This window comes from Pan paniscus, chromosome 4, assembly GCF_029289425.2.
Source record: "Pan paniscus chromosome 4, NHGRI_mPanPan1-v2.0_pri, whole genome shotgun sequence".
Taxonomy (NCBI): domain Eukaryota; kingdom Metazoa; phylum Chordata; class Mammalia; order Primates; family Hominidae; genus Pan; species Pan paniscus.
The window spans coordinates 121,703,970-121,848,148 of NC_073253.2; the positions used below are offsets into that span (position 1 = coordinate 121,703,970).

General features: G+C 40.1%; 1 protein-coding gene across 4 annotated transcripts; it reads left to right on the top strand.

Moving 5' to 3' along the window:
• The first annotated feature begins 32,911 nt into the window (after positions 1–32,911).
• GRAMD2B (GRAM domain containing 2B) lies at positions 32,912–108,352 on the top strand. 4 transcript variants are annotated; one of them, XM_034960429.3, is made up of 15 exons: positions 32,952–33,508; positions 75,253–75,372; positions 76,136–76,178; positions 79,512–79,623; positions 82,072–82,138; positions 83,099–83,202; positions 87,549–87,644; positions 90,309–90,380; positions 90,480–90,560; positions 93,280–93,391; positions 94,207–94,332; positions 95,508–95,595; positions 96,695–96,799; positions 98,621–98,714; positions 102,654–108,352. In XM_034960429.3, exons 1-15 carry the CDS (start codon positions 33,445–33,447, stop codon positions 102,693–102,695), a joined length of 1,326 nt encoding a protein of 441 aa, XP_034816320.2. In that variant the 5' UTR covers positions 32,952–33,444; the 3' UTR covers positions 102,696–108,352. The 4 variants fall into 4 exon arrangements, with proteins under 4 accessions (XP_034816315.2, XP_003826731.2, XP_034816320.2 ...); XM_003826686.6 differs by having other exon boundaries at positions 94,210–94,332; XM_034960424.3 differs by lacking the exon at positions 76,136–76,178 and having other exon boundaries at positions 32,912–33,508.
• The last annotated feature ends 35,827 nt before the right edge of the window (positions 108,353–144,179 follow it).

Below are 144,179 nucleotides of genomic sequence, written 5' to 3' on the forward strand. Positions count from 1 at the left end.
TAATAAAAAAGAATGTGTTTATTATGTCCCTAACCTGCTTCTGTACCCATGAACACCAAATGATTGAGACATGTATATAAAAGTTCTAAAGTCATGCTGTAAAGCATGGTAAATAGTTAACTGAAATGTCAAGTGACCTTTCCTACTTATATCCAACTGACAGGAAAGGAGTTTTGTTTGTTATTTTCTATGTAGTTATATAAATGGCTATTAATTAATGATAAATAATAATCACACATCATGATGAAATGTTTAGTTAGGCTGACACTACAGTTTTTTGGCCTAGGATTCTTCTTTAGACCCCAAAGAGGAATATCATTGTTTATTGCTGAAACCAGAAGAAATAAAATCATTGTGCAGTATATCTGTCAGGATTTTTTATGCTGCCAGAAAGTTATATAACCATAAGTAAAGTAATTTCAGCAGCCTTTCATAAATGCAGCTGGAAGAGTGATAACTTTAATTCTGCTAGTCAATTCTTGAGTTGGTCCAGCCAGTTCCATAATCTCTTGATAAAATGATAACAACCTAACATTTACTAGATGTCTTCTGTGTGCCAGACATCTCCTCCTAAACTCTTTTCACAAATAGGCTAATTTAAACTTCACAATAACCTTATGAAATAGGAACTATTATTACTCCATTTTCCATGTAGGAAACTGAAGCTTAAAAATATTCTGCCTAATTCCCATAATAAAAGAGTTGGACTCTATATGAAAATTCTAAATTCCATACTCTAGCCACTTTGCTGTACTCCAACTCCTCCCACCTTTAATTTCCATCCATCATATAGTAACAGATTGGGCTTAAAGATGTAGACCTCCTAATGTTAGTGGGATGATTTAAAATCTGGTACAGGAGTTAGATGTGGCACCAAAATCATGAGTGACAAAAAAATGAATCAGTTGAGGTCAGGAGTTTGAGACCAGCCTGGCCAACAGGGTAAAACCCCATTTCTACTAAAAATACAAAAATTAGCCAGGCATAATGGCACACATCTGTATTCCCAGCTACTCGGGAGGCTGAGGCAGGAGAATCGCTTGAACCCAGGAGGATTGCGCCACTGCACTCCAGCCTGGGCAAGAGAGGGAGACTCCATCTCAAAAAAAAAAAAAAAAAAAAAAAAAAACTTGTACATTGTTATTTGTCAGTTATAGCTCAACAAAGCTGAAACAAAACCTGTCCAAATAACAATAATGCTTGTACATGGATATCCACAGCAGTATTATTTATAATGCTGAAATAAAACCTGTCCAAATAACAATAACACTTGTACATGGATATCCACAGCAGTATTATTTATAATAGCCAAAAAATGGAGAGAACTCAAATGTCATCTACTGATGAATAGATAAAATAAAATGTGGTATGTCCATGCAACGGAATATTATTTGGCAATAAAAAGGAATGAAGTACTATTATATGCCACAACACAAATGAAAGAAGCTAGTCATAAAAGGCCACATGATTCCATTTATATGAAAAATAGGCAAATCTATAGTGATGGCAAGTCAATTAGTTCCCAGGGACTGCAGGGAAGGAATGATGGGGATTGATTACTAATGGGTACAGGGTTTTTTGGGGAGGGTGATGAAAATGTTCTAGAATTGGTGGGGAAAGTTACACAATTCTGTTTGTGGTACTAAAATCACCGAATTTTACCCTTCAAAAGGGTGAATTTTGTAGTATAGTGAATTATATCTCAATAAAACTATTATTTTTTAAAAGGTAAGAAAGATCCTTAAAAGGCATTTCTTTCTTGGAAGTTCATATTCTGTAAGTACAAAGTAAGTAAATAATTTTTCCATGACTAAATTGGCTTGATGATTTTCAGAAAGACTGACATGCCTTTGCTAAACTATATCTTCTGGATCAGTATTTTATCTGACATTTAAGTTTTCCAAAACACTTCCCTTTTCTCTTTTCACTAAAATTGTGTAACGCTACAAAACGGATGTATCAGGATGAGTACTGCAAGAAAAGGGGTTGTGTTCCCCAAGACCAGCCACACTCAGAGATTCATTAGAAGGACTCATAGAACTCACCATTATTCGACTCATGGCTAAGATTTCTTACAGTGACATAGTAAGGTGGATCACAGGGGGAAAGACACAAGTGGAGTCTGCAGGAATCCATGTACAGGCTTCCTTAGGCTCTTTCCCTCCCGTGATAGGGCACAGAGAGCACACTTTTGCACCAGCAACAAAAATGTAGCAATATGTGTGCAATATTTCTGCCCAGAGATGCCTATTAGCAACTCAGAACCAAAGATTTTTATTGGAGGCTGGTCACACAGGCACTGTCTAACCAATACATACCTCAAATTTGAGCTCCCAGAATGAAAGCAGGGGTTCAACATAAATCCTATTATTTGCATAGTTTAGACAAGTGGTCCACAACCTTTTTGGCACCAGGGATTGGTTTCGGGGAAAACAATTTTTCTTCCATGAAAGAAAAATTCTTTTTCTTTTTTAAAATTATTCTTCTTTCATGGGAGGGTGAGGTGGGGGCAGGGGGTGCGGGATGGGAAACGGTTTCAGGATAAAACTGTTCCACCTCAGATCATCAGGCATTAGTTAGATTCTCATAAGGAGCACTCACCCTAGATCTCTCGCATGTGCAGTTCGCAATAGGGTTTGTGCTCCTATGAGAATCTAATGCCACCACTGATCTGACAGGAAGCAGGTTGAGAACCCCTGAATTAGAATCTATTTGAAAAATAAAGTGGAAGGTCATCTTTCTTACAGAACAATAAATTTCTGTTTCATAGGAATTATTTAACTTCTGAACAGTTTGTTACAAAATACATAATTACACCGCAGGACTCAAAGTTCACGCAAGAAAATAGTTTAAGGACTGAGTGGGTCCTTGGAATTTCTTAGACAACCTACCTTCACTACCTTTTCCCTTTTTTCTCCCCTTCCTCTGTTTCCCTTCCCTGCTTTCACCCATCAGCTTCATCCCCTTCACTTTCCCTTTTCCATCACGACCATCTCCCCAATTATAAACTGACTGTAATTTCAAAACATTCAAATCACTGTAAAAATTGTTTCCTTTTACAATTTTATTTCACAGGTCTTCCAAGTGTAAAATATTATCTCACTAATAGATGAATTCTCATAAAAATTTTTACATGTTTGCCTATACATATGGCTGCATCTTCCAAATTAATAACTTGATTTAAAAATTATCTTCAGAAAATATCAAAGTTCATGGAAATAAATAACATTTTTTGCCAAATTGCAACTTCAGCCCTTTGACAAAAATATATAGTAAATTCTTATTTAGCAGCAGCATTTAAATACTACAACATTTCAAAAATCTTCAAAGTTCCACCTTACCTGTAAGGCATGTGGAAACCCAACTTCTCCAGAACCAGACTTGGTGGTCAATTATCTTGAACCTCCAAATAAGTCAACCTGGAAGCAAGACACAACATATGGAACCATTTGCAGACCATACCAGCCCCAAGATAATTATCTCCCACTTCAATTGCCTTCCACTGAGGCAGGGTTTTACTAAGAATAAAATGGTTCTCCCTAAAGCACTGGAAAAAAACAATGTTTCCTCGAAAAAAATGAAAAAGTTAATTTGATAGCAAAGAGCATGAACAGACTCTAGAAAGCATAAGATCATAATCCCACGCAGACCAGGCCTTCCATGAACCATCCTGAGTACCATGTAAAGGTAACTATCTGGTATGTGCTCAGAAGGGACCATATGAGAGTATCACAAGACACTCATAACTATGTCAGTTGTTAAAAAACTAGGAATATTAGGCCAGGTGCGGTGGCTCACACCTGTTATCCCAGCACTTCGGGAGGCCAAGGCGGGCAGATCACGAGGTGAGGAGATCGAGACCATCCTGGCCAACACGGTGAAACCCTGTCTCTACTAAAAATACAAAAAAATTAGCCGGGAGTGGTGGTGGGTGCCTGTAGTCCCAGCTACTCGGGAGGCTGAGGCAGGAGAATGGAGTGAACCCAGGAGGCAGAGCTTGCAGTGAGGCGAGATGGCGCCACTGCAGTCCAGCCTGGGCGACAGAGCAAGACTCTGTCTCAAAAAAAAAGAAAAAAAAAAAGAAAACTAGGGATATTAGTCTGCAGAGGCAAACCTCAGAGGTCAGGTGGAGAAAGTAGGGCATGAGTATCAGTTCAGGTATTTAAAGGTTTGTTATATGGTAGAGCAAATCTACATGACCTGACGAGCTAAAACTGGAACAAACAAGTGGGAAGAGATGACAGTCCAATCATTGTAAAAAAGAACTCTGAGGCCTGGCTGCTTTAAGCCATAATAAACTGCCTGTAGCTGGAAGTGTTAACGTCTTTGATTGATTCATTCAATATTCTACATTCCATTTCAATATTCTGCATTCCATTTCAATATTCTGCCTTCCACTTCAATATTCTGCATTCCATCCCATCTTTACTCTGGAGACGGGACATTGGCTCTACACACGTGAGTGAAATAGTCAGGGTTCCTGCTCTCATCTAACTTAGATTCTGATGGTGTGATTTCAGATATTTAGAGGAAATTTAAATATACATACAGATAGAAACTGTGAAATGTTTTGTAATCTCAAGAAACTGTAAATGTATTAAATAAAAGCTATGGGTTTTTCTATATTTGGAGTACCATAAATATGTTTTTTTTCTTTCCAAGAGTGAGCCAGCCAAACTAATAATGCTTAGCTAAGAAACATCCTAAGGCTAGCTCAGAGATTATTTTGGATACTATTGAAATTTGGGCATTAAAGTTATAACTGTGGGTCTCCAAAGTATATTAATGAAGAAGACTCAAAACCATTCTCTTAAAGTGAGCCAGTTATTGTCAGCCTTTTGCTTTTGGTTGCAGTTCTTATAACTTAGAGTTACACTTTTTTTTGTTAGAAGATACTTTTCCTTCAGAAAAATAGAATAATAATGTTTTATAATTAGGAAAGAAACATAAGACTGGTTAAAAACACATGAAAAGGGATTTTTAAAATACAGTTAACATTTAAGTCTCAGAATTAAATTAATACACAAAACAGCTTAAGTACAATCTATTCTTGCCTATTAGTTATAATCATGAAGTTCATTTTTTAACCATCTCTTAGTCAGCATATTTCAAGATAAGATCGCTTTAATCTGAATTAAACAACTATGGTCTGAGCCTGAAGTCCCCGGCTGGTTTGGAATTATGCTGTCTTATGGATGAAAGCCCTCATAGTTTGCCTGGTCTGACACAAGGCTGGGGAGAGAAGCAATGGGGAAATTCCAGAGGTGACTCTCACTGAACCTCCCAGCATGGCTCCAGGCAACACAGAATTCACAAACATGTCTTGATGGGAAATGAACTTGCATTCACAAACATTCACTTTATTTTTTATGCTTTTTTAAATTGCTAAGATGAATCCAAAAAAATCTATTAGTAAACTCTGTATTAATCAATTTTAGAATGCCAGAAGTTTAAAAGAGAAAAAGAACAAATGTCGGGGACTGAAAATTCAAAAGCAGCAAGAGAGAGCCTGCTACTCAGTTTCCAGAACAAGAGGGAGGGAGTGTCTGTGTGTGTGTGCGTGTGTGTGTGCACATGCACATGTATATGTGTTTCAGTTTTATTGAGGTATAGTTGACAAATTAAATTGTACATATGTATAAGGTGTATGATGTGATGTTTTGATATACACATACATTGTGAAATGATTACCACAATTGAGTTAATTAACATATCCATTACCTCACATAGTTACCTTTGATTTGTGGGTGTGTGATAAGAACACTTAAGTCCACTATCTTAGCAAATGTGAAGTATACAATATACCAGCAGTGTAAAAGGGTTCCCTTTTCTCCACATCCTCACCAACACTTATATTTTGTCATTTTTATAAAAGCCATCCTAACAGGTGTTAGGTAATATCTCTTCATGGTTTTATTTGCATTTCCTTGATGATTAGTGATGTTGAGCAAATTTTCTTTCTTTTTTTTAATTTAACTTTTATTTTAAGTTCAGGGGTACATGTGTAGCCTTGTTACATAGGTAAACCTATGTCATGGGGGTTTGTTGTACAATTATGTTGTCACCCAGGTATTAAGCCTAGTACTCATTAGTTATTTTTCCTGATCCTCTCCCTACTCCCACCTTCCATCTACCAATAAGCCCCGGTGTGTGTGTTTCCCCTCTATGTGTCCATGTGTTCTCATCATTTAGCTCCCAGTTATAAGTAAGAAAATGCAGTATTTGGTTTTCTGTTCCTGCGTTAGTTTGCTAAGGATAATGGCCTCCAGCTCCATCCATGTTCCTGCAACGGACATGATCTCATTCTTTTTTATTACTGCATAGTATTGCATGGTGTATATGTACCACATTTTCTTTATGCAGTTTATTGTTGATGGGCATTTATGTTGATTCTATGTCTTTGCTATTTTGAATAGTGCTGCAATGAACATACATGTGCATGTATCTTTGTAATAGAATAATTAATATTCCTTTTGGTATATACCCAGTAATGGATTGGTAGGTCGAATGGTATTTCTGTCTTTAGGTCTTTGAGGAATTGCCACACGTCTTCCTCAATGGTTGAACTAATTTACACTACCACCAACAGTGTCTAAGCAGTCCTTTTTCTCAGCAAACTCACCAGCATCTGTTATTTTTTGACTTTTTATAATAGCCATTCTGACTGGTGTGAGATGGTATCTCACTGTGGTTTTGATTTGCATTTCTCTTATGATCAGTGATGTTGACCTTTTTTTCACATGATTCTTGGCCACAAGTTTGTCTTCTTTTGAAAAGTGTCAGTTCATGTCCTCCGCCCACTTTTTAACGGGGTTGTTTGTTTGTTGTTTGTTTCTTGTAAATTTAAGTTCCTTGTAGGTGCTGGATATTAGACCTTTGTCAGATGCATAGTTTGCAAAATTTTATCCCATTCTGTAGGTTGTCTGTTCATTCTGTTGATAGTTTCTTAAAGGGAAAGCGTTCCGTTTTTCCCCATTGTTTAGGATGTTAGCTGTGTGGTTTTCATATGGACTTTTATTTTATTTATTTATTTTTGAGACAGAGTCTGGCTCTGTCATCCAGGCTGAAACAGAGTGGTGTGATCTTGGCTCACTGCAACCTTCACCTTCCAGGCTCAAGCCATGCTCCCATCTCAGCCTCTTGCGTAGCTGGGACTGCAGGCATGCACTACCACGCCTGGCTAACTTTTGTATTTTTTGTTGAAATGGAGTTTTTCCATGTTGCCCAGGCTGGTCTTCACTCCTGAGTTCAAGTAATCCACTCAACTCAGCCTCCCAAAGTGCTGGGATTATAGGTATGAGCCTCCACACCTGGCTTTGATGTTTATTTTCTTAAGTTCCTTCTATATATATTTTATTGACAGTTTTAATCATGAAAGGATGTCGAACTGTGTCAAATGCTTTTTCTGTGCCTATTGAGACGATCATGTGGTTTTCTTCTTTCATTTTGTTAATGTGTTGTAACACATTTATTGATTTGCATATGTTGAACTAACCTTGCATCCCAGGAATAAATCCCACTTAATCATGATATATGATCCTTTTAATGTACTATAAAATTTAGTTTGCTAGTTGAAAATTTTTGTATCTGTGTTCATCAGTAATGTTGGCCTGTAGGATTATTTTCATACAGTGTCATTGTCTGGGTTTGGTAGCAAGATGATGATGGCCTCATAGAAAAAATTTGGAAGTGTTCCCTCTTCTATTTTTTTGGAAAAATTTAAGATGGACTGCTATTAAGTCTTCTTTGAGTGTTCAGTAGAATTACCTATGAAGTCATTGGTCCTTGAATGTTTTTTCGTTGTTGGGAGATTTTTTTTTTTTTTTGAGATGGGGTCTTGCTCTGTCACCCAGGATGGAGTGCAGTGGTATGACCATAGCTCACTGCAGCGTCAACCTTCCAGGCTCAAGTGATCTTCTCACCCCAGCCTTCCAAGTTTCAGGGATCACAGGCATGCACCACCATGCCAACTAATTTTTTTATTATTGTAGAGAAAGTTCTCTCTATGTTGCCCAGGCTGGTCCTGAACTCCTGAGCTCAAGCAATCCTCCCATCTCAGTGGAAGATTTCTTAATACTGATTCAATCTCCTTATTTGCTAGTGGTCTGCTCAGGTTTTCTGTATCTTCATGATTCAGTTTTGGTAGGTTTTATGTTTCTAGGAATTTCTTCTAATTTACCCAGTTTTTTGGCATATGATCATTCATAATAATCTTTTATGGTCCCTATTATTTCTTAGATATTTGTTGTAATGTCTCCTCTCCCAATTCTGATTTTAATTATTTGAGTCTTCTGTCTTTTTTTCTTGGTTACTCTACTTTGTCAATTTTGTTTAACTTTTTAAAAAACCAACTCTTGGTTTCATTGATTTTTTTTCTCCTTTTTATTCTCTATTTGATTTACATTGACTAATCTTTATGATTTCCTTCCTTCTGCTAACTTTGGGCTTAATTAGTTGAGGTTTTTTTCTAGTTTCTTAAGGTATAAAGTTAGACTGTTTATGCAAAATCTTTCTTCTTCTTTAAAGTAGGCATTCATCACTATAAACTTTCCTTTTAGAACTGCTTTTTCTGTATCTCATAGGTTTTGGTATGTTGTGTTTCATTTTGCTTTGTCTGGAGATACTTCTTAAGTTATCTTTTGAGTTTCTTTTACACCCAATGATTATTTAGGAGTGTGTACTTTAATTTCCACATATTTGTGAATTTTACAGTTTTCTTGCTGTTATCTCTAGTTTCATTCCATTGTGGTTGGAAAAGATTCTTGGAATGATTTTGACTTTATTGAATTTGTTAAGACTTATTTTGTGACCTAATATGTGATCTATCCTGGAGAATATTCCATGTGCACTTGTGAAAAATGAGTATTCTGGTACTGTTGAGTGGAAAGTTCTATGTAAGTCTGTTAGGTACATTTGGTCTACAGTGTTTTTCAAGTCAGATGTTTCATTATCAATTTTCTGTTTGGGTGCTCTATCCATTAGTGTAAGTGGGGTATTGAGGTATCCTACTATTATAGTATTGCTCTTAATTTCTGTCTTTAGATCTGTCAATATTTGCTTTATATAATATATTTAGGTCCTCTGATATTTTGTATATATGATATGGTTTAGCTCTGTGTCTCCATCCAAATCTCACCTTGAATTGTAATCCCCACATGTCAAGGGAGGCATCTAGTGGGAGGTAATTGGATCATGGAGGCAGTTTCCCCAATTGGATCATGGAGGCAGTTTCCCCCATGCTGTTCTTGTAATAGTGTGTGAGTTCTCACAAGTTTAAAAGTGTTTGGCAGTTCCTCCCTTTTGCTCTCTCCTCCCACCATGTAAGACATGTCTTCCTTCCCCTTCGCCTTCCACCATGATTGTAAGTTGCCTGAGGCCTCCCCAGACATAAAGAACTGTGAGTTAATTAAACCTCTTTTGTTTATAAATTATCCAGTCTCAGGCAGTTCTTTATAGCAGTGTGAAAATGGGCTAATACAATATATTTATAGTTGCTATATCTTTCTGTTGAATTGACCCTTTTAACATTATACAGTGATCTTTCACTCGAGACAGTTTTACATTTAAAATCTATTTTTTTCTTCTATTGTCATTCCTGCTTTCTTTTGGTTACCATTTGCATGAAATATCTTTTTTTAGCCATTCACTTTCATGTATGTCTTTAAATCTAAAGTGAATCTCTTGTAGACAGAATATTACTGGATCCCATTTTCTTAATCCATTCAGCCACTCTATGTCTTTTTATTGATGAGTTTAATCCATTTACATTCATAGTAATTATCAATAATACAGGACTCATTATTGCCATTTTGTTAATTATTTTCTGTTTTATGGTTCCTTTGTTCCTTTCTTTGTGATTTGATTTTTTTTTTTTTGATAGCGGTATGTTTTGAATCCTCTCTCTTTATCTTCTGTATATCTACTAGAGGTTTTTCTTAGATTTAAAGACACACATGAAAGTGAAAAGATAAAAAAAGATACTTCATGCAAATGATAACCAAAAGAAAGCAGGAGTGACTATAGAGATTTTAAATCTAAACTTCATGGTAATCACAAGGAACATCTTATAATTATGTTATAACAGTTAGCTTATTGTAAGCTGATAATAACTCCAATTTCATACAAAAACTCTACACTTTTATTTCTCACACATACAGTTTATGTTATTAATGTCACAATTTATATCTATTAATATCATGTATCTATTAACAAATTATTATAGCTGTAGTTATTTTTAATACTTTTGTCTATTATCTTTTTATACTAGAGTTAGAAGTGATGTACACACTGCCAATCACAAGATTAGAGTATTCTGAATTTTACCATATACTTATCTTTACCAGTGAGTTACACATTTTCATATGTTTTCATGTTACTAATTAGCATCTTTCATTCAACATGAAGAATGCCCTTTACTTTTCTTATAAGGCAGGTCTAATGGTGATGAATTCCCAGTTTTGTTTGTCTGGGAAAGTCTGTCTCTCCTTTATTTCTGAAGGACAGCTTTATCAGGTATGGTATTCTTGGTTGGCAGTTTTTTCTTTCAGCACTTTGAAAATATCATCCTACTCTCTCCTGGCATGCTAGTTTCTGCTGGTAAATCTTCTGATAGTCTTATATACATTCCCTTGTATGTGACAGGTAACTTTTCTCTTGCTGTTTTCAAAACACTCTGTCATCGACTTTTGATCATAATGTGTCTCCATATAATCTTCTTCAGGTTGATCCCGTTTGGAAACTTTTGAGCTTCATGAACGTGATGTCCATATCCCTCCCCAAGATTTGGGAAGTTTTCAGCCAATTTTTTAAAAATAAGCTTTCTTCCCATTTCTCTTTTCTTTCAGAGGCTCTCGTAATGCATATATAGGTTTGGTTGATGGTGTTTTATAAATCTCTTAGGCTTTCTTTATTTTTTAAAATTCTTTTTTCTTTCTTCTTTCAATCTCCCTGGATTGAAAAATAACATATGATGTGTCTTTGAGTTCACAGATTCTTTCTCATGCTTGATCAAGTTTGTTGCTTAAGCTCTCTATTGAATTTTTCAGTCCAGTAATTGTGTTCAGCTCCAGAATTTGTTTGGTTCTTTTTTATTATTTCTATCTTGTTGTTAAACTTCTGATTTTGTTCATGTATTGTTTTTCTGAGTCAGTAAGTTGTCTATCTGTGCTGTTTTATAGCTCACTGAGCTTTCTTAAAATAATTATTTTTAATTCTTTGTCAGAAATTCATAGGTCTCCATTTCTTTGGGTTCAGTTACTGGAATATTACTGTGTTCCTTTGGTGGAATCATGTTTCCTTGATTTTTTTTCATGTTTTTTGAAGTCTTTCATTGCTATCTTCACATTTGAAGAATCAGTCAGCTCCTCCAGTCTTTACTGACTGGCTTCAAGAGAGAAAGACCTATACCAGTCATCCAAGCTAGAAATTTGCAGGGCCTCTTAAATCTTTTCTGTGGATGCACCTGCTCCACTTCTCTTGTTCCAACAAGGAGTGTTTTATGGAAACATCTGAATATAGATCTGCTTTACCTAGCACTTAGAAAAGTTTACTACCATATAGAAAAATGATAGCTTACATTATTACACAGTGTTTTGGGTAGACATTAAATACTGTATCTTGAGTAGACCATATCTACTCAGCTTAGTCAAGATATCACTGTTGCTGATTGACTCAGACAATTAAATATTGAGGTAACCCTGTCATCCCAGGTCATATACAGGGGTCACTCTAATCCCAGCAAGTGACACAGCAAATTGGAAAGTGCCTGGTTCACTGGTAGGCTTTCAAATTCTAACAAAACAAACTTACTGGTCATATATAGCTGAGAGTCTATTTTGTGACTGCTGAATTAGCCACAGGGAAAATCAAAAGCCTAGGTAGGGAGGCCCAGCTGAATTGGTTTTCAGCCTCCATCCTGTTCTAGTATCAGCACTCACATCCAGTGCCTTCAATAGCATCCTTCCTTTTTATGTATCTGTAGGGCTTCTACCAGCATCCTTGCTGGGACTCCAGGCCATCACTATGGTTTCCTGTCACCCCACCCTAAGTGGAAAAAGGAAAAGTGGAAGAGTTTTCTCTCCAAGTGTACCATTCTTTTAGCCAATGAAGAAAGCCTGGCTTACTAAGAAATAAGCTCATTAATAATAACACTTAAGGCTAATGAACCCAAGGGTTGGCTAACCTAGGAAGCAAATACTACCTTGGTAAATACCACCTTGAATTATAAACTGAGCCTTCATTCCAGGACAACACCAACCTCTTCAAAGAATGTAATTCTGCTCTGTCTCTGAGTAGGGTCCCTGCAGCTCAGAACTCAGTCTGAAGACTGGAACCACCTTTATAATTTTCTTATTTGATACATTATCTCTTTGACAGGTCCACAATCACTTACCCACAATTCTGAGATAGAAGGGGTACTGAACACCAAACAACTTTTATAATTTTACAAGCAGAACCTCAATTTATGTGATGTAAGGCTATGAGCAGTATCTATTTATCTCACTTTGTGGGAATAGTCTTACATTTAGCCAAAGAAATATTATTGTGTTGAATTACAGGCCAAGGATATTACGTAATATACAGCATATGTGTCATATTACCTTTCTAAGATCCAAAAATATCTCTGAACTCCAAAACACATCTGGCCCCATGAGTTTTGGATAAAGGCCTAGGAATCTGTAGTAAATTCAGAATTTGTTCTAGAATATTCCTTCTCTTTTCCATAGGGGCTGAGATAATTATGTAGAATGTGAGGCTAAAAGGAGAAGGTCACATAAGGAATTAGAAATCTTCATAATGTAATGGGGAATTTAGTAGGAGGCAAGTATTTTTATAGAGCCAGGAGTTAGGATCAAGTCTTTCCAAAGCAATGAAGAAGATGCCATTTCCTCCTTGGCAGCCAGTTCTCCATCTCTCTGAATACCATTTGACTAATATTCACACAGAAAGAAATATATTTCTTAATTCAGTGTAGAGGTCACCTTGGGATAAGAAGTACCTTCTCCACATAAACAAGTTTTTAAAAAATGATTTGATTCCCAAGCTAACCCAGAAAAGTTTGCTACTGGAGTAGTTAAAACAGTAGAATTTGCAATATGTGATAAACTCATTTTATGAGCAAACCTAGGAATCTGAGTTCTTTCCACATTACTGTTTATGTAGGAAAATATATTTGGCATCCTAATAATGAATTACAAAATGCCATGTGGAACACAATGCACTTCTACGTTGGCTGTTGCCTGTACTATGCAGAGTGTTTTTCTGATTAATTAAGTCATCACTTGTTGCTCAGAAATATTTATTGAGCACTCGTAATAGGTACTAGGAATAAAGGGCTCAACAGAAAAGAAAATGAACCATCCTTTACAAAGTTTAGGCTCTAGGGGAAAAAAGAGCAGGGGAAAAAAAAGTTTTAACAGTTTAAAATAAACTCATCTTAATGTAAAATTAAGTGTTTAATACAGTTACATATTTTGTTGTAATTTTATTCAAAACCTTCCTATACTGAGTTTCCTCTTACTTAAGGCAACTTATATCTCCACACACTGACAGACTTACATAGAGGAACATAAAAGTCTCTAAACTTTCACAAAGGTCAGAAAGATTTTCTAAATACATATAATTATCCCCCAAGTTCTGCTAATAAGGAAGAGGCTATCTGGAACAAACCAACTTATAAAGTTCACAGTGGAATAATAGCATCATTTTTTCAAGCATTAGATGTTGAGCAGTATTTAAATCTTAATACAGATGAAATTTGTTGTTTCAAAAAAAATCCACCACTTTGCCAAAAAAGGATGGAATGCTAAAGTCTGATAGCTATTGTCCACATTTTTAGAAGGTTTGTCACAAAGTTCTACATACCATACTTTTGAAAACAATTGTGGTGCTATGGAAATGCTAATGTTAAATTCTCTGAGTGGAAATCAAAATACAATAGCTACCTCCCCTGAAATCAGGAAATCCCAGGATTGTGCAGTCTCAACACAACCCACGGAAATGAAACCCTTTTTGTGATTGTAATATTTGGTAGAGAGGGAAAATGTCAAGGAAAGCAAAAAAAGTTAAGCCCCTTTTTTTCTTTGTGGTAGCTAGCAGAGGGAGTTAAAAGTACCAGTGTCAACAGAAATAGGAAGCTGTGGGTAAAAAGCACATATTAGGATTACTTGTTACCTTAGACCAGTTTGCATCAAGGACATGATGCCAAGAATAGAAAGTCAGTCCATGCTTGATGTTAACCCCCAAAAGGAACAACAAACAAATAACCAATTCCTAAGTGAAATCATGGTCATATGCAGCTACTCCTATATTTTCGGATTCCTAAAAGAAATGAGGAATATAGGGAGAAAATGCCAGCCTGGAAATCAACAATCAGGATCCTCAAGAGTAGCAGATTATGACAGGGGAGTCTTGGATTCTATACTTGATAGAGTCGTTAACTGGGAAAATTTGGAAAGTCATTAACTGGGAAAACCAAATTCATCCAATAGGCCTTTGTTCCATGTCTAGAATGATTAAGCATTGATCTTGGCACTAAGAGGAGGAGAGGAAGAGGAGTGCATTACAAAGGTGTATAAGACACCATCTCCATGTCAACAGGTAGACAACCCTGTACACATGTAACAATAAATCACAGAAGAAGAATTATACAACATAATAACAAAAAATAAAGCATGAATACTCATAGGACGCTTTCTACAGGTCACATCCCATTCTAAAGACTCTCCATATTTTAATTATCACAACCACTCTTTCATTTTCTACACTGAGGAAACCAAAGCTCAGAGAGGTCAAGTTACTTACTCAAGGTCACACAACTTATAAGTGGTAGATCATGGATTTAAACCCAGGTTCCAGAGGCTGCTTACTCTTAACCACCCATAATGAAACATGCAAAAGATTTTAATCCTGACTATGACTGGGGATGCAGAATAAGGTGAGGAGGTAGGAAGAGGAGTAGAGGAAGCGTCTGGGAAGAACTGGTAGTTGAGTTCTGTGTTGCCCATTTGGACCCAATATAACCTCCCTGGATGCTGTTTATCTCCAAACAAATGGGATTGATGACATTATCTCAAATCCCTTTGGCTCTTTTAAGTACTTCTTAATTCATCTGTGACATCACCAGAGATAGTACACTGTGGGAAAAGAGCAACCTTTGAAAACCAACACAACTAAATTATCAGTTGTGTGATTTGGGTGAGTTATTTGCCATTCCTGAACCTAAGCTTCCTCAATGGTACAATAAGACAATCCTCACAGAGTTGTAAAGATTAAATAATCTGTGCGAGGCACAGTGCCTGGCACAGAGGAAGCACTCAATTAATTTTACTCTCCCCACTCCCTTTCTTTTTCTTTAATTGCATATAATCTCAGTCCTTGAATTCACCTAAGTCTAGTGAACCAGATCATTACTTGATTAGCTACACATTATTAGAATACCCTTTGGCAGTAGATGGCAAAAGACAGTCTCCTTGAGGATATCCTTTTTTTTTTTAATCTAGAAATTTCTAAGTTGCCATCCTGCTATTTTATATTAAAACACCGTTTGCTTTTCTTGGTTCTTTTGATTATGCAACTCAACAAACTTAGTTAACAGCCACACAATAAGCTAGGAACCAAGTAGTAAAGTTGCATACCATTCATAAACCATGACTGATATGGCCTAGGAGGTTTTCAATAGACATTACATAGATTTTATAAAGCCAAAGAAAAGTGTAGTTAAGAGTTTAAAATGTTCTAGTGTTACATACTAAAATAAATATTTGAATAAAAGTAGGCAGAAAAAGTCCTACCTAAAAACTCATTTGTCATAATTTGAAGCTTTATTGTCAAAGACTAAGTAAAGGCAGAGAAAAGGAGGCATTTATCCACAGAAAAAAAGGAAATATAGAGACAAAGATCATATTCGTGTCTAAAAGAAAAAAGATATTTATGTTGTTGTTTTGTCCTTCATTCTATTATTTTACTAACTCGGAATACATTTTTTACCAGCTCTGGCTAAAGAAGTTTGAGGCTTTTCTTTTTACCTTTTAAAATTGATATACCTAATGTTAAATGACGAGTTACTGGGTGCAGCACACCAACATGGCACATGTATACATATGTAACTAACCTGCACGTTGTGCACATGTACCCTAAAACTTAAAGTATAATAAAAATAAATAAATAAAAATAAAATTGAGATTTAACTTATATATATTAAAGTGCACAAATCTCAAGCATACACTCAATTTTTATATATGCATATACCCATGTAACTAACCACCACCTAGATCAATATGTAGAATATTTCCAATGCCCCTAAAAGTCCTCTACCACCTTCTCAGTCTACAGCCCCAAGGCAATCCCTATCTAAACTTTTAAATAGAGAAGATAACAAAAACAGAAAATGAAAAAGAAATCCTAAATTTGATTTTGTTACGTTTTCTGCTGTGTACTATTTACAGAGCTTACTTATTGGAGGTTTAGTAACCCCTGGATACCCAAGGCTTAAAGAATTTGTTCACTGGGTGATAAACTGAAAAATCATACCTGGGGGCTTCAAAGACGCAGCCTTTAGGTTTTTACTGTGGAAGAGTCAGATTACTGATGATTTCTTTCTTCTAGAGAAAAATAGATAAAGAAAGCATCTGGGGAAGTAAGCCAGATTGCTTTCAACCTCACTGTCAACAGAAATATGATTTTCAATGAAGTTTGAACACAAATTCTGTTTTGTGGTTCTGAAAGCCAAGATAAGTAATAACAGTAACAAAGTCTGTATTGGGTCATAAAGCTATCTGCTCTGTGCATAAAGAAATGCTTCTGAATTGACATCAATGGAGCAGGAGCTTTAGTGTTTTTCAAGTAATTGTGATAATTTGACATTCTTGCTACATTTGCTTTCACCCCACCTTTCTGATAAATTTCAAGCCATTTAATAGGAGTAGGGAGTACAGTGAGTGACAGAGGCAAGTAGCCTACTTGGACAGCAATGCAGTCAGATCCAAGGTTTTGGTTCATTAGGTGCCTAGTCTAAACAACTGAGCTAATATGATATTTTAGTTAGGTCCCTACTGTAGATTGACTATCAACAAATGTTACAGACAGGGACACCTGTTAAGATTGAAAAGAGTCTCTATTATAAACATGCCAAAACAGCAGGACTAAATCAAGACTGTCCTAAGCAAACCAAGACATACAGTCACCCTAGCTCTTGTAAGCCTCTATTCCATCAGAGTTCATATTGATTAACTCTTAATTCCAATGACTCTTTTACTACTTAAGCTAGAGCTTTCGGGGTGGCAAAAGCATCTTCCTTTCCTTCCACTCACAAGAGGAAGAAAAAGCAAATAGGCAAGAGAGATTATGGCTGAGATCTAGTGAGTTAAACGTAAAAATGGCTCTGATCTAAATATACAGGCTTAACTTCTGACAAGGATTCAGCATAAATAGGGTTCAAATAGGATTCAAATGGGGACAGAGGTCACATCTTGTATATCTTTAGTAACTTCCTCTAGCACGTGTCATAATACTCCACACACCATGGGTTGCCATTAAGAAGGCTGATGAACTAAAGGAGGGCAATATTCTCAATTTGTAAAACTACTACTCTGACTAATAATGATGTGATGATGGTGATAACCAATAATGGATATGAATTGTGTGCTATGTGCCTGGTATACTGTGCTAAGTCCTTTGTATATATTATCTCTTTATATTCCTTAATGATTCTATATTATTTTTGTTTTGTTTTAACAAGTATCTTTTTATTTTTTATAATTTCAACTTTTATTTTAGACTTGGGGTACATGTGCAGGCTTGTTACCTGCACATTGCCTGATGCAGAGGTTTGGGGTACGATCGATCTCATCACCTAGGTCCTGAGCACAGTACCCAGAGGTTTGTTTTTCAACCCTTGCTCTCCTCCTTCCCTGCTCTATTAGTCCCCAGTGTCCACTGTTGCCATCTTTATGTCCATAAGTAACTGATGTTAAGCTCCCATGTATAAGTGAAAACATGTGATATTTGGTTTTCTGTTCCTGTGTTAATTCACTTAGGATAATGGCTTCAAGCTGCATTCGTGTTGCTGCAAAGGACATGATTTCATACTTTTTATGGCTGCATAGTATTCTATGGTATATATGTGCCACATTTTCTTTATCCAATCCACCATTAATGGGCACATAGGTTGATTCCATTTTTTTGTTATTGTGAATAGTGCTGCAAGGAACATACAAGTGCATGTGTCTTTTTGGTACAATGATTAATTTTCTTTTTGATATGTACTCAGCAATGGGATTGCTGAGTCAAAATGGTAGTTCTGTTTTTTTTTGTTTGGTCGGTTGTTTTTTATTTTTTTTCCACACAAGCCAGGGTTGCAGTTTATTCCTTTGCTCCCTTGAATGTGGCCTGATTTGTGACTGCTTTGCTCAACAGAATACTACTAAAATCATGCTGTGTGACTTCTGAAGTTAGCTCCTAAGAAGTCCTTGCAGCTTCTGCCTGCGACTCTTTTTTTTTTTTTTTTTTTTGTTATACTTTAAGTTTTAGGGTACATGTGCACAATGTGCAGGTTAGTTACATATGTATACATGTGCCATGCTGTTGTGCTGCACCCATTAACTCATCATTTAGCATTAGGTATATCTCCTAATGCTATCCCTCCCCCCTACCCCCACCCCACAACAGTCCCCAGAGTGTGATGTTCCCCTTCCTGTGTCCATGTGTTCTCATTGTTCAATTCCCACCTATGAGTGAGAATATGCGGTGTTTGGCCTTTTGTTCCTGCGATAGTTTACTGAGAATGATGATTTCCAATTTCATCCATGTCCCTACAAAGGACATGAACTCATCCTTTTTTATGGCTGCATAGTATTCCATGGTGTATATGTGCCACATTTTCTTAATCCAGTCTATCATTGTTGGACATTTGGGTTGGTTCCAAGTCTTTGCTATTGTGAATAGTGCCGCAATAAACACGTGTGCATGTGTCTTTATAGCAGCATGATTTATAGTCCTTTGGGTATACACCCAGTAATGGGATGGCTAGGTCAAATGGTATTTCTAGTTCTAGATCCCTGAGGAATCGCCACACTGACTTCCACAATGTTTGAACTAGTTTACAGTCCCACCAACAGTGTAAAAGTGTTCCTATTTCTCCACATCCTCTCCAGCACTTGTTGTTTCCTGACTTTTTAATGATTGCCATTCTAACTGGTATGAGATGGTATCTCACTGTGGTTTTGATTTGCATTTCTCTGATGGCCAGTGATGGTGAGCATTTTTTCATGTGTTTTTTGGCTGCATAAATGTCTTCTTTTGAGAAGTGTCTGCTCATGTCCTTCGCCCACTTTTTGATGGGGTTGTTTGTTTTTTTCTTGTAAATTTGTTTCAGTTCATTGTAGGTTCTGGATATTAGCCCTTTGTAAGATGAGTAGGTTGCGAAAATTTTCTCCCATTTTGTAGGTTGCCTGTTCACTCTGATGGTAGTTTCTTTTGCTGTGCAGAAGCTCTTTAGTTTAACTAGATCCCATTTGTCAATTTTGGCTTTTGTTGCCGTTGCTTTTGGTGTTTTAGACATGAAGTCCTTGCCCATGCCTATGTCCTGAATGGTAATGCCTAGGTTTTCTTCTAGAGTTTTTATGGTTTTAGGTCTAATGTTTAAGTCTTTAATCCATCTTGAATTAATTTTTGTATAAGGTGTAAGGAAGGGATCCAGTTTCAGCTTTCTACATATGGCTAGCCAGTTTTCCCAGCACCATTTATTAAATAGGGAATCCTTTCCCCATTGCTTGTTTTTCTCAGGTTTGTCAAAGATCAGATAGTTGTAGATATGCGGCTTTATTTCTGAGGGCTCTGTTCTGTTCCATTGATCTATATCTCTGTTTTGGTACCAGTACCATGCTGTTTTGGTTACTGTAGACTTGTAGTATAGTTTGAAGTCAGGTAGCATGATGCCTCCAGCTTTGTTCTTTTGGCTTAGGATTGACTTGGCGATGCGGGCTCTTTTTTGGTTCCATATGAACTTTAAAGTAGTTTTTTCCAATTCTGTGAAGAAAGTCATTGGTAGCTTGATGGGGATGGCATTGAATCTATAAATTACCTTGGGCAGTATGGCCATTTTCACGATATTGATTCTTCCTACCCATGAGCATGGAATGTTCTTCCATTTCTTTGTATCCTCTTTTATTTCATTGAGCAGTGGTTTGTAGTTCTCCTTGAAGAGGTCCTTCACGTCCCTTGTAAGTTGGATTCCTAGGTATTTTATTCTCTTTGAAACAATTGTGAATGGGAGTTCACTCATGATTTGGCTCTCTGTTTGTCTGTTATTGGTGTATAAGAATGCTTGTGATTTTTGTACATTGATTTTGTATCCTGAGACTTTGCTGCAGTTGCTTATCAGCTGAAGGAGATTTTGGGCTGAGACAATGGGGTTTTCTAGATATACAATCATGTTATCTGGTAGTTCTGTTTTAAGTTCTTTGAAAAGTCTCCAAACTTCTTTCCACAGTGTCTGAACTAATTTACATTCCCACTAACAGTATAACAACTGTTGTTTTTATACACAACAACATTCCTATTTCTCCACAGCCTCACCAGCATCTGTTGTTTTTTGACTTTTTCATAATAACCATTCCAACTGGTATGATACGGTATCTTCTTGTGGTTTTGATTTGCATTTCTTTGATGTCAGTGATGTGGAACGTTTTTCATATGTTTGTTGACTGTTTGTATGTCTTCTTTTGAGAAGTATCTGGACATGTCTTTTGCTCATTTTTAAATAGGGTTATTTGTTTTTTGCTTGTTCAATTGTTTAAGTTCCTTCTAGATTCTGCATATTAGATCTTTGTCAGATGCATAGTTTGTGAGCATTTTCCCCTATTCTGTAAGTTGTCTGTGTACTCTGTTAATAGTTTCTTTTGCCGTGCAGAGCTCTTTAATTAGGTCCCTCTTGTCAATTTTTGTTTGTGTTGCAGTTGCTTTTGAGGATAATCATAAATTATTTCCCAAGGCCAGTGTCCAAAATGGTGTTTCCTAGGTTTTCTTCTAGGATTCTTACAGTCTGAGGTCTTACATTAAAATCTTTTATCCATCTTGAGTTAATTTGTGTATATGGTGAAAGGCAGGGGTCCAGTTTCATTCTTCTGCATATGGCTAGCTAGCTATCCCAGCACCATTTATTGAAAAGGGAGTCCTTTCCCCATTGCTTATTTTTGACAACTTTGTCAAAGGTCAGATGACTGTAGGCATGTGGCTTGATTTGTGGGTTCTCTATTCTGTTCTGTTGGTCTATGTGTCTGTTTCTGTACCAGTACCATGCTGTTTCAGTTACTGTAGCATTATAGTATAGTTTGAAATTAGGTGATTTGATGTCTCCAGCTTTGTTCTTTTTGCTCACAATTCCCTTGGCTATTTAGCCTCTTTTTTGGTTCCATGTGAATTTTAGAGTATTTTTTTCTTATTCTGTTAAAAATGATGTTGATAGCTTGATAGGAATAGCAATGAATCTGTAGATTGCGTTGGGTAGTATGGCCATTTTAACAATATTGATTTTTCCAATCCATGAACATGGAGTGTTTTTCCATTTGTTTGTGTCATTTATGATTTCTTGTTGCAGTGTTTTATAGTTCTCCTTGTAGAGATCTTTCACCACATTGGTTAGATATATTTCTGGTGTGTGTGTGTGTGTGTGTGTGTGTGTGTCTATTTTAAATGGGATTGCATTCTTGATTTGGCTCTCAACTTGAACATCATTTGTGTATAGAAATGCTACTGATTTTTGTACATTGATTTTGTATCCTGAAACTTTACTAAGTCATTTTTAAGTTCCAGGAGTCTTTAGGCAGAGTCTTTAGGGTTTTCTAAGTATAGAATTATATCATCAGCAAAGACAGATAAGTTGACTTCATCTTTTCCTATTTGGATGCCTTTTATTTCTTTCTCTTGCCTGATTGCTCTGACGAGGACTTCCAGAACTATGTTGAATAGGAGTAGTGACACTGAGAATCCTTGTTTGTTCCACTTCTCAAGGAAAATGCTTTCAGTTTTTGCCTGTTCAATCTGATGTTGGCTGTGGCTTTGTCATAGATGGCTCTTACTATTTTGAGGTATGTTCCTTTGATGCCTAGTTTCTTAAGAGTTTTTATCATGAAAGAATGTTGGATTTTATCAAAAGCTTTTGCTGCATCTATTGAGATAATCATATGGTTTTTGTTTTAAATTCCGTTTGTGTGATGAATCACATTTATTGATTTGCATATAATGAAGCAACCTTGCATCCCAGGAATGAAGCCTATTTATTTATGAAGAATTACCTTTTGGATGTGCAGCTGGATTCAGTTTGCTAGTATCGTCTTAAAAATTTTTGCATCTATGTTCATCAGGGATATTGGCCTATAGTTTTCTGTTTTTGTTGTGTCTTTACCAGGTTTTGGTATCAGGGTGATGCTGGCTTTATAGAATGAGTTAGAGAAGAGTCCTTTCTCCTCAATTTTTTGGAATAGTTTCAGTAGGATTGGTATCAGCTCTTCGTTGTACTTCTGGTAGAATTTGGCTATAACTCCATCTGATCCAGGGCTTTTTCTGATTGGTAGGTTTTTTATTACTGATTTCAATTTCAGAATTTGATATTGGTCTATTCAGGGTTTCAATTTCTTCCTGATTCAATCTTGGGGACTATGTGTTTCCAGGAATTCAGCCATATCCTCTAGAGTTTAGTTTATATGTATGGAGGTGTTTATAATAGTCTCTGAGGATCTTCTGCATTTCTGTGGGATAGATTGTAATGTCACCTTTGTCATTTCTGATTGTGCTTATTTAGATCTCTCTTTTTTCTTTATTAATCTAGCTAGCAGTTTGCTGATCTTGTTTATCCTTTCAAAAAGCTAACTTTTGGTTTCATTGATTCTTTGAATGGAATTCAGAGTCTCCATTTTGTTCAGTTCTCATCTGATTTTAGTTATTTATTTTCTTCTAGTAACTTAGGGGTTTGTTCTTGTTTTTCTAGTTTCCCTGGGGGTGATGTTAGATCATGAATTTGAGATCTTTCTAACTTTTTGAGGGGGACATTTAGCACTATAAACTTTCCTTTTAACATTGCTTTTGCTGCATCCCAGAGATTTTGGTATGTTGTGTCTCTGTTTTCATTTATTTCAAATAATTTCTTGATTTCTGCCTTAATTTTGTTGTTTATCCAAAAGTAATTCAGAAGCAAGTTTTTAAATTTCCATGTAATTTTGTAGTTTTGAGAGATCTTCTTGGAATCGATTTTCATTTTTATTCTACCACATTTTGACTATGGCTGGTATGATTTCAATTTTTTTTAATTTATTGAGACTGAACATGAGATTGAACATGTGATCAATCCTGAAGTATGTTCCATGTGCAGATGAGAATATATATTCTGTGGTAGATGGGTGGAATGTTCTGTAGATGTCTCTTAGGTCCAATTAGTCAAGTGTCGAATTTAAGTCCAGAAATGTCTTTGTTAGTTTTCTGCCTTGATGATCTGTCTAAGGCTACAGTGGGGTATTGAAGTCCCCCACTATTATTGTGTGACTGTCTATGTCTTTTTGTAGGCCTAGAAGTACTTGTTTTATGAATCTGGGTGCTCCAATGCTGTGTGGGTATATATTTAGGATAGTTAAGATTTCTCATTGAATTGAACCTTTTATCCCTAATGATTCTGTAAAACAGTTGCTACTACTATTCCCATTTTTCCCCATAGATAAGAAAAATTGTGGCTTAGAGAAGGCAAGTCACTTGTCCAACGTAGTAAAGTGCATATTAGGATTCTCAGATTAATCTGACTCTTAACCATTCCCTTATTCTATCCCCATTCAGGACTCTCTTATCTCCAGGACAACTCCCTCAACTAGCTCAAACAAGGAGAGTTGTTTACTAAAAAAATACCATCGACAATCCCTTAGACATCCAGTGCAGAAAAGTAAATACTGTAGGACCACCTGGGAAATACAGCTAAGAAGCCAGAAATCAAGACTATTCCCACCAGCTCTCATCACCTGATTCTTTGTAGTGTCTACTGCAAATTTATACAATATTTTTTCAAAATCTGGGGGCTTCGGTTTCTATAAGACCAATGTCTGTCTATTTCCAATGTCTGAATCACCCTCTGATAGGTGTCTTATTAGAGAATTTATCATATATTTGTTGATATGGAATAAAGATAACTCTTTAATTTGATTTCCTCAACTACTACTAAAAATAAAAACTAAATTCTGACTTGAATTAGTCTGGGATTTTAACACACAGGGAAATGTTCTGTTTTCATCTGGTATTCTCGTATGTTGTTGAGACAGGGTCTCACTCATCACCCAGGTTGCAGTGTAATGGCTCAGTCAGTCATGGCTCACTCTAGCTTTGATCTCCTAGATTCAAGTGATCCTCCTATCTCAGCCTCCCAAATAGCTGGGACTACAGGCACATGCCACCATGCTTGGCTAATTGTTTTAATTTCTTTTTTTGTAGAGACAGTGTCTCACTATGCTGCCCAGGCTGAGCTCAAACTCCTGAGCTCAAGTGATCTTCCTACCTCAGCCTCCCAAAGTGCTGGGATTACAGGCATGAGCCACCATGCCCCACCTGGTATGCTTTTAAATGTAGAAGCTAATGCAAATCACAGAGCCCTATAGGAAGATGGTAAATGCACTTATCTTCTCAGGTGAATAGACTTCAATAACTACCCTCTCCTCATGAAAATTTTTTTAAGGTTTTGCAATTGGTTTATACAACATTTCTATGTAAAAAGTCTCAACTACCCCATTTCTGTAGTTTGTCTATATAAAGACAGAAAGAAGAGATACTGCTATAATTATGCAATCTAGGGCCCTTTCCTTAAGGCCAGTAGTTCTATTACTTCAGTGCTGTATTCCATTAATAGAATCACATTCCAGTACAAAGCACAGAGCTTGGAATAGAGCCCAGTTCTCCTGACTTCCAGCCTAGAGCCTGTTCTAAAAGTTGTTCAGATGCATGGGGGATGCAGGGGGTGGACAACTGGGAATGAGTGGTTTGTGTGTGACCCAAAACAAAAGAACACGAAGCATCAAATGGTCAGCCCTTTTCCTTTCTCTCCATTTAACACCATGATGTTACCTGGCACTGTATCTGGTTGTGATATAAGAACATGATGGTTTCTGAGTAAGGTTCTGTGTGTGCACGTATGTTCTGTAAATATCTGTTTATTGATATGTTTCTTCTACTGGACTGTGAACTCACTTATAGCAATCATGGTGCTTATTTATTTTTATATCTCCATCACCCAGAATATGGCCTGACATGTAAAAGGCATGCAAAAAAAATGTTTTTGGGAGGAAGGAAGCCAGGAAGGAAGGAAGGGTGGGAAGGAGGGAAAGAGGGAGGGCTACACAATTTGCCTCAAATGAAGGTTCTATTTAAAAGATTCAACCAAAAAGTGAAAGTAAAATAAATCTGTGGCTACTTGAGAAAAGTAGAAAAACTTTCTTATTTGCCTGAGGAGTAGAAGTCCTCTGCATTCCCTTCTCTTTTGTTCCCCCTTTCCTTCCTTGTTTCAACTTACTAGTTTCAAATGATTTTTAAAAATGAATAATGCTACATAGAGAAAAGACTGGAGAAAAGATAACGAAATGCTGTAATAATAGAAGTTGTCAAAAAAGAAAAAGAAAATATATTTAAAAAGACGAAAAGTCAGAATAAGCAATAAAAAGTATACAAGTGATAGAAAATATGTAATATACAGACACTAACCATGATTCAATATTAACTACTTCAAAATGATCTGTCAGTTGCAATGCATGGATTGCATTGTCAAAACATTTCACACGAAGAAAAAGAACATGCCAATCATGGCAGGAGGAAAGAGAAAGGCCAGGACTAATATTGATGGTGTGATCATTAGTTCCCAAAACAAGGAAAGGAAGTAGCTGTATGAATGTTTCTCTGAGAAAATATGAGAGATTCCATAACCCTAAATTGTTGCCTGTGGATTATAAACAGTGATTCTTGGACTTGCTCCGGGTCTAAACCATCTGAGAGTCATGGGACCTTTCTAATCTGGTAGAGGCACTTGCACTCCACTAGGAGTCATTTGGTAAGTAGTATGAACCAAAGATTTTCCTTTTTGTTATGGGGAGGAAATTATTGTCATATTTCTTTTTCACTTACTTCTTTTCTTCCTGCAAAGTGAATAAAAAAGAGTAATTATTCAACATTAGAACATCTCAGGTCAGTAAGAGTTCCACAGGAGTATGGTTGAAACTCAGTGGTTAGAAACAACCACTCAATGATTCATTCACTCAACAAATATTTATTGAGCATCTAACATGAAGTAGACTCTGTGAACACAGGAACGAACATGACCAACAAGGTTCTTGTCTTTGAGAAGATTCCATTCTTGTGGGAGAGGACAGATAATAAACCAAGGGACAGAAAACATCTTCTGTGAGATTCCATCCTTCTCCCGCCAACCTTCTCCTCCTCCCTTATACTCCAGGCACAGTGGAGAACACTGGCCTTCTTTCCATTCTTAAAATATGCCAAGCCCAGTCCTGGCTCAGGGTCTGTACCTTCGCTCTTCCCTCTGGCTGGCAAGCTCTGCAACCAGATCTTCACATTGCTTCCTCCTCCTCACTGAAGGCTCAGCCGAGATGTCACCTCTCAAAGAAGCCTCCCTGATCATCCCCTAAAATAGGCCTCCCTCAAGCTCTATCCTTTTCTATTTTATTTCCTTTACATCTCTTACTCATTGAAACTGTGCTATTTATGTACTGACTTGTTAAATTCTCAGTCTCTCCCACTAGAATGTCAGAGCCACAACAGCATGGGTTTTACCTGGTTTGTTCACTTCTATATCTCATGCATTTACAACAGTACTGTTAGAAATGTCCATTTACCCACATGCCTAATGACAAAGTATCTATAGTCAGAGGGCCTAATCTATTATCTGCACTGTGATATCTGGTCTCTCTAGATGGCCCCTAGTGAGTTGGTATTCACATCTTGTGTAGTTCTCTCACCTTGAATCTGGGCTAGCCCTATGGCTTACCTTTGACCAAGAGAATGCAGCATAGGAAAAGCTGCATGACCTCCAACTGTCTCATAGGAAGCCTTGGAGATTCTACCTTGGTGTTATAGGACACATGGTCTGGAGGATGCCAGAGAATAAGTTAAAAAAAACCAACTGTACTGAGATGGCCATGCTGTAAGGCAGCCAAAGCTAGCCACGTGGAGCACTGCACAGACACTGAAATGCTCAGCTAGCCTTCAGCTCTTCCAGCCATCCCAGCTGAAGCACCAGACCTGGGAATGAAAATTCCATCTTGCACATCCAGCTTAGCTGAGTCTTCAAATGACTTCAAACCCGGCCTTTATCCGAGTGCAAATGCATGAGTGATCACAAGTGACAACCATTCAGCTGAGCCCAGTCAATCCACAGAACCATGAGAGGTAATAATAAATTATTGTTTTAAGCCACCAGGTTTTGAGGTGGTTAGTTATACAGCAACAGATAACTGCAAAATGCAGCCGCCAAAGATAACTCTAGATTCAAACATTTCTTTCCCCACAAACATTGTATTCACACCTGAAGGTCCTTGGGGTTTCTCTCCAACACGCTCTCCTACAAGATATGTGTCTTTGCCACTAACAAAATTTGTTTGGCACATTCACTCTCCTACAACCCTAAAAGTACCCCCCTGCAAGTCTGGAAAACTGGATCTTTGTTCTCATGAGACGACTGTAATTTTGGCCAAGTCACTGAACTCCGTGAAAGCTTGGGCTCTTCTCTGAAAAATGATGGTGGAATTTTATTTTTAAATTGTGTTCAGTTCAGTGTGTGGCAGGCCAAATAGAAATTAAGAAAGAACACAAATATATTAAACAGATACAAGTAGAAGTGTTTTAATTGAAGCAGGAGAGACTGCATTGAAATAGCAGCAGGAAATAGGCCCAGGAGTCAGAACACCTGAGTTCAAGTGCTGGGTCCTCCCCTCACTAGACCAAAGAGCCCTGGCCTCCTACAGAACCCAGCATGAAAACCACCATGCTGGATGATCGCAGGGACCCTCCCAATTCACACATGGTGATCTGTAACATTTGCCATATACAAAATAGGCATGTACTTTAAAACTCTGAGATAGATATTAATGTATTGTTTCTGTGGCATCATTTATTTTAATTCTTAAAAAATAACATGAACTGGAAGAGTTTACTGCTTCTGCTTTCTCAATGAACCAGATTCAAATTAGTGTTACAAAACTACCCTCTGGCCCCTGGACCAGTAAGCCCTTGCCATCTTGCCTATTCCTCTGAGCATGAATGCTAAGCATAGTGGTTGCTTCATCTCTAGGAAGAGAAATAGAAGATTTCAAATATCTCAATCTGCAGTGTCACTTGGCTTTGGAAATATTGGCTTAAAACTACTCTACTAAATTTTTTAATCTTATTTTCAAAGCCCTCCAGCATAGAAGATTCCATAATCTACTACAGAGTTCCATTCCAATGTTTCATGGTTATATTCATTGGGAATCTTTTCTTCATATTGACATAAATCATTCAACAAAGGTACCCATTCAGATAATGCTTCTCAACTTTCATTCTTACAATTTTTTTGAAAGTCTTAGAATTAAGTTCTTAATTGTCACTGTGTGTTTCTCTTCTGAACTCGCTCCATTTTTCCCATTTTCTCCTTTGGATACTGGCTTTAACTGAAAACAGTAATGGCCTGAGAAGTGTTCCTGGAAGTCTTTTACTTATAAAATATCATGCATAGTTAAGTTATCACAGAGCTTCCAGGTTTCATCTTGATAAGGTCATTAACATCTTCTAAAACCTATCATCAGACAATATGCAAAAAATTACAGGCATGTGATGATACTTACCTATACTTATAGTGGTTAATAAATACCCCACCACATGTTTTAAGTTAGGTAACTATAATATTTGACCATACATTGTGTATTAGTCCATTCTCACACTGCTATAAGGAATTACCTGAGATTGGGTAATTTATAAAGAAAAGAGGTTTAATCAGCTCACAGTTCTGTGGGCAGTGCAGACTTCTGCTTCTGGGGAGGCCTCAGGAAACTTACAATCATAGTGAAAGGCAAAGGGGAAGCAAGCACCATCTTCACATGGTGAAGCGAGAGAGAGGTGAGAGAGAGAGAGAGAGCGAGAGAGAGCGAAAAGGGGGAGGTGTTACACACTTTCAAACAACCAGATCTCATGAGAACTCTATCACAAGACAGCACTAGGAGGGTGGTGCTACACCATTAGAAACCACCACTATGATCCAATCACTTCCCACCTCCAACACTCGGGATCCCAATTCAACATGAGATTTGGGTGGGGACACAGAGCCAAACTGTATCACCTTGCAACCAAATCTCCACTCAAGTCTCCAAACACATTATTTGTACTCTGCCCCCAAGAGTATGAACAGATGCACAGTGTATGTGCTCAATGTTAAGGAAGGCCAATATCTGACCAATATCAAACATCAAAGCTGTTTGCATAGAAGCTCCCACCCACCTAAGGTGTTATGTCTGGCATCTTCTACCAAAGTGGTTTTAAAAACTAGAAAAAGTATCAGCTAGAAATCTTCTTTGCTTTTGCCAGGCATGGTGGCTCACGCCTGTAATCCCAGCACTTTGGGAGGCCAAGGTGGGCAGATCACCAGGTCAGGAGTTCGAGACCAGCCTGGCCAATATGGTGAAACCCCGTCTCCACTAAAAATACAAAAATTAGCTGGGCGTGGTGGTGTGTGCCTGTAGTCCCAGCTACTCGAGAGGCTGAGGCAGGAGAATTGCTTGAACCCAGGAGGCAGAGGTTACAGTGAGCTGAGATCGTGCCACTGCACTCCAGCCTGGGCAACAGAGCAAGACTCTTTCTCAAAAAAAAAAAAGAAAGAAAGAAAAGAAAAGAAATCTTCTTTGCTTTTAAAAACAAGAATTTAGATTCCCAGAGACTTAGAGGAAGAAAAATAATGTCTCTTATTGGTACAATATCAAAGGGCATCCTAAAACATATTTTAGGCATAATCTTTTTATCTTGTCTCCTCTCACATATCATAGGCATAATCTTACATCTCTATTTTGTCACATGGCAATGACATTTCCTTTATTGTTTATCTGCCGTGCCTCTTTAATACTATATTCCATATATTACTGTAGAATAGCCCCAAGAATAAACAAATTAGGCAGTTGTTTAACAATGCCTTTTAAACATAAGCAAACGTCAGTAGGTAAAATATTGTAGCTTACTTGCTCCTTTCTAATTCTTCCACTCTAGGAAAAGACTGATATTTTCCCTACCAGCCCTGCCTTCCACTTCAACCTCACCTGCTCCTTCTCACTTAAAACCACACCATTGGAAGTCCTCATACCATGCACTAAAGAACTTTAAGCTATTTTAGGGTAACTGAGTGCTCTTTATTTGAGCCATAAGCCCATGCTAAGACTGCTTTGAATACTTGCCCTTACTCATGCATTAAAAGAGGGCTGACCATGATTTCTCAAAAGGGTAAACATAGACTACCATATGACCCAGCAAGTCTACTCCTAGGTATATATCCAAAAGAAATGAAATCAGGGACTCAGACAAACATTTGCACACCCATGTTCACAGCAGCATCATTCACAATAGACAAAAGCTAGAAACAACCCAAGGGTCCATCAACAGATAAACGGGCAACCCAAATGTGGTATATACATGCAATGGGATATCATCCAGCCAAAAAAAAATGAAATTTGGATATATGCTATGACATGGATTGACCTTGAAAACATTACACTGAGTGAAACAAGCCAGACACAAAAGGAAAAATATTGTATGATTCCACTTATGTCAGGTACCTAAAACAGACAAATTTATAGAGACAGAAAGTAAACTAGAGGCTACCAGAGGCTGGGAGGAGGTGAGAAAGAAAGAGTTATTGTTTAATGTATTTAATGGGAGTTTATGCCAAGGATGATAAAAAAAGTTTTGGGTACAGATAAGTGGTGATAGTTAAATAACATTGTGAAAGTGTTGAATGCCACTGAATTATACACTTATTAAAATGATAAATAGTAATGTTATGTATATTTTACCACAATAAACAAATTACTTAGGGGGGAAAAGTCAGTCTGATCTGAGCTCTGTAATGAGAAGTTGGAGTGCACCTGAGATCTGAGAGTCCTCATCCAGAGTTTGGGAAATTGACAACCTCATCTCTGTTCCAAACCTATCCCTATCCTGAGGAGGGTGGGGATCTCAAGCAAAGATCTAGAGGTGAAGGCATCAGGAATGTCCCCAGGAAGAGGCAACTATGGGCACCAAGGAGACAGCCTTCAAGCTTTCAGGTCACCCAGAGTTTTCCCCATCCCACCTAGCACAGCTCCTATAGCAAAGCAGTCAGTGGTCAGGAAGAAAAAAGAGAGAGAGGCCTGACTAAGCCAACTCTTCTGGAATTTATGTAAGCTTTTTTCTTTTACTTATTTTTCAAATGTCACAAACATCAATTTTGGAGCAAGCAGGCTACAAAAAGATGCTTTTGTTCTCTCAGCCTAATGATATATATGTAAAAAGAGAAGGAATAAGAAAACTTTGGAAAGAACTTGCACCTCCAAAATGTTTGAAGTTATTTAGAATGTTAGGTGTTTTACACACACATACACCCTACAAACTACATACATACATGTACATACTATGGTTGTATAGTCTTTGTAATACTCTTAAATCTAAACTTTATTTTAAGAGAAAAATGAAGGACTTGCAGCCCCAGAACATAGTTAGTCGTTTTTTCCCAGGCATGTCATGCTCTACTGTTGCCACTTGTAATTGTTTTGAAGTCAAGTCAGGCTTCCAATAATAACGTTTATATTAATTATTCTAATTGTCAACTACTCCATAGCAAATTAGAAAACCACCAACACAAATGTCATTTGCTATAACAAGTCAATGTTTATACAAGCTTGCCCAACCTGCAGCCCAGAACAGCTGTGAATATAGCCCAATACAAATTCATAAACTGTCTTATAACATTGTGACATTTATGCACGGATTTTTTTTTTTTTTTTTTGAGACAGGGTCTCACTCTGTTGCCCAGACTGGAGTGCAGTGGTGCATCTTGGCCCACCACAACCTCCATCTCCCAGGCTCAAGTGATTCTCCTGCCTCAGCCTCCCAAATAGCTGGGATTACAGGCACCTGCGCCACCTCACCCAGCTAATTTTTGTATTTTTAGTAGAGATGGGGTTTCACTAGGTTGGCCATGCTAGTCTCGAACTCCTGACCTCAAATGATCCACCGCCTTGGCCTCCCAAACAGCTGGGATTACAGGCGTAAGCCACCGTGCCTGGCCCCTGCACAGACCTTTTTTAAAGCTCATCATCTATCCTTAGTGTTAGTATATTTTATGTGTGGCCCAAGACAGTTCGTCTTCTTCCAGTGTGACCCAGGGAAGCCAAAAGATTGGACACCCCTGATTGAGAACAATGCCTGGAACTTTGTAACTCTCAAAAGTTTGTTCAATGAATGAATGAGCGAATGCTTCCAATACAAAACCTTAGAACAGGCAAGTCAAAATGTCACCAAAAGGTGGGAAGAAGAGGCATTCACGGTACTGGTTGAGTGCATAGTAAATAAGGTACTTGCACAACTATGGGCAACAAAGAGACGGCTTGGGAATTATCAAACACCAATTTTGATTTTGATGAGAACAGTCATAACCCAATATTTGAAGATTTTGATGGTTGCTTCTTCTTTTCCCCTCTAACCGCCCCCCCCACCCCAGAACGATGAAGGGTTAACCAAAACACCACCAAAGGCAACTACTTATTACCTTTGTTATTCCCACATAAAAAATTGAGCAGACCTATTGTTTAAGCAGAAGAGGCAGTCCCTCAATGAAGCAATATCCTGTTTGAATAATTTAGGATGGGGCATAGGCCAGCCCACACAGCGCATTTGTGTGACAGGGCGTCCCACTCAGACGTCTCCATTTCCGGTATCTAGAGCCGGCTGCCCTCTAAAAATCCCCCTGTTACAGTCGGGATAGAAAACAAAAAGCCTAATTTACCAGGAGGCTAAACCGATTGTGCCTTCTTAGGCAAATGTTCCACCTGCTTGGCCAATTAGCTTCCTCTCCCGAAAGACTCGTTCAACAGGTTTCCTTTTTCTCTTCTCTGCCTCCTGGGTTGGGGAAAGAGGCTGTCACTTCGCTTCGACCCTCCCCTTCCCTCCCTCTCGGCTTTTCCACAGTGGGTCGGACCAATCGCGCCCGCTCCGACGTGTCCAGGTCCGCGGCCCCGGGAGCTTGGCGCGGCCCGGCCTGGAGGCGCTGGGCAGAGGGTGCAGGGGAGGGCACGGCGCCGCTTGCTTGGCCTGCGCACCCGGACCTAGAAGCCGGGACGAGCCGGGGCAGAGCCAGGCGTGCGGAAGTCTGAAGGTGCCCTCCAGACACGGCCCCGATGACTGAACTACAGCAAGATGTGGAAGACACAAAGCCTGCGAAAGTGCTCGGGAAGAGGGAGAGCAAACTTGGCTCAGCCCAGTGAGTATTCTCAGCTGGGACCCATCCAAGGAGGTGGGAGGAGCGCAGCCTAAACTTCTCTGCCCCGGGACGCATTTTGGGTGGATGCGGATTTCTGGAGTTTCTATATGGACAATCTTGTGGCTCTCTCTCTATCTCTCACTCTCTCTCTCTGTCTAGATATTCAGTTAAGGAGATGGTTTAGATTGATTGAAAAGTCTACTGTAGGATTTAAACAAATTCTCTTAATTCAAAACTCACTGGATGTTGGGAAAATAATTTTGTAGAAAATAAGCCTAACCACATTGAAGCTCAGAGTCCCAACACAGCCCTTCGTTTAGAATGACCATTTTCACAAATTCATTTTAGTTCAGCAAATAATTGAGTATCTACTTGTTCAATAACGATGGGCAATACAAGGATAAATGTTATTTTGGATCTGCCCTTCTGGAACTTCAAGAGCAGAGTGGGGATGGGGGAAGCACAAATGAATATTACTGTACTTCAAGGGACTTTGGTGACCATTGCCACATTAAACACACAGACAAGGTATGATAAAGAGTTTAGCCTATAATTGAGTCTTCTCTACTTTTAAAATATTTATCTATTTTGCAGTCTTTGGTAAAATTGGTTTGGGAGGAGAGGTTGTTTTTTTCCTACAAAGTGGTATTTTCTAAGCCTACTGAAGTCACTTCTAATTCAGTCTATGATTTTAGACACTAACCCTTCTGAGCTCTAAAACTCTTGTTCTGGTATCAGGATATGAGTAATTTAGGAAAGAGGGATATGTATTATCATAAGGTTATACTGATGTGATAATTCCACTTTGAAATCATTTTAAGTTGCCAAATTTTTGTGCTTAGAAACCCGGTCTAACTTCTGTTTTGGACTTCATAACTTACATTAATTATCACTAGACTCAAAGTCTTGTTGAAGTCTGGGTGTCCCCATGGACATTTCTTCTAAGAGGGTTAGAATGACTTGCTCCTCACAATTTCCCTGCGTCTGTAACTGCACCCATGTAGGCCTCATCACCTAGAGCCTTAGCCTCCTTAATAATAGTAGCTGGCACTTACTGAGAATGCTTACTATGTGACAGGGAGTGTGCTCAATACTTTAAATGCATTCTCACAAAGAATGAGGCAGGTGCTATTATTTCCATGTTGCAGATAAAAGCACTGAAGCTCTGAGAAGCTAAGCAGCTAGGCAGAGTCACAAAGTTAATAAAAGAGCAGCCAGGATTCAAGCCCAGGTCTCCTAACTTTACAGCATGAACTTAGAACCACTATGCTGTACACCGGTTCCTCTGTTCCAGAATCTATGATGGCCTTCCATGGCCTACTCTTAAAAATAGGCTCCTCTGCCAAGATTTTAAGATCCTTCATGATCTGGACCCACACAGACCATTGCAACCTCACTTCCTAATACTAGTCAGCATGCACATCTTTTATAGCCAAACAATCATACTAGCAGCCCTATACTTAAAGGGGTGATAGGCAGCACTCCCATGTTCATTGCACATTACTCACAATAGCCAAGATATGAAATCAACCTAAGTGTCCATCAACAGATGAATGGATAAGAAAATGTGCTATATACACAAGATACGAAATCAATCTAAGTGTCTATCAATGGATAAAGGGATAAGAAAATGTAGTATATATACACAATATCATTCAGCCTTTAAAAAGAAAGATCATTTGTGACATGGATGAACCTAGAGGACGTACGTTAGACAAAATAAGCCAGGAATAGAAAAACAAACACTGCATGATCTCACTTAAGTGTGACATCTGAAAAAGTTGACTCAGGCCAGGCAGGGACTGTGGCTCATGCCCATAATCCCAACACTTTGGGAGGCCGAGGCTGGAGGATCACTTGAGCCCAGGAATTTAAAACCAGCCTGGGCAACAAAGTGAGACCCTGTCTCTACAGAAAAAAAAAAAAATAAGTTAAGCATGATGGCGCACACCTGTGGTCCCAGCTGCTCGGGAGGCTGAGGTGGGAGAATCTCTTGAGCCCAGGCAGTTGAGGCTACAGTGAGCCATGTTCATGCCACTGCATTCCAGCCTGGACACAGAGTGAGACCCTGTCTCAAAACTAAAATTTAATTTAATTTAAAAATAAATTTAGAAGTTGGATTCATAGAAATAGACAGTAGAATGGTGGTTGCCAGGCGCTGGAAGGTAGAAAGGGTGGGGAAGGAGGGAATAGGGAGTTGATCAGAGGGTACGAAGTTTCAGTTAGGAGTAATAAGTTTTGAGATCTATTGCACAGCAAGGAGATTAGTGAATAATAATATGTTGTATATTTCAAAATAACGAAGAGTAAATTTCAAATGTCTCACCATAAAAAATGATAGGTAAGCAAGACCATAGGTATGTTGCTTGATTTAATCATGCCACATTGTATACATATACCAAAACATTACCTTGTACCCCATAAATGTAAACAATTATGATTTGTCAATTAAAAATAATATTAATTTTAAAATAATTTAAAAATATATTTCTTATAAAATTCAAAAAAAGAAGTGATATGCAGAAGGAATAAGAACTGGTATGCCAAACATAGGAGCGAATGAATCCCCTTCTGTCTTCACTTTTCCTTACTGCTATTCCTTTCCCCTCTCTCCTCTCTCTTCATCTACTTCTAGAAATCAACTCAAGTTTTCCTTCATGTGAAGCCTTCCTTCATTACTGGCCATACTCATCTCTTCTTTACCAGTGCTCACCTTGTACATATGTGGCTTCCACCTCATAGAATTTATCTGCTGTTATTATGACGATTAATTAACAATTAATGTTTATTGACAGTTTAGTTTGTACAAAGTACTGTTTCAAGTTGTTAACATATATTAATTCACCCACTAATCCAGTTGTATTAGTTATCTTTCCTCTAAATAGGTTGCAGACTCAGATTACATTTTTCCTTATTGAATTTCTCAGAGGGCCCAACCAACAGTCACTTTCAAGTACCATCTGTTGGTGAGCTGGGGAAGCTAAGACCCCAGACCCAGTAATTAAGATATATACTGTAATATGCTTGTAGCTGACATTCAGCTTGACTATGTCAGGGGAAATTCTACGTTTAAAATTTTTCTTAATCACATTTCCTATCAGTAGTGGTTAGAATTTCTAGGTAGATTTACTTGCCCGAGAGCTGTGGCTAATTTGTTCATCTTTGTGCTAGAAGGTGAAGCTGCTGATACACTCATCACCGAACTGCATATTTGATTAAAAAATACAATGAACCCCTTTCTGACCAAGAATAAGTACTTTAGCTGTATATTTCCTTTTGAGATCCTAATTTTCTCCACTTTTATTACCTTTTTCATTCTGAATTTTATGTTCCCAGTACTTTAATAGTCGTAGCATAGCCAGACTTTTTTTTGACACACATTTTTGTTTTCCTTCAAGAGGCCAGAATACCCTTGCTCTAACTTTTGTTTGTTTGTTTGTTATTTAAGTTCTGGGGTACCTGTGCACAAGGTGCAGGTTTATTACATAGGAATACATGTGCCATGTTGGTTTGCTGCACCCATCAACCCATCATTTACGTTAGGTATTTCTCCTAATGCTATCCCTCCCCCAAACCCCTACACTTGACACACATTTTATGAAACACACCTTTATTTCTTAAAGTTTCTTCTGGATCTCATTTAGTAATATCCAGGTTACTTTTAATGAATTTCAACAAGTACCCAAATACCCAAAATGAATGCTGATATATTCTGAGCAAAAGTTATCTTGATTCATGTTTCAAATAACGAATTAAATTACAGGTAATATCATTCAAATTGCAATTTGAATTTTTAACATTTGAACTTTAATAACTTGAGGTGTAAGAATTTTAGAAATATGTCCAACTCCATATGTACGTAGGAAAAGGATAGATGTGGGCAACAAGAACATTTACCTTAAAAGGAAGCGCTCTGGTATTATCAATAAAGGTTGGTTATTTTTAGTATATATTTTTACTTAAAATAGTGAATTCAAGTAAAAATAAATGACCGCAGTGGCAACATCTCTCATCTAAACTATCCATCTTTGTGCATGGCATGTTGGAGTACTTGACAAACAGAACACAGATTGAAGTTGGGAACTGATCTTGAATTAGAAGCGAGAGAAATAAAGGCAAATAATTGTTGGACCTAACTCAGTTTCTTAGTGCTTACTTAATTCCAAACTTTGAAAGCTCCCATTTAGCAAAAGAAGATTATCTCTCTATCTATGTATGCGTGTGCATATAATTTTTTTTTTTTTAATTTCCAGGTCATCAGATCTGACAGGCTGGGCGTGGTAGCTCACTATAATCCAGCATTTTGGGAGGCCGAGGCAGGTGGATCACTTGAGGCCAAGAGTTTGAGACCAGCCTGGCCAACATGGTGAAACCCCGTCTCTACTATAAATACAAAAATTAACCAGGCGTGATGGCTCATGCCTGTAATCCCAACTACTAGGGAGGCTGAGGTGAGAGACCTGGGAGGCAGAGGTTGCAGTGAGCCAAGATCATGGATCATGTCACTGCACTCCAGCCTGGGCAACATAACAAGATCCAGTTCACTTTTCATTATAAACTTTGGGGTAGGAAAGAATGATGTATAACATGTTTTAACATATATTCACCCACTAATCCACTAAATATGGGCCTTCAATGTATGAAAACTCATATTTTAAAATGGTATACATATTATATTTATAAATTATATTAAACAAATTATATTAAAGTATAACACCCAATAGAGGAGTTTTAAAAAATGGAGAAAAATAAACAGTGTGTGTTCTAGTTTGAAAGGTTTTGAAAAAAATATATAGTGAACCAAATCAGCTCTATGACTGGAGGTTAATATCACAGAAAATGCTGATTTATCTGGGCAGTACATGAAGTAGTTAAGAATGCAGGCTCTAGGAAACTAGTATTTGAATTCTGGCTTTCCTGTCTCCTACAGGTGTGACTCTGGCAAGTTACTCAGCACCTCTAAGTCTCTGTTTCATCATCTATAATGGGGAGTACTTAAGTCAGCTATTTGATACAGGCTTGCTTTGAAGTTTAAATGGGAAATGTAAGAACACACACTTTTCAAAAGAAGACATATATACAGCCAACAATCATGAAAAAAAGCTCAACATCACTAATCATTAGCGAAACGCAAATCAAAACTACAATGAAATTCCATCTCACACCAGTCAGGATGGCAATTATTAGAAAGTCAAAAAAATAACAGATGCTGGCAAGGTTGCAGAGAAAAAAGAATGCTTATTCACTGTTGGTGGGGGTGTAAATTAGTTTGACCATCGTGGAAGACAGTGTGGCAATTCCTCAAATACCCAAAGACAGAAATACCATTCAACTCAGCAATCCCTTTACTGGGTATATACCCAGAGGAATATAAATTGTTCTTTTATAAAGACACATGCATGTGTATGTTCACTGCAGCACTATTCACAATAGCAAAGACATGGAATCAACCTAAATGCCCATCAATGGTAGACTGCATAAAGAAAATATGGTATATATACACCATGGAATACTATCCAGCCATAAAAACGAGATCACATCCTTTGCAGGGACATGAATGGAGCTGGAGGCCATTATCTTTAGCAAACAAATGCAGGAACAAAAAACCAAATACCGCATGTTCTCACTTATAAGTGGGAGCTAAATGATGAGAACACATGGACACACAGAGGGGAACAACACACACTGGGATCTATTGGAGGGTGGAGGGTGGGAGGAGGGAGAAATCAGGAAAAATAACTAATGGGTACTAGGTTTAATACCTGAGTGACAAAATAATCTGTATAACAAACCCCCATGATACAAGTTTACCTATATGACAAACCTGCATATGTACCCCTGAACTTAAAATCAATGTTAAAGAAAAAAATAAAATAAAAAAGAAATGTACTTCACCTAGTGCCTACATATTATCAGCTCTCCATAAACTGTAGCTGTATTAGTCCTCACTTTTTAACATCTGGGACATGCTATGGGGTGGAGGTGGGAGGATGGCATGAAATGTAATTAAACTAAATGGTCAAACTTCAAAGAGGTCAGATGCTTACAGTAGCCTGCAACAATGTTCTATAAAGTGACCGTGAGGACTCTTGTGACAGCACCTGAGCATTTCTTTGAATCTAACCAGGTGTGTTGGTTTTTACTTTATGCTAAAAGGATCTCATGCCATGAGTATTTTGTGACCTTCCAGCTAATTTAAATATTGCTTACTGATTTGGTGTTATACATCTGTTGTCCAATACTTCTATCCATCATCCACTGATTCCACATTCTGCTTCCTGGCACTGAGCTTTTTACTCATGGACTCTCAGCTTTAAACGGTTTCCACTTGCTAAACTTCAACAGAACTGTCCTTTAACACCTTTCTAATTTTTTAAATGTTCAGCTTTAGCCACTTTGCACATTTTCAAATGTAATAAAGCAAAGATCCTTGAGAGAGGTTCCTCCTCAGCCACCTTAATGACTGCTTCTTTATCCTTAAAGAGGAGTGTTTTATCCGAAGTTTGATTCGTTACCTTGAGAAGAGAAGCAGAACCAACTTAAACTACATTTCCTTAAGTAGACTAATTTACATTCCCTAAGATAGACATATGTAGCCGTCATTGGTCACTCCATGTGTGTCAAAGGTTTCTGTATTGATAATGGACATGATGTCCCAAGATGCATAGTATTTGTAAGAACTTTGTTGAGTTTTTACCTCATAAAATTTACCCATTTCCAGGTGTAATTCCATGACTCTTAGTAACATTACCAAGTGATGCACCGTCACCATAACCCAGTTTAAGAACATTTTCATCCCTCCAATGAGATCCCTCAGGTACATTTATTCTTAATCCTTATTTCAATTCCCAACCCCAGCCCTAGGCAATCACTACCTACTCCCTATCTCTATAAATCTGCCTTTTCTGGGTATTTCATAGAAATCTTTTTTCCATAGGCTTGATTTAAAGACAATTAGATTAGATCTTTTACTAAGGCTTTTACTCTATAAATATATGTCTTTTCACAAAAAAAAAAAAAAAGAAAAAGAAAATAAAGGGCTTTCATGTAGCAAGAGAAACAAGATTGTAAGCATCTTAAAGACAGGTCAGTGCCTTATACTTTGTAACAATAAACATCTGTTGAATGTTGACTAAGTGACATTCGTACTTAAGATTTTGAAAACTTCCCAAACCACAACATCAAAGAGAACTCAGGCTGTGATACTTGGGTACTTTTTTTTATGACCTCTTAAAATTTTGCATCTAATATTTATTACTGGTTTTTTTAAGTGACAGAATTGGAACATAATCTTCCCATAGGGGTTGATATTTTTTAAAGCATTACATGTATAAAGTCAGAAATTAAAACAATATAGATAGATACAAAATGAAAAATGGAGGCCTTCATCCTGTCTCCCACCTTATAGTTCCTTGTCTCAAAGTTAACACTTCCCAACGTTTTGGTCTTTTTTTCTTATGCTATTGTCATTTTAAGGCCAGAATCAAGTTTTTTGTTGATTAGTTTTCTTTGTTTTTAGACTATCCAACTTTAGCTGACTATAAATGTGTTGAACTTGGCGACTTGAAGCATCTCGTGAGATTGTTATGATTAAGTGTGATCACACAGTATCTGCACACCATAGGAGAGCTCAATAAATGGCAGGCATTACTCTCAAATACTATTTTTTCCAAGCTTCTTTGCAGAATAGTTATCCACCCATAAAATGAATTCATAGTTTTAACACTAGTAAACAAACCCATTAGAATACGATCTTATGGTGATGACCTTAGCAAGGTAGACCCCCAGTGTTAAACAGAGGAATTGTGACTGAGCCATCCTGCCAATTCATTTTCTTAATCTCTTCTGTTCCTCTCTTCTAGTCTGGATGATCCTAGACAGACCCCCTAATTAGATGAGGTAGTGATATCTGGGCCACCCTCTGAACAATTCAATAGAGGGCACAATGGTGATAAGACCTGTTTTAAAAGGGAAGAGACCAAGGTAAGAGAAGTGGAAATGTGAAGTTGGAGAAAGTGAGTAAAGAGATGAGGAGAAAATAGAAGAGAGTTGGGAAAAGAGAGAGGGAAATAATACTGAGTTATATTGAAAGGAGAAAGAAAAAAAATTGGCTAATTTACCATTAACCTGCATAATCTTCCTCTTCTGCCCTGGAAGATATTCCTTCTTTTCTCTCTGTATTCTATTCCGTGTCTTGTCTCAAGCAATGAGATGAGGTTTTGACATGCCTCTTCTTCCCTAATGGGGATTTTTGTTTTGTTTTGTTTTGTTTTTCAAGACAGGGTCTCATTCTATCACCCAGGAGTGCAGTGGCGTGATCACAGCTCACTGCAGTCTCAACCTCTCTGGGCTCAGGTGGTCCTCCCACCTCAGCCTCCAGAGTAGCTGGGACTACAGGCGTGCACCACCGGGCCCGGCTATTTTTCTTATTTTTTGTTGAGACAGGGTTTCACCATGTTACTCAGACTGGTCTTGAACTCCTGGCTTCAAGAGATTTGCCCACCTCAGCCTCCCAAAGTGCTGGGATTACAGGCGTGAGCCACCATGACCAGCCCTAGTGGAGATGTTGATATGTGTATACGTGTTGGTGTTTTCTTAAAGTCCATATATATCAGGTGTATGATTATATCCATATTTGTTGTCTTTCACATTATGCCCAACTTGTGCAGTAAGTTAAAAACCAGGAAGAACCTCAGAAAAACAGTATGCTAATTTTTGTGTCCTTTATAATAATTAAGAATTATCATCTGAAAGCAGTTGTGTTTCTACAAATGATTCTGAAAGCTTTAGTGTGTATTGCTGTGAAATGTGTATTGTGAGTTGAATTGCTATATATCGATAGTGATGAAAAACTATCAATTCATCATGACAACTTTTATTATCACTACATTGTTTCTATAATTCATTAGAAAATAACACCTCATTAGATCTATTTAATCCTTAAATATTATGCAGGATACTCTGTGTAATATACAGTGTGGTCCTCAAAGAGCCTACATTTATTGTTAAGAATATATTTCTTTTCCTCCCGCTCTCCCTTCCTCCCTTAATAACAAAGTTCCATAGTATATAAAGTTGGACTTGTTTTGATGTGAAGTTGGTAGATTTCTTAGGTATGTTCTCGATTTGATCAGGATCTTTTCTGAAAATTTTAGAAAGAATGACAGCACCTTTTCTCAAATTCTAAAATCACAAAATATCAGACCTTGCATCAGAATAATAAATGGCATATGAGCTATAAGAGAAAAGCAGTATTTGACAGTTGATGATGAACAGAGGGATTTGATTGAGCACTCAACTGACATTTACAAGTACTTTTGCACCATGGGTACCATGCTAAGTGTCTTGAATATCACCAGGATGAAACACATAAAGCCTTTGCCATAAGGAAAATGGAATAGAGAGGAAAGGAATGTTTTGTTTTGAGATTCGATCTTCTTTCAAAGAAGAAACTAAGTAGCTCCAGAAAATATATCAAAGCTTAGACAAGATGAAGTAATATCATTGCTGTTCATTAGACACTATTCAAAGTGCTTTTACAGATATACATATAATAAGGTAGGTACTATTTCCATCACATTTTATATGTAGGAGGAACACAGTGACTTGCCCAAGTCATAACAGCTGTTAAAGTGTTGAAGCCAAAATAGAAAGGCAGGCAGTCTAAACTGAACCAGCTTCCTAAAATCACTGATTATACAACCTCACTAGATTTACGAAGGGCAAAGATGCAGAAGACAAAGTAACTCCCATTAAAGTCTGTGCATCCCTGCGTAGCTCTCTTAACTTTTGTACGTGTGTTTTCTAATCATAAAAGGAAGATTTATTTCCATTCTACAATTCTAACATTGAAAGAATTTCTAATGTTCTGTAGAAGACAAGGTTAGCTGTCAATTAAGCACTTGTGCTTTCTCTGTATTGTTAAACACAGGTACCTCTTTGGATACTTGCATATTTATCTGTGCTCCAGCTTAGCAGTAGAGAAGTTCATTTTTTCAGTTGAAGCTCTACGTCGTAATTGGCACAGCAGTCATTCATGGATTCCAATTTTTAAAAACCATAGATGGGTTCTTCTTTGCACAAGTACAGAGTGTTTCTATAAAGTGATGTGACTGATGTGTTTTAAAAGCGTGAATGTTGTGTCTTTAAAAGTAGTCACCAAAGGAACCCAAGAACTTTTCCAACAATGCGGCAATTGCACAAAATCTTTTTGAAATTCTTCTTGTAGTGTTACTTTCAAAGCCTGGAGCCAATTCTTGGAATAGTCATAAGGTTGGCAAATCTTCTTCTTTTGAGAGTGAATTCAGGTTTTGAAAAACAACCTGGAGTTACTCGAAGCCAAATTTGGTGAGTAAGAATAGTTTAAATATCTTTAAACCACTCTGGATTAGATCATTTTTTATCAAAAACAAGATGTGACTATAAAATAATAAGACTGAGTTTCTGGCAATACTTAACAAACTAATTTCTATACATCCAATTCAACATTTATTACTTTGTAACCATATTATGAAAATAGTAAAATTTTATAGTTATTATTCTGTCCTAAATGCATTTGTCAGTGTTTATAATGTACTCAGGTAGGTGTTGGTATGTCATAAGTATTAAAAATTACTTTTAAATTAAAAATTATTTTTTTAAATGTCCATGAGCTTAGGCAGTGAAAGTTCAGCTATCACAATCTTCTTATTCTAGCTTCTACTCTATTGTACATTATGGTAATTTGTATAGACATCACACTTTTTCAAACCCCCTCCCCATATTCCAATTGGCCTTTCTTTCACTGTCTACAAGACACTACTCTTGACTTTCCCACATGACAATTATCCTTTTTTTTATTTTTATTTTTTATTTTTTATTTTTTTTGAGATGGAGTCTCACTCTGTCACCCAGGCTGGAGTGCAGTGGTGCGATCTTGGCTCACTGCAAGCTCCGCCTCCCGGGTTCACACCATTCACCTGCCTCAGCCTCCCGAGTAGCTGGGACTACAGGTGCCCGCCACCACGCCCGGCTAATTTTTTGTGTTTTTAGTAGAGACGGGGTTTGACCGTGTTAGCCAGGATGGTCTCAATCTCCTGACCTTGTGATCCACCCGCCTCGGCCTCCCAAAGTGCTGGGCTTAGGGGCATGAGCCACCGTGCCCAGCCGATAATTATCAATTTTTAGCATTAAGCTTTCCATTTTTGTCTGGCACCTGAGCGTTAACCTCTGTTAGCTGATTGGTTTACTCCCTGAGAAGTTCCTGAGCATACCTATGGACAAGCATATTCTCCTGTTCTTGACTTTGGGTCAGAATGGACTCATTAGCACAGCAGTGTTACACAACCATTTTATCTAAGATCTGAGTTTGACACTGTACTGTTCAGTAACTTTTATGTGCTATATCTTCGCTCTTCTCTAATCCAAAGTAAGTAATTCAGCAAGCAGTTACCTAATGCTTACTCTGTGCAGGGAATACAAGGCTAAATGAGGTATGAGTGTTGCCCTTTAAGAGCGTCCAGTCTGGGGAGAGGGGAATGGGATGCATACCCACATAACTAATACCATGTGATAAGAATTTCACAGTAATTAAATGCTGTGAGGATAGAGATGTAGCCAATTTGTGTTTTGTGGGGTGAGATTAGAGGCGCTGTTTGAAGCGAGGTTGATGGACAAGGAAGAATGTGTCTTTAACTGGAGGGAGAAAATTATTTCAGGCAGAGGGAAGAACAAGGATAGGATACTTGAAAGTTCAAATGCATGTTTTTGATGGGCACTTAGGGGTCTCCTGTGGCGTGACTGGCTGGGGCTGGCAGGACTCGCAGGGAGAGCAGAAGGGGGAAGGACTCAGAGCCCCCGGTTAGGTGTCCCCTCTTGCTTTGCTCTTTCCTTCTTTTCCGGCTTTGGCTCTACTGCCGACTCTTTGAAACTTTAGGGAAGTCGTTCTCCTCTTTGGTCTTCAGTTTCCTCCTCTGTAAAGAGAGAGGGCTGAATGACCTGATTTATTAGATCCCTTCCAACCTGAAGAGTCTTTGAAGAAACTGCCCTACTTCTCTGCACGCTTCTGTAGTTTTTGTATAAAGAATTCTATTAGACTGAACAAACCAAGGAAAGCCTTTTTAATATGAATAGAGTCCTTGCTTTCTTATGTGGTTTGGCCTCTTTATTTTTTTATTTCCTTTTCTTTCCCTAGGTAAACATATACCTGTTTAAGGCAGGACTGCCGCTGGAACATACCTAAACCATCCTCTTACACGTTTATAGATACATATCAGCATTCACATTGCATCAGACAACCCTGCTTTGCCACAGTGCCTTCTGGACTGGTCATAGCAGAGATGCCTAATGGGGTAACATAATTTAAACCTATAATACAAATGGAGACCAAATTCATTATCACTGGAGTTGCAAGCTTCTCTGATATACTTAATGTCTGAAAATAATCAAAGATTGTACTTAAATAGAGAATCCAATTTTAGGTTAAAAAGCCCTTTTCCTCAGAAATGAAATTGGGGAATACCTAAGAGGTACCAGTTTCCCATTTCAACTTAATAATTATACTAGCATTTTAATTCACTTTATATTCATTTAAGTACTTATATTTACATAATAATTGAATTTAATGCACATTTTTTGAGGACCTACTATTTTTAGACATTATACTGTGTTATAGTTATTAGCATGTATTAGGCTTGAACTGTGTCCGCCAGAACATTAGGCCCGGTGCGGTGACTCACACCTATAATCCCAGCACTTTGGGAGGCCGAGATGGGAGGATCACTTGAGGCCAGGAGTTGGAGGCCAGCCTGGGCAACATAACAAGACCCTGCCTCTACCACAAATAATATAGAAATTAGACAGGTGCAGTGGTACAAGCCTATAGTTCCAGCTACTTGGAAGGCTGAGGTGGGAGGATCGCTTGAGCCCAGGAGTTCAAAGCTGTTGTGAGCTCTTATCATGCCACTGCACTTCAGCCTGAGGACCCTGTCTCTTAATTTAAAAAATAATAATAATAATTAGGTCAGGTTCACTATAATTTGAGCAATGTCTTACTATGACATTAACTATGAATTTCAATCTACTGTGTTATGTACAGGCATTTTTAAAAGAACAGTGGGGAAGAAACTAGCCCAGCATGGGGATTGAATGAAGGCCTCTTGGAAGAAATGATGATATCTGAGAGAAGTTTTGAAGGAGGAATAGGAGTCAGTTGCCTACTCTGCCAAAAAAAGACAGAAATCATTCTAACTGGAAAAAGTAGCCTAAAGTAAGACACAGTGATGTGAAACAGCCAGGTGACTATTAAGAATTAATATTACTAGAAGATAAAATGTATAAACTTAAAGGGCAGCACATAAGGCAGAAGCAGTAGGATGGAGGAAGGTCCCAGAGGACATGTTTTTGTGATGAGAAGGAGGTCTGGTTTATCTATAAGGCACAGGGGCCACTGACAGGGTTTACCCAGGGATGTGATATAGCCAGGTTTGAGTTTTTTCGAGATATTGCTAGTGACAGTTGAAGATAGATTTGTTGGAGAACAAAGCAGGAAGCAGGAATTAGCTGGCTGTAAAACAATCCAGGTGAGATTGTTCTGGTAGGGGAGAGGGGAGAATGAGTTTGAGAAATTTTGAGGAAATAAAATTGGAAGGACCAGGTGACGGAATGGATTGACAGAGCGAGAAAGCCAGAATGACTTAGTTTTTCTCTTCAGAAAGGCTGTGTGGATTATGATGCCATTGCATTATGCCATGGAAGGGGATTTGGGGTATTAAAAATGAGTTCCCTTTTTTAATAGTTGTGGGATAGAGTTTAGAGCTGGCAGATAGATTTGGCAATTGTTGGCCTATAGGTAAGAGTTAAAATCATGAGAGTGGATCCAATTTCCCACTAACAAGAGTAGGAAACTGAGGAGAGAACCTGAGAATGATTCTGTGTTGGGATGAAGATCAAAAAAGGAAGAGGCCACAAAAGGTGATGGGAAATAAACAGCACGGCAGAGAGTAAAACAAAACAAAAACAACCAAACAAAATAAAACAGAGGAACAGAATCATGAAAAAACAAACAAGGAAAGGAGAGTCCCAAAAGATAGTCACCAGTGGCAAGTACAACCAAGAGCAGCTACTAAACTGCCCTTGGCATTTGGAAATAGAGAAATCACCAGAGAACCTTTCCAAATAAATTTTAGTAGCACGATGAGCATGAGGGCCAGACTCTGCGGGCTGGGTAAATGGGAAATGAGGAAGCCAGCATAGCCTGTGTAGACTTTACTGCCATTTCACATAATCCCTCACTGTCAGTGCCTGGCTTGCATCACAGCTCAGATTGGTGCATACTGGAATCTTCTTTGTCAATATGGCATCCTCATGTCCCCATGTCTGCCTGTAATCTCCTATCCATCCCTTGCCATTCTCACCACCTGTGCTTTTCAGCCTCAGAGGGAAGCATAAGCTCTTGATGTTTCCATGTTCTCCTAGCCCATCAGCCCCTTCTGGACTTATTTCCTAGGTGGCTCAGGAAGCTACGTAGGCTTTAAGAAGTTTGTCTGAGAAGTGAAGAAAAGAGAGAAAGGTAAATGGAGGAGCGAAGTCAATGAAAAGTTTTGTTTTTTAGGTGAGAGAGAACCTTGTGAGCCTGTACATAACCTCGGAGAAACAGCCTGCAGAGAGGGAGAATATGAAGGGGCACACCCAATAAGTGACAGAACAAGCCCAGAGGTGTCAGAAATGGGCTTGAACATGAGTAAGAGAGAGACCTTGCCTTCTGAAAGTGGAGGAATGAATAGATGCAGTCTATGCAGATATAAGTAATTAGAGGTCTGGGAAAGAAATGTGGGTGCTCTTGTATAATGACTTCAAGTTTCAGTTTTCTTAGTGAAGTCATGACAAGGCCCCTTTCACCAAGAAAGATGAGTTGTGTTTCATCAGGGGCTTGAGGAACATGGAGAGTGTGAAATACGAGCTGACGAAATAAAACAGGATGTCTAGGCACCGTTGAGGGCCCAGCAAAAGGACTGATCCACAATAAAGACTGGTATTTTTTTCCCTACAATGTGTTCAGAATCTTGGTATTAGAAGTTTAAAAGGCTGATTTGGGGATTTTATCTGAATGGGCATGGCAGAACGATTAGCATGATTAGAAATTGGGAGTGAACAATCACATATATGGCCTGAGCTGCCTCCGGAAATAAGTCCAGAAGAGGTTGATTGATGAGGAGAATATGGAAACATCAATAGCTGATGCTTTTCTCTGAGGCTGAAACACACAGTTGGTGAGAATGGCAAGGGATGAGAATTGGAAGGATAGGAGATTACAGGCAGATATGGGGATATTAGAGATGACATATTGACAAAACATTCCTGTACACAACCGTCTGAGCCATGATGCAAGCCTGGTATTGACCACGAGGGATTATGTGAAATGTCAGTAAAGGTTGCTGGTGATAAGGCCATTATTACTGGATGCCATTCCACCCACATGGCCATTGAAGATTCCATGTGCCAAAGTCCTCAAGAAAGAAGTATGTCAGAGGTTGAATGCAATAGGAACACTAAAGACAGTGGATCAAAAGTAACCTGCAAGAGGTTGGACTTTCCGTATGTTGAAATATATAGATATTTCATATATGTCTATATGTTGAATATAGATAAAATTGATTGTTTCTTTGTTTTTTGGTTTTGCTTTTTTTTTTTTTTTTTGGAGACAGAGTCACTCTGTTGCCCAGGCTGAAGTGCAGTGGCATGACCTCAGCTCACTGCAACCTCCACCTCCTGGACTCAAGTGATTCTCGTGCATCAGTCACCCGAGTAGCTGGGATTACAGGCACGTGGAACCATGCCCAAAAAATTTTTATATTTTTGTAGAGACAGGGTTTCACCATGTTCACCAGGCTGATCTTGAACTCCTGACCTCAAGTGATCATCCCGCCTCAGCTTCCCAAAGTGCTGGGATTACAGACACCGCACCTGGCCAAAGTTGATTGTATTTTTAAAACTCAAGGGAACAAACACAAAAGCAATTAGAAATAATAGTACTTAGTAAGTTGACTGATTATCAGAAAAATTATAAAAGTCAATGATACGGTTTGGCTGGAGCCAAATCTCATCTTGACTGGAGCTCCCATAATCCCCACGTGTCATGGGAGGGAGCCAGTGGGAGGTAATTGAATCATGGGAGCAGGTTTTTCCCATGCTGTTCTCATGGTAGTGAATAAGTCTCATGAGAACTGATGGTTTTATAAAGGGCAGTTCCCCTGCACACGCTCTCTTGTCTGCCACCATGTAAGACGTGCCTTTGCTCCTCCTTCACCTTCCACCGTGATTGTGAGGCCTCCGCAGTCATGTGGAACAATGACTCCATTAAAACTCTTTTTTTTTTTTATAAATTACCCAGTCTCCGGTGTTTCTTCAAAGCAGTATGAAAATGGACTAATACAGTCAATTACCTTTCTTAACTAACAATAAAAAGTTAATAAAATAAATTGGAGAAAGAGTTACAGACTAGCATCAAAAAATATAAAATACCCAGAAATCGATTTAATAAGACTTCAAGTAAAACAACACACCTACTAAAGGAGAAAACTTGAATAAATGGAGTTTACCTTCCTCAAAAAGAAAACTTATGAAGTATTTCTTAAATGTATAAGTTCACTGCAACTCCAAACAAAATCTCAGTGACTCTCTTGAGAAAACATTTCAGAATGATTCTAAACTTATTCTGAAAGATTGAAGCATTCAGAAATAGCCAAGTCAAATCTGAGTAATAAAAAGATAGACCCATAGCTTATCATGATGAAGCTATCCTAATGAAGGTTCAGAAGGAAATCCAAATATATCTGGAGGTATTTTCAAATCCATGGGGAAAAGATGGAACAACTGGTTAGCCATTTGGGAAAAACTAGAGCTGGAAATCTACTCCATTTCATAATTAAAATAAGCCCCTGATCAATCAAGTATTTAAACACAGAAAAAAAGAAACCATAAAAGTACTAGAAGAAAACAAAAACTACTATATAATATGGAAGTAGGAAGTCTTACAATGCATGGAATTAAATTCAGAAGTTATAAAGGGAAAGATGGATAAATTTAACCAAAATGAAAAAATTGTGTGACATAATAAAATAAGGCATTACAAAGGACCATCATTCTGTATTAGATTAATGAACTACACATTAACACAATGGTATATTTTATAGCATTCATGAAAGGTGGCATTTATCTCTAATCATGGGGATAGAATAGTCTCAGGACTATCTTTGACCTTTTTTTAATTGCATAAAACATGTATAAAATGATCCTATTATACAAAATTCTATATTGACATATCTATTTATTGAAATAGGCCTGGAAAAATGTTCCCTAAAATGTTAAAAATGATGATATTCTCTAAATTCTCTAAATTATGTTTTCTTATTTTTTGTGTCTTTTTTTTCATGGTGTTGGTAATGTTTGAATTTTCTAGAATGAGCGTGTATTATGGCAGAGGAAAAAATATAAAGAACATAATTATATATTTTTTTCTTAAGCTTAAGATCCCCTACTTTGTAGAGGAGATAGATACCTTTTAGACATTAAAATACTGTTAGCTGGGTTTATCTGAAATGTAACAGCATGAAGACAACTTTGTAATGTTGTAATCATTGTCCCTCAAATTAAGTCTCACATCAAACTGTGAAATTAGGTACACAGATGCATGTAGGCTCTGGGCTATGGATTGCTCCAAACTACAGACTGGGTCCTCATTGGCGCTGCAGAGGAAAGCAGGCTGTTTGCAGCTGCTTTCAGGATTGACTCAGGGCCCCCCTCCTCTACTTTGTCACCTTCACATTGTTTCAGTGGTTATCTTCCTTGCCTTTTATAGCCTGAAAACTATGCAGGTGCTCAAAGGACAATCAGTAGGCTTCCAGCCTTTCTCCTCTTCTTCCCATATTCCTTCTCTTTATTTAGGCCATTTGATCATGCCATACAAGGGAGAACTATAAATAATAATGCTGGCACACAGCAACATTTCACAATTACCACTGCAATGGCTAGTCCTGGTATAAGTTTTTTTTTTGCTAAAACGGATAATATAGTTTTAATTCTAATAAGCAGAGCTCCCCCAATGAGGATTTTTTTAGGAATATAGGAACCAGCTCGTTAGAGGTTCTTGATAAAATATACTTCAGAATTGCAGGCATTTCAATGGTAAACAGGAGACAGAACCTACCTGATAACTGTGACAACCTTAGATGGTCATAGGATTATATCTGCTGAAATCTCTGTTTCCTCGCGTTAAAAATTTTCAAATCAAATCAAAACACTTTTTTTCTGGCTAAAACACATTTTTAAGCCTTGTCTTAGTGTATTTATGCATACCTTTTTATGTAAAAAATCTATGAATGTTACTAAAGTCTCACAATGTCCTAAGAAGGAATTATTATTCCTAATATGCCTATGAAGATACTTCAACAAGAAGGCTAACCATCCCACTGAATACTAGACAAAACAAAAGCAAAAACAGATAGGATTTGAATTCAGCACATTCACCCACTAACTCCTAATCTCATCTTCACGTTCTTCACCTGAATATTTACATCAGTCATAATTTTGAAGCAAACTCATTCAAACCCCTCCCTAAAATGCTTTTTCTTTTTTTTCTTTTTTTTTTTTTTGTGAGATGGAGTCTCACTCTGCCACCCAGGCTGGAGTATAATGGTGTGATCTCGGCTCACTGCAACCTCTGCCTCTCAGGTTCAAGCAATTCTCCTGCCTCAGCCTCCCTAGTAGCCTGGGATTACAGGCGCCCACCACCACACCCAGCTAGTTTTTGTATTTTTAGTAGAGATGGGGTTTCACCATGTTGGCCAGGCTAGTCTCAAACTCCCAACCTCAAATGATCCACCCACCTTGGCCTCCCAAAGTGCTGGGATTACAGGTGTGAGCGACCGCGCCTGGCCTAAAATGCTTTTCCTAATGTATATTTACATGTATGCATTATAAAACTTCTAGATTTTTCTGTGAGCCCCCTGCTTAAAATCCGTCTGTAAATATTTCCTTGAAATCTGGTCTAGTTTAAGGTACCACGTACAACTGGTGTCTCAAAATTAAATGTGGTCTCTATTACTTCTCTTCTTTAAAGTTTTTTTTTAATTAAAATCTATGATTCTACAAAGCTCATTGTAGAAACCTTGACAAACACAGATCATAGCAAAAAATAAAATTATAAAAAACCAGTAATTTCATTTCCCAAAGAAAACTCAGATGTGGCCCATATTTTGATTTTGGATAATGTATCTAACTAATCATCCAAAATCCGAAATTACTAAGTATTTGGAAACTTCTTTCCTGAAGTAGCATTACAGATTGATCATTAATGGGGATTGTTTTTCCCCATTATCTATCAGTAGTACTGATAAATTTACCACTCTCTCCCAGCCCTCCTTAGAAGATTGCTGGATGAAAGTAACAATAGTAATTGACTCGCTTCCCAGTTGGCCCAGTAGTCTTGGCTTGGTTGACACTCAGCTCAGTAGTTCCAAGATTTTGGTGGGTATAAGATTTAAGTTTTTAAAAGGTCTGAAGTAGCCCTAAGAAGTACATTTTTACAAGCCCCATGCCTAAATCGTTCTGACATAGAAAGTTCTTAGGCCACAGTTTGAGAACCTCTAGTTTATGGAATTCACAGACTGATCTTTCAGAAACTGTATGGCTCAGGCACACCTGAAATGACTTTTAATGGAAGAGAGGAAAATTCTTCAGCCTTATTTATATTCTCACTTCTAGTTTTAGTAAGTGTTGTTTCAGTCTGTGTATTTCTCTGCAGAGCCAGTGTCCTATTAACTAGTTAAAAGAAAACAGGGCCCCTGCAGACAAAACCCTGAGGCTTCAGAGTCCTCCCACATCCTCTTTCATGTCTCCCTTCCTTTGTCTCTTCAAAGACATCTTTGCCCAGTCACCTTCTGCCCTCCCCACAGAGATGTTGACATTGAACTTTCCTGCACAATAGTTTTCTGTCTTTTCTCAGTAAAACTGGCTTTCTCTCAGCTGTGATGGAAAGACTCCATCAGTGACTTCATGCATGCATGTTGTTATATCCATAACAGAAAACAATGAGCTGTAAAACATACAGAGGCCAGCTGGGTGCTGTGGGTCATGCCTGTAATCCCAACACTTTGGGAGGCTGAGGCAAGTGGATCACCTGAGGTCAAGAGTTCGAGACCAGCCTGGCCAACATAGTGAAATGCTGTCTCTACTAAAAAATACCAAAAATTAGCTGAACGTGGTGGTGGGTGCCTGTAATCCCAGCTACTAGGGAGACTGAGGCAGGAGAATCACTTGAACCCAGGAGGCAGAGGTTGCAGTGAGCCAAGATCACGCCATTGCCCTCCAGCCTGGGCAAGAAGAGTGAAACTCCATCTCAAAAAAAAAAAAAGAGAGAGAGGCCTTCCAGCACTCCACCACCACTAATACCACCACCACCACCAGTCCTGGCCTACCTTTTCCAAAGAAGATTATTCCAAGAAAAAAACAGGTGGAGCACACTGTGGTAGGGGCCAGGGTGGTGGCAAGAGAATTTATGGAATTTAAGGACAAGAGCCCTTCCCATTATCCCCCACTACTGAGCAAACCATACTGTGCAGATGTCTGTCTACCTTAAGAACAAGCTGGCCTTCTAGCTTAGAAAAGACCTTTCTTCCGTGCCCTCTCTAAGGTAACTTGCCTATTTGGTATCTGAAGCCATTCAAGGAGATGTTATGAATTATTGTTTTGTAAAAGCCATTTTTTATGAACCGAATTCCGTAGATTTTTTGTTCTAAGAATTGGCAAGAACCTTTTGCAAAGATAAGGGGACAGGTGCCCTTCGAAGTATATGTTTATGATTGATCAATTCAGAGAATCTAATACTTTTGAGAGCTGATTTTTGTACCTAGAATTCCATATTTTGTTTCAAACATACTGCTCATTTTTTAGATCTATACAGAATTGTTACAAACCTTGTAAAGTCTCCAAGATAAATGAGGATGTTCATATGAAAACCCAGACAATCTTTTCTTTTCTTCTCCTCTTCAACTTTTATTTTTAGTTCCAGGGTATATGTGCAGGATGTGCAGGTTTGTTACATAGGTAAACGGGTGCCATGGTGGTTTGCTGCACAGATCAACCCATTGCCTAGGTATTAAGTCCAGCATCCATTAGCTATTCTTCCTGGTGCTCTCCCTCCCACCTCTCCTGACAGGGCTTAGTGTGTGTTGTTCCCCTCCCTGTGTGCATGTGTTCTCACCGTTCAACCTCCACTTAAGAGTGAGAACATATGGTGTTTGATTTTCTTTTCCTGCATTAGTTGGCCGAGAATGATGGCTTCCAGCTCCATCCATGTTCCTGCAAAGGACATGATCTCAGTCTTTTTTATGGATGCGTAGTATTCCATGGTGTATATTTACCACATTTTCTTTATCCACTCTATAATTGATGGGCATTTGGGTTGATTCCATGACTTTGCTATTGTGAATAATGCTGCAGTGAACATACTTGTGCCTGTATCTTTATAACAGAATGATTTCTGTTCCTTTGGGTACATACCCAGTAATGGGATTACTGGGTCAAATGGTATTTTTGCCTCTGGGTCTTTAAGGAATTGCCACACTCTCTTCCACAATAATTGAACTAATTTACACTCCCACCAACAATGTGAAAGTGTTCCTTTTTCTCTGCAGCCTTGCCAGCATCTGTTTTTTCTTCACTTTTTAATAATCGCCATTCTGACTGGTGTGAGATGGTATCTCATTGTGGTTTTGATTTGTATTTCTCTAATGATCAGTGATGTTGAGCTTTTTTTCATATGAAAAATCCAGACAATCTTGAGGGCCAGCACAGCCTGAGGACTTGCTGACACAAAGTATTGACGGGCCAGAGGAAGTGGGCAGCCTGGATATCACATCACCCCATGTCTGCTGCTGCTCAGGTTTCTCTCACTGTCTCTTGGGTATGTGGTGGGGAGTCGGGGGTGAGGAGGGGGTGGGAGGGCAGATTAAAGAGAAGCAGCTGCAGCCTGAGGCACAGACAGGATGCAGAGTGACTCCATCATCCCACCTAGAGTCATGGACACCACCCACTTTGATACATTCTGTTCACAACCATAATTCCTTTCATGCTGATTCGTGTCATTGGGAATCTCTCTTCTTCAGCTTCAAGAGAGCCGAATCTGACTCAGGTGTTGAGATTGGGGAATGGCATTTCCATTTCTTCCTCTCTCCAGTATAGCCAGAGCAGGAAGGGCAAGAGAAAAGGGGTCCTGGTACCTGGTGATGTCAAAGTAGGCAGCTCCTACTGCTGTGCTAGCAAGAGCCATGTGGACTAGTGTGAGAACAGGAACTCTCCCAAGTCCCCTACTGGGTAACCAGATACCCAACAGTGTGCCTAGAGATGCTTTAGTCCACTCCAATCCTAAATACTACTACATTGTGCTAATTGTTTCCCTGAAAAACAGCCATATTTCACTCACTTTTAAAAAATCAATTACAATTTTTAGCCTTAAGGTTTGATATTGGTATTGTGTTTATTTTTTCAAAGAATCTTTATCTTCTAGAGTTATACACTGCAATAGTTACAGATGAAAAGATAGTGTGGTCTGGGATTTGTCTCAAAACCAGTAGGAGGTAGGAGTGGTGGGCTACAGGTATACAGATGAAACAAGATTGCCTTGTTTATACTATTCTATCTACTTTGTACCTGTTTTCTATGTTATAAAATGTTCATAGTAAGTGGTTTAAACTTCAAAAATCATTTCTGAAAATAAGTGGATACCCTTATTTACTCAGCTGTGCTATAAATTTCATATTAACCCCCCAAAACTAGACCAGTCTGAGTGTTTCTAATAAAATCCAGCAGTAACCGTGACTGATTTTAAAACATTCACTGCTTCTCTTATCTACAATGCCTAGCTTCATTAGTCATGTAGAAAATGCATACATTCCCCAAGCTTTTAAAAATTTAAAAAAAAAAAAAAACCTATGTGTTCTCAATTTGAGTAAGGTGTGACGGAGAGCAGCTCTGTGACACAGGCTGTGGGAGGAGGATTTGGTGTGGAGGCGAGGAAACTGGGGCCCTTACTAAGACACTGAAATATGATAAACATCCTTATGAAGATGCCACTCCCAGAAACTGGGACTTGAGCTACTCTTAGGAAGCCACAGACCATGGAATACAGATTCTTCTCCTGGAAACTTCTCCATTTCCAAGAAGGCATAAAATGAAGGAAAGCAATCCTCTTTCCTTTCTGTTTCTTGGAATCTAATATCTAAGCATTACCCTTTACACTCTAGCAAAGTAAAGCAAACTAAGGCATGACGGCCCCTCCCAGCAGTAATTATGAGATCATTTGGCCTCAGTAACTAGGCAGACTCCACTACCTTTCACCTAGTTTCGTGGGAAGAAATGGTAAAGCTCCCTCGATGGAAATGTTCCTTCTTTCGCCATAACCTTCACAGGATCCATCTGTCTAATCTTTGTCTGAAGGAATTGGAAGGGCAGGCGGTTGCCTCACCAAAAGCACCCTCAGTACTTTAGTCTACTGAATTATGGGGGGTTGTTCCAGAAGAGGATCCAAACCCCAGCAGAAAACTCCTGGCCTTTCCCATGCCAGTTTTCCCAAGCCCAGGAATTCCAAGTGAAGTACATCCATTCCTATTGCTATTTATACTGTCTGGTGTAGCCAAAATGGGCCCTGGGCTAGAAATCAGAAAGCCTAGGCCGGGCGCAGTGGCTCACGCCTGTAATCCCAGCACTTTGGGAGGCCAAGGCGGGCAGATCACGAGGTCAGAAGATTGAGACCATTCTCGATAACACGGTGAAACCCCGTCTCTACTAAAAAAATACAAAAAATTAGCCGGGCGTGGTGGCGGGCGCCTGTAGTCCCAGCTACAGGAGGCTGAGGCAGCTACAGCCCAGGAGGCTGAGGCAGGAGAATGGTGTGAACCCGGGAGGCGGAGCTTGCAGTGAGCCAAGATCGTGCCACTGCACTCCAGCCTGGGCGACAGAGCAAGACTCCGTCTCAAAAAAAGAAAAAAAAAAAAAAAAGAAAGAGATCAGAAAGCCTGGCCTTTAGAGCTGATTTAAGGAACATGAAGTCCTTAAGGTAAATGAATTGAACCCTTTTGTGGGGATACAGAGATGTGAAAAGACCAGGATCCTGCCCTCCAGAGGCTTATGGTCAACGCAGGGCAAAGACAAGTAAACAGTAGCCCATTTATAATTTTTTTTTTTTTGAAAAAGAGTCTCACTCTGTTGCCCAGTTTGGAGCACAGTGTGGCATGATCTCGGCTTACTGCAACCTCCGCCTCCCAGGTTCAAGCAATTCTTCTGCCTCAGCCTCCCAAGTAGGTGGGATTACAGGCATGCACCACCACATCCAGCTAATTTTTGTATTTTTAGTAGAGAGAGGGTTTCACTGACCAGGCTGGTCTCAAACTCCTGACCTCAAGTAACCCACCCGCCTCAGCCTCCCAAAGTGCTGGGATTACAGGTGTGAGCCACAGCACCTGACCCCATTTATAATTTTTAAATAAACCACATACTAAAGTGATACAGTTGCCATGACAGTCACAGGGTACTGGAAAGGAGCACAAAGAAGAAGAGGTCAGTCCTTAGGACCTAGAAGGGGTTGGGGGAGTTGCCAGGTAGGAGGTGACCCCATCAAGAGCTAAATCTTGAAAGATATACAGTGCTTGCAAGGGACCACAGAGAAGGCATGGCAGCCCAGGAGGAGGGTGCTTGGGGGCAGCATGACAAGAGGTTCAAAGCCAGAAAGGGAGGCTTCACATTGCAGAGGACCTGTTTTCTGTACTCATCTTCAGCTTTATCCTGTAGGCAACAGAGAACCAAAGGGGTTTTAAAGGAGGAGAAGGAATGATATGATCATATTTGGGCTTTACAAAGATCACGGAGCACAGTGATCTTCCATATAGATGGAAGGAGGAGGGGTCACATATAACTCAAATGAGGTAGGGAGGTATAGTGGTCCAGGCAGGAGGCATTAAGGACCCTAGCTAAGCCAACCAAATTAGGGAAAGAAAAAGAGGGGACTTAACTGGAAAATATTAAGGAGGTAAAGTCTACAGGTCTTGGTGTCTGACCAGGCTTGGAAAGAGAAGGCTAGTCATAGTATGAGAGTAATAGAGGCTTCAGTCACCAAGATTGGAGTTGTGTGGGCCCTCAGCGAACTCATCTTTGTTTCCTTATTTGTGAAATGTGGATAACACCTGTCTTACATGCCGGCCTCAAACACCTGTCTAACACACCTGTCTTTCATGCCTGCATGAGGGTTAGTGTGGTATCATGGTGTCACGGGTATGAATGCTTTTTGAACGGCAAAGCACCATGCAAATATAAAGTCATCCGGGAAATCCAGTAGAAAGGAGTGGCAAGGAAGAGGGAAGAGGCAGAGATGTGTTTTCCAAAGCGATGCGTTTAAAGTCCAGATAGAGAAAATGCATATTTGTGGTGGGAGAAATTAAGGACAGTAAATAAAGATGTCAAATATAAAATTAAAATCTTTTAGATCCACTGCTTATTTCCTTGAAAGTGGTACTGTCATGTACAAATTATATTCAATCTAATTCTTCTATCCCGTAAAAGTTAGTTATATTTAAAATATTGGGGTAAACATTTTAACAGCAGTGAGGAGCTATCACTAGTTCCACAATTATTCCTATCTTGATAGTTGTAATTAAAATCATGTATATTTTTACATAATAACAATATGGAATAATTCTATATTGTTGACACTAACATGACAAACCACATGGATAACTTCTAAGGAAAGCCAAATACAGATAAGAGACATTTACATCCTTAGGTAGATTAACACCTTTGAAACTTCACAATCTGAAATACTAAAACTATACTCTCTTATTTTTCACCATGGGATATCATGAACTTCTTTTTCCTTACGTATGTCTAATATGAGGGTGTTTTGGTTAAATCAAAGCCTTTTACATAAAACTGCTTTCACCAATATATAGATATATTCCACTTTTTTAAAGTGACAGTGTCTTTCTTCTCTAGAAGTTGAGTCCCATTAATTTTTTTTAGAAAAAGAATCCTGAGCTTTAATAATACTTGGCATTTAAGCAAAGAGAATTTTCACGTGTGCTGCTGATGCCCGTGTTGATTCACTTGGTGGGATATGGCATGAGACCGAAACCTGGCCTCTGGGAGAGTCCTGTGTGTCACATCCTGTGAACACCCTACTCTGTCCTCATATGTGTGCAGCTCTGCACTGTAAGATCAGAACACAGGAGACTGAGGAAGTAGCAATGCAGAGTTTGAGTGAGGGAGAAACAAAGGGACAGGTTTCTGGAACTATTTTGGACTCCCATAGTAACTTTTAACTCTGCTACAATGCCCATGTACTTGGTCTTTTAAGCTCTCTCTGGCTTTTGATCTCTTTTTTTTTTTTCCTCCTACATGAAACAGAAGACAGAGTTACAGGAAATGAAGGGTATAGGAGGAAAGAAAGAGCTGTAGTTATCGTAGATGCCAGAGTGGTAAGAGGCAGCTCTTCTTTCAGGGGCTTAGCTGAGGGCCAGAGTAGTACAGCTCGTCTCCACAGGGGTGGAGAGGGGTGCCTCAAAACAAAAGCAAACATTTCTCTTTTCTAAGTCGGCTTCTAATGGCCCTGGTTTTTGTCTGTTTTAACCTAAAAGGTTATTGCACTATTAACAGGTAAAAAATTCTCTTCTGACCAAATACATGTATTTCTAGCATAATATATTCTCTCTCTCTCTCTGGATAAAATTTATTAGCATATTAGCATAAACATAATTTTTGTAAGGTCAGACAAGAGATTTGAAGTGTAATTCAAGGGGAATTTGTATTAACGTAATGAAACATTCTGCTGTGAAGTTTACTAGCAATGCCTCACTCTGGGTTATCATTTCTGACTCCTCCCATTTCCTTTCTCACCCGTCACCTGGCCCTCATTCATTCTCTGTCCTAGAAGAGAGCCTCTAAAACCAGTGTCAGTCCATTCAGCCTGCTGTTAAAAAAAAAGAAAAAAAAATGTTGCTCACTCTGTCCCAGCCAGTCTGGCTCTAGCGTCAGCTCAAAGGGGCCCAGGTACAGCTCGGGCTGCCACTCCATAGGGTGCAAGCTGTAAGCCTTGGTGGCTTCCATGGGGTGCTAATCCTGCAGACACACAGAATGCAAGAGTGAAGAAGTCTTGACAACTTCCACCTAGATTTCAGAGGATATTCCAGAAAGCCTACATGCCCAGGCAGAAGCCTGTCGCGTGGCGTAGCCAACACAAAAACTCTACTAGGGCAGTGCTGAGGGGAAATATGGGGTTGTGCCCCCACACAGAGTGCCCAACAGGGCACTGCCTAGTGGAACTGTAGGAAGGGGGCCACTATCCTCCAGACCCCAAAATGGTAGAGCCTCTGGCAGCTTGCACCCTACATCTGGAAAACCCACAGGCATTCAACTCCAACCCGTGAGAGCAGCCAGCGAGGCTGCACCCTGCAAAGCCACAGAGGCAGAACTGTCCAAGGCCTTGGGAGCCCACTCCTTGCACCAGTGAGCTCCATAACTTGATCTTGAACTTCCAGCCTCCAAAACCATGAGGAATAAATTTCTGTTGTTTACAAGTATGTTAGTCAATTTGCATTGCTATAAAAGAATACCTGACACTGGGTGATTTATAAAGAAAAGAGGTTTAATTGGTTCACAGTTCTGCAGGCTATACAGGAAGCATGGTGTAAACAATCTCAAAAGAGAATGTTTTGGAGCTTTAAGACTTAATGACTGCCTTGCTGGGTTTCAGACCTGTGTGGGGCCTGCTTCCCCTTTCTTTTGGCCGACTTCTCCTTTCTGGAATGGGAATGTTTATCCAGTGCCTGTACCACCATTGTATCTTGGAAGTAAATAACTTTTTTTATTTTATAGGCTCATTAGTGGTAGGAGATGAGTCTCTTATGAGACTTAGGACTTTAGACTTGATGCTGGAACAAGTTAAGACTTTTGGGGACTTTGGGGAAAGTATGATTGTATTTTGCAATGTGAGGATGAGATGTGGGGGGCCAGGGGCAGAATGATATGGTTTGGATATTTGTCCCCTCCAAATCTCATGTTCCAATGTGATTCCCAGTGTCAGAGGCGGGACCTGGTAGAAGATGATTGGATCACAGCAGTGGATCCTTCACAAATGGGTTTGCACCATCCCCTTGGTGATGAGTGAATTCTCACTCAGTTAGTTAATATGAGATCTGGTTTTTTGAAAGAGTCTTGGACTTCCCCTTCTCTCTCTCTTGCTTCCACTCTCACCATGGGATGTGCCTGCTCCCCCTTAGCCTTCCACCACGATTGTAAGCTCCCTGAGGCCCTGACCAGAAGCAGATGCCGGCACTATGCTTCCTAGACAGCCTGCAGAACTGTGAACCAATTAAACCTCTTTTCTTTATAAATTACCCAGTCTTGGGTATTTCTCTATAGCAATGCAAATGGACTGACATTCTTGTAAACAACAGAAATTTATTTCTCATGGTTTTGGAGGCTGGAAGTTCAAGATCAAGTCATCAACAAATTCAGTGTCTGGTGAGGGCACATTTGCTGTTTCATGGATGGCTGTATTTTGTTGGATCCTCATGTGGTGGAAGGGACTAATGAGCTCCTTACAAGGGCATTAATCCCATTCATGAGGGCTCTACCCTCATAATCTAATCACCTCCCAAAAGCCCCACATCCTAATGCCTTCACCTCGGGGGTTAGAATTTCAACATGTAAATGTTTGGTGGACACAAACATTCAGACCATAGCACCTGGTTTCCCTGACATTACTCTCTTGCAATACCCATCTATCAAAAAATAGACAATACTTTTCTCCTGAGTATCAGGTTCATAAACTGTCACATCTCAGGAAACCATGGCAGGGCCTTTTATTCCCTCCTAAATTCAGAAGCACCCTTATCCGTCCATCAGTAAGTCTAGCCCCTCAGCCACTCTATTCCTTATCATTCTACTCTCCTGGCAGTTCTCATACTACAGACACCACTTCTCCTTGGCATTCCTGATATATAAGTCAGTTCTTTCCTTTCTCCTCCTTTGTATACTAGTAGTAGAACCTTTTATGACTCTTGCCTGAAGTTCTCATCCTCACAGTTTTGTTCTCTCTTTGATCTTCTGTTCCTTTAACATGAGGTTCCAAATTGGTTTCCTTTATGATAGACCTCACTAAGTAATGAAAAATTTCAGTTTCTCTAAGTATGTTTTTCTGGACTTTATGCCCTATTCTTTGGCATTTCTATCTTTTTGTTTGGGTAAGCTTTTCATTCTAGTTAAAAACTAGTTCTTTCCTAAACACAGTCTTCAGAACAAAAAACCTTAATCAAATAGATGTCCTCTAATATATCTTAGGTATATGAAAAGTGGCTCATTGTGACATCCAATTGCTGGTGGAGAAGAGCTCCAAAAAGGAACGAAGATATGAGGCCAAGGTGGGCGGATCACCTGAGGTCAGGAGTTCAAGACCAGCCTGGCCAACATGGTGAAATTCTGTCTCTATTAAAAATACAAAAATTAACTGGGCATGATGGCACATGCCTGTAATCCCAGCTACTAAGGAGGCTGAGGCAGGAGAATTGTTTGAACCCAGGAGGTGGAGGTTGCAATGAGCCAAGATCACGCCACTGCACTCTAGCCTGGGCAACAGAGCAAGACTCCATCTTCTCCATCTTGAAAGAAAAAAAAAAAAAAAGGAATGAAGACAGAAATTCAAAAAAATGCTTAAAGTCCCTGCCCCTAAAAAGGTTATAGTCTAGTTTGGAGGAGATATATTCAGTATATGTTTTTAGGAAGTTTATTATGCAATGCAAAATAGCATTCATGCACTGAGGCTGTAAATAGCAAAGGAGAATTCACTATCAGCAGCATCAATCTTCCTTGGCTGGAAACTAGAAAAGTCCATTGCTACCTCCTTGCTGCATTTTATAATTTACTCTGTTATTTTCCAAATGTGCTTGGCCTCAAAATGCTACTGCTGTGAAGTTAGTTTGATGAAAACAGTCTTTTCAAGTTTCCATATGGTTTCAAATTATTACTCATCTAACTAATAATCAGTTTGAAAAAATAAGTTTGCACACAATGCCAATTCAGCAGTGGGGAAAATTAAAAGACTGGCCTTTTTCTCTTGTTCCCACCCCCTCTTCCAAAACTTGTCAGCCACACTTGGGAAGGAGTTCATGAGGTAGGTTTTGAGATAAAATTTAAGCCCAAGCCCTTTTTAAAATGCTAATTGTTTTCCTGTATTGCAAATAGATGTCTAGGCAATAAGTATTAATTGCATAATTTCTTATATTATTGATAATAAAGAGATGGAAGTCAGTATAAAAGTGGGAATGTAATTGGATTTGTTCAGAGTCTGGTATGATGGGTTCCTGTGTGTAGAGAGGAGGGAGCAGAGAACTGAGAATCAACACATAGAGGAAGGACAGAACATGATATAAGTGCGGCCAAGGTAAGACTACCAACATGGCTGGAACAGAGAATTCCTTTTGAAAAGCAGAGGGAGATTGCAAAACTGGAGGGTCTTGGCTCGTGTCCAGATGCCTCGACCTGGTGCTCAATAGAAAGCCATTGTTAACTCTGGAGCAGTGGCATGACATAATGGAGGCCGTGTCTCAGGAGGATGAATCGCACATTGATGTCCCAGAATCTTGGAGAGGAAGATCCTAGAGTTCATTGCTGTGCGTTCCAAGGGTGGAAGGGAAATCACTGCAGCTGCACCCACTGTCCACTGTTGACTTTGTCTTAAAGCAGTGACAAAAGCCCTTGGGAGCTGTTTGGTTGCTTTTTTAAAAAATCAAGCTAGTTTGAGTTGGGTTTCTGTCTCTCCAAAATCAGAATCTTAACAATTAATTGCTTTTTGGAGTTATATGAGTTGCCTTAGGCTTTCAAAGAGACATAATATTTTAGGAAAACAGAATTAGGAGTAGATATAGAGGCAGGAATGAATCACATGATTGTTCATGGGACAATGACTTGTCCACTTTCATGAGAACAGAGGGGTCTTCTTTGAGACCATATTAAAGAGGTTACTGGAGCCAGATGGTGGCCTTTGCTAAACCATTTCTCTAGCCCTGCTATTGCTGCTGGTGTTTAGGTATTCATTTTTGCTACAGCAGTGTGCTTGAGACTCAATGGAATTAGTTTCCAAACTGGCGGAACCCCTCCTCTGCAAAATCTGATATTCTTTTTATTGTTGACCTATTTGGGGCTCTTTTGGTTTTTTTAGATACAGTTTTCTACCTGCTATCAACATACATCTATTATGTCTAAAACTAAATTTACAAAATCCTTCCCACCAAACTACAATTTCTCTTGCGTTCCCTGTAACTGTTAGTGGCAATGCCATCCTCTCCATCCCCCAGATAACCTTGGTGTTCTTGGATGTTCCTCTCCATTGCGTGCTCTCCCTAATCATTCCAGTGTTGTCTCTGGATTTTCCCTCCAACGCAGTGTCTGCTTCTTGCCTTCAGATTCACTCCCTACCTGCCTTTCTGTTTTCTCTCGTCTCCAGCTTCCACCCTCCCTTGTTCTTGTACAAATAGGAATATAGTCCTCCAGAAGCCCATAGCTCATCAGGTCCATGATGTATAAAAGGTGGGCATTTAATATCTTGTCATTTTATTCCTTCTGTTTAAAAATCTTCAATTAATACCTACCACCAGTCAAATGAAGTCTAAAAGTAGCCTTCCCTCATTAGGAGTCAAACTTCACAACTTAATTTCTGCTTCTTCCTGCTGCCTATACTTCAGAAAAAAAAACAAACTGTTGGATTTCCTTGTGAGAGTGACTTTTCCTTGTCTGCATATTGTGCTTCTGCCTTTCCTTGTGTTTCTCATGACTTTATGGCATCTCTGACTCCAAATTGTATGTATCCAGCACAAATCTCAATCCTTCCACAATAATCATTGTATAACTACAGCGTTTCTTTGGACAGAGAGGTAGCACCGATGGCTGTGATGCAGTAATGAAAGTTTTGATTTCTCCAATCCAAAGGACTGTTTTATTTATACTGTTTTATATAACAAATAGAAATATAATTTACATTTCTAGTTTCTCGTACTGAAATATATTTCTGACAGCTATAATATTTTTCTACTTAACTAGAAAAGACATAGTGCCCTCCCCATACACAAGGGTGTCATGCTTATTTCTTCCACACAACTTCTCTGAGTCTCCTCTTTACAATTAGAAGAGGTTTCTGAATTCCTTAGACACCTTCTTTATGACACCATATCCTTTACGACATGTATTGTTCTGTGTTTATGTACTGAACTTAAGTTCCCAATAAAGCCTAAATCCTTTGAGAACATAAAATCTGGTATTAGGTTTTACACATAGTAACAGCTCAAACATTTGAAGATAGTAAATCCACTGATTTTTATTATCCACTCTGTATCTCACATCTTTGCTACAAGGATATGAATAAAACTTTTAAAATTGTTTAAATGCTTACCAAAATAATATAATTCATTAAAATTGTATAATGAGCTCAATCCCACCTCTCCCATCCCCTATCTGCCCCCTCAGTAGCTACCACTTTTTTTATTGTTGAGACAGGGTCTCACTCTGTCACCCAGGGTAAAGTGCAGTGGCACAATCACGGCTCACTGCAGCCTCGAAGCCCTGAGCTCAAGTGATCCTCCCACCTCAGCCTCCTGAGCAGCTGGAACCACAGGTGCACACCACCATACCCGGCTAAATTTTTTGTTTTTTTTGTAGAGATGGGATCTCCCTATGTTGTCCAGGCTGGTGTCAAACTGCGGCTCAAGTGATCCTCCCACCTCAGCCTCCCAAAGTGCTCGATTACAGGAGTGAGCCACCACACCCAGCCTACCACTTTTAACTGTACCCAGTTTTAGTGTAGTGGTTACTTCATTATCTGTAAAAATGTGTGTATCTTGCTCTTTTTGTTTATCAGTATTAAACCTTATCTCTCAACTTCCTGTTTTGATGGAAAAGAATCAACTCCCTTATACTAACTCCCTCCTTCCCTCTCTTCCTTTTAACAGGCGTATCTTTCTAGTTCCTATTTTCATGCATTTGTTTATTGCCTCTTTTAAGTAATACAGCAACATAAATTTCTAATGAAATCATTTTGACTCCCCACTTTTTAGGGTAAGAAATTAGTAACCACTGCCATTTTACCTCCCCCTTTGTTTTTTCTTTAATAATGTCTTCTCTCTTTTTCAGTTTAGAATGCCTATCCATTTGATATAGAAGTACCTGGCTGAGGCCGGGCACAGTGGCTCACACCTGTAATCCCAGCACTTTGGGAGGCCGAGGCAGGCAGATCACAAGGTCAGGAGATCGAGACCATCCTGGCTAACACGGTGAAACCCCGTCTCTACTAAAAATACAAAAAATTAGCTGGGCATGGTGGCAGGCGCCTGTAGTCCCAGCTACTCGGGAGGCTGAGGCGAGAGAATGGCATGAACCTGGGAGGTGGAGCTTGCAGTGAGCCAAGATCGCGCCACTGCACTCCGGCAGAGGCGACAGTGTGAGACTCCATCTCAAAAAAAAAAAAAAAAAAAAAAAAAGAAGTACCTGGCTGACATATGTCATGTTTTTCCCTCTTATACCTATTCTGTTTTTGAATTTTGGTATCTTGATGCTATCTTACTTTGGTCCCTTAATGCTTTATCTCTTTTGGTTAAATATATAGGTCTTGGCCAGGCACTGTGGCTCACACCTGTAATCCCAGCACTTTGGGAGGCCCAGGCAGGTAGATCACCTGAGCTCAGGAGTTCGAGACCAGCCTGGCCAACATAGTGAAACCCTGCCTCTAAAAATACAAAAATTAACCAGGCATGGTGACACATGCCTGTAATCCCAGCTACTTAGGAGACTGAGGCAGAAGAATCACTTGAACCTGGGAGGCAGAGGTTGCAGTGAGCCAAGATTGCACCACTGCACTCCAGCCTGGGCAATACAGCAAGACTCTGTCTTGGGGGGAAAAAAATTGTATATATATCATTGAGAAGGTGACATTCAAGTTAAATCTTAAAGGGAGAGAGTCACTTGGCTAACTGGGGTACAGCATCCCAGGCAGAGGGAACACTAGGGCACAGGTTTCTCATGGGGGCTTGGAGTAGGGCTGGACTAGGGTGAGGGAAGGAGAAGAGAGGATCGGGGAGGTGTGTGGGTCAGGTCCTGAAGTGCCTGATAGGCTATTGCAAGGATTTGGACTCTGAAAAAATTGGGGGATAAGTAGGGTTTCCTTCTCCATAACATTGTGATTCTTTTTCATGGGTGCTACCTTCTTTCTCTGAAGACATTAATTCGTAGGATTTAGATTTTGTTTTTCTTGTTTGCATATTTGTCTTTTGTTTTCATCTGTTCACTAAAGCCAGTTTCCCTGGGATTTTACTTTCTTGTTGGTTCATCTTGGTCTTTTCTTTCAGACTTCAAGTTTTCTTCAAAGAAATGGCAATCCTTGGTTGTTATTTCATGTTTAAGAATGAGGGACTGGGCCGGGCACAGTGGCTTGTGCCTATGATCTTAGCACTTTGAGAGGTAAAGGCAGGTGGATCACTTGAGGTCAGGAGTTCAAGACCAGCCTGGCCAACATGGTGAAACCCTGTCTCTAAGAAAAATATAAAAATTAGCCAGGCATGGTGTTGTGCGCCTGTAATCCCAGCTACTCAGGAGGCTGAGACAAGAGAATCACTTGAACCTGGGAGGCAGAGGTTGCAGTGAGCCAAGATTGCGTTACTGCACTGCACTCCAGCCTGAGCGACAGAGTGAGGCTCCATCTCAAAACAAACAAAAAAAAAAGAATGAGGGACTAGAGAAAAAATAATAAGGGACTGGAGTAGCTGCTCCTCATCTTTGTACGTTCATGGATAGGGAGTTGGCACTTTTCCTGGGACTACCATATTCAAAATGGAAGGATGAGGATTTACTCTGGGGCTCCATAACTAGCTACCACGGTTATATATAACTAGCTGCCACGGTTATATATAACTAGTTACCACAGTTTCCTGCACCCAAGTTGTTCAGTTATTTTAGCAATGACCCCTCTGATGCTTTTCCCTCTTAACTGCCTGTAATTTGGGTCTGAGCCAGGGAGAGTGAGGAGGAAGTGTCAAGATTTTTCACAGGCACGTCTTTAATTAAATCTAGTGTTTTCGGAAACTTCTCACCCACTCCTCCTATAGCACCTCACTGGACTTCTGACAAACGGGTCGGTGTTTTCTTATTCCCTGTTGATGCCTATATTCAAGATTATGGCTTCCCTTGCTTTGCTGCATGAGTAAATATTGTACTTTACTTTCTGCTTTGCGTTTTTCCATATTTCAGAAAGTTTCAGAAATCAGTCTTCTGTTGATGGTTTCCCTCCATTATAGCAGGATTATCACTTCTTTTGTAGATATTCATTTTAAAGGCCTTAGAAAGAAAGGAGAAGCAAACATCTGTGCTCCCATTCTCCATCCTGAACTGAAAGCCTGTCACATTTCATTGAAGGTTTTGCTGAAATTAGAAAATACTATATTTTTGACACTCTTTTATCTATCTGCTAATAAATCTGTCAACAACAAAACTAGTTTGTCATTAATGTTTTATTTTAATGTCATGCCAACCGCTAATATCCACTTAACTTTTTTTTGAGATGGGGTCTCTCTATGTTGCCCAAGCTGGTTTCAAACTCCTGGCCTCAGTCCGTCCTCCCACATTAGCCTCCAGAGTAGCTGGAACTATAGGCACATGCCACCATACCTGGCTTCCACTTAACTTTTCTAAATGTTTAAGATTATTTTAAAAGTCAACTGTAGGATTTTACTAAGAATCTGTGATGCAATTATGGTAAGAATCGTTTATACTAAATGTTTCAATCAACAACCCATTAGATAAATTGGCAAAATGTACATACAAACAGCTATGTTTCACAAAACAAGAAAATTTTAATAAGCACTTAGATATATGGAAATACACTCAGCTTTACTCTTAAGAAGAAAATGCAAATGAAACTGTAGTGGAATATTTTTTAAGCTTTTACATTTGCAAAGATCAAAAAGTTTAGCACTAGTCATGATTAAAATGATGATTGTTATTTTGTGTGCCAGCTATTATGCTACGTACTTCAAAATATGTATATTTTTAAGGCTAATACTTTATTAGTGAGAAGATATAAACACTGTTGAATATTTGGGTGCGCATCACAAAATGTCTACTGAGGGCAATTTGGCAATAGCTGTAACATTTTTTCTATCATATACCTTTTGATGCAGCAGTTCCATTTCCAGAAAATTATTCACACATGTAGTAAACATGTAAGGACATTTGTTGCAATGTTGTTGGTATTTGCAAAAGACTGAAATACACCTACATGCCCCATCAGTAAGGAACTGGTTAAATAACATTTCATCCTTACAATGGAACTTTATGCAGTCATTAAAAAGTATGAGGAAGATCTATGGGTACTGAAAGAACACCAAGATACAATAAGTAAAAAAAAAAGCAAGGTGTAGAATAGCATGCTGTCTATCATTTGTGGTTCAAAAATGCACACATTTACATATGCAGTCTCTCCCAGGAAGGACACACAAGTTGCTGGGAAGAGTAGGTGCCTTTGTGGAGAGAAACTGGGTCACCATGAAACAGGGGTAAAAAGAAAATTTGTTTTTCCATTTGTAACTTTTAAATTTTATACTTATGCTTATAGTGCCTATTCAGAAATAAATATGTAGATAGATAAATGAAATTTATAGTTGTCCAAACAAAAATATATGTATCAGAATTGTAAATGGAAGATCATTCTTCTTGACTTGTAAAAATCTAATTTGGGAGATTCTGAGTTTATGAAATTGGAAAAGCTAAAGGGTTTCCCAGCCATCCTGTCTCCATTGCTTACCCCTGCACTTCCGCACTCCATTCTATTTCCTTCTTTTGGTCACTGTGAGGCCTCTCTTTATTTGTACTATGGCTGCTGTCCAGCCCTCTTCCATCTCTATAGCCCAACTCTTTGCTTCCCAAGTATCGTGGCCTGTGTCTGCCAGCCACGGAGCCACTGAATAGGCAGCACTCCAAAAACAAGCGTCTGTGAGGCCCCAGATCTTGGTGAATCCAGGTGCCAACATGGTTTTCACTACAGTTTCAGGAACACTCTACTTTCACAGACCCACCCATGACCACAACAATCCTATTGCCAGGCATTTATTCTATGAAGACCCTCTGATGAAACATATCCTATCTTCAAGACACTTCTAAACCTTTGTTGATCAAGACTGTGGCTTTAAAATGATCAGAGACTTTTAAAAAAATAATTGTAGATGTAAAACTACCTCTACTTCTACTACCATAAGGAAGCTTAGTGATTTTTTTTATGCCTTTAGCTTAGATTAACATGTGGGTAGACTCAAACACAGGGACTCATCACTGTAATTAGAAGGGAACACACCTTCTTGGACTGAACCACAGTGAAACACTTGTTTTCCTTCACCTGAGACACAGCTTAATCATAGCTTCTACCCTCAGCTACTTATTTATTTGGACTTGCATGTGATGTGCCTGAATACAATACATTCCCAGCAGGAGCGGCAAAGGGCCAGTGATGTGACAAGAGAAAGGTGTATTGAGTTTAGCTGAAACTCACAGAGACTATCTCCAGCAGGAATGATACTTGACTCCACATAAGAGTTCTAATTCTGAAAAATTGTGAAATGAGAATTTAAGTCATCATCAAACTAATGAGGTCTGGGAAGTGACAAATATTAGATGGCTGATAGGGATCGTACAACCTGTTTTTGTATGTATAAATTGTGTAACAGTGTGTGGCAGTGTTTTATTGAAACAAGATTTTCCTAGCCAGTAATAAAAATGCTGTTCCCTGGCTGGGCGTGGTGGTTTATGCTTTGTAATCCCAGCACTTTGGGAGGCCGAAGCAGGTGGATCACTTGAGGCCAGGAGTTTGAGACCAGACTGGCCAACATAGCGAAACCCTGTCTCTACTAAAAATACAAAAATTAGCCAGACATGGTGGCAGGCGCCTGTAATCCCAGCTACTCGGGAGGCTGAGGCAGGAGAATCACTTGAACCTGGGAGGTGGAGGTTGCAGTGAGCAGAGATCACGCCACTGCACTCCAGCCGAGGTGACAAGAGTGAAACTCCATCTCAAAAAAATAAATAAATAAAAATAAAAATGCTGTCCCCTAATAGGTGAAGTCAGGTTTAGTTGTTATAAGCATGACTGTCTCACTGCTTTGAAATTTCTACTAAAAACCTTTCAGGCAGGGACCATAACTGATGCTTAAAGTGGGTTGGAGATGGGAGGAGAAATAACCTGCCAAGGCCAAGTAAAGTTTGGTCCTGTGTCTCCAGCATTTTCTACTGCTTCTGTGGATACTTACACCTGCCAGCTCACTTACCTGTCTCACCTACAAAGCTCTGAGCACCCTGACAGCAGGGACGAGTCCAGTAAATATTTGTTGAAAAAGGAGGATTGGTTTTTTGGTTTGTTTTTTCAGTTGACTCTTTTAGTCAAAGTCCGTAACAGGGTTTTGTCTTCTGGTTAAAAAATAAATAAAAACTGATTTCCTTATTTTCATGATTTAAATGAAACCTGTTCAGCTTCGTTGACCGTAACTTTAAAGTTACTAAGTGGCCTGGTTCAGCTTCCTTGACAGTAACTTAAAAGTTTCCAAAAGGCCTTGAGGAAGCATTCCATTTCCCCTCCCACACTGCTCACTCAAACACACGCTAGCCTCTGCTGCTTGAATTCTACATAGCTTCAGTCTGCTGCTGACAAGACCTCCAAGGTAAGGGACGCTTGCAGGAATAATCTTGCCTGTGTGAGGAATTAACTTGCTTGAGCCTGTAGCATCTTTAAGCAAAAACCTAAGATCAAATTGACTCGTAGATGAATTTCACTTCCTCTTTGAGATACTACATAATTAATCCATATCATTGAACGTATAAATGACCACTGTGAGCAAATGCTGAGCTGAGTGCTGTGGAAAAAAACCAGACATTCCCTGCCTTTAAGGAACTTGGTTTAGTGCTGGATAACTAAAAGATTTTTGGGAGAGAAGGTACCAGTACAAGGTATTAATTAATTAGATGCCTAGTGAGTTATAAAATCAGCAGGCAGCATAGAGACTTTTAAGCAGTGTGGAGGATGTGTCCCCTGGCTAGGGCCTTCAAGGAGAGAACCAGTGCTGAAGACAAGACACAAGTTGAAGGAGAAGTGAAGTGTAGAGGATGTAGAAAAAAGCTACTTTGAGTACACTGTATGTTCCATCCTTGAAAGACATTGTTTGAGTAGAACAATATAGAGGCATGCACTGTAATCTTTTCAGTGCTAAGCTAGGGGTCCCGAAACAGGACCACCTTATGTGGTTAAGCACTTAAGTCACCTGCACTGCACACGAATGCCTGACCAAGATGGGTCAGGGTCAAAGAGGAGCTGAAATCTAGCCTCAGTTTTGCTGCCTTCTGACCTTGGTGCTGGGCTGTTTCTGCCCAGAGCAAGAAGCACCTTATCTCTGCCAGGAGCACCTTTTTCAGAGTGGCTCTCTGTACACAAAGATGCTGTATAGGACAGCTCCAGCTCTCCCTCTAAGTCTTCATCTGATCCTGCATAAAATCCAGTAAATATCTGAATAAATGTTGAGATGGATTATTGAAGTTCTATACCCAGTCTCTACTTAAAGAGGGCTTCTCAAGTAGATTTCTGCCTGAATCTGTTGAAGAAAAGAGATAATGTGTTTGTGTCTTGGGGGAAGCGAAAAAAGGCAGAGATGTGCTTTAAGGCCTCTTAACTATTCTAAAATTCTTTGAGTCCACAAATTAAACTTGGTGCTAAGTTTAATAAAGTCCAATTATTATTTTAAACCAAAACAGGGTTTTCCTAATAATATTTCAATGCCTCAGCCTTCCATGTACCTTTGTCACATAATGCAGTTCTGTTATGGACTGAGCCCTTTTAATGTATGTAACTGTTTTAAGTACTTGGAGAAGAATTGAAGAAATAGAAGGTTGGACCTCTGTCCTCAGATATGTATCTACTAGGAAAAGAGAAATGCTTACCACAAAATTAAGAGCGTCAACCATTTGGCCGGGTGCAGTGGCTCACGCCTGTAATCCCAGCACTTTGGGAGGCCAAGGTGGGCAGATCACCTGAGGTCAGGAGTTCGAGACCAGCCTGGCCAACATAGCAAAACCCCGTCTCTACTAAAAATACAAAAATTAGCCAGGCATGGTGGCGTGCGCCTGTAATCCCAGCTACTTGGGAGGCTGAGGCAGGAGAATCTCTTGAACCTAGGAGGCAGTGGTTGCAGTGAGCCGAGATCGTGCCACTGCTCTCCATCCTGGGCAACCAGAGTGAAACTCCATCTCAAAAAAAAAAAAAAGAGCATCAACCATCTGTGGGTGTTATTAGTTAGATACCCTTGTCAGATATACTGGTCTTGATTCTGACACTACAATAGGACTCCTCGCCTAGGCTGCAATTTTCATATGCTGTGAAAAGTGATCAGCAAAGCAACCACACAGCTTAAACTATCCAGTGGCATTTCCTGCCTGCACAGTCATATGCAGGTGAGACTACCAAATAGGTGGTAAATGAAAGTGAAGATTAGCTAATCTCTCATAGCAATGCCATCTTAACATGTCTTTCTTTAGGCTCAGTCTCCATGGAGTCCTCACATCCTCAGAAGTATCGTTTGTGTTTTACTGAGCTGACACACCAAAGAAGTTCTGATCCATAAATAACATTTTGTATTCTTCCTTCAACATCCCTTCCTTTCCCACTTTCCCATTGGAAGTGGTTTCCCCTGCTTCCCAAGAGATCTTCACTGGCCGACTGAGGGAACTCACTTCTGCATCCCCCAAGCTGGTTGTCCTCTGTTTGTTGGTTCTATGGACAAACCTTCTTGACTCACCTTCCCCTCTACTCCCTTCCACCTTCTCTTTTACCAAGGTCAGACCTAGTTTTTCCAAAGCCTATTGATCATGACTGTAAGTCAACACTATCCTAGACCCCGTGGTTAAGACAAAGATGAGTAAGATTCCCACTCCTCCCTGGAGCTCTCACACTGAAGAGTTAATTATGAGGATAAATGGATGAGTAGGTGGTTGGGGGGATGAATGGAGAGAGAGAACACAAAGGTTTTGCAGACAGACATACTAAGTTTGAATCTCAAGTAAGATAGATGCTAGCTCTCTGAACTTAGGCAAGATAGCAAGAGCCTCAGATTCCTCACCTGTAAAATGAGGGTAGTAATTCCTACCTAGTCTGGGTGGTTGTAAAGATTAGAGACTGTAAATTGCTTAGGGAACTGCTTGGTTAAACAACGTGTAAGTGACATAAGAGAAATGCAAACAAAAGGGGTGGGGGTTCCCAGCAGGAAGGCTCACACCTGCAGGAGGCCACACGTGAGCATGTGTACATGTGCGTGTGTGCGTGTGCAGGGCGCTCCCAGCCTCCAGGTGATCTGCTGCCCCAGCACAGCCCATGCAGAGCAGAGCTGGGCAGCACAGACCTGGGAGCCAGCAAGTCCACACAGTCTGGCATTTACAAGTGAAACAGGTGTGACCTGCAGCTACTGCCGTTGGGACACCAGGCAAGGGGTTAGAATGGAGATTGGGAAAGGGCCTCGCTGTCAAAGTTAACTAGCCTATCAGTGAGGAATGAAAATCATTCCATTCTCTAGAAAACCATGTTACTTCATCGTTTTCCTTCCAGCTACCTCTCTCTGAATGTCTAAAGTGAAGCGGTTTCCTTTCTTCTTCAGCTCAGAGGCTGAGAATGGTGTGGAGGAGAAAAAGAAAGCCTGCAGGTCGCCAACAGCTCAATCCCCTACCCCATCTGTGGAGGCGGACTCCCCAGACCAGAAGAAAATCATTAGCCTATGGTAAGTCCTCCGTTGACTCTCTTTGTTCTCTTTTGTCTTTTGGGGAGAGGGCGTTACAGGAGGAGCAGGGGTTTTTTGTTAAGAGTGAGGATTTATTAATACCATAGACAAATAATACTCCTGAGAAAGAATGAGCATTTTTCCTTGATACCCAGGCAGCATCTTTTTCTCCCTCCTGCCCTAGCCTTCAGCAGAGCATCTGCACCTTTCTGAAAGCGCTGATTTTGCTGAGTGATGAGGCCAGGGTGGACCCCTCTCAGGCATATGTTTAGAAAGCTGGGAAGGCTGGCCAGGTTGGAGTGTCTGCCCGGCCTTGGGTGTGCACACCTGGTGTCTCACTTTCCTAGGGGCTGTGAAAAAAGCCGAGGAAAAGAATCCCCATCCCGGGGACCCACCAGGCCACCAGTTTCCTGTGACAGACTAAGAGGGAGGGTTGGTTTGGTTGTGGGGCCGGAGGGGAGAGGTGGTTTTGAGATGTGTAGCTGTAGCCTCATCTTTCTCAGAGGCACCAACTACCATTTGGTAGAGACTAAAGTTGGTAGAGACTAAAGTTGGTAGAGACTAAAGTTGCTTTGGGGCACTTAAAAGATAGCGGTTAAACCAACAGTGTGTGATGGGTGAGTGCAGTTTATCTAAACTGAGTACAGAAATCATTGTGGTCCTTCACCATTATTAGAACTTTGAGAACTGCTACCTTCTACTTCTTTTGGTCTCTGCTAAAAGATTATTAACTCCGCTTTTTGCTTCCTTCCTGGCTTCCCAGCCCATATCTTCTCTCCAAATCTATGCTTCATTCAGGACCAAGAGTAAGTCTTAACTCCTCCCGAAATTTTCCTCTTCTGACTCTAATTCCCAATTATCTCTCCATCTTTCCTGCATGCTGTTTTGTGGCATCTCACTTTTTTTTTTTCCAGTCGGAGTCTCGCTCTGTCATCCAGGCTGGAGTGCAGTGGCACATTCTCAGCTCACAGCAACCTCCGCCTCCCAGGTTCAAGCGATTCTCCTCCCTCAGCCACCCTGGTAGCTGGGCCTACAGGCATGCACCACCATGCCCACCTAATTTTTGTACTTTTAGTAGAGACAGGGTTTCACCATGTTGACCAGGTTGGTCTTGAACTCCTGACCTCAGGTGATCCACCAGCCTCGGCCTCCCAAAGGGCCAGCATCTCACTTTAACAATTCTTTTTCCTCTAGTTGTTTCCCCTCAAAGCCTCACCTAATGCTTCTCTTCACAAAGGCACAAGGCACATTATTTCTCATGTCTTTTACCACTGTTGGCTGACTACAACAGGCACCTTAAAAACACTGTTGGTTTTACTCCAACTTCCCCAGGCTTCAGTAACAATAATACACTCTCACAGGGCATGCTTGCTAAACTTCATGGGCATGCGGTTCCTGCAGTTGGAAAGGGCCCACACTTGGTTTAATGTTCCCCTCTTGCTATCCAGAAATGCTTAATAATTTTTATGTAAGGGGGCCGGGCATGGTGGCTCACACCTGTAATCCTAGCACTTTGAGAGGCTGAGGTGGGTGGATAACTTGAGGTCAGGAGTTCGAGACCAGCCTGGCTAACATGGTGAAACCCCATCTCTACTAAAAATAAAAAATTAGCCGGGTGTGGTAGTGCATGCACTCAGGAGGCTGAGGCAGGAGAATCGCTTGAACCCGGAAAGTGGAGGTTGCAGTAAGCCGAGATTGTGCCACTCCAGCCTCAGCAACAGTGTGAGACTTTGTCTCTATATAAAAATTATTAATTAATAATTTTTACTTGTTTTTACTTTGTTTTTATTAATTAATTAATAATTTTTATATAAAGGACCCCACATTTTCATTTTGCACTGGGCTTCTTGTCACCTGTAGGAAGTGAGAATAACAGGGTTGAAAAGACCCAAAGAAATCCATATTATATACATACATACCCTGTCCACAGGGGCCAGTGTCATGCAGATGAACCCCCTTATTGCTTGTGCCTTTTGAAATTATCAAGGGTAGAGCCACCCTACCTGTCATATTTGCTTGCAGTCCATGGATCTTCAAAAGGTCGGATCATTTCCTTGCCCATTCCATTAACATTTATTAATGGGAATCAGTAGAGGTGATGAATTCAAATCTGTGAATAATATAAATAAAAGGCAAGTTGACATTTGTACAGATAATTTTATTTTCAAATAGAGAACAAATGTTTTTTCATAGCTTCCAAAAAAATGTAATCCCTAAAATTCCCAGGGAATTTATGTCTGTGAATAGCTTCAATGGCCTGTATCTGAAATTAAACTCATTTACCTTGAACTGCTGAGGGGTATTTGCCCTGTGATTTCAGCATTGTGGAATCATACACTGTGGTGGCTAGAAGAGGCCTAGGACATCATATAGTCCATCTTTTCACAGCTGAGGAAACCAGAGCATAATTCTCTAACTTCAGTCCTTTCTGTTTCTCTGTGACACCCATGTACCACCTGAGTTATTTCAGATTGTTCTTAAATCCACTTTGAACCAATTTTTTTAACTGAACCTCATTTTAAGGAATAATATTGTGAAATCATGGATTTTATGTGTCATTTCCTCCCAGTAAACATTAAAGCAACTTCATAATCATAAAACTTATTCATATATATAACTCCAAAAATCATCCATGCATTCTACTTTGAAATGACTGCGTTTAGCCGTAGGGTTGAAGATATGTACAAATGTACACATCCACTAAAATGGAAAATCAGGACTAGAATCATCTTAGAAGGAAACTCTGGAGCTCTGACCTCTGTGCTTAACAGGAAAAAGGAAGACTTGGCTTCAAACATGTTTTGTGGTTTCATTTTTTTTATTCTGATTTCACTTTTATTGTGTTCCCACTCTGGGATGTTTTGTCTCTTTTCCTCATACCCAATTCTTGCTTATCCTGTTAGGCCCAGCATTTTAAGCCCACATATTCTATTGTTTTCCTCTTCTATTTATTTACTTTTTTAAATTTAACTTTATTTTTCTTTTTTGAGACAGAATATTGCTCTGTCCCCCAGGCTGGAGTGCAGTGGTGCAATATCAGCTCACTGCAACCTCTGCCTCCCGGGTTCAAGCGATTCTTCTGCCTCAGCCTCCCGAGTAGCTGGGACTACAGGCGCCCACCATCATGCCCAGCTAATTTTTGTATTTTTAATAGAGATGGGATTTCGCTATGTTGGCCAGGCCGGTCTCAAACTCCTGACCTCAGGTGGTCCGCCCACCTTGACCTCCCAAAGTGCTGTGATTACAGGCATGAGCCACTGTGCCCGGCCTGTTTTCCTCTTCTCTTACCTCCTGTTAGACTTATTGGCTCCATAGCTTCTCCTAACTCCTATAATATGTATTTTTTTTTGGTGCTAAATCATGTACTGCCTTTTTAAAAAAGTGTTTGATGCATGCGTACACAGGCGCCTTAAGGATACAAACTGTGTTATGGGCCCCAAGACATTTAACACAATGCCCCACTCAGTTAATACCTGTTAAATATTAGTGGAATTCTGAAACAAAAATATTCTTTGAACTATAGCTGCAATACTATTTAGTAATTTGCCTCAAGTATTCCTTTTTAAATACTGATTAAAATAGTTTAGTTTTAAAACGATGTAATTATTTTCACAACTTGATTGTTATTTCACCCTCTGTAAGTTACTATTTCTAGTTTTTGATTACAGCCTGATGAAATCATTGCAGTGTCCTAAAGCATGTGCTGTGTAAATGCTCTCAGAGTATCATGAATGATTTTTGATATCCAGAAAAGAAAAACAAATGTCAGGTTTTCTTAGAAGATAGTATAATAATCAAGATTTATTACAATAAATTAATGAAAAATGTATCTCAAAGTGCTGTAATCCCAGCACTTTGGGAAGCCAAGGCAGGTAGATTGCTTAAGTCCGGGAGTTCAAGACCAGTCTGGGCAACGTGGTGAAATCCCATCTCTACAAGAAAATGAGCTGGGCATGGTGGCACGCACCTGTAGTCCCAGCTACTCAGGAGGCTGAGGTGGGAGGATCGCTTGAGTCCTGGATGGGGAGGTTGCAGTGAACCGTGATCATGCTGCTGCACTTCAGCCTGGGCAACAGAGCAAAACTGTCTCAAAAAAAAAAAAATTATCTTATAGAAAACCCTGGACTTTCTTTCTTTAGGTCAAAATCCAGTTTTGATGGTGCCTCTTTAGCAAGTGATAAGAACGACTGTAAAACAGAAAGCAAAAATGACCCTAAGACTGAAAGAAAAAAGTCTTCATCTTCCAGCCAGGTAATTTGAGAATGGAATTTGTATTGTCTTAGAGGGTGACAGGGCTATTGAAGCCAGTGACAAGAAGGAACCCAAGTATGCACCTTCCTGCTGGTCAAGACTAATATAGGTATAGAGTTTAGAGAATTTAGAAGAACAAACAGGCAGCAGTTCCTCCAGTCCATTTTTCAGCAACGTTATATTCCACAACTCATTTTTCAGCACATTGCATGGTGGTGAGTTCCATGCTGTGGCCTCGAACTCTGACAGATACCCAGAGATCAGGGACCAACACAAAGTCATGTGCTTATCCAATAATTGGCAGGACAAGGGGAGTTGTGACATCCTTGTACTGAAATTGAAGAGTCTGATAAGGCACCTGCCTGAATAGTAGTAGGCCAGCCAACTGCACACAGAGGAGTTAGACCTTTGAACAGGGTCAGGATTCTTCTCCAGAACTAATTTTGGTTCTGCTTTAAAATATACCCAGATAGGAAACAAAGCCTAGTTCTATGTCATCAGAGAGTGTGATGCATGTGCTGGGGACAGGAGTTTGGGGTTTTTCTTAATTCTTCACCCCTCTAAATACTTGAATATGTGTTTCCTAAGAGCTAAACCAAAAACCATCGGCACACCCAAGAAATTTAAATATGAAATGTATTAAAATATTATTAATACAAAATTCACTTTTGAATTTCCATAGTAGTCCCAGTAATAAATATCCTTTATAAAGGTGTTTTTTTCCTCTCCAGGATCCAGTCAAGAGTCACATACTGCATGTAACTGCTATGTCTTTTCTTTTTTTTTTCGAGACAGAGTCTTGCTCTGTTGCCCAGGCTGGAGTGCAGTGCCACAATCTTGGCTCACTGCAACCTCCACCTCCCGGGTTTAAGTGATTCTCATGACTCAACCATCTGAGTAGCTGGGATTACAGATGTGCACCACCACACCCAGCTAATTTTTGTATTTTTAATACAGACAGGGTGTTGCCGTGTTAGCCAGGCTCATCTCAAACTCCTGGCCTCAGGCGATCCACCCACCTCTGCATCCCAAAATGCTGCGGTTACGAGCATGAGCCACCGCGCTCAGCCTGCTATGTCCCTTTTAATTGAAAGCAGCCCCACTACCTTTTTTGCCATTTATTATGTTGACATTTTTGAAGAGTTTATGGCCTAGCATATTTTAAATCAAGCGTGCAACCACTGCTCACTGTAGCCATTGAAAACAAAAGCTCAGTGAAGCCATAGAACACCTAGCTTTAATCAAGGTATCTTTCTATAAGGAGTTTATCTGTAAAATAGTTGACTTGCAGGGACCATCTGTCATCTTGATGACCTGGTCTGTAGTTCTTTATGGCAAAACAGGGCCAGTTTTGCCATTGAGACCACTCTTGGTTTGGATAATAAAGCCATCCAGGGCCTCCTACCCATTCTCCTTATAAGAATTTTTCTTCAGAAGCATCCTATGAGGCAGATTGATCCTGTGGAGGGAGGATCGAGTTCTACCCCATAGTTCGCTGCAGGCTTGAACTCCTGGGCTCAAGAGATCCTCCTGCCTCAGCCTCCCGAGTAGCTAGGACTACAGGCACATGCCACCACATCTAGCTAACAGTTCTACTCTTAATAGCTATATGATGCAGGTGAAAGTGTTTTACAAGCTGTAAATTGCTGGCTATCCATTGTTATTGTCACAGTTCTGAAAACAGATCCCTTGAAGATGAAGTGATTTACAGCTTTCATGGTCTTGGGCCTTCTGCTGCCCTGGAGAGTGAAGTCTTTGTATGAAATCCTACTTGTCTTGTCAGTAGCCTACTACTGCATCCTACTCCTGTCACTGGCTAAGGAAATGCCTTCACAATAATACAGTAGGAAGAGTGGCCATATGTTGCCTTAGACTATAGGTCCTTTACATGTATTATCCCATTTAAGCCTCATGGCATCCCTTGAGGCAGGTACTGTTTTTGCCCTCTGGTACAGAAGAGGAAACCAAGGCCCAGGGAGATTAAGTGACTAAGCCATGGTCACACACCAAGAGCTAGAGCCATTACAGCCAAGACTTCAACTCAGGTTTACCTGACTACAAAGCTTTGAACCACTGTACTCTTCTGAGAGTACTCACTGGTACCTTTAGTACCTGGGATCCAGTACCTTCCCTAATGAGATTCCTTAGAATTTCATCCCATTTCTCATCAGGGACATCCTTGTCCAGCCCTGTTACCTCGGCAGTAGGCTGACCAGCAGCTGCATCATTATATCCAACCAGCAAAGCATTAAACTTGTTAGAAAATGAAACTGTGTGCCCAGACTTTCACTGTGTTTTACTGAAGGCTTGTGTCAGAGACTGTAAGATCAGTGAGAAGGAATTCCTAAAGATACTATTAAGGGAGGGAAAATTTGTTGTTGAAGTTGAATTTGTGATGTTTCACAAGAAAGTGAGAATGGTGATGCTTGTATTTTGTTCTCATTGTAGTACAAGGCCAATATGCACTTTCACAAGTTGTTTCTTAGTGTCCCAACGGAGGAACCACTGAAGCAAAGTAAGTTCTGACCTGTTTGACTTTTTAAGCTACATATTTGAAAAGTTGATCATTAGTTTTGGGGAAGAAAAAGGGCATAGTCCATGGACTGAGTCACCAAGGGGATCAGGTTTCTGAAAGTCATAACATAACAATAACATCAGCTTCAGTCAGCTTTCACCAGGCAGCGTGAAAAGATCACAGAGGAGAAAAAGAAACAGTTCTCCATGGGGTATGGAGTCACCCAAGATGGTTCCGTGATACCCTTCCCTTCTTTATTTATTGCTGAAATGCACATGGTTACATTGCTTTAAGATTTAGGATAACAAGCCTGGGGCAAGAGAGGCCACTAGAAGAAGGCTAAAAGAAAACTCACATCCTTAGACATGGACAGACATGTGCTGATGCCACTATGAAGGGTGAGATAGTCACCTAAATATCTTGCCCAGCATGCTAGTTAAGCACGCCTACTAGGCTCTGCAGTGGTTCATCAAGGGGCCCAAAGTTCCATTCTAGCCTCTCTTGATGTGCAAAAGTTGAGGCAAGATGCTGGGTTCCTGCCATGACCTTCAAACAGGAGGTGTGGGTTATGTGCTGTTCCCCTAGTGAGGCCATGTATTTTGAAAACAGTCATTACTGAAAATACTGGGGAAAAGGGGAACAGGTGTACTAATATCAGCACATGGTGACACACCAGGCTAAATAGAGGAGACTTGTAAGACCCCATTCTTGGTCTCTCAGGTACAATGGTAGATTTGCCTTTTCATTCTGATATTTATACTGAAGTTGGTAAGACTTTGAACTTAAAAGCAAACTGGTTGCCACAGCTTTCTTTCCATAAAGATGACAGAAGAAGAGGTAATAAAACTTTTGAGTGTGAATGTATTATCTCTGCCCATCCTTGAGTCACCAAAATATATACATGGTTTTTATTTTAAGTGGAAATTCTAAATGATGCTGTGCCTGTGTATATTTTCCCAGGCTTTACCTGTGCTCTACAGAAAGAAATACTATACCAAGGAAAGCTCTTTGTATCAGAAAACTGGATTTGTTTTCATTCCAAAGTCTTTGGAAAAGACACAAAGGTTGGTATAATTAAAAAAAAAAAACGCTAACCCTATACTTTATTATATATGGTAAATATTAATCATCTTAAATTTAGCTATATTTATAGATATTTGTATCATGGTTATTCTTTTATGTCAAGTTTCTTTTGTTGTAATTCCAAATACTATGCATTCTAAATGCCTCCAGAAGACACTAACTTCCCTTTTTCCCTAAACATTATTTTCTCACTCATTTGTTTATACACATATACCTCATATATACACATGTACCTCACCCATAACCATACCCTAAATCCTTTTTACTCAGATGTCACCAGAGAGCACTCAAAGTTGTTTATATGGAGGGTATGCCATGATTTTCAAAGACATACATTTAAACCAAAATCATTTCTTTTAAGAAACATCAATTTTTATACCATATTTATACCAGTTACCAGTGATATCTAGGACAGCAGGCCTATAAATAAGCTACTTATTAGCACTCCCTTTGTACCCTCACCAGCACAAAATGAGCAGGAAGTAGAGCAGTTAAGGCCTAGCCTGGGTAAGTCAGACACCCTCAGTCCCAAGTGTACTCTGATATTACATCTTTTCATTATTATTAAATATAGATTTGGGGGAGCAGAGACACATGACATCCTGAGGCATTAAGGAGAACAGCCTAAAGGAATTGGCACTGCCCTCTAAACTGGGGACCGTGGGACTATGGCCTATCAAGGAAAAGATAATTCTATCCCACTGACATTTTTTTACCTTTGAGCTATGATGTCACATCACAGTTCATTCAGGCCTCCAGAATAACACCAGAGAAACACCTTCTTGGGTTTGCATGACCTTAGTGAGTTTTCAGTCATTCTGATTCATGATTATGAAGAAGCAACTTTCATACTCATGAAGTCGCTGATTAAAACTTCTTTTTGAGTAGTAGATGTGCCTTATTTAAATATTCTCTCTAAAACCACTGGCAATTGCATAAAGACCACTTAACAAATCTAATAGGAATATTTTCTTTTGTTGGTGTTGGAGCTAGAGGCTAACATACTATTCTTTAGGTAAAACATATTCTTTTTTATTGATTTTTTATCATATAGAGCTATGTTTAGCTAAGCATTATTTGATCGACAGTATTATCTGAATCAGTATAATACAAAGCAATATGAAGCAGTATTTCATATATTTCTACATTTCTGGATTAAAGGTCTTGTTCATGGAATGGGGAAGGGGATTGGGTAGTACTGATCAATGTGATATAGTTCTCAGGAATTCATAGAGAGCCAACATCTCTGAGCAGAGCAGCAGGGACTGAAGATACTAATGAACAAAGTATTAGTCTTTGTTAAGGGATGGGGGATTCACAAAGGCAGTCAGTGCACTTTCAAGCTAATATGACTCTAGCAATGGTTTTAAAGTTCTACTTCTACCTAAGAACTGATAAAAAGAAGTTAGAAGGAGTGACCCTGGTTTTTTGAAGACATGGATATACTGAGATTGCTTTTACAATGTGTAACCTACAGAAGCAGGAGACTGAAAATTAGCAGGGCATGGGAATAAGAACCATGATAGTGACTTGTATGTTCCATCCCTTCTAAGGATGGTGTCAAAGGAGATTTGGGCTTCAGAGATGTTGCAGAATTTCCTCACTGCCAATGGACCTCAGTCCAACATGGTCCAATATGAGCTGAAGGCACCCAAACAATTGCTCTACAACGGGAACTTTCTAATCAAGTTCCCCTTCTAAAGCAGTTTACCCTGGAAAAATGTTACCATTACCCTGGAAAAATATTATCATTTACCCTGGAAAAATATTAATAAAGTATAGCCTTAATTTAATCCGGACCTTTTTAGTCAGCCTGTTGGTATTTTCAGATGCCAGTAAAATTAACATGCATGTATCACATTCTGTCTAAGCTCAAACTGAAAAGTGACTTAAGCTTTATTTTACAAATGTTATCTGGCTGTAATTTTATACTCATGAAGCAATTGCTTGAAAACTCCTTCTTAAGGGTGTTCCATGCCTTAGATTATGAAAAATCTAAATTTCTAGCCCTTTGTCACTGCATGTTTGTATTGTTGCTCAGAAACAAAATTAGACTCATTTTTAAAAAATCATCATCTAAGTAGATCTCAAATTCTTTTTTTCCAAACTTATCCCAACTTGTAAGTTCTGAATTGCCTCCTGCCTTTGAAAAATGTTGTGAGTAGAGTTCTTTGGCAAACAGTTTTTAGAAAATGTCTTGATTGGTTTAGCCCCTTGTTCTTCCATAGTCTTCCAGCCTAGATCATTGAGGGCAATAAATAAGCCCATCTCATAAACCCAGATGTGAATGCAAATATTCAAAATTAAAAGCTCATTTTGTGGCCAGGCACAGTGGCTCACGCCTGTAATCCCAGCACTTTGGGAGGCCAAGGCGGGCAGATCACCTGAGGTTGGGAGTTCAAGACCAGCCTGACCAACATGGAGAAATCTCATCTCTACTAAAAATACAAAATTAGCTGGATGTGGCCGGGCGCGGTGGTTCACACCTGTAATCTCAGCACTTTGGGAGGCCGAGGCAGGCGGATTACCTGAGGTCAGGAGTTTGAGACCAGCCTGAACAACATAGAGAAACCCCTTCTCTACTTAAAATACAAAATCAGCCAGGCATGGTGGTACATGCCTGTAATCCCAGCTACTAGGGAGGCTGAGGCAGGAGAATCACTTGAACCCAGTGGGTGGAGGTTGCGGTGAGCCGAGATCGTGCCACTGCACTCCAGCCCAGGCAACAAGAATGAAACTCCATCTCAAAAAAAAAAAAAAATTAGCTGGGTGTGGCGGCGCATGCCTGTAATCCCAGCTACTCAGGAGGCTGAGGCAGGAGAATCACTTGAACCTGGGAGAAGGAGGTTGCCGTGAGCCAAGATTGCACCATTGCACTCCAGCCTGGGCAACAAGAGCAAAACTCTGTCTCAAAAAAAAAAGCTCATTTGCTTCCTTCAAGCTGGCAGTACTTACATAAAGCCCATCTCTTTGAGAATATGTGAGGCATTTTCAAGAAGTAGATGTTCAAGTGAGTGTGAGTTCCTAGGGAAGGGGGAAGTCAGATCATTTTACCATGGCTGTGTGCGACTCTATTTTCAGGGATTGAAGTGATGTGATCCATTTTCCTTTGAGATCAAACTTGGTTGGAGAGGTATAACATAAATTATCATGAACTTCTGTTCTTTGTGCCATTTGATACATTCTTATAGCACATTGTATTGAAAAGAACCCACATTTGGAATCAGATTGGCTTGAATTCCATCTTTGTAACTTCTTATGTATGACATGCACCTCTCTAAATAAATTTCTTTATTTCTCATAATATTGACTATGTATGATCATAATTAAATTAAATTCTATCTGGTAAATAGGTATCAATAATGGTAGCTTCTATAGTTACTGTTGTTGTTATTCTTTGTTGAACCAGAAAAGTATTTAGAATTCTTTTATGTCACCCATCCTGATTTCATGAAACAAGTGAGGAGGCGAATGAAATTTTTATTCATCACTGGGCATTGTGCATATATTATCTCACTTAATCCACAGAAAATCCTGAGAAGCAGACGAGGCTAGCTCCAATTTATAAATCAAAAAACCGAGGCCTAGAATGGATAGCTTACACGGGGGAGTGGGTCATGTAGATACAGGTTGAGAATCCCCTATCCAAAATGCTTGGGACCAGAAGTGTTTTGGATTTCAGATTTTTGCAATATCTGCCAACATATAACTGGCTGAGCATTCCTAATCCAAAAATCCAAAATCTGAAATGCTCCAATGAGCATTTCCTTTGACCATCAATATCAGCATTCAAAAACTTTTAGATTTTGGAATAGTTTGGATTTATGATTTTCAGATTAAGGATGCTCAACCTGTAGTAACAGAACTGAGCCAAGAATTCAGGTCCCAGATTTTCTATCCAGTGATGGTCCTATTATACCAGTTCTTTTTAACATGCACCTAGAGACAGAGGAGAGTGGGGCATGTGGAAGTTAGCCCAAAGTGGATGACCACAAGCTTGAAATTTCTTTAGAGACTTGGGCTTATCTTTAAAATGAATACATATTTTGCATTCTATTTCCATGTCTGAAGATAAACGTTTCCCACCAAGATCTTCAGTCCAATTGATGATTAAGATTTATCCTCTGGCTTAGTAAGCCCCACTTTGAGGAGCTCAGTGATACATCCCTGCCACTCTGTAAGACTGGCTTTTTTTCATGGAGGCTGGAGAGCTTGCTGCTGGTTTTGATTTCTGTTTACCTTTTTTTTCTTTTTTCCTTTAATGTGAAGATTTGAAGTGCTGTTCTGTCAAGTCTGAACTGGCATTAACTTGCTGATTCTGTTTCAGATCTCTATTCCAGCTTTCTCGGTAACCCTAATAAAGAAAACCAAAACTGCTCTTCTAGTGCCAAACGCCCTGATCATAGCAACAGTCACAGACAGGGTGAGTATGCAGCCAAGTGAGGGCGTCTTTGCTTTGTCCCCCTGCTCTGGGCTCTGCTGCCTAAGGGGTCTCTTGCCAAGGACCAAGACTCCAAACCATAAATATCATCTCCTGTGGTGAATCAGGAAAATTCCATAAGACTAATTTTAAAAATTATAGCCTGTAGACATTCATGTAGTGCTGTTTCCCTTCACAAGGTGATTTATTCTCATAGAAGTGTTGCCAATTTTGAATTTCCTGCTGACTTAATTATACTTGCCTGACCAAGGTCAAAAAAATAAAATTCTTTCTCAACTTCTGCTAGGTCAGGCTAAACTGATACATTCAGTTCCTTTAATAATAGTCTTAAAGGAAAAAAAAAAAAAAAAGGAGGTCAGGCCTTTAATTCCAGCACTTTGGGAGGCTGAGGGCTGAGGTGGGAGAATTGCTTGAGCCCAGGAGTTGGGAACCAGCCTGGGCAACATGGTGAAACCCCATCTCTACAAAAAACATAAAAATTAGCCAGGTGTGGTGGTATGTGCCTGTGATCCCAGCTACTTGGGAAGCTGAGGTAGGAGAATCACTTGAGCCCAGGAGGTAAAGGCTGCAGTGAGCCATGATTGTGCCACTGCACTCCAGCCTGGGCAACAGAGCAAGACCCTGTCTCAAAGAAAAAGAAAAAGGACAAGGCCAGGCATGGGGGCTCACACCTGTAATCCCAGCACTTTGGGAGGCCCAAATGGGCGGATCGCTTGAGTCCAGGAGTTCAAGACTAACCTGCGCAACATGGCGAAACCCTCTGTCTTCAAAAAATACAAAAATTAGCCGGGTTTGGTGGCACACACCTGTGGTCTCAGCTACTGGGGAGGCTGAGGTGGGAGGATTGCTTGAGCCTGGGAGACAGAGGTTGCAGTGAGCTGAGATCGAGCACCACTGCACTCCAGCCTGGGTGACAAAGCGAGACCCTGTCTCAAAAAAGTAATAAATATATATAAAGAACAAGAACAACAAAACCACCACCTTACTGACAGGGTGAGGCAGGCAGGTTGATAGTGAGGAGTTCCTGGTGTGGGGGTGGCCAGCCTCCCCATAACCTCAATCAATACCTCCCTAGAGCCATTCCAGATAAATAAAACTTGCACCTGCTCTGCAACTGCAGGTACAGGATCAGTTTTTAGACCTGCTTTACTAACAGCTTGCCTAAACTACCTTCTATATAGAAATTCCAGAGCTGAATTGACTATTGGGCTACCGCAGACATGCACAATCAGAAAAATTTACATTAAAGTGGTGTCTATTCCAGCTTGGCAAGAAAGAGGGAGTGGAGTGGTCTGGTTACTTTTCACATGAATTTTTTTAATCTTTTATGAATTATTTCTATGAAAGCATAAACTCTACATTCTATAGATTTCATTTCTCCTTTTTCCTTTTTTGTTTTTTCTTTTTTCAATAGAGATGGGGTCTTGCTATGTTGCCAAGAGCTGGTCTCAAATTCCTGGGCTCAAGTGATCCTCTTACCTCAGCCTCCCAAAGTGCTGGGATGACAGGCATGAACCACCATGACTGGCTATAGATTTCCTTTCTAACCATACTAGAAAACTTGTAGAGAGAAGAAGAAAGAAGGAAAGATAAAAGAGACCATTCTGATCAGCTAGAAAATATGTTAATATCTATTTGGGGATTTTTTAGAAATACTAATAGCCAACAGGCATCAGTATTTCCTCCTTGTCAGGCCATGCACTAATGCTTTTCTTATATTTTCTTGCTACCACCCTGTAATGGATAACTGTTATTAAGAAAACTGAAAGTTAGAGGGGTTAAGCAATTTTCCCAATGTCACCCACTTAGTAAGTGTAAGAGCCAGAATTTGCAACTGGATCTGCCTGATGCCAGAACCCACAATATCAATTACTTTGGAATATAGTACTTGCTCGGAAATAATTCAAGTTCCCTCATTGGTGAATGAGAAGGATAATCACAAACTCATGGAAAGGAGGTCTGAAAACATTCTATGGCATAAATAGATGGAAAAAAAGTAAATTTTTATATTTTCTGAACATATTGTTTATGGTAAAATCATTTTTCCTCATGTCATTTGTCTTCACATGATTTGTCTAGCTTTGATTTTACTCCTTTCCCATGGCTCACTTATAAGTCTCCACTAGAAAATCTCCATATTTGTACAAGGAAGAATCTGGAAGTGGCAAGAAAGAGAGCTAGCCTATTAGAGCCACTGGGAAGTTTTCAGTGGAAATCTAGGTCAGAGCAGAGAAGGCGGACCCTCGGGAATTGTTAAATACCCTTAAAAACAAAAACAGAGGGAGAGAGATTTTAAAGGGGATCTAGTGAATGTCACCAGCCTTTTCTTAATGTCCAGGCCTTTTCTTCTCTGGGCTTTTTTGAGGCACCAGTGACAGGCTTTTGGAGCCTTCATTTTGCCCTACATGTATTTATTACTCTTAAATTGGGTTTGAAGATTTTGTTGCTTTTATGGGAGAATGTTTGCTTTATTACAGGAATGGAATAAAAATGGAATGTTTGAGTGAGAGGAATGAGAATATAGATCAAAGAGAGGTCCATGTTGTTTGAAAATGAAAAAGCTGTATACAGATACTTTTCTGAACTCTCAACTCTCACTTCTCATCCGGCAATATCTATTCATAATTATCCTGTTTTGTTTTTCAGTACATATTTGTCTCCTTACTCTCCAGAGATTCAACTTACAAACTACTAAAATCTGTGTGTGGACACTTAGAAGTGAGTATGATGTCCCTGAGCCTCAATTACTGTCTCTCTTCTGTATTTCTTATGGTTTCATAGTTAATCTGGCTTTTCGTTTTGTTCCAATAATTTCAGAATACAAGTGTTGGTAACAGTCCCAATCCATCTTCTGCTGAAAACAGTTTCCGAGCAGACCGCCCTTCATCTCTGCCTCTGGTAAGTTGCCTACATAACTATCTAAATGCAAAAGAAAGGGAATATGTGCCACAATTACACTTGTGCTTACACCATGACCAGGGTGTGGGAAGAGCTTAGGACCAAAATATTTGAGGTACAGTTGAAGAAACAGGGCATATCTTCCTTGAAGAAGAGGAAACCATAGTAGCCATAAACTTTTTCCAAGTAATTGAAGAGTTGTCCTGCAAAAAGAAAGAAACACCTAGTAGACTATCTTGGTGAGTTACTGGTCAGTGAATGCATTCATAAAATCTTGCTCTGTTTGCTTGTCAATATTGGCTTAGAGGGATTCACAAATCTATTTGAGGTAGGACTGAGTCATCCCACAAATCCTTAAATGTCTTCTGTGTTCAAGGCACCATGCTAGTGCACACTGTAGGATACCAGGAAAAATTAAAACTAATTTATGCCTTCAGAGACTTCACAACTTAGAAGAGAAATGAATATGCTCAGAATTAACTGTTAAAAAAAAAAAAGAAAGAAAGAAAGAAAAGAAAAGAAAGCTATAACGCCCAAGTGACAGGTAAAGATTGATTCATTCCCTTAGACTTTGTAAACCGTAGAGTAAATCTCCAGTGGGAAGTAGCTCCCTCTGTGTAAGATTTGTACCCATAATGGTTATAATGTTTTCCCAAGAGAGTTCCAACCATATCATTCAAATGATTATAAATATTCAACATTAGTGAAGCAATATGAGCCCATGGTTTCAACATCTCCCACAAACCTTTTTTTTGAGAACAGTTTAAAAGTAATGGGATTGAAAGCGTGTTCACACAAACACTTGTACAAGAATGTTAATAGCATTATCCATCATAGCCAAAAGGTGGGGAAAACCCTAATGTCCATCAACTGATTAATGGATTTTTTAAATGTGGTATACCTGTACAATGGGATATTATTCAACCATAAAAAGGAAATTAAGGGCCGGGCGCGGTGGCTCACGCCTGTAATCCCAGCACTTTGGGAGGCCGAGGCGAGCAGATCACAAGGTCAGGAGTTCAAGACCAGCCTGGCCAACATATTGAAACCCTGTCTCTACTAAAAAATACAAAAAATTAGCCAGGCCTGGTGATGCATGCCTGTAATCCCAGCTACTCAGGAGGCTGAGGCAGGAGAATTGCTTGAACCTGGGAGGTGGAGGTTGCAGTGAGCCAAGATCACGCCACTGTACTCCAGCCTGGGAGACAGTGCAATGAGACTCCATCTCAAAAAAAAAAAAAGGAAATGAAGTACTGATACCTGCTACAATATAGCAGTATAGATGGACCTTGAAAGCAGTATGCTAAGTGAAAGAACCCAGACTCAAAAGGCTACATACTGTATGATTCCCTTTATGTGAAATATCTTGAACAGGAAAATCCACAGGCACAGAAAGTCAACTAGTGGTTGCCAGAGAATGGGGTGAGGGAGAAATTGAGAGTGACTGCTAATGGGTATGGGCTTTCTTTGGGGGGTGATGGAAATATTCCGGAACAAGATTGTAGCCATGGCTGTACAACATTGTGAATATTCTAAACACCACTGAATTGTATACTTTTAAATGGTGGATTTTATGTTACCTGAATTTTATCTCAATTTCTTAAAAATCTGCCTTGAAAAACAGTAGTGGGAAGCAGTACAGAATATAATGTAACACATATGATTTGGAATCCAAGAAACCTGGTTTTAAATCTGGGCTCCACCCAGCTAGGTTATAGCATCAGGCAAGCTCTTTAACTGCTTTGACTCAGTTTCTTCATCCATTAAAATGCCAGCTTCATGATGTGGCTGTGAAGATTAAATGCAATCATGTATGTAAGGAGCTTTGCATACTGCCTGATATGAGATAGGCATTCAAGAAATCATTAAATTGAAGAAATTTTCAATTTTCCTTCTCCTATAAATCCTTGTATGAAATCGAAATGAGTGTTGAGATGAACAAAAGACAGCTAGTTCAAGGTGAAAGTTTGGTAATTTGCTTACAAGATGAGTCTCTTCTTCATTTGGCAGCTGACTAAATTGTTAAAAGCTCAGCCTAATTGTACCTTTGCCAGGACATTTTAATGACACCATTTGTCTCTTCAGTTCTTAAGCACTTTGGGGAACCAGTAGAATACAAAGTAGAATGTCTGTGCTTTTTACCTTACTCCTACATCATCTTTCTAAAATTTAAATGTACTATCACTAACCCTGTTTTGATTTAGTTGAGGGGAGGAAAAAAGCTTAAACTTTACTTTCAGGGTCTAATTGGCTAAAGCCATTTTTCCTTTTCTGTTTCCAATACTTTTTTAAAAAAATTATAAGTTAGTAATATCTTTCTGTCTGTCTACATATTTGAACTTGGATTTAAAGCTTTCTATTTTTTTCTCTTATATATGTCTGTAGTAATCAGGTTTTCTCATTATGAAGTGCTAATGAAACCTCTTCAGCTTCACACTGGAAGCTTCTCAATTATTGGCATTCTGGGTGTTTTTCTAGACATTTGTTGTTTCGAACAAGTTGGCCAGTGTTTGTTGACAGAATTTTAACTGCCTGAAAAATCTGTTTCAGTAACCAGATACTCAGTCATCTGTTGGGAAAATCCCAGTCGTATGGAGTAATCCTTCCTTCTATTCTATGTTTTCTAGGTCAGGCCTAGGTGAAAGGGCTGGGAGTTACAAAGGCCGGCCTGTTTACTAAGGGAATATCAGCCTGTCTTCATTTCACTGTTTCCTTTCAGGATTTCAATGATGAATTCTCAGATCTGGATGGAGTGGTTCAACAAAGAAGGCAAGACATGGAAGGATACAGCAGTTCTGGTTCTCAAACTCCTGAATCTGAGAACTCTCGAGGTTTGGGAAATTGTTGTATTTTCACTAAAATTTAATTCCCCTCAAAACATCCTCACCCCACCCCCTTAAAAAAAAAGAAAAGAAAAGAAAGAAAAAAACCCACATTGTCTTCCTAGTTAAAAATCAGGAATGGAATCTGGAGAAAGGATGCCTTGAGAGTTGGAGGGAAAAGAATTGCCTATGTGGTAAAAATTCATTTCCTTTTATGCACATTTAACAGAGGTCTTTTAAATAGACCTAACATTGGGGTGGTTGAGAGAAAAAAACATACAATTTGGTTTTTGTTTTTGTTTTTGTTTTTGAGGCTGGAGTGCAATGGCACGATCTCGGCTCCTGCAACCTCCACCCCCCGGGTTCAAGCAATTCTCCTGTCTCAGCCTCCTGAGTAGCTGGGATTACAGGCATGCGCCACCAAGCCCGGCTAATTTTTGTTATTTTTAGTAGAGACGGGGTTTCACCATGTTGGTCAGGCTGGTCTCAAACTCCTGACCACTTTGGCCTCCCAAAGTGCTGGGATTACAGGCATGAGCCACCGCACCGGCCTATTTTCTTCCCTCTTATTTCAATAATATTTTTAATTGTTACTGCTGAATTATCCATGTGAGTTGGTTGGAAAATGAAAGACTATCCTTATATCACTTTATTACTTATTTGCTTAAGCATTCAATTTCAGCCCCAGCCACCACAACTAACTTGTGAGACCATCCATTCACATTCTTGACCATTATGCATGTTAAGGGATTGATTTACTTGGAGATTAATCCTGTTTTTAAATATATTGGAGAGAACACTTACCCAGCTCCATTTTGGCTTAGTAGATTTCCATGTGACAGAATCCCAGACAGTTCTGAATGTCTCCAAGGGAGAAGCAAAGCCAACTCGGGCAGATGCCCATGTGAACAGAGTACCTGAAGGAAAAGCCAAGAGTCTCCCTGTACAGGGTAAGGAATGGATGTCTTAGGGGGGTGGGTTTAGAAGGATTGGAGATGTCTGTTTGTAACTTTTTTTTTTTTTTTAGACAGCATCTTGCTCTATCACCCAGGCTGCTGTAGTGCAATAACATGATCTTGGCTCACTGCAACCTCTGCCTCTTGGATTCAAGCGATTTTCGTACCTCAGCCTCCTGAGTAGCTGGGATTACAGACGCATGCCACAATGCCTAGCTAATTTTTGTATTTTTAGTAGAGAAAGGTTTTCACCATTTTGGTCAGGCTAGTCTCGAACTCCTGACCTCTAGTGATCCACCCGCCTCAGCCTCCCAAAATGCTGAGATTATAGGCTTGAGCCACCATGCCCGGCCTATTTGTAACTTTTAAAGGGTCCCTGGGTTTCACCGTATGACTGCTTTTCATATTCCCTTTCCTCCCTTTGTATTATAGGTCTTTGCATATTAATTCACTTATTCATTTAGCAAACAGTACCCAGTTCCGTGCTTACAGTGGGGGATACAAAAGTGAATAGCCTTCATGGAGGTCACTTCATGATTCTGAATACATGAGATTATCTTTCAAAAATTTCTGTTACTGTAACCCCAGCACTTTGGGAGTCTGAGGTGGGAGGATTGCTTGAGTCCAAGGAGTTCAAGACCAGCCTGGGCAACATAGTGAGACCCTATCTCTACAAAAAAGTTAAAAATCAGCTGGGTGTGGTACATGTTTGTAGTTCCAGCTACTTGGGAGGCTGAGGCAGGAGGATTGCTTGAGCCCAGGAGGTCAAGGCTGCAATGAGCTGTGATCACGCCACTGTCACCTGGGCAACAGAGTGAGACTATCTCAAAAAAATAAAAAATTTTCCAGTAAAACTCAAATTTCTTATTTACTAATTATTCTAATAACTAGCTATACTGGTAAGGGAGCGAGGATATTGTTATATTGTCCATCATTGATTCCAGTACAATGCTTGACACAAAGAAGGCTGTGGATAGGTATGTAATCAATGGAATGTGTTGGAAGGAATTGTAACCACTGGTTAAAATGACAACTGGGAGACTTGATATTTTCTCTGATTTCTTTTACCTGGGAATAATTACCTCTCTCAAGTACCCCATAGGGATATTGCTGGATAAAAGAAGTGTGTTATGGTTTTAAACAGTTGTTTTTTGTTTTCCTCCCAACAGGTCTGTCAGAAACTGTTGGAATCTTACATAAAGTCAAGTCTCAGAAATGTCCGATGCTTCACCATATTCTTATATTCTATGCAATTGTGTAAGTACATGAATTTACTGTGAGTGACTAAGAAAATGATTCCATTCGCTAAAGGAATAATCTCTTCACACTGCCGAGACCTACTGTAAATCTCAATTGTCTGAAATGTGACCTACATCTTTTCTTTGACAATTTCTGTCTCCTACTTCAGCTTTTTTTCCTTAGGCTTAGGTCACATTTTCATGGTTGTGCCAAACCCTGCAGAGGACTAAGTTCTGAGTGGGTACCATTAGTTGGGAAATTGCTCTGTGAATTATGAAGCATCTTTACCCTTGTTATTTTTTTTACTTTATTTTTTTAATTGACATATAATCATTGTAGGTATTTATGGACTACATAGTGATGTTTTGATACATATAATGTATACTGATCAGATCCGGGTAATTAGCATATCCATCACCCTTATCATCTATTTGTGTTGAGAACATTCAATATCCTTCTTTTAGCTATTTGAAACTCTATCATTGTTAACTTTAGTCATTCTACAGTGGTATTCAACACCAGAACCTATTCCTTCTATCTAGCTATAATTTTGTTTTGCCATCTGTCCCATGTCCCCTGAACAGGGGCCAACACAACTTGAAAATGTTGTCCTCATCCCCTTTATCAAAAATGTAGGCATAGACTTTTTTAACTTCTAGCGTGTAACCAATTGTTCTTCTGAAAATAGCCTGACCCAGTTCTAGGCTGTTCCTCCCAACCAAGGAAAATATGCCCAGTCTGGTTTCCAGATAAAGGAGGGAGTCACCAGAGAACATGGCTAAGATCTGCCCAGGCTCTTCTGGCAGAGGATGGTAGTACCGCAGGGAGGAGGAACACTGGCTTGGTACTCCAACTTGGGTCTGGCTCTGACCAGTGCTATTAGAAGGGCCATTATTTGCAAATTAAGGGACTTGGGCTAGAAGATTTTAAGTCTCTTCTAGCTGTAAGTTTTATAACAAGCATCAGCCTGTTTAAAAAGGATGTTTTTAAAATCTTTTTACCAAGTTATTTTGGAAAATACCTTGCATCGAGTGTACCACATTGGCACTGAGTTGTTTTATGAACATCAGATCCTGGCCGTTAACCTAATGAAAGTTTCTCTTTCATCCGTTTCCAGTGTCTGTGCACTAATCATCTCGACCTTCTACATGAGATACAGAATTAATACTCTGGAGGAGCAGCTGGGGTTACTAACCTCCATTGTGGACACCCATAATACTGAGTAAGACGATTGCCTCTAGCTGTCATCTGCTTGCCATTCTGCTTAATATAATAATTGACCTGAACTTAGCATCCTTCTTAGTAAACATTAATTGGAGATACATTCTGTATGTGACATTTTGTTAAGTGTATATGTGGAAAGTAAAAAGGTAGGAGGGTCTAGAAATGAATGACCTAACCCTGTACTATTTTGGAGTTGTTGTAATGTTGCTAGTAATAAGGCAAGAAACAAGCCTAATTTTACATTATCTTGCTCGAATATGCTAAGATGCAGTTGTGACCTTGCCCCATTTATTAAACTACACAAGTTTACCTTAGTAAAATGGCAATAAATCAAGACACTCAGAGAAAGAAGCAATTCAAGAAACTCAGCACATTTTATCATGTATAACTTTTTATATTAACTCACTTATTTGCAAAACTCTTGACCACTGTCAAGATCAATGTGACTAGTAATTAATTGAATGTGTCTGTGAAGATTTTCCATCAGTCTTTTTTTTAACATGCCTGGCCTAATTAAACCTTTTCAGACATAGAGCTCTTTTCTTTAAACCTATTTACAAGAAGCTTTTGACACATTGCCTAAAAAGTGAAATAATTTATGCCATGTTAGAAAGTGTACATTTAGCCCAAGTTTTTGAAGTAGAGATATTTCCTGACAGAGTATTCACCACATGCTGAAGGCTCTATTAGAATGGATACATACACATACAAATACAGATGATTTTTCCTCATTATATTTTCACCATAACCTTAGAATAGAACTGTTCCCATTTTACAGATGAAGAAACTGAGACTCAGAGTAATAATTAGTTTAATGTCTTACAGTTTGCAGATTCAGCTGCAGGTCTATATAACTACAAAGACCATGGGCTCCTCAGTCTACCAGTGGCTCTCAAATTTTAATTTGCATCAGAATTATCTAGAATTGTTTAAACAGATTTCAGGGCTCATCTCCAGAGTGCCTGATATAGTAGGTCTGGGATGAGGCCTGAGAATTTGCATTTCCAGCAAGTTCCCAGGTGGTGCTGATGGCAATGGTCTGAGCTCTATACTTTGAGAAATACTGTGTTATACCATTCTAGGACCTTTCTTTACTCCATAGGAATTACCTTTAGGTGGCTTACATGTATGCAGGTATATAGGTTCTTTTTGACCCATAAATATACACTTGAACTAATAAAATACAAAAGCCTAATAAACAGTTTGGTATGGATTCATACTCTGCCCTTAGTTTCTCCCATCTTGTTCAAAAAGTTAATATTGGCATAGAGATAAGAAGTGACTCCAGGCCAGGCACAGTGGCTCACGCCTGATTATGAGACAAGGGCAATTATAGTTGTATGATAAATCTCAAAGAAGAAACTGCAAAAGTCTCGTATTTCAAGGGACATTTGATTAACTAGATAAGGACATTCCTAAACTTTTAAAGTTCTAGTATAAATAGCTCAAAAGTACAATAATTCTTGTAAGTTTATGCTCTGGTGGAGACAGAAAGGATATTAGGGGTTAATAAAAAGGTTCTAAGAAACCACGTGCTTGAAAATAATTGCCTGATTTTTGTTTAGAAGCCGAAACACACCATATCCACTTAAACAAAAATAGCTTAAGAGATTTCCAGCTGAGCTTTTAAGAATTAGCTCCCTAAACTTCTAGCCTGGAGTTGCGGATTACTGCAGGGCTTTGTCTAATATTAACAAATGAAATGTTCATTCTCTTCTATTATAAACCAATTTTCTGTTCAAATAAATTTTAAATGTGTTCATTCCACTTCTTTCCTTGTCATCCCTGCCCATAATAATTTTTCTCTTTTTCCTTACAGACAGGCAGCACCATCTGGCCTGAGGTCACAAGTACAATTCAATGTGGAGGTTCTCCGTCAAGAGCTTACAGCTAACATAGTGAAATTAGAAAAGGTGACCTATTTCTTTCCTGTGTATGGGGGAAGTCACAGTAGTGCCTGTTGGTTGCCCTAGGTCAGGTCAGGGATTACACACTCAGACGCCGTTAGTGTGCCGCAATAAACCTACATGAACAACCCTGGCTAGGGGCTTTTTATAGTAAATGTGGAAGAATATTTTTTATTTCCACAAAGAAATAGGTTTTAATCTCATTTTCCTTGAAATACATAGTCTTGTAGGTCTTTTGTTTTTCCTCCTTGATTAGACATATTACTTAATAGCACAGGGCCCAATGGTAAGTGACCACTGACATCGGAGCTCAATGTAGGGACATAGTAGGGAGTGAACTGGAGACCAACCACTGGCTTGGCCAGAAAGTACAGCCCTAACTCCACCACGGCTGACTGTTCCCATAGGTAAAATATTGCATGTAAGTCCTATTAGAACCATGGAAGATAGACGTCATTGTTTCCTATCTGATAGGGGAAGAATCAAGAGTTTCAAATTAGCTTGCTGAAGGTGACACACCTAGAAAGGCAGCAGACGTGAGTCTGCTGAGAGAGCATTAGAAGAAAAATATATAAATAAAGTCAGCAGATCTGGAACCTGAACCAGGCCTGTCTGACTGCAAAGTTGTGCTTAGAAGCTCTCTGCTTTACTGTTCCTCAGAATTCAGCTTTAGGCTTTGTTGATAAGGCCACAGATGTACCTTTACCTCAAAGTATCTACAGTACAAACAACGCTAGGGCAAATCTGTCCTTAGCCTGTGGCATTCTTAGAAGGCAGCAGGAGGGTGAGCTGGAGAAGAAGATAGGCATGCCAGAAATATCCCAGAAATAAACCTGATTTACATGTCTTATTTTCTTCTCCTTTATCTGATAACTACTTTGTTTTTACCCTAATCCTTCAGGAAAGGCTTAGAGAGAAGAATTCAGTGTTCAGTTACAACTGCTGTCACAAATGCCCAGTATCTGGTAGCTTTACATCATAGTACAGTTATGCTTACTTGGGAAGACATATTTCTTCATATTAAATACAAATTAGTAAAATTTCATATTAAATACAAATTAATAAAATTATCTTTGTTTTCCTACACTCAGTGTTAGTTAGTATTTAACAGCTAAAGTATTAAGAGCAAAGGAGTTTCCAAACTTATGTTCTAAACCAAGTCAGGTCAGAGAATTCATATTAAATCATTCTATTTATGGGCAAATGTAGAAAGTTCTTTACATCGAGAATCAACCTAGAGAAGTTATGGGTTAGCTTTTTTCCTTTCTAAAACATTAGTTTCTGAGAATTGAAGATAAACGATTTTTTTTAATGAAATGCTTATAAATGTTTGGCTTTCATGCAACCCAGAGAATGGAGTGGTATTAATTTTCAATTTTGTTCACTCTTACATACCAGTGATATTCTTTGGATTAGAAACACATGGGATCCTGCCGCCTTCTTTTGTGTTTCTTCCCACTCTCCCGCTGGGCCTGGCCGGGACACCACATTCTGTAACCAGGGAACTGAAAACAGAAAGGCTTGTTCACAGCAGCCAAACAGCCTCGGGTCTTGTGCAGGGTTCAGACAGCTTAGCAGGGAGGCCGGGGAGGTTTACAGGAGCACCAGTGGAGACCACCTTTGTCTCAAAGCAGAAACTGATTCAGTAAAAAGTGGATTTGGGGTCAAAATGCACATGTTGATGTTCTAAAAAGTTAGAAGTTGCACACATTGCTCAAAAGAAACTAAGTATTAAAAAAGAGGTACCAGGCCACACCCGTGCTCTTTTTGATTCATCTGCACCTTTCCTCAGAGGCAGCTGGGCACTAGCGCAGCACAGCCTGCCGGTGAAATAGCAGCTCCATGCCGTTGAAGGTCTTATACTCCATACCAGCAATTCCTTCTTATCGCCTTCGGGGGCCGGTGATGTCTAAGCCTCATGATCTTTCTCTGCTTATAACCTCCCTATTTCTGTTCATGGCATCACTGCTCTTTCAGTCATCCTCACTGGAAATCTAAGAATAATTTTTAACTCCCTCTTTCCACCTGCCGCTGGTTGACTAGTTGGCAAATCCAGTGAAGTCTGTCTTCAAATGTCTCCTCAAAGTTTCTTCCCACAGGTACCATCCTAGTCCATTCAGCCTTCCCACTACCAGTCAGATAGTGTGAAGCTGGATCTCATTGTGGTTTTTGCTTGTATTTTCCTAATTATTACTGAGGCTGAACATCTCATATATTTACTGGCCATTTGGGTTTTCCTCTGTAAATTGCTTAATTCTCTCCTTTGTTTTAATTTTGGGTTTTGTGTGTGTGTCATCATAGGTGTGTTTTGTGGATTTGGGATGTCAGTTCTTTGTTTTATTCCTTTTTCTACCTCCCACTCCTGTTTTTCCATTTATCTTTGGTCCTGAGGGATACATGAGGAAGAAACAAAGCAAGAAAGTTGGGGAAGAAAGCAATGTCTCTTACGGGAACTGAAGTAAACACTTATTTTCTTAGTTCTGAAAGTGGAATTAATGGTGGAACAGTATAGTAGAAAGAGCATAAATGTTGGAGTCAGGCCTTTGTTCTTATCCCTGCTCCACCGCTTACTACCCACATAACTCATCCTGCTACTTCAGCTCCCTGGCCCTTGGTTTCATGTGTAAAGCCTGTCTTTGTGTGGTGTTGTATGGCTCAGGAGCAGGCATGCCTTTGCTGGCACTTACATATCAGATCCCCTTCCTCCTCACTCACCTGAGAACACCCATAGGACATCACAGACTGTTCCTCTAAAAAACAATATGTTCTTTCTTTTCGTCTGCGAGGTTTCTACTCCCATCACAGTGCTGGTTGTTGAGAATTCCTTGCTCTGAATTCTTTTTTTTTTCCTTCTTTGTTTTTTTTCCCAAGACAGAGTCTTGCTGTGTCACCCAGGCTGGAGTGCAGTGCCACAATCTTGGCTCACTGCAACCCCCACCTTCCGGGTTCAAGCAATTCTCCTGCCTCAGCCTCCCAAGTAGCTGGGATTACAGGCATCTGCCACCACACCCAGCTAATTTGTATATTTTTTAGTAGAGACAGAGTTTCACCATGTTGGCCAGGCTGGTCTGGAACTCCTGACCTCATGATCTGCCCACCTCATCCTCCCAAAGTGCTGGGATTACAGGCATAAGCCACAGCACCTGGCCGCTATGAATTCTTACAAGTTCCTTTATTCAACAGTCATCTACTGAGAACATTTTTGATGTCCAACATCGGACCCGTCTTAAGATCCAAACATCTGACGTGGTTGGTCTCTGTCCCTGTGAAATCCACAACCTTCTTGGAAATGTTAAATAATAATATCTAATTGGAGTAACAGGAGTGTTAAACATTATTACGTGGCATTTTTCTGATTAAAACCATCAAATGGGTTGTATAAAGACCAATTTCCCATTGTCTTCTAATGCATTTGGGTCACACTGGTGTTGCCAGTTCCTTGTTCTTTTTCTTCCATCTCATTTATCTCACTCTCTACTGACATTTTCATCTTTCTGCCATTCTCTTTTTTTTTTTTAAGCCCTATATTCCCTTATTTTAAAGTGGATTGTCAGCTGGACATGGTGGCTCACACTTGTAATCTCAACACTTTGGGAGGCTGAGACAGGAGGATCACTTGAGCCCAGGAGTTCTAGATCAGCCTGAGAAACATGATGAAACTCCGTGTATACAAAAAGTGCAAAAATTAGCCAGGCATGATGGTGCACGCCTGAAGTCCCAGCTGCTACAGCCTGGGTGACAGAGCGAGACCCTGTCCCAAAGAAAAAGTGGATTGTCAGAGTTCTAGTTTATGAAAAAGCATCTATTTGCCTCACCTAAATTTACCCTTTTGTAGCTTTTTATTCAAGGTGGAATAATCTAGAACGCTATATAGACTATAACAAATATGCCCTTAATATACTCCATTCTATTTAATAATAGGAACTTCTTTTCTTTTATTTCAAGATACAAAATAACTTACAGAAGTTGCTTGAGAATGGTGACTGATCGACCAGATTGCTCGGGCCATCGGAATACCTCATGTTTCCCTTTGAAGAAGGTGCTTCCTGAGGCGTTTTGTTTGAGTGCACCCTGCTGGTCAGAGGCGCAAGCAGATGAGAATCCAGACATTGCATGTGGAGGACTCCAGCTCAGGAAAGTGGGGAGGGAAATAATTTTGGTTCTTGTGCAATAAAAGTTGACCTTGACTCTCTGAGGAAGATTTTGCTGCTTTTGCCTGAAGAAAACAGACCCATCTCCGGAGGTCTCAGGAAGGGCCCAGCGAACACACTCTCTTGGATAATTACCATGATGGCGTCAGCAAACACTCCACCCTGTGCCTTTTTAGTCCTTCCCGCCCTCCTGCCTCTCCCTTACACCCCTCTTAACGACTTTCAAACTAAAGGATACATCATATACTGACAAACTCAATGTGGTCCTTTCAAGAATTAGCCATGAGTCTCAAAAAGGCAATAAATGGCTCTAAGTGGACAGGTTTGCTTCAAACAAGTAACATCTACATTTTGTCTTTTTTTTTTTTAGTTCTCCTCTTATGTTCTGGTTTAAATCACCTGTGTGTCTTAATTTCTCAATTCCTTTTTGGCAAGAATATCAAGCAAGGTGGATTTAACATTATGTTTATGTTTTGTTTTGTTGCTGTAACTAATAGTTAATTGGACTGATTCTTACCCAGCCCTGGTCAAGAATCTGTAAGGCATGTGACTGAAGTACTAAATTAAACTTATTTTGAAACCAAACCTAATTTTTAAGCCAAAAGGTGTAATAGTGATTTAATACAGGATGAAAAACACTGAATTTTTAAGACTGTAGGTGGACTATGTTAGTAGTTTTCAAGCAGGATGTCTGTATTCAGCATTCAATAATGCTAAAATCCCTTTCAGCATGAAATTTGTATGTTTTTATCCTTTGCTGACTAAAATAAAATAACTGGTGGTTTGCTAACTATTTACCATATGGGTTGGCTGGTTTTTATTAATAATTGTTTAGGGTATCATAAGATCTGTAAGTACAAAGGATATTCTGTTTCTATCTGCAATGCATTTGATAATCATTTCTATGAAATGTATTTTATTTAATCAGATAAGCTAATAAGCGAATTGGTTACATTGTTTGTACCTATTGGCCTAGTGGACAGCTGTGCCTGGTGCACCTCTGGCTTTTAATAAATACTCATTGGTTGAAACACCCTGCTAACACTGTGTTTTGTCAGTTCGTAAATTCCTTTAACCAAGACTTAACTATGCTTTTTAACTCTTTTTCCACCTGCCATCTACTACTACCAACTCACTGATACTTCCTTCCTCCCAAGTAATCATTTCAAAACTAAAAAAGGATTTAAGTTCTTGGGTTACAATGGTTTAAAGGAAAGAAAATGAACTTTGAAGTCAAAAAAAAGAAAAAAAAAAAAGACAATGCTTCATTCCTCAGTCCACATTTATGTGTTATGTGACCTTTAGCAAAATATTTGGCCATATCCACCCATTTTATTGATGAGGTTGAAAGTACCAGTAAAAAGTATCAGTGTGAGGATTAAATGTGATAATGTCAGCCAGGTGCAGTGGCTCATGCCTATAATCCCAGCATTCTGGGAGGCCAAGGCAGGAGGACTGCTTGAGCTCAGGAGGTTGTGATCAGCCTGGACAATGCAGCAAGATCCCATTTCTACTAAAAATAAAAATAAATTAGCCAGGTGTGGTGATGCATGCCTATAGTCCCAGCTACTCAGGAGAATTGCTGAAGTCTGGGAGACTGAGGCTGCAGTGAGCCACGATCACACCATTGCACTCTAGCCTGAGTGACAAAGCAAGACCTTGTCTCAGTCAATCAATCAGTCAATGTGATGATGTCTCTAAAGCACATAGCCATGTCAGGCAAGTAGTATGCTTTCATAACAGCTACAATAGTCATTATTTTAAAAAATATTTTTGCACACCTGTAGTACCAGCTACTTGGGAGGCCGAGGCAGGAGAATCACTTGAACCCAGGAGGTAGAGGTTGCAGTGAGCCTAGATCATGCCACTGCCACTCCAGCCTGGGCGACAGAGCGAGACTCTGTCTCAAAAAAAAAAAAAATTATGTCTGACATTACAGTTTTATTAAAGTTCAGTGTCAACACTTTCTATTCAAAACCCATTAGTGATTCAAGAGTGGGTCAGCCACCTCTGGAGAACAACTTTATAACCATATCAAGAGCTTTAAAAAGCCTCAGATTTCACTCAGTTTTAGTAATCTGCCATCTAGGAATTTATCCTAAAGCAACAATCAGAAGTATAGTAAAGTTTATATACAAGAATATTCTTTGAAACCTCTGACAGCAAAATGTTAGAGAGTCTAAATATTCAATAGAAGAACAGTTAAATGATGTAGTTATTTAAAATTGCATTGTCAAAGAAAGGCATAGAAAATATCGAAAATTGCATTAAAAGACATAAAACTATAGGGTATGATCCCAACTTTAAGAAGAAAACCCTCAATGTGTGTGTATGTGTGTATATATATATGTGTATATATATATATATACGTATATATATATATATATATGCATACATACATACACACAGAAGCCCACACACCTTTTCTGCATCCTACAGGTTTTGTATAATGAAGTCATTACCTTTTTTTAATCAGATAAGTTAATTTACAAGATTAGGTGGCTCTCTGCAAGGAATCAGAACTCACAACTCCCACCCCCCCACAACATGGCTGCTAGTTCTTTAACTGAAACTTTATTTTCCATCAACCACTACAGTTGACTCATCCAAAGCGAAAGACAGCTCCACCATTCCTAGATTTAGTTATTGTTTCTTTGCGGATACTATTGTTTGTTTGGTTTTCCTTTACTAGCTTCCAAGTGAAAATCTGGTGCAGCTAGATCCGAATGGTGAAATCCAGGTTATAAGCCTGCATACTAACTACAAAGCGAGGGAAAGCAAGCATCTGGGATTTTTATGCCTCTACCAACTAGGTTATAAATGGGAATTCTAACATAGGGGTTTCAGATGCTGAATGGCCAAAGTAATAGCAAATGTCCACCATATATTTAGCCCTTCAAAACGTGTAATCTTAAAAAGATTATCAGTTGTAATACTATTTCTATGCACTCTAATATTTTATAATATAGTTAAATACATACTATTTTGGTGAATAGAAATTACCAATCTTCCATAAGCTGGAAATGCTATTATTATTATTGTTGCCCTCTCAAACTTTGTAAACATTTAAGATACCTTCCTATATATACTCCACAATACTCCAAAGCATTTCCCAGGTATTCATTTATGCAATTCCTTGAAACCAACCAAGAGACTTTTTTTTTTTTCAGATAGGGTCTCACTCTATCATCGCCCAGGCTGGAGTACAGTGGCGCAATCTCGGCTCACTGGAACCTCTATCTCCCAACCTATCCTCTCGCCTCAGCCTCCCAAGTAGCTGGGACTACAGGTGCACACCACCACACCCAGCTAATTTTTTGTATTTTTAGTAGAGACAGGTTTTTCCATGTTGCCCAGGCTGGTGTTGAACTCCTGGGCTCAAACAATCCACCTACAAACGTGAGCCACCTTGCCCAGCCCAGAGACATTTTTTAAATGCCTTTTCCTTGTCTTACACAATTTCATAAATTCATGGAGTCATGCCAAAACAAAAATTCTGACTTAAATATGAGTTATCTTTTATGCTATTTTGATTTGTATATCCTAACAATAGTAAAATTCAGGTGATGCTTTCTTATTTTTCTGTTTCTGGTGATCTAAAGGATATGGACACTAATGCATTATGGATAGCTCAGGTGATTTTACTCTCAAGCATTTTTTTAAGTCAAAATTCTACACATCAGTAATAGTTATACTGCCATTTGAGGTCATAACCTGACCCACTGACAAAGAAGCCCAGTGATATAATATTTTCATATGCTTCTTTTACACCTCTCCCTGCTAATTACCATCATGTTACCATATTCTTGCCAAAAAAAAAAAAAACACCAGAGTCATTACATGAAGTATCTTTGATCACTGAATTTCCAGCACTTCTTTGTTGTGTCTAGATGCTAAGCCCTTTTCTAATTTGAAAAAAAAAAAACAAAAAACTGGAGACCTGATTCTGTTTATCTCTTGTAGTTTCTCTTATCTCTGTTTCTAACCACTCTATGTAGTGCCTCTTTTTTTCTGTCTACACACACACGGAGCATCCACCATACCAATAATCACAGTATGTGGTAATGAAAAGTGGAAGGGAAAAATGGCCCTTGCTTCTCACAGACAAACTCACTATCTCAATGGATCATTTTTGTTTTTTTGTTTTGTTTTGTTTTTGAGGCAGTCTCACTCTGTTGCGCAGGCTGGAGTGCAGTAGTGCAACCTTAGCTCACTACAACCTCTGCCCCCGGGTTCAAGCAATTCTCCTGCCTCAGCCTCCTGAGTAGCTGGGATTACGGCACCTGCCACCATGCCCTGCTAATTTTTGTTTTTTTAGTAGAGATGGGGTTTCACCATGTTGGCCAGGCTGGTCTCGAACTCCTGACCTCAAGTGATCTGCCCGCCTCGGCCTCCCAAAGTGCTGAAATTACAGGCATGAGCCACAGCGCCCCGCCTCAATGGATCTTGATGAGCTACGCAAACCATTATTTTTATGTCTTTATGAATGCCACCAGAAAGTTTCATTTTGTTCTTTCTGAAAACAACCATGATTATAAGACATCTTCTGAAACACGGAAGTGAGAGAACATGTTGTACAGAGAAGCATGCATCCCTCTGCCCTGCCACCACTGCACCTATGCTAAGCATATTATAGACAGAAGGATGTCCATCTGCCTATGTAAGCTCTTGCCCGTTTATTCTTGGGCTCTGTCCAGGCTGTGACCCTATTACTCCTTTGCTCCTTCATTTGAGGACTGTGACTGTGAACTGTATTTCTTCCTCTCTGCACCTATATAGGCTACAGGAGGAAGTAACAAAAATCTTCCCCCACACCCAGAGCTAAATATTTTTTGCCCCAAGCTGAAAGTTCTCTAGTGAAAATGCAGTTCAAGGCCATAGATGCAGGAGAGAAGTAGATTTGTTGGCTCCTAAAAGGAATATTTGTACAGTTTTGTCTAACAGCACCATCCTAACAGCATTCTGATTTGTTTTATTTTCCATTTTTAATACCTTTGTTGATGTGTAATTTACATACAGTAAACTACACACTTAATGTATACAATATTATAAGTTTTTATGTACATGTGTACTCGAGAAACCATCACCACTATCAAGATAATAAACATCCATCACCCCTTGGAGAAATCACGTTGCAATCCCTCTCTTGTGCCCCTACCTACATTCTCCATTCTAAGGAACTGCTGATCTTCTTTCTGTCTCTGTAGATTAGTTTGCATTTTCTAGAATTTTATATAAATGGAGCCATATAATATGTACTCTTTTTTTGGTCTGGATTCTTTCCATCAACATAATTATTTTGAGATTTATCCATTTTTTGCACGTTTCAATAGTTTATGCCTTTTTATTGCTCAACAGTATTCCGTTGTATGTATATACCACAGACTGTTTATCCATTTGCCTGTAGATGGATATTTGGGTTGTTTCTAGTTTTGTTGTTGTTGTTGTTGTTGTTGTTGTTACCAATAAAGCTGCTGTGAACATTTGGCACCAGTCTTTGTAAGGATATGCACTTTCATTTCTCTTGGGAGTGGAGTTGCTGGGTCATATGGTAAGTATATGTTTAGCTTCAAGGCTGGGCTCAGTGGCTTATGTCTGTAATCCCAGCACTTTGGGCGGGCAGATTGCTTGAGGTCAGGAGTTTGAGACCAGCCTGGCCAACATGGCAAAACCCCATTTCTACTAAAAATACAAAAATTAGCAGGGCATGGTGGCACGCACCTGTAGTCCCAGCCAGTTGCTAGGCCGAGGCACGGGAATCACTTGAACCTGATTGCCAGAGGTTGCAGTGAGCCAAGAAATCGTGTCATTATACTCCAGCCTGGGTGACAGAGGGAGACTCGGTCTCAAAAAAAAAAAAAGTATATGTTTAACTTCAGAGAAAACTGCCAAACTGTTTTTCCAAAGTATACCATTTAACATTTCCACAAGCAGGGTGAGGGCACCAGTTCCTCAACATCCTCACCAACATGTGATATAATCAGTCTTTTAAATTTTAGACATAATGATATAGGTGTGTTCTGGTATCTCATTGTAGTTTTAATTTGCATTTTTCTAAAGACTGTTGATGTTGAGCACCTCTTCATGGACTTATTTGCTATCTGTATATTTTCTTTGGTAAAGGGTCTGTTTAAATCTTTTGCCCATTTTTTACTGGACTATTCTCTAATTATTGAGCTTTATCAGATATTCAATTTGCAAATATTTTCTCCCAGACCTTGGCTTGTATTTTTATTCCCTTTATGTCTTTCGAAGAGAAGTTCTTTCTGATGTTCTATCATGCAAACTCCACCACCTGGCCAACTCCCAGCACCATTTCTGGAGCTCAAGGAGATCCCTGGGCTCTGCCTGGGTTCCCCTCCCTACACTGCAGCCTGAAAGCCCTCAAGGCAGTAAGCCAGGCAATCATAGGCTCATCTCCACTATTTTCCTTCTCTCAGGCATCACTGTCCTTCACTAGCTAATTTCCAGTGTCCTGTACACCATTTGTTTCATATATTTTGTCTGGGTTTTTTGGTTGTTTCAGATAAGAAGTCAAATCTAGCACCTGCTACTCCATGTTGAGTGGAGATGGAAGTCCCACATCACAGAAAACTCAACATCCAGAATTGTGAACCAAGTAGAAAAGATTGTTAACTTGGTAACAGAAAAGGGAAACAGAACACGAAGAAAGCATGGAAGTGGCAAATCTAGGTTTGGGGGAACAAGAGAGAAGTGGTTGAAACTACAACAGTTTAGAAGCTCAGCGGAGGGGCTTCCTGCAGCTGAAGCTCAGACCTCTGAAGAAGGGGCACAGCCAGGTGGTGTTAAAGTCGCAGAGGAGGCATAATGAGGCTGGTTCTGCAAATGTTGGGGAGACTGCAAACTGGATTCAGCTTACAGAAATAAGCTGCCATTGCCAGACTGACAAACTCACCAGAACAGGAAGAAGTTAAAAAGTTCTTAAGCAGAGAACAAGAGCAACCCCTTCTTCCCCTCCAGCCTCACAGGTGCCAGGTCTCTCTCTCTCTCTCTCTAGTGCCCCCTATTGGCAGAATCTAACAGAGCTACTAGCAAAATGAAAATACAGTTTGAAGATTCAGCATTAGCATCACAAAACAGAATGTAGAAAGGCGGGCTTCAAGCAGAGATAATAACAGCTTAGTTAACTGGCTATTACCCACTCCTTTGACTATTCAGCATCCACACACACACCCTTCTACAAATATTTGAACTCTCATGCAACAAGAAACACAACTCTGGCGCAGTGGCTCATGCCTGTAATCCCAACACTTTGGGAGGCTGAGGAGGGCAAGTCACCTGAAGTCAGGAGTTTGAGACCAGCCTGCCCAACATGGTGAAATCCTGTCTCTACTAAAAATACAAAAAAAAAAAAAAATTAGCTGGGTGTGGTGGCGGGCGCCTGTAATGGCAGCTACTCAGGAGGCTGAGGCAGGAGAATCACTTGAACCCAGAAGGCAGATATTGCAGTGAGCCAAGATCATGCCACTGCCCTCCAGCCTGGGCAGCAGAGCAAGAAGACATTCTCACATTTTCCTAAAGAAGATATGCAAAGTCCCAACATTCATTGTATCCGTCTCTAGAAGGCAGTCATACCATTCATCTCTCAGCTATATTAGTTATTCTTCAAATTTGGTATAATGCCATCGAATATTCTGTAGTCTAATGATTAAATTGTAAAGTTAGCCATCAATAAAACTTGTATAAAACACTAAAGGGAAGGAAAAGAGAAAATAGCTAACATACATTCATTGAGGATCTATATACCATACATACACATGCTTGTGCACACATGTGCACACACACACAAAGCAAGAGAATATGCATAGCCACTATAATTCTTATTTCTGTAACTCATCACAAAATGTTTCTTCTTCCATCTTTATTCTTCCATTACTCATTTCATCTTTTCTTTGCCCTCAGACAGCTCAGCTTGTCACAATTCTTTACCTGACAAGGATGACCCAAATCTTTATTCCTGAAGGGTATGGATTCTCAGCAGTTCTGTCTTTTTCTTTCTTTCCTCTCTTTCTTTCTTTTCTTCTTCTTCTCTTTTCTTCTTCTAGTATTTGGTTTTCCGTTGGTTCAAGAGCATAAGTAGACCAAAATGGATATTTGGAAGTCTCAGCTTCCAATTCAATGGAAACATTTATGTCCCCTCATGGAAGCATTCTTCCCTTGGAAATGAAAACCTCCAAACCAGCAGAGCTCGGAATTGTACAGATGGGAAGCAAGAATTCTGCAAATGGGTTTTTAGTTGTAATAGTGAAACAGGGAGTCTTCCCTGACCCTTTTGCAGGCCTCACGACAGGACTGCCTCGCTTACTAGGCCCACAGCTCTCAATCCCTCGTGGGAGGGGGAGCATACGGGTGAGTGGGTGCAGGAGCCAGAGCAAGTGCTTCTGGGTGTTGACAGGAGCAAAACTCCATGTGGGGCCCAGGACAATGACCAGTGGGGGAGTACCTGTGACCCCCAAAGCCCCAGAGGGCATGCGTTACAGTGAATCACTTAGCTTTGCTGTCTGCAGATGGCTTAGGTATTAAACAGCTCAGTGGGCCTTCTGCCTTTTCATGAGGTGGTTGCTCTCCACCAGCGAGGACAGAGGGTCAGTGTGACAGCCTTTAACATCTGTACTGTGGCACCCGAGCTCTTGTTCAGTGTCCAGGAAAAATCAGGTCACACAAACAAATTGAAGGGAGGTGAATGCAGAGGATTTTATTGCTGATGGAAGTGGCTCTCAGCTGGAAAGGGGATGGAGCGGGAGGATATTCCTCCCCTGAAGTCCAGCCACCTCCAGACAACTCTTCTCCGAAGTCCTGCTCCGCCATCAAGCCATCGCTCTGAAGTCAAGCTGCTTCTCTCGGACGTTCAGCCGTTTCTTCTCTTCTCCCCTTCTCTACTCTCTGCCAGTGGAGCCTGGGGTCTTTACGGGTACAGGATGAGGGGTGAGGCAGGCCAGGAGTGGTTTCGGAAAAGGCAACATTTGAACAGGAAAACAAGGATGTAAAGTTCTCACTGTGGACCGCGGTTCCAGGCTTGAGGGTGGGGCCCTCGCTAGGCACCCCACCCTGTTCTGCCTCGAATTTCTCTGCCTCCTGTCCCTATCCATAGTGAGAGAAGCCGTTCCTACCTCCAAACTTGACTCCTGGGTCCATACATTCTGGCTAGATAAAGGGCACACAAATATTGGTTTCTGCTTCATAGCACCTACTGCATCCTCTAAGATAGAATTCCATGCGTCTGGGGTGCATACCCTCATGGCCTGACAGCGTCTTCAGGAGGTCATGCCACTGCCCTAAGCCAGCAGCTTCTGGGTAATGGAGAATGTGGTAAAAACAGCGGATGCAAGTAGGCACAAGCCCACTGCTACACTTCTTTTGCTGTGAAATGACTTTCTTGATTAGAAGCAATATGATGTGGAATATGAAGTCACTATTGATAGCGAGTAAAGCAGAAACATTACAGTCAAGGAAGGCAGATCAATACCAAGAACATAGGTCTATCCCAAATAAGACAAATTTATTTCCCCAATGGGGAAAGGTCCAATGTAATCACCTTGCCACCACATGGCTTGTTGATTTGCAGGGAAGTGGCACCAAATCCGGGCTCAGTGACAGTGCCTGCTGTTGCCATGTTAGGCACTCAGTCGAGTCAGCCTTCCTTAGGGGAAGTCTGTATGGGTGAATCCAGAACAAAACTTGGTAAAAATCATATTTATTCTCTATTTAAAGATTAACATTTGGGCTGAGCCCAGTGACTCACACCTGTAATCCCAGCACTTTGAGAGGCCAAGGCAGGAGAATCACTTGAGCCCAGGAGTTACAGGTCAGCCTAGACAAAGAAAAAACCCATCTCTACAAAAAACACAAATATTAGCCGGGCATGGTGACACACGCCTGTAGTCCCAGCTACTCAGGAGGCTGAGGTGGGAAGATTGCTTGAGCCAAGGAGGTTGAGGCTGCAGTGAGCCATGATCATGCCACTACACTCCAGCCTGAGCAACAGAGTGAGACCCTGTCTCAAAAAAAAAAAAAAAAAAAAAAAAAAAAAAAAAGCCAGGTGCAATGGCTCATGCCTATAATCCCAGCACTTTGGGAGGCCGAGGTGGGCAGATCACCTAAGGTCAGGGGTTCGAGACCAGCCTGGCCAACATGGTGAAACCCCGTCTCTACTAAAAATACAAAAACTAGAATATGTGGTGGCACAGACCTATAGTCCAGCTACTAGGGAGACTGAGATGGGAGGATCGCTTGAACCTGGGAGGCAGAGGTTGCAGTGAGCCAAGATCACCATTGCACTCCAGCCTGGGTGACAGAGTGAGACTCCGTCTAAAAAAAAAACACCAGAAAATTGACATTTGATTGAGTTATTTTAGATTGAAGACAAAGCAAAGACTCTATCTCTTATAGCCACATTTCCAAAAAATTTAAGATATTCACAGTCTGCCTGTCAAAATTGGACTTGTTTAAAAGTTATTTATTTAGTGATTGCTCAGTTAGGAAGTCATAAGAGCCAGTCAGCAGTCTGGAAGGTGTGAAAATATTTCCTGGATTGCTTGGTGTTAAATGGTTATGCTGACTACTTCAGGAGAGGACAGTGGTGAATGAGAAATCTGCATTTCCTCCACTGCACATTCTTTCACGTTTAAGACTGGCAAAGTTCCATTCAAGGGTTAAGCTCATCTATAGAAAATTAAGTCATTTCTTGCTAAACTGAGAAGAACAACAGTCACGTGATAATGCTGGGACTCTGACACAGTTGATCTGGGTAACGTTGCGTGGAGGATGTGATGTGCTGTCAGCTTTACAGACAAGCATATTGTGACCCAATTTGTTTGCCAGGCAGTTGTTCCAGAGAAGTAGTTTACTGATAGAAGAAAATTGACAGCAGAGTACTGATTGTACAATCAAAGCCAAGTGGCTGCTGAACCGAATAAAATGTTATATAAATCCTAAAGTCACCCTAGAAAAAAAAATTAAATAACAGGGAGGAAAAGGGATTCACTCAGCAATGAAACACAAGGTGATTCCTACCTTCCTATCTGCCTCTCCTGGTCCACCAGTGACCTAGTGTGCCAAACCCAATAAATCGGTCTCCATCCTGGCTCAAACCACTCCCCAGGAACAGAATCCTTTTGGCAGTCTCGGTAAAAGAAGTGAATAAGCTTTGGGTCGACATACATATCCTTTCGCTGTCATTGTTTTTTTTAACTCCTGGGAAACCTTAAAAGATACTGTCAGTTGTATTTTATACCCTTTTGTATAATCAGTGTGTAGTATAGAATGTTGATACTTTCCCCTAACATTATTTTCTCTAACACTGCAACAAATTAAGCCCAAGGCAGTTCTGTCTCATAGGCTTGTGACTGCATTGATCCTACTGCCCAAACAGATTTTTGAATTAAGGTTTATTTAAAAAATGACTATATATGGATGCTTGGAGGGGCTTCAGCTCCCTTAGGTTACTTATCTTTTTCCTTCTATTTTCAATGTCTAGAATAATCTTAATTTCAAAGAAAAATGACATGAAAGCAGGTCTCCAAAATGACATGAATTTGGTGGTCATTTGGAATAACTATAAAGCCTTGAACAATTGGGTCATTTCTCCTTTTGAGGGGCAAAGTATTAAATTAGGTGGGAATTCAAACTCTACATCAGGTGCAGTCTCAAAAAAAAAAGGATCTTGGAAATATGTTCTCTCATGATGTAGTCAGGGAAGGAAAGAAAATGGCTGGGTTCACTCAGAACTAGAATCTTCCTTTTTTTTTTTTTTTAAGATGGAGTTTCACTCTTGTCACCCAGGCTGGAGTGCAATGGCACGATCTCTGCTCACTGCAACCTCCACCTCCCGGGTTCAAGCAATTCCCCTGCCTCAGCCTCCCAGGTAGCTGGGACTACAGGCGTGCACCACTATGCCTGGCTAATTTTGTATTTTTATTAGAGATGGAGTTTCACCATGTTGGCCAGGCTGGTCTTGAACTGCTGATCTCAGGTAATCTGCCTGCCTTGGCATCCCAAAGTGCTGGGATCACAGGCGTGAGCGACAAAGCCCGGTCCCATTATTTTTTTTATTTTTTATGTATTTTTATTTTATTTTATTTTTTTACCAGGCTGGTGTGCAGTGGCTCAATCTTGGCTCACTGCAGACTCTCCCTATACGCCCAAGAGATCCTCCCACCTCAGTCTCCTGAATAGCTGGGACTACAAGTCCATGCTACCATGCCCAGCAAATTTCGGGTTTTGTTTTTGTTTTTCTTTTTGTTTGGTAGAGACAGGATCTAACTATTTTGCCCAGGCTATTCTTGAACTCCTGGGCTCAAGCAATCCTCCTGCCTCAGCCTCCCAAAGTATTGGGATTACAGGTGTGAGCCACTGTACCTGGCCTCCATTTTTATATGAAACCTTAATAAAGATTAAAGTTTGCTAAATTTTGTCTGAGGAAGTAGTGATGAATATGAAATGAGGACAACCATAAAACACTTAAAGCATAAAACCATATTCTGACGATGGCACCTGGAGAGCTGGAACTGCATTTTCTCCAATACATGTAGGCACAATGGCTTAGGTAGATTTGTGTGAAAAGTGTCAGCTTTCTACTTGGTTCTCCTCCTGGTAAATATTTCCACGTGACCACACCAGCTACTCAAGTGAATGTGTAGAACCAGGCACATGGTCTTCCTGGAAACATAGGAAGTTCAACCATTTCTAAATCAATATTTTTCTAGCCTTTTGTTCCAATACCTTCATGCTTTGTACATTTGAAAGACATCCTGTCACTTGGGTAAATTTTAATAAATCAGCCCATGATGTTTATAAAGGACAAAATATGTCACTCCCATCCCCTGCTTCCAACTTCACAAACAATACCTGAGACAGCAAGATTAAGTAATTTTCCAGAGGCCAAGCAGCCACGATAGAACAATGGGGACTGACTTTAGGCCATTCTGCTTCCTTTCAACCTGGAAGCGTGTCACGCAGATGTTTATCCTCCTACATACCCATGCTATTTAGACTGGTTTGAGGAAATGAAAAAGCACGGGACTTAGTTTTTTCCTCCCATGAATTTGGTTTGTATTAAATATTTAGAATCACATAAACATTTTTATTTCATGTTTGAGAATATTATTTATTTCTTGGTATTTGGCACCAATAATGAATACAGCACCCAACAATAACTGGACACTGCAATAATCCAAAGACATCCTAATTTAAGCAGCCATCATACAACCTTCCCAAGGTTGAAACACTTGAAGGTATAAGTGCTCATTTTCCTAGGTATGCAAGTTTCACCTGCCTTGCCAGCTGTCACAGGTGCACTGCTCACCTGACTTGCTTTGGCCGTGGAGAAAACACAGACCTGCTGCCACAGATCTGCCCCGGACTCTGAATCTCACAAATCCGAGACCGTGGACTCAGCCTGAGGAGGATCCCAGCTTGGGCTCTTCCAGTTGGTACCCTGTGCTTCCCCAGCTGTCCCACAGAACGTGGCCTTCCCGCCACAATGGTGTGGTCCTAGGAACACCCACCAGAGAATCCAAGGGAGGTAGATGTTTGCTGAAACGGATCCTTAGACCCACCCCTCCATCAGATTTCCTGAATTAAAATCTCTAGTGGTGGGTTTGGGATTGTAATGCCACCCACTTAGGAGAGTGTACATCAGAAGAAAGTAAAATGGTTGAATTCAAACTGGTTCACTAGTCCCTGGTTATAAACTGTCAGGCCCTTTAAAAGTGTAAGGGAAACTTATGAGCAAAATTCGAGTTTAGGTATGTATTAGTCCATTTTTTGTGTTGCTATAAATGAATACCTGAGATTAGGTAATTTATAAAGAAAAGAGGTTTAATGGATTCATAGTTCTGCAGACTGTACAGGAAGTGTGATGCCAGCATTTACTTCTGGTGAGGGCCTCAGGGAGCTTACAATCATGACTGAAGGCGAAGGGGGAAGCAGCGCATGGTGAGACAGGGAGCAAGAGGAGGTGGGGGAGATGCCACACACTTTTAAACAACCATATCTCACATAAACCCAGAGCGAGAACTCACTCATTACCAAGAGGATAGCACCAAGCCATTCATGAGGATCCACCTCCACAACCAAACACCTCCCATGAGGCCGCACCTCCAGCACCTGGGATCACATTTCAACATGAGATTTGGAGGGGACACACATCCAAACCATATCAAGGTGTTATGAGAAAATGACCGAAGGGTCTTTCCTAGGAGGAGAGTTGGTGGCTTTTTGGTACTGTGCTTCATAGCACTAATTTCCAGAGTTCAAAGATCTTTTCCAGTAACCTCCAGTTTCTACCCATGTTTCTAAATATTCCAGACTGCTATAAGTCTACCCTCTAGCAAAGTAGTGTATCAACATACATACCCTAAAACTTCATACATGTTCCATCCATCTTTTTTAATTTTTTATTTTTTGAGATAGAGTCCTGCTCTGTCTCCCAGGCTGGAGTGCAGTGGCACAATCTCGGCTCACTGCAACCTCCACCTCCCGGGTTCAAGCGATTCTCCTGCCTCAGCCTCCCGAGTAGCTGAGACGACAGATGTGCACCACCATGCCTGACTAATTTTTGTATTTTTAGTAGAGATGGGGTTTCATCCTGTTGGCCAGGCTGGTCTAGAACTCCTAGTCTCATGTGATCTGCCTGCCTCGGCCTCCCAAAGTGCTGGGATTACAGGCATGAGCAACCAAGCCTGGCCTCCACACATCTTGCCCATAGGTTGTCCTTTCCCCTGCAGGAACCTTAAAGAACAAAAAGCTATACAGCAGACATGCTGTGAATTTTGTGAGACCCAAGCAGAAAAGGAAATAGGAAGAAGCAACTCACATTATTTTCTGCTCGTTTTGAATTGCTTTATGCCACCCCAGATTTCTTTTCGGCCCTGGGGACATAACTTAGGACTGTCTTTATGGTTGCAAAATATGTTGGTTATGCCTATTCCAGATAAATTTATTTACTTACTTACTTATGTTTTGAGATGGAGTCTTGCTCTGCCGCCCAGGCTGGAGTGCAGGTGTGCGTTCTCGGCTCACTGCAACGTCCGCCTCCCAGGTTCAAGCAATTCTCCTGCCTTAGCCTCCTGAGTAGCTGGGATTACAGGCACCTGCCACCACACCCAGCTAATTTTTGTATTTTTAGCAGAGACAGGGTTTCACCATGTTGACCAGGCTGGTCTGAAACTCCTGACCTCAAGTATTCTGCCTGCCTTGGCCTCCCAAAATGCTGGGATTACAGGTGTGAGCCACCGCACCTCGCCCCTATTCCAGATTTATTAATGGCAATAACAGTTTTAAACCATCATTGCTACCGAGCATGAAGAAAAATGTTCACTGATGGATACCAGAGCACATTTCAAACCAGAGTGTCCTTTGATATAAACTTAGTAGTGCGTGTCTAAAGCAGATCATAAACTGAGAGCATTTCTAGAGATTAGGAAATATTTGTGGTCCCAAACCAGAAGCTGAGGTCCTTGAAACCACCACACTGTTGGCTCTCGAAGCAGGGAGGCACCCAGGTGACCCAAATCCAGCTCACAGGCACTAGATGATGATCAATTCACTCCTCTTTCTATTGCTTCTGGTTCTTCTGCACCTGTGATGAAATTTAAATTGGCTGCATCCACATCAAAGAAAATAAATTTCTTGATAGAATTTAAATGTTAAGTGTCCTGAAATGTGTTTACTTCTGGATCAGAAATGAGAATGTACTGAAACAGGAAGTCAGCTTCACAGCAGGAAGCAGACCTCAAAGAAATGTGACACATAGTCTTTTGAATGTGCTCCACTTGGGGACACAATGTTCCCCACAGCTTGCCCATCTCATCCATTCTAACTTTCCCATGGGACAAAAAGCATCATAACAAAGAATTAGAGGAGAGGAACAAATCAATCAAAATGGTAGTAATGCAGCAATTATACAAGAAAAAAAACAATGACCAAAAGAATACTGTGATGATAATTTACAAATACATTATTTAATCCAAAAATATCAACCCTTTAAGATCATGGCCAACTTAAGTTAAAACTGATAATTAGGGTGATGACATAATGTATCACTCATACCAGGACACTTCTGAAAGTAAAAGGTGGTGCCCTTAATAATTTTATCAGGACAGCCAACGTGAACCAGAACTGTCCCAGGCAATCTAGTACATATGGTCACCCAAGCGATAATTCACAAACAACACATCCTTCAAGAAAAGTGTGGGAATTCCAAGCATCTAGATACGCACTTGCTCAGTAAGAACTTTGCAACATTATTGGCAGTAAAATTCTGAGAACGTAGCCTCAGGATTATCTAGCAACCCACTAATTCTAGTGCACAGACACTCCTGACAGCTGTGGACTTTCTGTATCTCAGAGATTTAGGTCAACCTGACTTCAGTCCATTAGGATCCACATCTGGGACTGCCTCACCTCTAATTCAGTTCAAAATATTTAAAAATTTTGTATGACTTCTTTTTAACTCCAAGACTTCTTTTGTTGTTGTTTTGAGACCGAGTCTCATTCTGTTGCCCAGGCTGGCGTGCGGTGGTGCAATCATGGCTCACTGCAGCCTCAACCTCCCAAACTCAATGGATCCTCCACCTCAGCCTCCCAAGTAGCTGAGACTACAGGTATGCACCACCACACCTGGCTAATTTTTATGTTCTGGGGCTTTTTTGTTTTTTGTAGGGATGAGGTTTCTCCATGTAATCCAGGCTGTTCTCAAACTCCTGGTCTCAAGTGATCCACTCACCTCAGTCTCCCAAAGTGCTGGGATTACAGGCGTGAGCCACTGCACTCTGCCCAAAATTTCTTTAGTAACATTATTTGATTTCCAACATATAAGATGTTTAAGCTATTCTTCTGTTATTGATTTCCTTCATTCTTTATTTTTTAATTGACAACTACAAATTATATATATTTAGGGTATATGACATTATGTTTTGAAATATGTATACATTGTGGAACAGCTAAATCAAGCAAATTAACAGATGCATCACCTCACTGACTTGTTTCTTTGTGAGAACACTTCAAATCTACTCTCTTAGTGATTTTTAAATATACAATATATTGTTATTAACTATAGTCACCATGATGTACAATAAATCTCTTGGATTTACTCCTCTTGTGTAATTGAAATTTTGTGCCCTTTGGCCAACATCTCCTATATTAGTCCATTCTCACATTGCTGTAAGGAACTACCTGAGACTGTGTAATTTTTGAGAAAGGAGGTTTAATTGACTCACGCTTCCACAGGCTGTACAGGAAGCATGGCTGGGGAAGTCTCAGGAAACCTACAATCATGTTAGAAGGGTGAAGGGGAAGCAGGCACATCTTCACATGGTGGAGCAGGAGAGGAAGAGAGAAAGAGTAAGTGCTACACACTTTTAAACAACCAGATCTCAGGAGAACTCATTCACTATCATGAGAACAGCAAGGGGGATGTCCACCCTCATGATTTAATCACCTCCCACCAGGCCCCACTTCCAACACTAGGGATTACAATTCAACATGAGATTTGGGTGGGGATGAAGAGCCAAATCATAACATCTCCCCAATCCCCACTATCCCCAGTCTCTGGTCACCACCATTCTATTCTATTTCTATGAGTTTGACTTTTTTTTTGGCTGCATATATAAGTGAGATAATGTGGTATTTATCTTTCTGTGTTTGGCTTATTTCACTCAACATAAAATCCTCCAAGGTCATTCATGTTGTTCCAATGACAGAATTTCCTTATTTTTGAAGGCTGAATAATACTTCATCATGTATATGTACCATATTTTCTTTATCCATTCATCCATTGATGGACATAGGTTGGTCCCATATCTTGGCCATTGTGAATAGTGCTGTAATAAGCCTGAAGGCACATATGTCTCTTTAACATACTGATTTTATTTCTTTTGAATATATACCCAGAAGTGGGATTCATAGATAATATGGTAGTTCTATTTTTAATTTTTTGAGGGACCTTCATACTCCATACATAATGACTGTTTTCTGTTATTGATTTCTAATTTTTTTGACAATTATGGTCAGAGAACATAGTCTAGATGATATAATGATATTGTTCCTTTTGGAATTTATTGAGGAATTCTATGTGGCCTAGTGTGTGTGTACACATATATGTATATATCTATATATTTTATATATTTTAGTATTTAGTTTTTGCTCAATAAGAAAGCATCAGCTGGACACAGTGGTTCACACCTGTTATCTCAGCACTTTGGGAGGCCAAGGCAAGCAGATCATTTGAGGCTAGGAGTTCGAGACCAGCCTGGCCAACATGGTGAAAACCTGTCTCTACTAAAAATACAGAAATTAGCTGGGCGTGCTAGTGTATGTCTGTAATCCCAGCTACTTGGGAGGCTGAGGCAGGAGAATTTCTTGAACCAGGGAGGTGGAGGTTGCAGTGAGCCCAGATCGTACCACTGCACTCCAAGCTGGGTGACAGAGTGAGACCCTGTCTCAAAAAAAAAAAGAAAAGAAAAAGAAAGAAAGCATTTACCGCGCCCACTTTTTACATCCTCCTGGTGGCCATGTTGCCACTTCTGTGTCTGTAGGTGCTGGTGACCTGTATACCACCATCTTCATCAGTTTTCAAAAGATGTGGTGCAGGTTCCTGAATGTATAAATTGACTAGTGATATGAGGGGTCCTGGGGAGAGCACTCACCATGCTTCACCTAGCCTTGGGCTATCACACCTATCACATTGCTCTTCCTCCTCCTCACCCTGATCTCTCAGAGTCTGCCCTTTGCCAAGGTCCTTACCCATACCATTTGAGCTTTCCTGAGCATGCACCACAGGTAGCAGCCCCTCCAGCCAGTCAGCACCCCCTACCTTGGGGGCCACCTTCATCCCTGATGGGGCTTGTCCGTGCATAGCCTCCCCGAAAGAGGCAGCCCTCCCTGCAAGGAATTTGCTTACCAGCTGCAAAGTGAGTAAGATTGTCTTCATAGACTGTATCAAATGATAGTAACTAAATATCACACTTACTAGGTAACTTGTAGGTAGTTCTCAAACATGCTGAAGGGGATTTGTAGAGATATATAGGAAAAAAGCAAAGTGTAAAAACCAAGCTGTATTGTCCTATTCTCACTGTTACTCAACACAACACTTCTGATATCAGAGTCTCCAGCAGACACCAGCTTGATGTCCTCTTATTCAATTCAATTCAATTCAATTCAATTCAATTCAATCCAATTCCAACTCTTGTCTACCTGGAGATAGCATTAGATCCCACAAATTGAGGCCTCGGTTCCACAAGACTGCCCCCCACTTCAGATGCCAATGACAAATCCCAGGTTGTGACCTGTGGTTCTGACTGACCAGCTATAAATCAGGGTTTCCATGCTTCCCTCATCAGGTTTGATTACGTTAGAGCAGCTCACAGAACTCAGGAAAACACTTTGCTTACATTTACCCATTCATTACAAAGCATATTGAACAGCCAGATGAAGAGATACATAGGATGAGGTCTGGAAGTGTCCCAAGGGCCAGAGCTTCTGTCCCCGTGAGTTGGGGTATGCCACCCTCCCAGCAAGTGGATATATTTTTGTTCACCAACCTGGAAGCTCCTCAAACCTGGTCGTTCCAGATTTTCAGGCAGGCTTCATTATGTAGGTATGACTGATTCAACCACTGGCCATTGGTGATCTCCTAACCTTCAGCTCCTCTCCCTTTCTCAGGGTTGGGGCTGTGAGTTGGAACCCTCCGATCATACTTTTGGTTCCCCTGGCAACCAGCTCCCATCCTGTGATTAGGAACTTTCCCAAATCACCTTATTAACATAAACTCAGATGTAGTTGAAAGGAGCTTTGTGATATTATGAAATATACATTTGGTCTTCATCCCTTTTTCCTGGCTATAACTCCTAAAATCTTTGGAATCTCCAAAGTGCTGTCTTTTTGTATGCTAATGTTGACTGACAGCTTCAGGATGGGGCTGGTCAGGGGAAAGACGAAGGCATAATTAGAGGGTTGAGACTTTCAACCCCATCCCCAACCTCCAGGGAGAAGAAAGGAGTTGAAGGCCATGCTTGTCACTAATGGCCAATGTTTTAACCAATCATGCTTATGTAATGAAGCCTCCATAAAAACCCAAGAGGACAGGGTTCAGAGAGCTTCTGGATAGCTGAACACATGGAGGCTCCTGGATGGGGGGAGGGGAACAAGCAGGGAGGGCATGAAAACTCCACGCCCTCTCCCCCATACCTCACCCTATGAATCTCTTCATCGTATACTTTGTCATATTCTTTATAATAAACCAGTAAGCATAAGTGTTTCCCTGAGTTCTGCGAGCCACTCCAGCAAATTAATCGAACACAAAGAAGGGCCTAGGGAACTCCAATTTGAAGGCAGTTGGTCAGAAGTTCCAGAGGCTCAGACTTGGGACTGGTGTCTGAGGGGGAAACAGTCTGAAGCTATCTCCGAGTAGACAGTGTTGGAATTGAATTGAAGGACACCCAGCTGGTATCCGCTGCCGAATTGATTGCTTGCTCACTGGTGCAGAGAAATCCCCACATATTTTTAGGGTCACAGAAGTCTTTTGCGTTGATGTTGTGTGAGAGAGAGGGGAAGAAAACACTGTTGGAGTTTTTTCCAAAACAGCCTTGTTATGAATAACATGTCTGTTTTTGTTACCAGAAAGGGGTCCTGATCCTGACCCCAAGAGAGGGTTCTTGGACCTCACACAAGAAAGAATTCGAGGCAAGTCCATAAAGTGAAAGCAAGTTTTTTAAGAAAGTAAAGGAATAAAAGAATGGCTACTCCATAGGCAGAGCATTGAAATGGGCTGCCTAAGTATACATATACTTATTTCTTGATTATATGCTAAACAAGGGGTGGATTATTCATGAGTTTTCAGGAAAAGGGGTGGGCAATTCCTGGAATTGAGAGTTCCTCCCCTTGTAGACCATATGGAGGAACTTCCTGTCGTTGCCATGGCATTTGTAAAATGTCATGGCACTGGTGGGAGTGTCTTTTAGCACGCTAATGCATTATTTTTAGCATATAATGAGCAGTCAGGATGACCAAAGGTCACTTTCCTCATCCTCTTGGTTTTGGTGGGTTTTGGCCAGCCTCTTTATCGCAACCTGTTTTATCAGCAAGGCGTTTGTGACCTGTACTTGTGCCGACCTCCTATCTCACCCTGTGACTAAGAATGTCTAACTTCCTGGGGATGCAGCCCAGCAGGTCTCAGCCTTATTTTACCCAGCCCCTATTCAAGGTGGAGTTGCTCTTGTTCAGACGTCTCTGACATTTTCAATGAAAGTCTTTGAGTTTCTCTGTCAACTTAGCTGGTAGTTACCGTCCCCAACCCTGACTGACCAAAAAGCATCAGGAAGGAATCCACCTGTATGGATGGTCTACAAGGGTTGGATTGTGGGCTTCAATTGCATAATCACAATGTGAAAGTCTAAGAGATTTTAGTGCTTACAGACCCAGGAAGGAACATGGCACTCCTGGAGGCCACACGGAAGAAAGCCTTAGGGAGCATAGACAGGAAGAGAGAAGAGAAAACAAAGTGGTGGCAACCAGCAATGTATATAAGGGAATAGGGTGTGGGTCACTTTAACTTGACAGACAAATAAATGTCTGAATGGTCCCTTTAAAGGAAGAGGAGGGATCATGGGGAGCCCAGTCTGCTAGGCAGGAGAGATGCCTCTATGTTCTTATCTCTGGCCACCAGCTTGAGGCATTTGGACATGATATAAAACTGGAAACTGCATCACAGGTGACTGAGCCCTGTCTCGGGCACAAGAAAGCCAAACTACATTCGAAATGGATGCGGAGGCAACATAGAATTATAAGCATTCACTACAACATCGTTGACCTTTATCACTCTGGAGGTGTTCTGGAGCTGTTTCAAGAACCAAGAACCAAAGGCTAAATATTTTAATTAAAGATACTCCTATTTCTCTAATCATTTAAGAAATTACAAGGATTATGGGTGCTGGGAGCCAGGTACCATGGACAAAACCTATACATATATTTCATATCTCAGGGATCATGATATACCATCCCAAAATATACTACTTTGGCATAAAAACTATTTTGAGCTAAAAGCATTTGAGCTGCTGAAATCCCTGATCTCCCTAAGAGCATCTCAAAAGAACTCAATCTCAAATCTCCTCCCCTGGGAGCAATTTTAATCTTTTCTGAGATAAGAAGTCCAGACAGAGGCATGATTAGAGGATTGGGACACTTTCACAAGACTATTGTATCTCCCATCTATTCTCCCAAGAGCCCACTTATCTTTCCAAAAAGTCATTTGTTTTTCCCCAAGTGCCCTTTCTCCCCTTCCCTTTTCTCTACTAAGATAGGTATATATAAGCCCCCACATCTAACCACTTATATGAGCTTTTTACTTTTTTCTATAAGGCCCTCTGTGCACATAAAATTAACATCAGTAAAATCGATATATGTTTTCTCCTGCTAATCTGTCTTTTGTCAGTTTAACTCACAGGCCCCAGCCACTAAACTTAAGAGAATAGAGGAACAGTTTCTTCTTTTTTACAATACTAAGTTTGTGGAAATGTGAACCATTTGTGCCATTCACCTTTTAGAACAACGAGAAGAATTTTGCATTTTCTTTGACTCATACATTTTATGAAAATTTCCAAAAACATAAGAAATAAAAAAGAATTTTGTATTCTTAGGCCAGATCTGGCCAAGCCAAAGAACCTTGATATTCTTGATATTTCCAGAAGTCCTGAAAGAAGAAATATACCAGTGAAGACGATGCTCCCAAACCCAATGACTTTTGTAAGCTGGAAGGCAAATTTTTCAAGTTTGAGAGCATGGATTCTGGAGCCCAAGTCTCTGGATTCAATTTTTTTTTTTTTTCTGTGACTTACTAATAGTGAGGTTTGACAAAGTTTCCTAAGTTTTTAAGCATTAGTCACATCACCTGCAATGAGAATAATGACTTAAAATTCTGCAGGCTTGTTGGGATAATTGAATGAGATAATAAACACAGTAGAGCACAGTGATGCAGTAACAGTGTTGTTATGTGCCCAGGGCAGCTGCTGCTGGTAGCATCACTGGAAGAGGGCCAGAACTTCACTTACAATGAATATTATACACATACACATTCCCTCTTTAGGGGGATTTCTTACTTGGTTAAGGATCACTTGTGTTGGAGATGAGCACCTCATAATTGAATGGAATTAACAACAAACCTGCAGTTTCTTCTAATGATTGACAAATTATATGAACATTATGTTATTCATACAAATGGTAACAAGAACTTGTTACAAAGCCTTGTTTATACAACCCCACCTTCAAGGCACAAAAAAATCTGGTCAAAAAAAAAGTCCAGACACAAATTTGTATTAACATTTTACAGATGAAGAAGATAAATTCCAAAAAGCTAAATGACTTTCCCAAGGGACTAAACTGTAGGGGAACACACTTAAATCCAGGTGTTCTGATTCAAAATCCCAGCACCTTCCTACTATATACCTCATGAATGTCCTAAATACAGTGTAATCCTTTGAGGAACCTTATAACTAGTAGAAGAAAATATTAATTCCAAAGACTCCCGAAATTAAAATAATTGTAGATTACATGTTATATTCCATTAACCAGCAAACATCACAAACAAGCTATTACATAGACATTATTGGCACAATACTTCTTTAAATAACTCAGTTTGCTTTTTTTGTTAAGTATATCATAGCTCAAGAATTTAAATTTTGCCTTAGGTTATGCAAAGCCTGCTCTGGGAACTTTGAAATAAGATTGATTTTTATCTTGTTTGGAATGACTTGCCTTTGCTTAAGGGCAAAGCTTTGGACTCAACAGCCTTTCAAAATCAGTTTTTATTCTATGATTCTATGACTTTTAATGACACCTAAAATTGAAATTAGTTGTAAGGCCAGCATTTGTGATTACAATTTTGCCACTAATAACTTGCATCAGTATGAAGAGCTTTAATCAACATGTTGTAAAACAAAAATAAAATTCTGAGACAGCCCCAACCAACTGAATGGGCTCCTCCTGTCAGCTGAGGGCATTCTCTATTTTTTTTTTTTTTTTTTTTTTTGAGATGGAGTCTCGCTCTGCCGCCCAAGCTGGAGTGCAGTGGTGCAATCTCGGCTTATTGCAACCTCTACCTCCCAGGTTCAAGCAATTCTCTGCATCAGCCTCCCGAGTAGCTGGGATTACAGGCGCCTGCCACCACACTGGGCTAAATTTTGCATTTTCAGTAGAGACGGGGTTTCACCATCTTGGCCAGGCTGGTCTTGAACTCCTGACCTCATGATCCACCCGCCTCGGCCTCCAAAGTGCTGGGATTACAAGCATGAGCCACCATGCCTGACCTGCTAAGGGCATTCTAAAGTAAACCCCGGGCCCAGTGCTATTAAAAAGAAACAATAATAATCTCAATTATCCCACATTCTGAGCTCAGAAGTCGGTCTGGGCTGGGTGTGGTGGCTCATGCCTTTAATACCAGCACTTTGGGAGGACAAGACAGGTGGATCACCTGAGGTCAGGTGTTCGAGACCAGCCTGGCCAACATAATTATACCCTGTCTCTACTAAAAATACAAAAGTTAGCCAGGTATGATGGCAGGCACCTGTAATCTCAGCTACTTGGGAGGCTGAGGCAGGAGAATCACTTGAACCCAGGAGGCGGAGGTTGCAGTGAGCTGAGATCATGCCACTGCACTCCAGCCTGAGCAACAAGAGCAAAACTCCATCTCGAAAATAAAAAATAAAAAGTAAACCCGAAACGTAGTTCATGCCATGACGTGAGTGAGTTGTCCGACATGCCTCATTATGCCCTCCTCCCACTGGAATTCAGGCACAGCTGACCAGTATTAATATTAAAATAGACCTTAACACTGACAAAACAGAGTCTTTGTAGCAATAAGATATCAACATGACAGATAGGCTCTGAAAGAAATCAAAGTATTTTACCCCAAAATATATTTCTTTGACATATTTTGAAATGGTCCTGCAAAGCTGTCTCTTGTGGAGAATATCCACTTTCTGAAGAGAATCCTTTTCCCTTTCTAGGTCTTTTTCCTAATCCAGGACAAAATTAACTAAGAGTCTGGTACCTTTTTAAGCCTGAAAAGAAATAGCTACAATCTATTCTCTCTGAAGCCTGCTACCTAGAAGCTTCATCTACATAATAAGAACCTTGGTCTTCACAGCCCCTTATCTCAACCCAGACACTCCCTTCTATTGATTCCAGGTCTTTAATCAAAAAATCTTTAAATCCACCTGTGACCTAGAAGCCCCCACTTCAAGTTGTCCCACCTCTCTGGACTGAACCAATGTACATCCTACCTGTATTGATTGATGTCTTATGTCTCCCTAAAATGTATAAAACCAAGCTGTAGGCCGGGTGTGGTGGCTCACGCCTGTAATCCCAACACTTTGGGAGGCTGAGGCAGGCAGATCACCTGAGGTCAGGAGTTCGAGACCAGCCTGGCCAACATGGCGGAACACTGTCTCTATTAAAAATACAAAAATTAGCCAGGTATGGTGATGAGTGCCTGTAATCCCAGCTACTTGAGAGGCTGAGGCAGGAGAATTGTTTGAACCCAGGAGGTGGAGTTTGCAGTGAGCTTAGATTGTGCCACTTCACTCCAGCCTGGGTGGCAGAGCGAGACTCCATCTCAAAAAACAAACAAAAAAAAACAAGCTGTAGCCCAACCACCTTGGGCACATGTTCTCAGGGTCTCCTGGGATTGTGTCGCAGGCCATTGGTCACTCATATTTGGCCCAGAATAAATCTTTTCAAATATTTTGCAGTGTTTGACTCTTTGTTGACAAGGTAAGGCTGCTATTAAGGGGGAAAAAAATTTATCGCAAAGTTAACTGATAAAAATTAATTGATGTCCACATGGTATTTTGAAATAACTGCTTTTCTGGATTTTAGGAAAATGTAAATCAATAATGTATTACTGCTATTGAATTTCTCAAATGCCTCTGGTCCTAACACATAAGAGTCAAACTTCCAGAATCTATTTGAAACACCCAAGGCATTTTGTTTTGAGCTTTAACTTTTTTTTTTTTTTTTTTTAGACAGAGTTTCGCTCTTGTTGTCCGGGCTGGAATGCAATGGCATGATCTCAGCTCACCGCAACCTCCGCCCCGCCTCCCAGGTTCAAGTGATTCTCCTGCCTCAGCCTGCCAAGTAGACAGGATTACAGGCATGTGCCACCACACCTGGCTAATTTTGTATTTTTAGTAGAGACAGGGTTTCTTCATGTTGGTCAGGCTGGTCTTGAACTCCTGACCTCAGGTGATCTGCTCACCTCAGCCTCCCAAAGTACTGGGGTTACAGGTGTGAGCCACCATGCCTGGCCGAGCTTTAACATTTTTAATTCTTCCAGGTAGCCATGAAATTCCTCCTTTGTTCCATTAGTGTCCACCCACTTCCATACAATTTATTCACATCACCTCAAATATCGAGATTTCAACCCTCCAGGATTCTCAAGCAACCAGACTCCTGCAGAACCTGATAGTCAAGGGAAAAAGAAGAAAACATCATTGGTGATAAAGGAACTTGTAAGGCAAAAGTAAATCAAACAACTATAAAGAGAAGTGCCAGAAAGACTAACTAGAAACACAACTTTTGGAGATTTGCCAAAAAAAAAAGGCATTCTGCTTTTCTGATGACCAAGCCTGATTCTTTGTATGAAGGCTACTAAAGCAAAGGAGAAACAAGATCATAAGAGAAAAACAGCAGAAGAGGTAAGAAACAGCTGCTGCCGTGCAGAGGAAAAACACTGACAGGCAGGGAGCCCAGCAGCGTTCATTTAGACAGCAGAAAAGAGAACAGAGCTGCTTTCCTGAGGGATCATTCTCACTTCTACCCACCCTGCAAGCACCAACACAAGACCACTCCGTGTGGGGGCTGCCCTGAAGCTGGCACAAGGCCTGGAGGCCAACTAGTCCCACTGACACCTTTGGGAATGATCAGGATCAGAATATGCCACCCCAAAATATGCCACTTTGGCAAAGGATTGTGTTGAGCTGAAGGCAATTGAGAAATAACAGACTGCTGAAAAAGCTCTCTACCCTCCCCCATCTGCCTAAAAGCAGGATATAAATTTCTCTTTGTGAAGGCACTTTTCTCTCCTCTCCCATACCGGGAAAAAGAAACAATTGTTATCACTGGAGATGCACTGGCTTGAATCTGCATAAATAAACCTTGCTGAAATAACCCTTATCTTTCATTACCCATATATTTACTTTCCCACAAGGTACGGTGCCTAGGAGATCCAAACCCTTTTCCACTTCTCCACAAATTTATCATCCATTGTTAAAATGCTATATAAGTCTTTGGTCACCTGTTTGGGGTTTTCATTTAATTTCTGTGAGGCCCCATTATGCATATTAAATAAATCTTTTTCTCCTGTTAATCTGTCTTTTGTTGGTTCAATTTGCAAGACCCCAGACACTAAATCTAGGAGAGTAGAAGACAGAGATTTTTTTCCTTCCCCTCTAGGGGAAAGGCACAACAACCCAAGGAGAGCCATTCAGTACTGATCACATCCTGTGTCTTTGATAGTAACTAAAATTTGTTGAGCACTTATTAAGTGCCAAGTCCAGCTCTAATTACTTTATATCTTTTACTCATTTAATTCTACCTATGGGGTAGGTACAATTCTTAGCACCCACTGTTAGATTAGGTCCTCCAAGAAGCAAATGCCTAGATGAGAATAAAGATGTCTGAATTTTTTTCCAGATGGAAAATAAGTAAAATGAAAGTATAAATATATTTATAATAAAAAATTATTTGTTGTTTATCTGAAATTCAAATTTCACTGGACATCCTGATGCTTGTTTGTTTCTAAACTGACAACTCTGTCTTAGGAGAAATCCTTGAGTGAGAGAAAATAGGGAAAGAGCTGGCTAGGCTTGGAGAGCCCTCAGGCCATGATGCAAGTCTAATCCCAGTGAGGAGACAGGGAGAGAAGGTAGGGTGGAAACAAGATAAAGCTTTTGTTAGAAAAGCCATCAAGGAGTCCACAAGCCAAAGTGGCAATCAAAGGAGCTCTGTGTGGCCGAGGATTGGGTGTGCCTTAGTATCCTTGATGCACTCAGTTGGCCAGAAGCAGCCAGGCAGGCCCTTCCACACAGTGATAGATTTAGAGCACAGCAGCTGGGGCCCTTAGTCAATTATACTCCCTGTAGTTGAAGATTTGCAAAGCACATTCTAGTGACCACCACACATTCCCATTTTGTAGGTGGTGGAACTGAGTCACAGAGAAATAAAGTAACTTATCAAAAGTCAGGGCTAGTCAATAGCAGAACCAGGATTTGGTGCTTTGGTTCCAGAAGCCTTGCTTCTGACCACTATGCTAAGCTGTGTCCTGTCTAAACCCACATCTTCTGCACCTCCAGAAACTGAAGTTCACAGAAGTGCCCTTAACAAAGTGTTACACTTGGTATACAGTGTGTAAGAAAAGGAAGTCTGCAACGTGTTTACAGATGACCAAAATTAGATCAATTTCCAAGTCTAGTAACTACAAAGCACTCTGAAAAAAATTACATATCCAGACTGACTTCTATTTATTTATTTATTTAAAGAGGCAGGGTCTTTCTCTGTCACCCAGGCAGGAATGCAGTGGCTCAATCCTAACTCACTGTACCCTCGAACTTCTCAGCTCAAGCAAAATCCTCCCACCTCAGCTTCTCAAGATAAATCCTCCCACCTCAGCCTCTCAAGTAGCGGGGACTACAGGTGCATGCCACCAGGCCTGGCTAATTTTTTATTTTTTTCAATTTTTTGTAGAGATGGGAGTTTCTCTGTGTTGTCCAAGCTGGTCTTGAACTCTTGGCCTCGAGTGATCCTCCCACTCCAGCCTCTTAAAGTACTGGGATTACAGCCATGAGCCACCACACCTAGCCCAGACTGACTTCTGAGCTCAGAATGTGGGATAATTGAGATTATTATTGTTGCTTTTTAACAGCACAACATCAGTAAACTCTACTATTTCATCAGGTCCCTCCAATCTTATAATACCTGAAATGTATTTCCACCATCTGGAACCAAGGGAGGCCAAAATCAAAATGAGAAACCAGGTAAATAATACTGGGGGGCATTTCTTATTAGGCTGGGAATCATGTCCTAATACCATTAATTTGCTTCCTAAAGATAAACATTCACAGAAAAAGTTTCCTTTTCAGAGAAGGGAATAGAAAATTGAAATTCCTAGGAACAAAAGCTCTGCACAAGGCTGCCCAGGACCTTTCAATAGGCCTCAGAGGCTGGACCAGGTCCTTCTACCACTTGCCTCTGGCCCCAGCTCTTGAGGACAGCATAGGCACTGTTAGCCCCAGCAGCACAGTGACATTCATCTAATTCTCTCTCAAGCCAGGACCTGCCCAGCTAGCACCCATTGCCCTGGAACCAAAGATATCAGGGACCATTTCAAATCAGTTATCATTTGAACCTCGCACAAAGCAGTTTTAGGGGTCCAAACTTTCAATTGCTTAATAATCTCCTGAGAGTAAATGTATTAAAGTGCTTAAGATTCCAAAGGTCAGTAAAAACTCCAAGGATTTTTTTTTTTTTTTTTAGACTGAGTTTCACTCTTATTGCCCAGGCTGGAGTGCAATGGCGTGATCTCGACTCACCACAACCTCCGCCTCCCAGGTTCAAGCAATTCTCCTGCCTCAGCCTCCCAAGTAGCTGGGATTACAGGCATGCGCCACCACACCCAGCTAATTTTGTATTTTTAGTAGAGACGGGGTTTCTCCATGTTGGTCAGGCTGGTCTCAAACTCCCGACCTCAGGTGATCTGCCCGCCTCAGCCTCCTAAAGTGCTGGGATCACAGGCATGAGCCACCATGCCTGGCCCCAAGGATTTTTTTTTAATGACAACTTTACTTTTGTGCCAGTGAGCATTGTTTTGAAGTTAGTGCAATTAAATAAAATCTCCCATGCTTTTGGAAGCCATTCTGTGGAGAAAATCTAAGCCCTGACTTCCATCCATTCATTCAAATGCTGTACCCAAGAACACCTATGTTTACTTGCAGCCTCCGTAGATCCTGATTCACATATGGCAGTTTTTCCATCCTCTCTCTGTGCATCAGACTTGCGTAAGTAAAATATATTTCATGTGTCTTTCTCCCTCTACATGTGACAACTATGTTTATTTAAAGAAAATCTATTAAAAGTAATATCTATTTGTATTCTTTTTTTTTTTTTTCCACTCTGCCACTCAGGCTGGAGGGCTGGAAGACAGTGGAGCCATCTTGGCTCACTGCAACCTCTGCCTCCCGGGTTCAAGCAATTCTCCTGCCTCAGCTTCCAGAGTAGCAGGGATTACAGGTATGCACCACCAGCTAATTTTTGTATTTTTCATACAGATAAGCTTTCATCATGTTGGCCAGGCTGGTCTCAAACTCCTGACCCCAGGTGATCCACCCGCCTCGGCCTCTCAAAGTGCTGGGATTACAGGCCGCTGCGCCCAGCCTATTTGCATTCCATTGATTCCTTGTTTTATATTTCAGAAAACCAACTGCCCAGTGTAACAGTCCCAAATCTTCTAAATCTCAGACTGGCATAATTTTGCAGTGGATAGAAAGGCTGCTACCACCACCGGTAACAACAACACACACACACACACACACACACACCACAAACATAGAATGTTCTGGGCTCATGGGACTGCAGCTATAGCCAGCTGTCACATCCCAGATCTTAGGTTTTACGGTGAAGTGCATCAAGTGGGGAATTCAAGCTGGGTGCGGATTGAGGTGGTTTTTCCCTCAGATTGGGTGAGACTCTGGAGGTGTCTGCTCACGCTTAATCGAGTGAAGCTTTTCAGTACACAAATCTGAAAAGAATTTCTCCGAGACCTCTATAAGCCATGGAAAATTACCCATCATGTCTAAAGTGGTCCCTGGCTTGTTCTGTTTATTTGCTCTGTCTTGGGTAAGCCTGTCATCAAGCACCACTGAAAATATGCCAAAGCATTCTTGCTGTACTTGACTCTCAAAACATTAATTTCTCACTTGAGCCTATGAAGTTTGACTTGGCAGGACTGGATATTGTGATTCTCAATGTTAAAACTCTAAAAGCAACTCATGTCTCAGCACTGGGATGTGCTACACTCCCTGTGGTCATTCAGAAATGTCAACTGAAAACAGCGATAGTGACCAAAAAGAGCATATAGTGAGGCAGGAAACAAAGTATCTTCCCCAGATCCCCCTCATCCACCAGCTGCAGGGCAGAGAGGCACATCAACATCAGCGCTTGGAGAAACCAAAGTATCATTCTGGCTAAATACTGAGCTAAGTTATGTCAGATTCTGGAGAAAATAAGAGTAGGTACATAATGTGATTTGTAAGGTGTCATAGTTTAATTAATGACATTAACATTGTGTACAAATTAGATTTTATCTTCTGCCAGGGCTTCAGAAAGAACAGCAGACAAGCCGGTAACAAGAAAGAATCTTTTCCTGCCACAGAAATGCCCATTTCTGGCATTTTTTTTACTCAGTCCCAGGGGAACTGCTTTTAAAGATGCATATATAGAGAAGTGGCAGTTTTTCTGTTTCCAATTTACCTCATGTAGTAGGAATAGAAAGTCTAGTTCTGTCCTACAAAGGCAGTAAGAGAATAATTAACAATAAACAGTTATTGTTGGACCAGGTGCAGTGGCTCACGCCTGTAATCCCAGCACTTTGGGAGGCCAAGGCAGGCAGATCACCTGAGGTCAGGAGTCCAGACCAGCTTGGCCAACATGGTGAAACCTGGCCTCTACTAAAAATTAAAAAAAAAAAAAAATTAGCCCGGTGTGGTGGTGCATGCCTGTAACCCCAGCTACTCAGGAGGTTGAGGCAGGAGAATTATTTGAAATCAGTAGGCAGAGGTTGCAGTGAGCCAAGATTGCGCCATTGCACGCCAGCCTAGGCAACAGAGGGAGACTCTCTCAAAAAAACAAAACAAAACAAAACCCAGTTATTGTTTATTTAACAGTTTTATCTATAATAGGGTCAGCTGGTAAGGGCACTTGACATATCAAAAGGACTAAGTACCCAATATACATGTATTGGCAATTAAGAAAAGTTACAAATCACCATGTACCTAGAATTATTCCATTTTAAATACTTTTTTTCTTTAAAATAATAGTAGAGACAAGGTCTCACTATGTTTCCCAGGCTGTTCTTGAACTCCTGAGCTCAAGTGATCCTCCCATCTCAACCTCCCAAAGTTCCAGGATTACAGGTATGAGCCATCACGCTGGGCCTCCATTTTTTTTAATTACATAAATAATTAATTTCCTCATAAGACAGAATTTCAACTGTCTTCCAAAATCTACAAAAGTGTGTGGCAGTGAGACAGCCAAGTAAAAAGGGCCCCCTGGCAGAAACTTCAACCAGCCTGCACACTGGGAGGATGGGGTGGAGCCTCAGGAAGTTCATGTCATTTGCAGGTGGGAGGAGCCTGGCCTCTCCTGTTCCAGGGTGGAACCCGGGATTCAGTCCGTGAGGCAGGAAGCCAACTAGCAGGACTTCTGCTTTGCTGAGAGTCCCTGTTTCCTGTTTTTTCCCTTTTTTGCCTAATAAATTCAATTTTTCTCAAACCTTCGAAGTGTCTGCAAGCCTAATCTCTCATGGTTGTGTGACAAGAACCCCGTTGTTAGCTGAACTAAGGAGAAAGTCCTACAACAGCAGGGATCCTGCACACACCCACATCCCCTGTTTCACTCCAAGCCAGCCCCACTGGCTTCCTCCTCTTTTTCCTCTTCCTGGAAAGAATATCAAATATGCCAACCTCCTTCCTGCTGTAGAAGAGGAAAGACTTTTCCTCCACCCCCTTAGGTTCTGAGTCTGGAGATGATAGCTTGAACGGACAAAAAACGGACTAATAGGAGGAAAAATATACACATTTTATTTGATATTAATTAATATTTTTATATAACATGAGAGGCTTCATAGAAAAAAATGAAAATCCAAAGGACCGTTAGACCTAGGGGCTCATATACCATTTTAACAAAGGGCAATAAATTGTAAAGATGTGGCAAGACAAAGGAAAAAAAGGCTTGGGCTAGGGGTAGTGAATTGTGGAAAAGTGATCATAAAATATATAAAGAAACTAATGGAAGATATAAGTTATTTTAGTAAGATTTGTTTTTATAGATTCATCTCAGTATCAACTCTCCATCTCCAATGATAAGAATGTTCTACTCTTCTTCCTGGTACGGGGAGGGTACTTTTCTTATGGGAAATTAATGCTCTGCTTTTAGGTAGAAAAGGGGAGGGCAGAGAGCCCTTCCTGCATATGCTGTTTCTCAACTGCCTTCATCTGAAAATAATGAATATGCCAAAGCAGCATATTTTGAGATGGTACATTCTAATCCTTTACACTGCCCTGACTGACCCTTGCCTGGACACTCAGCTGCTTGCATCACTCCTTCCATTCTCATCTCAGCTGAAATGTCATCTCCTCAACAAGGGCTTTGCTGACCTCCTTAAGTTAGGATATTCCCCCACACCTCCCTGACCCCATTATTCTATATTCTAAAAGTCTTTTCTCTTTTTAATGACATTTTGTTTCAAATATCTCAATTTGTGGTCAATATATTTGCTGATTTACTTGTTTATTGACTTTCCCCTTCTCTAGACTGAGGGCAAAAACTGATATCTGCTTATTCTCCAAATTTCTTTCCTTTTGCCTACCTATATTTTCTAGGTTTTTTTCAAATGCCCTGTTTCATAACAAGAAAATAAGATAAGATGGTTGTTAATGTTAACAACATGCTGAGGCTGGGCACAGTGGCTCATGCCTATAATCCTAGCCCTTTGGGTGGCCAAGGCTTGAGGCTCACTTGAGCCCAGGAGTTTAAGATCAGCCCGGGCAACATAGTGAGATCTCATCTCTACAAAAAATAAAAACACATTAGCTGGGTGTGTTGGCACAGGCCTGTAGTTGTCTCAGCTACTCTGGAGGCTGAGACAGGAGAATCACTTGAGCCTGAGAGGTCAAGGCTGGAGTGAGCCATGATCACACAACTGCACTCCAGCCTGGGTTTCAGGTTCAGCCAGATCCAGGTTCTCATTATGACCCTTCCAGCTCCCAGCTGTGTGCATGTGGGCAAACATCTAAACTCTCCAAGCCTTAGTGTTCTTATATATAAATTATTTTTTAAATATCAATTTTCAACTATTGCTCTATATTTAACATTTTGTTACTGGTAATATTCTTGCTTGCTATTTTTAGAAGTTAACTCTTCAAAAAATCATGAAAATTGAAAACTCATCTATCCTTTGAACCAAATAAAACTGCCAATATTTGATTATTTTTAAACTTTTTTTAAAATGACAATTTGATATGGTACAACATAATTTATGGTTTTTTTGACTTGGGGGTTCAGTGGGAAGCATAAAAATTTGGACTCTGCAAATAGTTTGATGGATAGCTGAACCTCCATTGTCCAAGTCAATGGAAGTTCCCCAAATAGCCCAACTCAATGGAAACCTCTGCTTTTTGCTTCCTACTAGTTCAAGGTCCAGGGGCACTGAGGAGAAAACATTATTTTAATGTCCCATGGCTCCAACTAGATTGATAAGTTCCCAACTTCATGACTGTCTGTGCTTCATGAGAATTTCTATAAGAAGAGAAAAAAAAAGTATGACTCACTTAAAATTGAAGAAAAAGAATTTTCCCATAAAGCCATGGTTCACAAATCTGTTTATCTTAGCTCATAGATCACCACCTCCCCACTGTCTGCTCATATTGCCACAGCCACCCACAGTTATCACCCCTTTTAAAAAGATAGAATTTCCTTGTTCCTTTATTGCTAAGACGGTAAGTAAAGCATAGTTTAGACAATGAGTATATATGGGAAAGCACCAGTTAAAGAAATATAGGAACATTCCAGTGTTTTTCCTTCCAAATAAGGAAGCTCATATTTATATGAGCTAAGTTAAGTGAAGTAATAAAAATTTGGCCGAGTGCAATGGCTCACACCTGTAATCCCAGGCTGAGGCAGGCAGATTACTTGAGGTAAGGAGTTCAAGACCAGCCTGGCCAACATAGTGAAACCCTGTCTCTACTAAAAATACAAAAATTAGCTGGGCATGGTGGCTAGTGCCTGTAATCCCAGCTACTGGGGAGACTGAGACAGAATTGCTTGAATCCAGGAGGTGGAGGTTGCAGTGAGCCCAGATTGTGCCACTGCACTCCAGCCTAGGTGACAGAATGAGACATCATCTAAAAATAATAATAATAACTACTTTAAAGTTCATATGGAACCAAAAAAGAGCCCGCATCACCAAGTCGATCCTAAGCCAAAAGAACAAAGCTGGAGGCATCACGCTACCTGACTTCAAACTATACTACAAGGCTACAGTAACCAAAACAGCATGGTACTGGTACCAAAACAGAGATATAGATCAATGGAACAGAACAGAGCCCTCAGAAATAACGCCGCATATCTACAACTATCTGATCTTTGACAAACCTGACAAAAACAAGCAATGGGGAAAGGATTCCCTATTTAATAAATGGTGCTGGGAAAACTGGCTAGCCATATGTAGAAAGCTGAAACTGGATCCCTTCCTTACACCTTATACAAAAATCAATTCAAGATGGATTAAAGACTTAAATCTTGGACCTAAAACCATAAAAACCCTAGAAGAAAACCTAGGCATTACCATTCAGGACGTAGGCATGGGCAAGGACTTCATGTCTAAAACACCAAAAGCAATGGCAACAAAAGCCAAAATTGACAAATGGGATCTAATTAAACTAAAGAGCTTCTGCACAGCAAAAGAAACTACCATCAGAGTCAACAGGCAACCCACAAAATGGGAGAAAATTTTCGCAACCTACTCATCTGACAAAGGGCTAATATCCAGAATCTACAATGAACTCAAACAAATTTACAAGAAAAAAACAAACAACCCCATCAAAAAGTGGGCGAAGGACATGAACAGACACTTTTCAAAAGAAGACATTTATGCAGCCAAAAAACACATGAAAAAATGCTCACCATCACTGGCCATCAGAGAAATGCAAATCAAAACCACAATGAGATACCATCTCACACCAGTTAGAATGGCAATCATTAAAAAGTCAGGAAACAACAGGTGCTGGAGAGGATGTGGAGAAATAGGAACACTTTTACACTGTTGGTGGGACTGTAAACTAGTTCAACCGTTGTGGAAGTCAGTGTGGCGATTCCTCAGGGATCTAGAACTAGAAATACCATTTGACCCAGCCATCCCATTACTGGGTATATACCCAAAGGATTATAAATCATGCTGCTATAAAGACACATGCACATGTATGTTTATTGCGGCACTATTCACAATAGCAAAGACTTGGAACCAACCCAAATGTCCAACAATGATAGACTGGATTAAGAAAATGTGGCACATATACACCATGGAATACTATGCAGCCATAAAAAATGATGAGTTCATGTCCTTTGTAGGGACATGGATGAAATTGGAAATCATCATTCTCAGTAAACTATCGCAAGAACAAAAAACCAAACACCGCATATTCTCACTCATAGGTGGGAATTGAACAATGAGAACACATGGACACAGGAAGGGGAACATCACACTCTGGGGACTGTTGTGGGGTGGGAGAAGGGGGGAGGGATAGCATTAGGAGATATACCTAATGCTAGATGACGAGTTAGTGGGTGTAGCGCACCAGCATATCACATGTATACACATGTAACTAACCTGCACATTGTGCACATGTACCCTAAAACTTAAAGTATAATAATAAAAAATAATAATAATAATAATAAAATTCTTTAAGATAAAATAGAAATTGGCTTCTGTGACATAAAAATAATAGGAGAAAAACTTATAAAAAAATCACAATTGGCTGCCTTCCCCTTATGTCTGAGAGTGAAAAAAATACCAAGGTGGGTGTATCAAACTTCCTGCTTTGTTGCCAGTTGCACTTACATAGATATTTTGAGCCTAGCATGATGCATTCAAATATATCAACATTTTAATGTACTAATAATATTATTACTATTCCTAAACCAATGAGTAAGAAGATAAAAAGGGGAAATGCCCCACATTTGTAACTGAATAGATATGAAATAAATTAAAGAATATAAGCTTAGTTAATTCTAAACACCTCTAAACTGGCATGGTTTTCTATGGTCATCCTAGCTAGATCTAGATTTTTATTTTCATTTTATTTATTTTTATTTATGTTGATTGATTGATTGAGACAGGGTCTCTATCTGTCGCTCAGGGTGGAGTACAGTTGACGTGACTATGGCTCACTGCAGCTTAGGCCACCTGAGCTCGAACGATCCTCCTGCCTCCACCTCCCAAGTAGCTGGGACTACAGGCACACACCACATGCCCAGCTAATTTTTTTTTTGTTTCATTTTTCATAGAAACAGGATCTCACTATGTTACCCAGGCTGGTCTTGAACTCCTGGGCTCAAGCTATCCTCCCTCCTTGGCCTCCCAAAATGCTGTGATTACAGGCATGGACCATTGTATCCATCCTTGGATTTAGATTTTTTTATCCCAATCTCTCCCTGGTCTTCACAGACACACATGTTAAACCAACATACCTGTTATGACTAGATTTGGCTGCAAGTGATTTTTTAAAAAATGAACAAAATGGAAGTTTAAGAGCCTACAGGTAGGCAATTCGGAGCTGGTCTGGCGATGCCTAGAAGTCCTCAGGAACCCTGTCTACTTTTTCACCTGGCCATACCTCCAGTCAGAAGGCAGAAGAGGCTGACTTTATTCCAAGCAGCTTTGTGCCCACCCTAGAACAGAGGGGATGGATATGGGGTAGGAAATAGCTGTCTCTACCATCACCAAATTCTACCAAACATATAAAAAGAAGCCAATACCTCCACAAATTCATCCATTTATTTGCTTATTCACAAATGTTAACTAATTTCACACTATATGCCAGGCATCTTGCTCAATGAACACAGGAAAGCAAGAGAGCGTGAACAAACTAGACAAGGTCCTGCTACACAGAGCATCCACTGAGTGAGTGAAACAGACATGAAAAAATCAGGGTGCACTGCATCTGTTGGGGATAAAAAGAGGGAGAAGTTAATTTGACTTTGGGGTGAGGACAGTCATAAAAAGCTTTCTGTAACCTTCCTTACTGTTATTAAGTGATACAGACAAGAAAAAAGAAATACATGTTATAACAAACCAGAAATAACCCTGAAGTGAATTTTCTGTAGTGACTATTTAACCATAAGCCACAGTGCAGCTTGCGCTATGCTGCTTAATATGGTAAACAAAGTTCAGCCAAGGATCCTTTGCTGGAGGGAATAGCTTGTCCAGTTAGAAAGCTCCTTTTGTTTCTGAAAGCTACTAAGAAACTCAAGCCCTTCAAGTCATTTTAGCAACTCTGAGGGAACAATTATGCTTTTGTGCACAGACTTTAAAGAAAGCGTTTCACAGAGAAAACTCTTGTTGGTGGACAGAGAGGATGGCACATTGCCCAGGTTTTTTTATAAAGATGCAGGACTGAGCGGATGTGATAACTCTAGCCATTTAGTCACAGAGGCACATAGGTTATAAAATGTCAACAGTAGGGCAGGCTTCTTGTGTAGATTAGAAGTTCTGGGAGGCCACAGTGGAGAGAGCCCTGGGAAGGCTAAACTAGCCACAGCTGGGGTGGTTCTGTGCTTCCGGTGAGCAAGAATAAAATGAAATCCCTTGAGGAGGAAAGAAGGCAATGTGTTCACCAGAAAAGTCATAGTTAAATGTAGAGGTCAAAAAATAAAAGGAAGGGAATGAGGGCAGGGGTGCTAAGCTTACCTGCGTTCACAGAAAATACTACATGATTTGTGATTTACCTGGCAGCTGGGGTGGATGGCAGAGAAAGTCAAGGGCAAGCAAATCCCTTCTCTTGGTCTGCTCCTTGCACAGGGCAAACATGAAAATAAAAACTCATTGAGTTATTGCTGCAGGTTCTATGGTCTAAAAGCTATAGAAAATTGTCTGATGCTTTTTATTTATGTTTTTTGTTTTCTTTGAGACGGAGTCTCACTCTGTCTCCCAGGCTGGAGTGCAGTGTGTGATCTCAGCTCACTGCCATATCCCAGGTTCAAGCGATTCTCGGGCCTCAGACAGATGTGCACCACCACACCCGGCTAATTTTTGTTGTAGTATTTTTAGTAGAGACGGGGTTTCACTATGTTGGCCAGCTGGTCTAGAACTCCTGACCTCAGGTGATCCACCCACCTCGGCCTCTCAAAGTGCTGGGATTATAGACGTGAGCCACTGTGCCCGGCCTCTTTTTTATTATTATTATTATTTTTTTTTTCATTTCAGGTGGTTAAAATCACTTTATCTCTCTCTTTGGGGCACCTGAAATCTGGATTTAAAGCACCGGGGAAACATTACAATGATTTTGCATAATTTTTTAGGTTGGAACAAATTGTTTCTTCAAGGAAGGAAAAAAAATCTTCAGTGAAGCGTTAATTCTTTTTTTCTCCTTTTATTTTCTTTTTTGACATTGGGCCAAAGATGAACTTTTTTCCTTTTTTATTTTTATCTATTTATTCACTTATTTTCAGAGATAGCATCTCACTCTGTCACCCAGGCTGGAGTGCAATGGTACAATCATAGCTCACTGCAACCTTGAATTCCTGAGCTCAAGCTATCCTCCCGCCTCAGCCTCCCAAGTAGCTGGGACTACAGGCACGCACCACCACGTCTGGCTAATTTGTTTACTTTTTGTAGATTCAGGGTCTTGCTATGTTGCCCAAGCTAGTCACCAACTCCTGACCTCAAGCGATTCTCCCACATCAGCCTCCCAAAGTGTTGGGATTACAAGCATAAGCCACTGTGCCCAGCTGTTATTTTTTCTTTTTTAAATTAAAGCTTTTAATACTGAGGGATGTAGTATAAAACTAGCATCTGATTCTCTAAGCTTCTCCAGTACAAAATAGGAGCAAGTTGATGTTCCTTTATACTATCTCCAGAAAAGATAAGTCAATGTGTCCTCTAGGCCCCAAGAAAGGGCACAGGGCACAGAACATGTAAATCTTTTCTCCCCGACCCTGTTTGAGATTGTGAGCACAGCTCACCTTCCTAGCTCAAAGCTGAATGTTTTCATGTTAGAAGCATGTTCAGTGACCCACTAAATAGGATCAAATATCTCATTTCATTCAGGAGATTTTCACAGGTGAAAGTCAAAGAATTTAAATATTCAGTGAACAATTTGAGTTCACCAGCTCAAAACAGACAGAAGTTAAAACTCAACTAGAAGATATTTCCTTCTGCTACACTTCTGTACAGTGGTTCAACTCACTGCAATCCAAGACCAATCCATTCTAGCCAAGGTTCTTGGGTCTGTAGGCTGGCAGAATATGCCACCTCAAAATATGACAGTTTGACATAAGGATTATTTTGAGCTGAAGGCAATTGAGAAGATCACGCCCGTAATCCCAGCACTTTGGGTGGCCGAGGCAGGCAGATCACCTGAGGTCAGGAGTTCAAGACCAGCCTGGCCAACATGATGAAACCCCGTCTCTACCAACAATACAAAACTTAGCTGGGTGAGGTGGCACACACCTGTAATCCCAGCTACTCAGGAGGCTGAAGCAGGAGAATGGCTTGAACCCGGGAGGCAGAGGTTGTGGTGAGCCGAGATTGTGCCATTGCACTCCAGCCTGGACAACAAGAGTGAAACTCTGTCTCAAAAAAAAGAAAAAAAAAATGTATTGGTCCTTTGCTAAAATGCTATAAGCCCATGTTCCAACCAAACCTTTGAGTTTATTCATCTCTGAGTGTTCCCGCTTGTAATTGCAGTGCACATACTAATAAAATTCTGATTGCTTTCTTTTGTTAATCTGTCTATGTCAATCCAATGCATAGGGGCTCAGCCAGAGAGGCTAGAAAGGTAATCAGAAAAAGAATTTGGTCCCTTTCAAAAGTTTCTTGAAGAGACTCCGCTGTCATTAGAGGCAGCTCTAGAGATCCTACCATACCTCCAGTGACCCAGCCTATAGACTCAAGACACAGCCCCATCTCCTTTCTCTGCTCATTCTTGCTCAATCCCTGGACCTGCCAAACGGGGGCCTAGCCCCCAGACTATGTGGTTTCCTCTAGACCCTGTTTACTGAAGAAATACTCTTTGAATCAGGGTGACCCATCAGTCCAGACCTCTCAGCCTTGCTTAATTAAACGAGTGCCCCAAGGATGGTCCAGGCCTAGACCAGCTCCACACAGAAAGCAGGGAGCTCTAAGCGCTTCCATCAATAACACTGAGAGGTGAAGCCAGCTGTACTTCCTGGGTGGAGTGGGGACTTAGAGAACTTTTCTGTCTAGCTAGAGGATTGTAAATTCACCAATCAGTGTTCTGTGTCTAGCTAAAGGATTGTA

Coding starts and splice junctions, on each gene's coding strand:
- GRAMD2B (XM_034960429.3), top strand. CDS start 33,445: ATGTGGAAGACACAAAGCCTGCGAAAGTGCTCGGGAAGAGGGAGAGCA. Junction 94,333..95,507: donor CAAGAGTCTCCCTGTACAGG/GTAAGGAATGGA, acceptor TCCTCCCAACAG/GTCTGTCAGAAACTGTTGGA. Junction 95,596..96,694: donor CTTATATTCTATGCAATTGT/GTAAGTACATGA, acceptor ATCCGTTTCCAG/TGTCTGTGCACTAATCATCT.